Source organism: Dendropsophus ebraccatus, chromosome 10, assembly GCF_027789765.1.
Source record: "Dendropsophus ebraccatus isolate aDenEbr1 chromosome 10, aDenEbr1.pat, whole genome shotgun sequence".
NCBI classification, from domain to species: domain Eukaryota; kingdom Metazoa; phylum Chordata; class Amphibia; order Anura; family Hylidae; genus Dendropsophus; species Dendropsophus ebraccatus.
The window spans coordinates 82,281,943-82,391,972 of NC_091463.1; the positions used below are offsets into that span (position 1 = coordinate 82,281,943).

The 110,030-nt window shown below is 45.0% G+C and overlaps 3 protein-coding genes, 1 long non-coding RNA gene and 1 other non-coding gene across 6 annotated transcripts; 3 read left to right on the forward strand and 2 right to left on the reverse strand.

The window, feature by feature from the left end:
• The first annotated feature begins 28,128 nt into the window (after positions 1-28,128).
• On the forward strand, positions 28,129-42,899 carry LOC138766454 (olfactory receptor 6F1-like). The gene is made up of 3 exons (XM_069944046.1): positions 28,129-28,140; positions 30,058-30,109; positions 42,085-42,899. The coding sequence occupies exons 1-3, from the start codon at positions 28,129-28,131 to the stop codon at positions 42,897-42,899; spliced, it is 879 nt and encodes a 292-aa protein (XP_069800147.1).
• A 4,459-nt stretch (positions 42,900-47,358) lies between these two features.
• Positions 47,359-48,342, forward strand: LOC138766455 (olfactory receptor 6F1-like). The gene has a single exon (XM_069944048.1). It carries the CDS (start codon positions 47,359-47,361, stop codon positions 48,340-48,342), a length of 984 nt encoding a protein of 327 aa, XP_069800149.1.
• A 3,907-nt stretch (positions 48,343-52,249) lies between these two features.
• On the reverse strand, positions 52,250-94,923 carry P2RY10 (P2Y receptor family member 10). 2 transcript variants are annotated; one of them, XM_069986885.1, is made up of 4 exons: positions 94,864-94,923; positions 93,023-93,094; positions 54,152-54,226; positions 52,250-53,315 (listed from the first exon to the last, which is right to left on the reverse strand). In XM_069986885.1, exon 4 carries the CDS (start codon positions 53,265-53,267, stop codon positions 52,299-52,301), a length of 969 nt encoding a protein of 322 aa, XP_069842986.1. In that variant the 5' UTR covers positions 53,268-53,315; positions 54,152-54,226; positions 93,023-93,094; positions 94,864-94,923; the 3' UTR covers positions 52,250-52,298. The 2 variants fall into 2 exon arrangements, with proteins under 2 accessions (XP_069842986.1, XP_069842985.1); XM_069986884.1 differs by lacking the exons at positions 93,023-93,094; positions 94,864-94,923 and adding an exon at positions 58,829-58,912.
• LOC138766221 (uncharacterized) lies at positions 69,167-74,653 on the forward strand. The gene is made up of 2 exons (XR_011358703.1): positions 69,167-71,846; positions 72,388-74,653. It is a non-coding gene; the product is annotated as an uncharacterized lncRNA (long non-coding RNA).
• LOC138766685 (U2 spliceosomal RNA) lies at positions 77,395-77,579 on the reverse strand. Its single transcript, XR_011358736.1, has one exon. It is a non-coding gene; the product is annotated as a U2 spliceosomal RNA (small nuclear RNA).
• Positions 94,924-110,030: the final 15,107 nt, after the last annotated feature.

Consider the following 110,030-nt stretch of genomic DNA (forward strand, 5'->3'; position numbering starts at 1 on the left):
TGTATAGTGCACTACACTTCCAAGGGTGGGGGGGACACGGGGGAAAGGGGCCATTCACTAACATAACATACATTACAAAGTTGTATAACTTTGTAATGTGTGTTATTTAGTGAATAATTGTTTAGCGCTGCACTACCCCTTTAATCCGCCCCTTTTGCTAATTGTTTCTCTTTATTTCTTTTTCAGGTCACTTGTGCTTGGACTTTTTTCAGAGCCCCCACTCAATTTCAAATGCCACAGTGTGCAAACCGCGCTCAATTTTTTCATTTGCGAACACGTTAAAATATCTCCAGACTAAGGAAGAACGAGCCCTCGATGGGGGAACCTTGCGCGGAGGCCCTGCCTTGGGGAAGAGCTGTGGCCCTGCTGGTTGTAGCCTGCCTTTTGCGCTGCTACGCATGCCTCAACATCCCCACAACTTTAAATGCTACACATGACACCGGGCAAGGTCGAGTCACTCACTTCGTCACAAGACGTGCCTCACCACATAACACACAATGACAGTTAGAGTTGGGTACTGTTTGATTTCCTCCTTGCCTATGCCATCTGCGGTTGGCATAGGCAACGTGATTTAACCCATAGCTGCACCAGGACGTTATTGAACGTCCTCGTGCCGCTATGGGAGTTCAGAGGGGGGTCGCGCGGCGACCACCCTCTGAACTGCCGCGATCCCGGGTGCCGCGAGTAGCCCGGGCTCGCGGCTATTAGCGGGCACGGTCCGATCGCGGTGCCCGCTAATTAAGTACTTAGAAGCAGCTGTCAAAGTTGACAGCTGCTTCTAAATACTTGCTGTTATACATGCCTGGTGGTCTAGTGGGGGGATCGCCCCCCTGCGGCGCGATTGCGGGGGGGCGATCCCTGCATCCATCCCGGGCCGGGGTCTGCTCCGTAATGGCGCTGATCCCGGCTCGGCATTCTATTGCTTTTGGCTGCAGCAGCCAAAAGTAATAGAACACCGATCTCATGGATTCATGCAGTATAACTATACTGCATGGATCTCTATGAGAGATCAGAGTGCATATACTAGAAGTCCCCCAGGGGGAATAACCCTAACCCCAGGGGGGCTTCTAGTATATGTGTAAAGTAAAAGAAAAATGTATTTTTAATAACACAAAACCCCCTCCCCTAATAAAAGTCTGAATCACCCCCCTTTCCCCATTTTATAAATAAAAATAAATTAATTAATTAATAAACAAACATGTTTGCTATCGCCGCGTACGTAATCGCCCAAACTATTAATTAATCACATTCCTGATCTCACACGGTAAACGGCGTCAGCGCAAAAAAATCCCAAAGTGCAAAATTGCGCAATTTCTGTCGCATCAAATCCAGAATAATTGTAATAAAAAGCAATCAAAAAGTCATATATGCGCAATCAAGGTACCGATAGAAAGATCACATCATGGCGCAAAAAATGACACCTCACACAGACCCATAGACCAAAGGATAAAAGCGCTATAAGCCTGGGAATGGAGCGATTTTAAGTGACGTATATTTGTTAACAACGGTTTGAATTTTTTACAGGCCATCAGATACAATATAAGTTATACATGTTACATATCGTTTTAATCGTAACAACTTGAGGAACATGCATAACAAGTCAGTTTTACCCCAGGGTGAATGGCGTAAAAACACATTTCCCCCAAATAAAAGAAATGCGTTTTTTTTTTCAATTTCACCACACTTTGAATTTTTTTCTGGTTTCCCGGCACATTTTAGGCAAAAATTACATCTGCCATAGCAAAGTACAATTAGTTGCGCAAAAAATAAGGGCTCACTTGGGTCTCTAGGTGGAAAAATGCAGGCGCTATGGCCTTATATACACGAGGAGGGAAAAACGAAAACGCAAAAATGAAAACTGGCTGTGTCCCCTAAGGGTTAAAGGGGGACATGTAAATTTTTCTTTTGCTTAAAATGTGGCTCTGTCCATGTAAAGGTAGAGGAAAGAAGGTTTCCTGGTGTTTTTTTCAACTTTACATAGAAGTTATATTGTGTTTGGAGTTTATTGTTGAGAGGCTGTGATAGTGGCGTAATGAGGCGACTTTGGCATGTTAGATGCACCCAGGTATGCTCCCCCTGATGTCACAGTGTCATTCTGGAGGTGTTCGCATCGTTTAGGGAGGTTTCATGGGGGACTTGGTGACCTCCAAGTGGTCGAATTTGGATTTCCAAGTGCCGAGAATTTTCTTCCCATAGACTATAATGGGATCAAATATTTGTTCGAATAGTCGAATCTCAGTGCCTATTTGATTTGAATTCTCGAAAGTTGAATATTTCACTACTCGCTCATCTCTAGTGCTCATATTATAAAAGTATTTTCTTATTTCTACACTTTTTCGGGGTGATATACTGTACATATAAATCACTTTTCAATACTTTTACCTAAGTGAAGTTATTCAATTTCTTCTGTTATATTGAAAATGATTTTTACTTGGAGAAACCAAGAGGGAATAATTATCTTTTAATTAATCTCAAGAAACCGCCAAGAGTCGAGGCAACAAGTATTTATAGTTAAAGCAAGGTGCTATTATATAAATGAGCATACAAGTGTATCACTGTGTGCCACCACTATATGTTAGGGTAAGTAACACGAATAGGTTCATTCTATCATTGTATCTGTAGACGCTGTAACATGAGAATGTTTTTGTCTGCTTTCTTCCGGTAGGCTATTAATGCTTTGTTTTTTTCCATCTCTTTACAGGCTATGGTAATAAAAAATGTGTATGTATTTCTGCATACTTCAGTATACCCAATTTTATCACTTATTTCAGGATATTTAATGCATGAAATTTTTATCATGTGTTTTTTTGCTTTTCAAATACTATTAGACTATGCCTCCAAAAATTCTTTCTCTACATATCCTCAAATAATCAAAACTTGACAAAAAGTTGGTCAAACTTTTGAGAATGTGAAATCAAAATGTTGGCATAGTAGTATGAATGTTTTTGTGGTGTGGTACATTTACATTTGATTGCCTTAGAGAGTAGTTTTTTTTTTTTTCTTTCTTTCTTTCTTTCTTTCTTTCTTTCTTTCTTTCTTTCTTTCTTTCTTTCTTTCTTCTTCTTCTTATTCCTGTTCCTCTTCTTTTTTTTAAAAATAATGGGTCACTGAATGCCTCACAAAGCTGATTTGATCTTTGATTCTGTGAAGGAATTAGTTCAACATCCTCATATTTTCAGATTATCATGTACATTTTAAGACACAACAAAACTACCATCACAGAATTCCTTCTATCTGGTTTTTCCAACTTTAACGCAATTAGACTTTACCTCTTTACTGTTATTTTGATGATTTATATTGTTACTATTTGCGCCAATGTGTTTGTCATTGTCATAGTTAAGGTAGAACAACGTCTTCACAAACCCATGTACTTCTTCATCGGTGGTCTCTCTTTCTTAGAGATCTGGTATCCATCAGTCACTGTTCCTAAACTACTATGGGCTCTGCTAATGAACAACAAGTCTATATCACCTGCCGGTTGCTTAATGCAGTTTTTTTTCCACTTTTCTTTCGGTGTAGTGGAGAACTTCCTGCTAGCTATCATGGCTGTTGATCGATACGTAGCCATATGCAAGCCTTTACGGTACACACTCATCATGAATCCTGACACATGTATCAAACTGCTGTTTGGTTCGTGGTTCTTAGGCTTTATTGCAATATTTGTTCTGTGTTTACAGGTCTCAAACCTTTCATTTTGTTCTAGAAATGAAATTGACCATTATTACTGTGATTTTGCTCCTTTGATCAAGTTGTCCTGTTCGGATACATCGGCAGTTGAAATGGTTTTTTTCGTCTTTGCTTGTTTCATCATTTTTGGTTGCTTCCTGATCATCTCCCTATCTTATATTTTTATTATTCAAACAACGATGACTTCCTTTGCCAGACGTCGTAAGGCGTTCTCTACGTGTGCCTCACATTTAATAGTTGTTACTCTTTTCTATAGCACAACCATCTTCATGTTTGTCCGGCCCACCACTGGAGACTTGGTGCACTTGAATAAAATGATATCTATCATCCCATCCATAGTGACCCCTCTCCTCAACCCTATTATCTACACTCTACGGAACGAAGAGGTAAAAGAAGCTGTGAAGAAGGTCGTCCAACAAATCTCATCATGAGAAGATCAGTATTGGAAATCCATATATAGACTTTTAGCGATTCTGAGATATACAGAATATGGCACTTAGTTAGTGGCAAAATTTGGTCATTACTTTGTGTGTTTTTTGTGAAAAACATCAGAATATTTAGCACATAAATTAGTTACTAAGTCACATTACCAATATGTCTTCTTTATTCTGGCATAATTTGGTAAACATATTTTACTTTTTTAGGGTGTTACGGGGCTTAGAAATTTATCAGCAAATTATCACATTTTCGTGAAAGTTTCCAAAAATTATTTTTTTAGGGACCAGTTCTTTTTTTAAATGGATTTAGAAGTCTGGTATCCTGAAAACCCCCATAAGTGACCCCATTTTGGAAACTACACACCTTAAAGAATTCATCTAGGGGTATAATGAGCATTTTGACCCTACAGGGGCTTGAGGAAAGTATTCACAATTAGGCGTATACGTTACAATTACGTTACAATTAGGCGTAATATATACGTTTAGATTAAAGTTTCTCATTTTCTAAAGGAACATGAGAGAAAAAGCACCCCAAAATTTGTAACGCAGGTACTCTTGAGTATAGTGGTACCCCATATGTGGGCGTAAACCACTGTATTGGCACACAGCCGGGCTCAGAAGGAAGGGAGCGCCAATTAGCTTTTCCATTGCAGATTTTGCTAAAGAAGTTTCTGAGCGCCAGGTGTGTTTGCAGTGCCCCTGTAGTGTCAGCAGAGAGAAATTTCCCCATAAGTCTTCCCAATTTTGGAAAGTGCACCGCTCAAAGAATTCATTTTGGGGTGTGGTGAGCATTTTGACCCCACAGGTATTAGAGGAAAGTATTCAAAAGTAGACAGTAAAAATGAAAAACTCGAATTTTTCCAATAATATGTTCCAATATTATGTTCTTTTAGTTTGAAATTTCTCAATTTTATAAGGAACAAGAGAAAAAAAGTACCCCAAAATTTGTAACGCAGGTTCTTCTGAGTACAATGGTACCCCATATGTGGGCATAAACCACTGCATGGGCACACAGGAGGGCTCAGAAGGAAAGGAGCGCCAATTAGCTTTTTTAATGCAGATTTTGCTGAAGAAGTTTCTGAGCTCCAGGTGCGTTTGCAGAGCCCCTGTAGTGTCAGCAGAATAGAATCTCCCAATAAGTCACCCCATTTTGGAAAGTACACCCCTCAGAGAATTCATTTTGGGGTGTGGTGAGCATTTTGACCCCACAGGTATTAGAGGAAAGTAGGGGCGTAGTTTCGCTGCTGAGGAGGGAAGACGTGTGGTGCTTGAGCTCCTGCTTTATCAGCGATTCTATTCAGCTACACTAAGCGGTTTTGGCTGATTTTTCCCCTGGAGATTGCTACTACCTTCTACTACCACCCGACATGAGGAGAACCTCCAGGAGAGTTGTGGCCGCAGCACGGAGGAAGCTAGAGGCTTCACTCCCTACAGCGAGAACGAGGCAAGATGGCACCGGCAGCGCTGCTAGACTTCCTCCTGCCTGTCATTCTGCTCTGAGCGGAGCGGGGTGGCAGACTGCTCCGCTTTATGTACCACCGATGGGGGTGCCGCGGGACCCTGTAACGCAACCGTGAGTGAGTGAGTACTATCCCGACAATGCAGAGGGGTGAGGACTGGAGGGGACAGAAGATTAATGAACATCATCAGCGCTCAAGCCTGCACGTATCTGCTGATACGCGGCGTAGCCACTCTGCTTCTCCTGCCACACTCCCGGTCCCCCTTCCCTCTCAGAAGCCGATCAGCAGCCCTACCCCTCGGGACACAGCTCCTTCTGTGACTACCACCCTTCGAGCACTGAATGTTACAGCTCCAGTGTTCACTCCGTCTCCTGAGGGGACATCTATGCTACATGCGAGGGACCCCTTTGATGAGCTACATATTCCCGACTCCCCTCTCACGCCTGCCCTGTTGAGAGACATTCTGTTAGCCTTCCGTGACTCTATTCACCTTAGGCTGGACAATGCCACTGCTGCTATAAGGGACACTGTGGCCCAGGTAGAGAAGCGGCTACAGACAGCGGAGGATAAAATAACGGACTTTGTGCATGAGTATAATGTTTTGGTGGACTCCCAGTTGCATCTAGATGAAGAGGTGTGTGCTCTCCGCGCGACTTTAACTGCCGTGGATGACAGATCCAGAGCGCACTATGTGAAACTGAGGGGAGTGCCGGAATCTGTCGCTACTACTGATTTGCCCAGTTTCACTTATAATATGTTGAAAGTGGCGTTGCCTGATCATCATTCAGAGGAGCTGACAGTGGACTGGGCACGTCGCCTGCCGTGGCCATCTCATTTACCCCCAAACGCACCGAGAGATGCCCTGGTGCGTATCCGACATTTACCAACTAAGTCAGCGTTCCTCACAGCCATGCGGAAGACCACTCATTTGCCGGCTCCTTACAATGCTGTTGCGGTTTTTCCGGACCTCTCCGCAGCCACACTGAACTTTCGTAGATCCTTCGCTCCTGTCACAACAGCCCTACGTTCTAAAAATATTCAATACCGCTGGCGAGGCTCGTCAGGCCTCGTGGTCCTAAAAGGACCTGATTCCATCGTACTGAGTGACCCTGACGAAGGACTACAACTACTGCAATCCTGGAACCTCCCTGACTCTTCATTAGCCTCTCATCCGCAGTGAACTCTCGGCAGCATGCTGCTTGACTTGAATTTCCTGCTCATTGGACTATTGGACTTGCCTGCTGGTCTTCAATCTTAGTTCTCGCTTGATCGACTACTCAACTAGCTCTGGTTCCTGCACTTCTTTGTTTTCCCCCCTCGGCTGAAACTGACTTTGTGCCCCTTTGCCCCGGTCCGTAGTTACAGATCAGCGCATGGTCTCTGATCTTCTGCGGACACCTGTCCGTCCTCTCCCTTTCCCACATTCAGCTTATGCTGTACTCCATGTCTGTTTCCCCGTCTATGCTACCATTGTTTTTACAGCTATACTTCTGTGCCTATTACTGTCACCTCACAGGCTCACTCTGGCTGCTATATATATCTCCTGATTTTGCTCTGTGAAGGGCCGTCTATATGCTATTAAGTGCGACAATGCTATATATATATATATATATATATGTATGTTACTGCTTTGCATAACTCCATTGTTTTTAGGTTACCGTATTAGCATGTATGTTCCCTTTCCCTCCCTAATCCTCAGGCAACATTATACGCTATGGATACGACACGTTATTTTCCCCTCCCTCCCCTCCCCCCTTCCCTCCTCCCTTTACCCCCCCTCTTTTTCCCTCCCCCCTTCCTTTGTTCCTCTTTTCCCCTACCAATTTTCCTCCCCCCCTCCCTTTCTCCCCTCCTTTTTTCCTTTCCCATCCCCCCCCTCCAACCTTCCCTTCCCCTCCCTCTCTCCCCCCCCCCCCTATTCCGTTGTCCCCCCCCCCCACTTCTCCCCTCCCCCTCGGTCCCCTGCCCTGCTTTTCTCTCTCCCCCATGTCTCCCACTCCCCCTCTATTCCTCCTTATAGCTTCCTTCTGCTACCAATAGTTTAACGACTGATTGTCTTGTGAAAAATTATTTGTGACAAAAACCCTAATAAAATCTTTGAAACATTAGAGGAAAGTATTCAAAAGTAAACAGTAAAAATGAAAAAATCAAATTTTTCCAATAATATGTTCCTTTAGTTTAAAATTTCTCAATTTCCCGAGGAACAGGAGAGAAATGTCACCCCAATATATGTAACGCAGGTTCTCCTGAGTAGAATGGTACCCCATATGTGTGCATAAACCACTGTATGGGCACACAGCCGGGGTTTAGAAGGGAAGGAGCGCCAATTAGCATTTTCAGTGCAGATTTTTCTGAAGAAGTTTCTGAGCACCAGGTGCGTTTGCAGAGCCCCTGTAGTGTCAGCAGAATAGATTCCCCCCAAAAGTCACCCCATTTTGGAAAGTGCACCCCTCAAAGATTTCATCTTGGGGTGTGGTGACCATTTTGACCCCACAGGTATTAGAGGAAAGTATTCAAAATTGGCCAGTAAAAATGAAAAACTGGAATTTTTCAAATGATATGTTGGTTTAGTTTGAAATTTCTCAATTTCACGAGGAACAGGAGAGAAAACGTACCCAAAATCTGTAACGCAGGTTCTTCTGAGTAAAACGGTACCTCATATGTGGGCATAAACCACTGTATGGGCACACAGCAGGGTTAAGAAGGGAAGGAGCGCCAATTTACTGGAGCAAAACCGCAGCTAGTAATGGTTATTAGAATAGCGCAGTTACTAAAATAAAATAAAAATAATGAGATTACAGGTAATGCGGGGTGGTTACGGACAGTCTGGTGTGGTTATGGGCAATCTGAGGTGGTTACAGGTAATCTGGGGTGGTTACGGCAACCTGGGGTGGTTATGGGCAACATGTGGTGGTTACGGGCAACCTGCAGTACTTACAGACAATCTGGGGTGGTTACGGGAAACGTGGGGTGGTTACACGAAATGTGCGGTGGTTACGTATAAACTGAAGTGCTTATAGGTAATCTCGGGTGGGTACCTGTAATCTGGCATGGTTACCGCAATCTGGAGGGGGTCATTGGCAATTTGGGGTGGTCAGAGGCAACGTGTGGTGGTCAGAGGCAACCTGCGGTGGTCAGAGGCGACGTGGCGTGGTCAGAGGCGACGTGGCGTGGTCAGAGGCGACGTGGCATGGTCAGAGGAGACGTGGCTTGGTCAGAGGTGATGTGGCATGGTCAGAGGCGACGTGTGGGGGTCAGAGGCGGCGTGCGGTGGTCAGAGGCAACGTGCGGTGGTCACGGTCAACCTGCTGTGGTAACGGCAACCTGGGGTGGTTACAGGCAACGTGGGCTGGTTACGGGCAACCTGCTGTGCTTACAGACAATCTGGGGTGGATACGGGCAACATGGGGTGGTTACGGGCAACATGTAGTGCTTACAGACAATCTGGGGTGGTATGGGCAACGTGGGGTGGTTACGGGCAACCTGCAGTGCTTACAGACAATCTGGGGTGGTTACGGGCAACGTGGGGTGGTTACGCGCAATGTGGGGTGATTACGGATAAACTGAAGTTCTTATAGGCAATCTGGGGTGGGTACCTGTAATCTGGCATGGTAACCGCAATCTGGAGGGGGTCAGAGGCGATGTGGCGTGGTCAGAGGCGACGTGGCGTGGTCAGAGGCGACTGTGCAGTGGTCAGAGGCATCGTGGCGTGGTCAGAGGCAACATGCGGTGGTTACGTGCAGTCTGGGGGGTTACATGTAATCTGGCGTGAATACGGGCAACCTGGGGGGGTTATGTGCAACCTAGAAGGGTTACAGACAATCTGGGATTGTTACTGATAAACTGAAGTGCTTATAGGTAATCTGGGGTGGGTACATGTAATTTGGGCTGGTTACGGGCAATCTGGAGGGGGTCACTGGCAATTTGGGGTGGTTACGGGCAACGTGCGGTGGTTACGGGCAACGTGCCCCACACTGCCCCAACCCCTCAGCTACCTCCAGTAGCTGGGGGGATGGGGTGGGGGCCTTCCCGACCCCGCAGCCTTATTCTCTGCCATCGCCGTAAAAAGCTGATGGCAGCAGAATAAGGCCCCTTAGTGACTGCCGTAAAAAGCCGTATCGGCGGTCACTAAGGGGTTAAACAGAATTAATATAGTATTAGAGTTTTTACAATGGATACAAATATTCTTGTTCTATATACACTGCTCAAAAGGGAACACTCAAATAACACATCCTAGATCTGAATGAATCAAATATTCTCATTGAATACTTTGTTCTGCATAAAGTTGAATGTGCTGACAACAAAATCACATAAAAATCATCAATGGAAATCACACTTATTAACCAATGGAGGCCTGGATTTGGAGTCACACACAAAATTAAAGTGGAAAAACACACTCCAGGCTGATCCAACTTTAATGTAATGTCCTTAAAGTCAAAATGAGGCTGAGTATTGTGTGTGGCCTCCACATGCCTGTATGACCTCCCTATAACGCCTGGACATGCTCCTGATGAGGTGGTGGATGGTCTACTGAGGGATCTACTTCCAGACCTGGACTAAAGCATCAGCCAACTCTTGGACAGTCTGTGGTGCAACGTGATGTTGGTGGATGGAGAGAGACATAATGTCCCAGATGTGCTCAATGGGATTCAGGTCTGGGGAATGTGCGGGCCAGTCCATAGTTTCAATGCCTTCATCCTGCAGTAACTGCTGACTCACTCCAGCCACATGAGGTCTAGCATTGTCCTGCATTAGGAGGAACCCAGGTCCAACCGCACCAGCATATGGTCTCACAAGGGGTCTGAGGATCTCAACTCGGTACTTAATGGCAGTCAGGCTACCTCAGGAGAACACGGCCCTCCAAAGAAATGCCACCCCACACCATTACTGACCCACTGCCAAACTGGTCATGCTGAAGGATGCTGCAGGCAGAGATGAGCAAACTTTTCAAAAGTTCGTTCCGACCATACTTCAGGAATTTTTCGGAAAGTTCGGTTCGACCGAATTTCGGATTTCTTCGGATTTCATAGTTTAAAGCATCTATATGATAGGGGGGTAGTGCATTTGGTTGAATTTAGGGCTCTACATGTCAGTAACATCATTCTCAAAGTCAATTTTTTTTTAGACTTCAATATTCACCATTACAGGGTCTATACAGGAAATTCATCATTACAGGGTCTATGCCGGAAATTCACCATTACAGGGTCTATGCAGGAAAAAGGTCACAAATGCAGTGAAGGAGCAGCAGTAGTCATTGGAGTCCAGTGGAGGTCCAGCAATAGTCATTTGAGGCCAGTACAGGAGCAGCAGTAGTCAACATGGAGGACAGGCATCAGCAACAGTAGTCAACATGGAGGTCAGGCAGGAGCAGCAGTAGCCAACATGGAGGACAGGCATCAGCAACAGTAGTCAACATGGAAGCCAGGCAGGAGCAGCAGTAGCCAACATGGAGCACAGGCATCAGTGACAGTAGTCAACATGGAGGCCAGGCAGGAGCAGCAGTAGCCAACATGGAGGACAGGCATCAGCAACAGTAGTCAACATGTAGGCCAGGCAGGAGCAGCAGTAGCCAACATGGAGGCCAGGCAGGAGCAGCAGTAGCCAACATGGAGGCCAGGCAGGAGCAACAGTAGTCAACATGGAGGCCAGGCAGGAGCAGCAGTAGCCAACATGGAGGCCAGGCAGGAGCAGCAGTAGCCAACATGAAGGCCAGGCAGGAGCAGAAGTAGCCAACATGGAGGTCAGGTAGGAGCAACAGTAGTCAACATGGAGGTCAGGCAGGAGCAGTAGTAGCCAACATGGAGGCCAGGCAGGAGCAGCAATAGTCAACATGGAGGCCAGGCAGGAGCAGCAGTAGCCAACACAGAGGCCAGTATAGGAGCAGCAGTAGTCAACATGGAGGCAAGGGCAGGCACACCAGTAGTCAACCTGGATGCCAGTTAAGGCCCAGTAGTAGCCAACAAGGAGGCAAGGGCAGGCACAGCAGTAGTCAACATGGATGCCAGTTAAGACACAGCAGTAGCCAACATGGAGGCAAGGGCAGGCACCGCAGTAGTCAAGATAGAAGCCAGTGAAGGCCCAGCAGTAGCGAACATGGAGGCAAGGGCAGGCACACCAGTAGTCAACCTGGATGCCAGTTAAGGCCCAGTAGTAGCCAACAAGAAGGCAAGGGCAGGCACAGCAGTAGTCAACATGGATGCCAGTTAAGGCACAGCAGTAGCCAACATGGAGGCAAGGGCAGGCACTGCAGTAGTCAAGATAGAGGCCAGTGAAGGCCCAGCAGTAGCCAACATGGAGGCAAGGGCAGGCACACCAATAGTCAACCTGGATGCCAGTTAAGGCCCAGTAGTAGCCAACAAGGAGGCAAGGGCAGGCACAGCAGTAGTCAACATGGATGCCAGTTAAGGCACAGCAGTAGCCAACATGGAGGCAAGGGCAGGCACCGCAGTAGTCAAGATAGAAGCCAGTGAAGGCCCAGCAGTAGCGAACATGGAGGCAAGGGCAGGCACACCAGTAGTCAACCTGGATGCCAGTTAAGGCCCAGTAGTAGCCAACAAGAAGGCAAGGGCAGGCACAGCAGTAGTCAACATGGATGCCAGTTAAGGCACAGCAGTAGCCAACATGGAGGCAAGGGCAGGCACTGCAGTAGTCAAGATAGAGGCCAGTGAAGGCCCAGCAGTAGCCAACATGGAGGCAAGGGCAGGCACACCAGTAGTCAACCTGGATGCCAGTTAAGGCCCAGTAGTAGCCAACAAGGAGGCAAGGGCAGGCACAGCAGTAGTCAACATGAATGCCAGTTAAGGCACAGCAGTAGCTAACATGGAGGCAAGGGCAGGCACCGCAGTAGTCAAGATAGAAGCCAGTGAAGGCCCAGCAGTAGCGAACATGGAGGCAAGGGCAGGCACACCAGTAGTCAACATGGATGCCAGTTAAGGCCCAGTAGTAGCCAACAAGAAGGCAAGGGCAGGCACAGCAGTAGTCAACATGGATGCCAGTTAAGGCACAGCAGTAGCCAACATGGAGGCAAGGGAAGGCACTGCAGTAGTCAAGATAGAGGCCAGTGAAGGCCCAGCAGTAGCCAACATGGAGGCAAGGGCAGGCACACCAGTAGTCAACATGGATGCCAGTTAAGGCCCAGAAGTAGCCAACAAGGAGGCAAGGGCAGGCACAGCAGTAGTCAACATGGATGCCAGTTAAGGCACAGCAGTAGCCAACATGGAGGCAAGGGCAGGCACCGCAGTAGTCAAGATAGAAGCCAGTGAAGGCCCAGCAGTAGCGAACATGGAGGCAAGGGCAGGCACACCAGTAGTCAACCTGGATGCCAGTTAAGGCCCAGTAGTAGCCAACAAGAAGGCAAGGGCAGGCACAGCAGTAGTCAACATGGATGCCAGTTAAGGCACAGCAGTAGCCAACATGGAGGCAAGGGCAGGCACTGCAGTAGTCAAGATAGAGGCCAGTGAAGGCCCAGCAGTAGCCAACATGGAGGCAAGGGCAGGCACACCAGTAGTCAACCTGGATGCCAGTTAAGGCCCAGTAGTAGCCAACAAGGAGGCAAGGGCAGGCACAGCAGTAGTCAACATGGATGCCAGTTAAGGCACAGCAGTAGCCAACATGGAGGCAAGGGCAGGCACCGCAGTAGTCAAGATAGAAGCCAGTGAAGGCCCAGCAGTAGCGAACATGGAGGCAAGGGCAGGCACACCAGTAGTCAACATGGATGCCAGTTAAGGCCCAGTAGTAGCCAACAAGAAGGCAAGGGCAGGCACAGCAGTAGTCAACATGGATGCCAGTTAAGGCACAGCAGTAGCCAACATGGAGGCAAGGGAAGGCACTGCAGTAGTCAAGATAGAGGCCAGTGAAGGCCCAGCAGTAGCCAACATGGAGGCAAGGGCAGGCACACCAGTAGTCAACCTGGATGCCAGTTAAGGCCCAGTAGTAGCCAACAAGGAGGCAAGGGCAGGCACAGCAGTAGTCAACATGGATGCCAGTTAAGGCACAGCAGTAGCCAACATGGAGGCAAGGGCAGGCACCGCAGTAGTCAAGATAGAAGCCAGTGAAGGCCCAGCAGTAGCGAACATGGAGGCAAGGGCAGGCACACCAGTAGTCAACCTGGATGCCAGTTAAGGCCCAGTAGTAGCCAACAAGAAGGCAAGGGCAGGCACAGCAGTAGTCAACATGGATGCCAGTTAAGGCACAGCAGTAGCCAACATGGAGGCAAGGGCAGGCACTGCAGTAGTCAAGATAGAGGCCAGTGAAGGCCCAGCAGTAGCCAACATGGAGGCAAGGGCAGGCACACCAGTAGTCAACCTGGATGCCAGTTAAGGCCCAGTAGTAGCCAACAAGGAGGCAAGGGCAGGCACAGCAGTAGTCAACATGGATGCCAGTTAAGGCACAGCAGTAGCCAACATGGAGGCAAGGGCAGGCACCGCAGTAGTCAAAATAGAGGCCAGTAAAGGCTCAGCAGTAGCCAATATGAAGGCCAGTGAAGGCCCAGCAGTAGCCAATATGAAGGCCAGTGAAGGTCCAGCAGTAGCCAAGATGGAGGCCATGGCAGAAGCGGCACTAGCCATCATGGAGGGCAGGGCAGGAGCGGCAGTAGCCAACATGGAGGCCAGGGCAGGAGCGGCGGTAGCCAACATGGAGGCCAGTGAAGGCCCAGCAGTAGCCAATATGGAGGCCAGTGAAGTCCCACAAGTAGCCAATATGGAGGCCAGTGAAGGCCCAGCAGTAGCCAAGATGGAGGCCAGGGCAGGAGTAGCAGTTGTAATGTGGTGACATGAGCAGCAGAAGCAGAATAATGAGGTCCATGGACAGGCGAGAGGTAGCAGGGCAGCAGGAATGGTGGAATGACCAGTAAGGTGTGGTTCACATATAGGCCATAATAGATGCAGAAAAGGTCCTACATCTTTGTGACAACAGGACCAAATCCTACTCTGTGGTATCAGGAGCAGGTGTCACAAAGTCCTTATCTATCCATGTGTCGTTCATTTTGATGAAAGTCAGACGCTCCACACTATCACAGGACTATCTGGTTCTCCTGGGACTGACAATATGACCTGCTGCGCTGAAAACTCGCTCGGGTGACACACTGCTGGCCGGACAAGAGAGTATGTCCAAAACAAATTCAGCGAGTTGTGGACAGACATCTAATATTCCCACCCAGTAGTCCAGGGGTTCCGACACGTTAGGTGGCAACGTAGAGTCCAAAAACACCTGGACTTGCTGTTTGAGGTGTGCCGCCATGTCCTGCTGCTTTGAGGGTGCTCCTGTTACCCTGGCCTGTGGCTGCATGAAAGCGTGCATCATGGACATCAGGCTCAGACTGGTGCCACTGCTCATGCCACCCAAGCTGCTAGAGGAGGATGTGGAGGAGGCAGCGCTGCTGGTGTGGCCCTGGTGGGAATGGCGTGAATGAGAGCGCCGTGTTCCAAAGGCTGCCACTAACTGTGCACCCAGCTCCTCTCTATAATAATAAATTTTTTCCTCCCGTTGGGAATGGGGAATGAATTCACACAGCTTGTTGTGATACCGTGGGTCCAGTAGTGTGGCCAGCCAGAACTCGTCCCGTTGATGAATCCTTTGCAAGCGTGGGTCAGCCCGAAAGCATATCAACATGCGCTTAGCCATTTCCACCAGGGAGTGGGAAGGAGTCCCCGCCTCCGTCTCCACAGCATACTGTCAATGGGTACTGCCTCCATCCTCCTCATCCTCCTCATAGCCCTGCATAACCTCCTCTGTCCCCCCTCTGGTCTGGCAGGAAGGCTCATCTCCTTCTCCTCCACCCATCTCCCCTAAGAGTTCCTGTGCGTTCAGGTCCTCCTCCTCCTCCTCCTCAACTTCCTCTCCCTCCTCCTTCGCCAAGCCTTCCCCCAGCGACCCAGGCTGTGACAGTGGCAAGACCTCTTCCCCCTCGCCACTGAGTCGCATCAGCATCAGTTCCAGTACATGAAGCATGGGTATGATGGCGCTCAGTCCTGTGTCTTGCCCACTGACCAGAAAGGTGGCCTCCTCAAAGGGTCGTAGCAAGCGGCAGGTGTCACGCATGAACTGCCACTGCCCGAGCTCCAGGTTACACAGGGGAGTCACCGTGTCCGCCTGCATCAAGAGGAAATCAGTCAAGGCCTTCCTCTGCTCATAGAGCCGGTCCAGCATGTGGAGCGTGGCAACATCGCAAATGAGACGATGGTTGTGAAGACCATTCCTCCGCTGCATGTCGAGGAGGATGTGGTGAGAGCGACCTGAATGGCTGAAATGGTTACACAGCTTTTGAGCCATTGACATCACAGTCTGTAAATAGGATGAAGACTTTGGAAAGTGTGTAACTATTAGGTTTAAAACATGTGCCATACACGGGGCGTGCCTCATACCTCCTCGACCTGCAGCGCGGAGAGAATGTTGCTCCCATTGTCACTCCCCACCGTCCCAACTTTAAGATGGCGTGGAGTCAGCCACGAGAGGATTTCCGTCTCAAAGCAGGCGGTGCAGCTCTTCCCCTGTGTGTCTCCTTTCACCCAGGCATGCTAGGTGCAGCACAGCGTGACACCTCTGTGCTACACCCAAGTGGTATAAGGGAGGAACACTGGCGGTTGAGGAGGTTTTGGACCTATTAGAGGAGGTGGAGGAGGACCACGACACAGGAACCCTGCTGGGACAACGGGGTGGTGTCATCGCCCTTCCCTGGCCAAGTTGCTGGGGGTCCGCCAGTGATATTACATGTACCCACTGAGCAGTAATGGACATATACTGCCCTTGCCCTTATTACAGGTCCAGATGTCTGTGGTTAAATGTACATGTCTGCTCACTAAATGGCTCAGCGAGTCAGCAACCCTTTCGCGAACATATCTATACATGGCCAGGATAGCTGTGTTGGAAAAGTAGTGTCGACTCGCAACACAACATCAGTTCATGAAAAGGTGCCGAGTCGACAACTTTAAACGGCAGAGCCTGGAGCACCAGCAACTTGGCTAGGTGGGCGTTCAGCTTGACTGCTGCGGGATTGCTGGGTGCATATGTCTGCCTCCGGTATAGGGACTCCATGATGCCAGGCTGCCTACTGCTAGCAACACAGGGGCCACCAGCCGAAGAAGGTAGTGAAGCCACACTCCCTTCCACAGAGGAGGTCTGACTCTGTGAAAGGCCCCCCTGACTACTTTTGCTTCCTGCTGCTGTTGACCGCGGCTCTGCCTGGGCCTGCTGTGGCCCACTATCACCCCATTTCTCCCAGGCGGAAAGGTGGTGGCGCTTCATATGTGCAACTATGGATGGCAACTCTTGCCTCTTTTAATGCGCCTGTCGCACAAGCGACAAATGACCACATAGGTATTTCCGGGCACTTTTTAAAAAACTGCCACACAGGCGAGGTGTAGAGTCTAGTACCGAGAGGCTGCGAGGATGGGCGGGCGCTGACGATACTAGGACCTGCAGTGGAGGAGGTTTCCCTAGTGGTCATCTGCTTGTCCCGGCTACGCTTCTGACTTGTTAGTTGACTTCTGCTGCCTGTCTGCTTTTTAGTTGTCGCGGGCCTACTGGCGGACGGATTTCTGGTTGACGAATCCATTGAATAAGCCAAATCCTGCCGTGGATCCCATGTAACATACGATGTAGCATCATCCTGTTCCAGAATGATGCTATCTTCCTCATCAGGCTCCTGCCCAACCCTCTCTCATCTACTGCCTACTGCTCTCCTGACAGGCCTAACATGGGCCTGCTCTGATATCGCCTCCGACACAGCTATGCCCTGCACTTGATTGTCCTCTGTCTCTTCCTCCACGTGCTCATCGTCATCAAAGAGCAGTTCGCTGCTCATAGACGCCAATATTTCCCTTGCAGGCGGCGGGTCAAAAGTTAGCGGGATGTTGCTGAGGATGTCAGATGGAGGACATGGGGGAATTGCTGTGTGCCTGTGCCAAGTCAGGGTCGTGTCCGAGGTACCCACAGATACCTGGCTGGCTGTCTCACCACTCATCCTTGTGGACGTCGAAGTGTGAGCCAGCCACTCCAGGACTGTGGAATTAGACATGTGGACACGACCCTGGTGTGACAAAGGAAGCTCAGGCCTGCCACTGGACCCTCTTCCTGCGCTACTTCCTCTTATGCCCCTTGAGCCAGACTCTCTGCCCTGCCCTCTGCCTGAAACGCTTTATGAGGTTTCCTGCTGCCGCTGTGCCATGACTTTATATTCAGATTCTGATTTCTACACTTGGTAGATGAAAACAGTATTTTCTGTAATATATAGGAATTGTACAGTATATATATATATATATATATATATATATATATATATATATATATAGGACAAGTATAGAAATTGTTTATATATATAGCACTTTTTTTTAAGACTTTTATGCTATACACCTGCACCAGGTATTTTTGTCTCTCAGGATAAGACGGATGTGATATACACACTATCAGAAGGGTCCACTCCAAGTATAGAAATTGTCTATATATATAGCACTTTTTTTAAAGACTTTTATGCTATACACCTGCACCAGGTATTTTTGTCTCTCAGGATAAGACGGATGTGATATACACACATCAGAAGTATAGGACTTGTATATCTGTACAGCATGTTTTTGTTCCGTGCACCCTTTGCTGTCCTATGCCTAATCTATCTGTTAGGATAGGGACAGGGAAAAACAAGGACAGGTGAGCCCTGAAGCTGGCACCCGCCCCACTGTCCCTACCTGTTTGCCTCAGAAGCTCTAATAGCAACGGACAACTGGACGGCAGTCCCCGATCTAACTGAGTGGAACACAGAACAAAACAAGACAATACACAACACAATAAAGGGAAAGTCAGGAGTCCAAGTCAAAACCAACCGAGCAGCAAAGTACAAAATTGTGTCCAGAGGGGTAGTCAAAGGGTTAATAGCCGAAGTCAGGTAACCAGAGAATAAATGCAGGAAAGCGCTAGGTCAAGTAAACTAGGAGCTAGATACTATCGCAGGCAGGAACATGATGCAAATGCTGGTACTTATGCAACCTGTAGTCCCAGCCTCAGACTTGATTGGGGCTGAGGCTTTAGGTCCTGCACAGATACTGACAGCTTACTGGTGAGTCAGCTGTCAGTCAACAATCAGTGAGCACACACAACACCTAAGTTGATCAGCCAGGGGAGTGAAACCCTGGCCTCTGCTAAAACATGGAATAGCAGAGCAGAGTAGGTGAAAAACATGAGAAGCAGTCCAGCTGCTATGGACGCCGTCGTCGCGCCCCCAGCAACCGGCCTGAGCGGTTGTTATGAATGCTTTGGCCGCACACATCTGCGATGCCAGGAGCTCAACGCACGGCTCGAGTCCTAACACTATCTATCGTTCGCCCTCTCTATATTTCTCTCTCAATCACTAGATGTTTATGCTCTCCGCTTTCCTAATCTTTCCTCTCCTTTTCTACAATATGTTCTCAGTAGTCTGTAGTACACAACAGCAGCAGCAGCAGCACCAGCAGCGTTTTGATAATTACGAGCTGTGTGCACTGCAGCCAGTAACAACCTCCTTTCTCTCTCTGTGCAGACTGCGTGGTGCGGTCATGTGACCGCTCCTCTTAAAGCAATACTGACGTCACACAGGGGGTGGCTAGTGCAAGATCCCTGCTGATTGGATGTGTTCCGGGCATCATGGAAAAGCGCTTTTCCCTCCCGGAACACTTCCTGCTTTCTAGAATGGCAGCTGCCATTTTAGAAAGCAAGAAAAAAATAAAAAAAATCTGAGTGGATTTCAAAAAAATCCGAATCCGATTGGACTCGGATTTTTGGAAAAGTCCGAACCGGATCCCCTACCGGCCGAACCGGTTCGCACATCTCTAGTTGCAAGCAGCAAACCGCTCTCCACGGCGTCTCCAGACTCTGTCACGTCTGTCACATGTGCTTAGTGTGAACCTGCTTTCATCTGTGAGAGCACTGTGTTGGGCTGTGAAGACAACCCCCATCTGTGGATGTCGGACCCTCATACCATCCTCATGGAGTCAGTTTCTTACTGTTTATGTAGACACATGCACATTTGTGGCCTGCAGGAGGTCATTTTGCAGGGCTCTGGCAGCTTCTCCTGTTCAGCCTTGCACAAAGGCAGAGGTAGCGGTCCTGCTGCTGGGTAGCGCCTCTAAACACTACGCTAACAGACACAGCAAACCTTCTTGCCACAGCTCGCATTGATGTCCCATCCTGGATAAGCTGCACTACCTGAGCCACTTGTGTGGGTTGTAGAGTCCATCTCATGATACCATGAGTGTGAAAGCACCACCAACATTCAAAAGAGACCAAAACATCAGCCAGAAAGCACAGGTACTGGGAAGTGGTCTGTGGTCCCCACCTGCAGAACCATTCCTTTATTGAATGTGCCTTGTTAATTGCCAATAATTTCCACCTGTTGCCTATTCTATTTGCACAACAGCATGTGAAATTGATTGTCAATCAGTGTTGCTTCCTAAGTGGACATTTTGATTTCACAGAAGTTTTATTCACTTTGAGTTATATTGTGCTGTTTAACCCCTTAACGACATTGGGCGTAAATGTACGCCCCCGCGTCCTGGTACTTAGCGCAAATGGACGTACATTTACGCCCGATGTTTAGCTGTGTGTTCACACACAGGGATTGGGGAAGATGGCCTGCAATAATGTATAGCAGGCCATCGCTGCTTGTCGGCACGGGCGGTGATTAACCCCCCCGTGCCGACGATCGCTGCTATATGCTGATCAATACAGATCAGCATATAGCAGCTAAATTCAGCTTTCCGGGTCATCGGTGACCCGGAAAGCAATTGCGATTGGTGCTGTCCGAGACAGCACCAATCGCCATTAGTGTGCTCCGGGAAGATGGCGCCGATGCCACCCCCAGTACCGGCCGGCCCATCACGGCGATCAAACTGTTAAAAAACAGTGTCGCCGGGTTCTGCACCCCTCAGCTAGGTAGCTGAGGGGTGCAGAACAGGTGAGTGTAGTGTAGTGCACTATACTCACCAGATCTGGGCATCTGGAGCGAAGATCTGCGGTCCGAGGCGTCCTCTTTTCTTCGTCACGTCGCTTCCGGGTTTCGTCGGGTCCGCGTCGTCTAACTTCGGAAATCTTCGTAAATTTTCAGCTCGGCGGGCTTCGGGAGCGTCGCCCTACTGCCCCCTAGCGGCTGATCAGTGAATATTATTCACTGATCAGTTGCTTTGGGTTAAAAAGATTATTTTTTTTTCCCCCCAATTTTTTTAAAAACTTTTTATGCGCCCTAACGCCGCTGAGTGCTGATCAGCATCGCATGTAAGTGCGCCGCTGATCAGCAACTCCTCCTTTTTGGCGTAGGGGCGTTTTTCCCCCCTATATCCTACCGCCACTGTCTGCGGCATTTATCAGCAACTCCTTTCTTGGCGTAGGGATATTTTTTCTTACAGTCAAAAAAAACGTAAAAAACACTACACTACACTACATGAAATAAAGTTTTACACTACACCACTACACCACTACATACCCCATATACCAATCCCCATATAAAAATGTCCCCCAGGGCATTTTTGGTGTCGGACGCATACGTTATTATTGCCTCCGACACCGAAACAGCCAGTGAGGATGAATGGGGGGGATCCTTTTTTCCTCTATTCATCCTCATCATCCAGTGACGTGTCTGGGGGGTAGCGTAGCTTACGCTGCCCCCCAGACACGTCTTTTCCGCCAGTAGCATCTCAGTACGAGATCACGGTATGGCGTGAAATTCTACAAACTCTGTGACAGTACCTCAGGGTACACTTACAGATTTAGGGTAAGTGCACACTGCAGAATAGAGGAGGATAACCCTTTGTGCATTCCGCAGCTGGCACCCACCGGCGGACTAATGCGGGCACATGTTTCCACCCGTGTCATAGACTCCATTCTATGCACGGGCGGATTCCATCGTCCGTCCAAAGAATGAACATGTTCATTCTTTGGACAGAGGGCAGAATCCGCCCGTGCATAGAATGGAGTGTGACACGGGTGGAGACGCACGCCTGCATCAGTCCGCTGGCGGGTGGCAGCTGCGGAATGCACAGAGGGTTATCCTTCCCCATTCCGCAGTGTGCACGTACCCTTACAGTGTATAAAGGAAGGGACACCCAAATCCAGCCCCCAGATGCCCCCAGATGCCCCCCCCCATCCTCGGAATAAGTGGGAAGATCGTTCGGGAACTGATCTTTCCAATGCTGGATAAAGGTTACCACCTGTACGGGGATAACTTTTATACCAGCACCCCCTCTTCCGGTCCCTCGCTGCCCGAGCTACTTTAGCTTGCTGATATCCAAAAATATCAGAAGCAATAATAAAGCCCGAATATTTAGCAGCCATGGAGCGGACCCATCGCTTCTGGATATGAAGGACCCCGTATCGCACCAGGACAACATTTTCCAGGTGACGTCCCCCACACTGGAGAAAGGGAGACCCCAGAAGAAGTGCAGAGTGTGGCGTAACAGGGGGATCAGGAAGGACACCATTTTCCAGTGTGACACCTGTCCTGATCACCCCGGCCTCTGCATACTGGATCGCTCCAAGGCGTACCACACGTCATTGGAGCTCCACATATTCTAAATTCTGTCCCTTATTCCTATTTCAGGGGTCACGTTGATCCAGGGATTATTCTGATCGCCATTATGGAGTCGGGAAGGAATTTTTCCCCAGTGATGAGGCTACTGTCGTCTGCCTTATGAGGTTTTTTTCCCGTCCTCTGGATCAACACAGGTTGAATTTGATGGACACCTGTCATTTTCAACCTTATAAACTAATAATTGGCCCAATACCCCCAAATAAATTAGAATGGTCCCTTTTCCCAAGCTAAATAGGTATGGTCGCCATTCCCATTAGAGACTTGCCATGATGCAATTACAAAGCCTCTGTGCTGCAAGGACAGTAGAAACCCCCCACATGTGACCCCATTCTGGAAACTACACCCCATAAGGAATCTAACAAGGGGGGCAGCGGGGATGTGGCCCCCTGGTGACGGGCACATTTGGGACATGAAAATGAAAAAAATTGTATTTTTTATTTTCACGGCACATGTTCTACATATGTGCCCATCACCAGTGGGGTCCATATGCTCACTGCACCCCTTGTTAGATTCCTTATGGGGTGTAGTTTCCAGAATGGGGTCACTTGTGGGGGGTTCTCACTGTCTTGGCAGCAGAGGAGCTTTGTATTTGCGACATGGCCTCCATCCCAGCCTCTAAATGGTGCTCTGTCCCTTTGGTGGCTTGTCCTGTGCCCATATGGCATATTATGTCCACATGTGGGGTATTTTCGTACTGAGGGGAAATTACCCTACACATTTTGTGTTCATTTCCTTTTTTAACCCCTTGTGGAAATGGAAAAAAAATCAACATTTAGTGTAGTCTTGTCTTAATTTTTTAATTTTCACAAGGGGTTAAAATATATAAAAAAAAATATGTGTAGAGCAAATGTGTAGAGTATGAAAATACCCCACATGTGGATATAAAGCGCCATGCGGGTTCAGGGTAAGCCTCCAAAGGGAAGGAGCGCCATTTGGAGGCTGGATTTGGCTGGAATGGATTTCGAGGGCCATGTTGCGTTTAAAAGGCCTCTGTGTTGCCAAGACAGTTGAACTCACCCACAAATGACCCCATTATGGAAACTACACCCCTTAAGGAATGTAACAAGGGGTGTAGTGAGCATATGGACCCCACTGGTGACGGGTACAAATGTGGAACAATGTGGCGTGAAAATGAAATATTACACACCTCAAGGAACCTAACAAGGGGTGTAGTGAGCAAATGGACCCCTTGATGATGGGCACATTTGTACTGTGAAAGTGAAAAAATGAAATTTTTCACTTTCACGTCACATTGTTCCACATTTGTGCCCGTCACCAGTGGGGTCCATATGCTCACTGCCCCCCTTGTTAGATTCCTTGAGGGGTGTAGTTTCCAGAATGGGGTCACTTGTGGGGGGTTTCCAGTGTCTTGGCAGCACGAGGGCTCTGTGAATGCGACGTGGCCCATGAAATCCATTCCAGTGAAATCCAGCTTCCAAAAGCCAATTGGCGCTCCTTCCCTTTGGAGGCCTGTCCTGCGCCCGCTTGGCACTTTATGTCCACATGTGGGGTATTTCCGTACTCAGGAGAAACTGCGCTATACGTTTGGTGTTTTTTTTTCTTTTATCCCCTTGTAAAAATGAAAAATTGAAGGCTAGAACAACGTTTTAGTGTAAAAAATAGAATTTTTCCTTTTTTCCACCACATTGTTCTAAAAATCTGTGAAGCACCTGTGGGGTCCAGATGCTCACCGCACCCCTTGTTACATTCCTCGAGGGGTGTAGTTTTCTAAATGGTGTCCCTTTAGGGGTGTTTTTTATGTTTTGGCACCCCAGAGCCTCTGCCAACCTGAAGTGGTACGGTCAAAAATGACCAAGTATAACAGAGGCATTGAAATGCACTAGGCGCTCCTTTATATCTGAGGCTTGTGGTTGTGTCAAATAGCGCAATAGGGCCACATATGGGGTATTTCTATAAACTGCAGAAACAGGGCAATCAATATTGGGGTGCATTTCTCTGGTAATAGGTTTATAATTATGAAAAATATTGGATTACAATAAAATCTCTGCACAGAAAATTAAGATTTTCAAATTTCTTACACACTTAGCTTTTATTTCTGTGACTCCCCTAAAGGGTTAATAAACTTTCTGGATGTGTTTTTGCACAGTTTGTGGGGTACAGTTTCTGAAATGGGGTGCTTTGTTGGGCTTTCTAACATACAGTCCCCTCAAATACACTTGGGGGCTATGTTCACACTACGTAAGTTTCCGGACGTAGCGCGTTCGGTGAATAAGCGGCCGGAGACTTACGTAGTTTGCGTACAATGTAAAGTATACGATCTACGGCTACCGTAGATCTTCACACTACCTAAGAACTTACGCCCGGATCATACGCGGCGCCGTAAAAAAGTAACCAGACCATTGAGGACGAAAATGCTGTAACTTTCGCCTGTATCGTAACATGCGGTCCCGTACATAGTGGTGATTTCCTCATTTTTGCACTTTTCTTTGCCGATCCAAAAGCTTCTGTGGGGTGTCCGGGGCTAGCCGAATATTTCCAAGTAAAAGAGCGCTGTCAGATCGCTACGTAGGGCGCTCGGGAAGCGTAAGTAGACTACGGGCGTAAGTTTGCGCTCCATATGTAGCCGGCCGCAAGTAGCGTAAATCCCCCGCCAGAGTTTAACACGTATATGTCCGGCCGCGAAAATATGCGGCCGGACATATACGTAGTGTGAACATATTATACAAAGACAAATCCAAAAAAGGATCAAAAAAATGCAGGACAATCCAAAATAAATATAATTATATTTCTTTATTAACCCATAGCTGCACCAGGACGTTATTTAACGTCCTCGTGCCGCTATGGGAGTTCAGAGGGGGGTCGCGCGGCGACCACCCTCTGAACTGCCGCGATCCCGGGTGCCGCGTGTAGCCCGGGCTCGCGGCTATTAGCGGGCACGGTCCGATCGCCGTGCCCGCTAATTAAGTACTTAGAAGCAGCTGTCAAAGTTGACAGCTGCTTCTAAATACTTGCGGTTATACATCCCTGGTGGTCTAGTGGGGGGATCGCCCCCCTGCGGCGCGATTGCGGGGGGGCGATCCCTGCATCCATACCGGGCCGGGGTCTGCTCCGTAATGGCGCTGATCCCGGCTCGGCATTCTATTGCTTTTGGCTGCAGCAGCCAAAAGTAATAGAACACCGATCTCATGGATTCATGCAGTATAACTATACTGCATGGATCTCTATGAGAGATCAGAGTGCATATACTAGAAGCCCCCCAGGGTATATAACCCTAACCCCAGGGGGAATAACCCTAACCCCAGGGGGGCTTCTAGTATATGTCTAAAGTAAAAGAAAAAAGTATTTTTAATAACACAAAATCCCCTCCCCTAATAAAAGTCTGAATCACCCCCCTTTCCCCATTTTATAAATAAAAATAAATAAATTAATTAATAAACAAACATGTTTGCTATCGCCGCGTGCGTAATCGCCCGAACTATTAATTAATCACATTCCTGATCTCACACGGTAAACGGCGTCAGCGCAAAAAAATCCCAAAGTGCAAAATTGCGCATTTTTGGTCGCATCAAATCCAGAATAATTGTAATAAAAAGCGATCAAAAAGTCATATATGCGCAATCAAGGTACCGATAGAAAGATCACATCATGGCGCAAAAAATGACACCTCACACAGACCCATAGACCAAAGGATAAAAGCGCTATAAGCCCGGGAATGGAGCGATTTTAAGGAACGTATATTGGTTAACAACGGTTTGAATTTTATACAGGCCATCAGATACAATATAAGTTATACATGTTACATATCGTTTTAATCGTAACGACTTGAGGAACATGCATAACAAGTCAGTTTTACCCCAGGGCGAATGGCGTAAAAACACATTTCCCCCAAATAAAAGAAATGCGTTTTTTTTTTCAATTTCACCACACATATAATTTTTTTCTGGTTTCCCGGCACATTTTAGGCAAAAATTACATCTGCCTTAGCAAAGTACAATTAGTTGCGCAAAAAATAAGGGCTCATTTGGGTCTCTAGGTGGAAAAATGCAGGCGCTATGGCCTTATATACACGAGGAGGGAAAAACGAAAACGCAAAAATGAAAACTGGCTGTGTCCCCTAAGGGTTAAAGTAGAATTAAATTTAAAATACATACAGAAAAAATAATAAATAAAAAGCACAAAGCGAGCCACGCGAAACGTGCGTAGGGTGAGTAGGTGTGTGGGACTTGTTGCAGTATACGCATCCTCCTAGTTTGTATGTCCGTTTGGTATATACTTGTTGGTGATTTCACCTTTATAGTTGCTTACTTAGCAAATTGCAGCGTTAAATAGGTTGTTTACCTTATGCACTTTATTCTTTGCTGCTAATTAAATACTATTACACTTTTTTTACTCAATGGAAGGTGCTTATACTGCCACGATTATATTAATTTAATTAAACTTTCAATGCATGTGCAATATATGACTTCATAAAACATTGTTGTATGTCCCATCACCGTTCTATGTATTCTGTGTTAATTCATTCCCCCAACTTTTGTGCTTTTTATTTATTATTTTTTCTGTATGTATTTTAAATTTAATTCTACTTTAATAAAGAAATATAATTATATTTATTTTGGATTGTCCTGCATTTTTTTGATCCTTTTTTGGATTTGTCTTTGTATAATACATTTTTGTGTGCGTTTAGGACTGTAATTATTTTGGGGTATTTCTTGTTTGGGTAGTGTGAACATAGCCTAAACCTGAACAGGTCCCTAAAAATATCTGATTTTGAAATTTTACTGAAAATTTGGAAAATTGCTGCTAATGTTTTAAGCCAATTTTCGTTTTTGCACTTTTGCTTTTTCCATTTTATGTTTAAAAGTCCATAGCGCTTGCATTTTTTCACCTAGAGACTTATTTGAGTGCTTATTTTTTGCTAAACCAATTGTACTTTGCAATGACAGGCATTATTTTTCCATAAAATATGCTGCGAAACCGGAAAAAAATCATTTGCGCTGTCAAATTGAAAAAAAACCCCGAATTTGTTTTGATTTCGGGGAGTTTTGCATTTACGCTGTTCGCCCTATGGTAAAACTGACTGGTTATGCATGTTCCTCAAGTCGTTACGATTACAACGATATGTAACATGTATAACTTTTATATTATGTGATGGCTTTTAAAAAATTCAAACCATTGTTAACAAACATACGTTCCTTAAAATCGCTCCATTCCCAGGCTTATAACGCTTTTATCCTTTGGTCTATGGGGCTGTATGAGGTGTCATTTTTTGCGCCATGATGTTTACTTTCTATCGGTACCTTGATTGCGCATATACGACTTTTTGATCACTTTTTATTACATTTTTTCTGGATTTGATGCGACCTAAATTGCGCAATTTTGCACTTTGGAATTTTTTTGCGCTTACGCCATTTACCGTGCGAGATCAGGAATGTGATTAATTAATAGTTCAGGCGATTACGTGCGCAGCGATAGCAAACGTTTATTTATTTGTTTATTTAATAATTTATATTTATAAAATGGGAAAAGGGGGGTGATTTGGACTTTTATTAGGGGAGGGGATTTTTTATTAATAAAAACACTTTTTTACTTTTATTTTTACATAAACTAAAAGCCCCCCTGGGGGACTTGTATATACACAGCAATGATCTCTCATAGAGATCATTGCTGTGTATATACACAGCAATGATCCATCATATCGGTGATAGATTGCTATGGCCTGCTGCAGGCCATAGCAATCTATTGCCGAGCCGGGATCAGCGTCATTCCGACGCTGAGGCCTGGGCCGGCCAGAAGAACGGATCCCCCCCCGCGGGGGGGGAGATCTGTGCCACTAGACACCAGGGATGTGCAATACAAAGCACTTCAATGCAGCTGTCAGTTTGACAGCTGCATTGAAGTGCTTAATTATCCGGCGCGGCAACGGGACCCGCGCCGGCTAATAGAGGCACTGCCCGGCTGCAGATTGCAGCCGGGATCGGTGCCGTTCAGAGCAGGGTCCCGGCGGGACCACGCTCTGAACACTCCCCGCGGCACCATGACGTACCAGGTACGTCATGGGTCGCTAAGGGGTTAATAAATGCCGCCAACATAAAGTAGACATGTTGCTAATGCTATTTAATATATAATTTATGTGGCATAACCATTTTCTGTATAAGCAGAAAAGTTTAAAAGTTGGAAAAATGCATTTTTTCACAATTTTTCACATTATTTTGGATTTTTTCATAAAGATTCATTATAAGTATCGACTCCAATTTACCAGAAATGTAAAGTACAACATGTCACGAGAAAACAGTCTCAGAATCAGCCGAATAGGTAAAAGCATCCCGAAGTTATTAATGAATAAAGTGACACAGGTCATATTCATAAAATTTGTCTCTGTCCTTAAGGCCATTTCAGGCTCTGTCCTTAAGGGGTTAAAGGGGTTGGCTACTTTATAGTAAAATTGCTCAGTGTACAGTATTAGTAATTGTACTCACTGTATATACTAACAGCAGCTTCCTGTGTACCTCATAGAGCTAACATTAGACTTCTCTCCTCCAGACTCTGCTGTCCTGCTCTGTGATGTTTCTGTCCATAAGATGGCCGACATGGAGGAGCATGTGACCATGCCCCGTCCCCAAGTGTCCAACACTAAGCCTGTATATGCCTATGGTGGACACTGGGCGGTGGGGTCATGGTCACATGCTCCTTCATTACAGAAATTTTATGGACAGAAACATTTTAGCTCTATGAGGTACACAGGGAGCTGCTGTCAGTATATACAGTGACTACACTTTCTAATACTGTGTGGCCAGCCCATTTGAGTGTTCCCTTTTTAGCAGTGTATTATAACAAGAAAAATTTATACTATAAAAAAAATGGTTTAAGGAATAAAAATAATGGTTTCCTGGTCATCTCTAGCCTGTTTGCAGCTGGCTGGGTGGTGAAAAAATTTGAGTCTGCTTTATTATACAATTTGCGCAACTCCCATTGACATAAATGGGAGTTGCCCAAATGTGTTGCAATACACAGAGAGCAACGCTGTTTGTATAAATCTAGATGTTATGTACAGTAAACTGTGCAGCTTGCAGGACTACCCTGCTTGTGGAATCAATAATGTTATGATAGACCTTGGCACAATATCAGCAACCTGGGAGTCACTATATGACACTGTAGCTTTGGGGGAGCACTGCTGTTACCATATATTGTGGTCAATAGAAGGACATCGCTTTTAACCCTATATCCTTGCTGTATAGTGCCCAGCTTCTATCTCTTTTTCAGGCAGTGACCAAGACTTGTCCATTTGGTTTGTGCTCATAGTGCTGCACACTGCAGAAACGCTGGAAGTAGGGCACCTTAACAGTCCAGACTGGTATAAAGGTTATCAACATATAGATGGTAACCCTTGCTTAGTAGTGGGTGCACTAAATCTCACACTGTTTACATGAACTTTCAGTAAGGGGGGATTATGGGCTCTAGTTTTGGTGTCCTCCCATCTGTAAGATACATTCTGCTGAGACTGGTACCGAACCTGCTGGTGGGCTCTGGTGTTTAGGAGGCTACTTGTCACAGCAGCACCCACCAACACCCAACACCCACCTCTGGACACACGGCAACTGGACCTTGGTTAGAACTACTGTGAGGTGCGGAGTGTATGTGCAGAGTAACACTTTAACCTTTAAAAGTTCAACTTTACTTTACTTTACTTTATTGAGTACTCTGCCAGGATATGTTGAAGTGTCTTGATAGTGTTCTGTAGTAACCCTCATACTCAGAAATATATATATGATCTCTGCATATATGGCGGCTTTTTGCCCCTCAGTGTTGGGTTTCCGTACTAATGGGGTAGTACGAGTCCCAGGTCACTGGGTGGAGTTAACTAGCAGTACCCTTCCTACTCAGCCGAGAGTAAATCAGTAGAAAGTGGCTAACCTGCACTGTGCTCTACTGCGGTACAGCCTTATTGTTCCTCTCCTTTTTTTAGGTGGTTCTACAAAATGAGGATGCTGGGACTCGGGGAAAACGTATACAAATGGGTAAGTAACTGGTTGTGGGACAGAAAACAGAGGGTGGTCATTGATGGAGCATATTCAGATTGGGTTTTAGTTACTAGTGGGGTACCACAGGGGTCAGTGTTGGGTCCACTTCTTTTTAATATTTTTATTAAATATCTAGTAGAGGGGCTACAGAGTAGAATCTCCATTTTTGCAGATGATACTAAACTGGGTAGAGTAATCAGCTCAGAGGAGAATAATATCATATTACAGAGGGATTTGGGGAAGCTAGAGGCTTGGGCGGTGAAATGACAAATTAAGTTTAATGTGGATAAATGTAAGGTTATGCATTTGGGCCGTAGAAATAATAGCTACAGTTATGTGCTAAATAATAAAACACTGGGTAAAACTACTTCCGAAAAGGACCTGGGGTTAGTGGTGGACAGTAAACTCAACTTTAGTGATCAGTGCCAGGCAGCAGCTGCCAAGGCTAATAAAATAATAGTTGGAATACGAAAAGAAGCCCCCGCACCACTCTCTCACCGCTTATGGATTTTCACCCTTGCGCTGCCACTTAGGATCCATGATGCTCAAGGTGCTTAACGACACTGGAGACCAATGGTATAATATACTTCCAATGGGAGAAAGGAAAATCGGAGCACTTCTTAGAAGCAGCAATCTTAATCTTTATTTAGCAATCAGGCATTACAGATGAATGTGAAGACTGAACAGGCAACAGCTGTTTCACACTTCACTGCGTGCTTTCTCACAGCCCTAGCGTCAGTACGTATACTTCCCCTTATATGCAACTCACCCACGTGAATACATTTAGGTTAAAAGCATAATTAAACAAATTTACAAAGTAGAAATATAGTAAAACATTCTCACACAATGCAATATGCAAAACGCAATGTTTTTTTTTACCAACAGGTACCATGTATTGCAGCGCGATCATTTAACCCTAATCTGCACGATCATTTAACCCTTCTGTTTGTTTTTGCAATAATTGCCCCGCCGCAGCGCACTGATTGGCCGGGCGGGCCGTGAAGACACCGGGAGCCCCGAAGCAAGCAGGAATGGGGACCCGGTAATGTATAATGTCCGTCGGCTAGGGGGTTAATGGGGCGGGCTGCAGACAAAATCGCAGCAGGGATGTACATCCCTGCTGCGAGTTTCTCTGCTATTGAAAGTATAGGGCCGGGATCTGCAGCGAGTCTCGCTGCAAAAACGCAGCAAGGAGACTCGCTGCAGATCCAGCAAGTGTGTTTGTAACCTGAAGCTAGAAAATTGGATCGTAAATATCTGATAAGTGGCAATTATAACAAAAAACAATCAGATGGTGAAAATAATAGGTTTGTTTTTACATTTGGCCACAGTCCTATGGACAATGTTATTAAGGCGGCCATCTGCAAACACTGGCACTTGTTGAGAGGAGAACCAGCACTAAGAGAGTTAACTAAGACACATTGTAGCCTTTCGTCGTGGTAGGAATCTACGTGAGGTTACAAACTGACAGAAGTAGGACTAATATGTCACGGATAGGCAAATCGACCGATTTACATGGTAATTTTAAATGCGGTCGCTGTAGCAATTGTGCACAACAGAATGATGTCCGTGAAGTCCAGCTAGGAGGTAAAAAATGGAAAGTTAATGATTTGATTACATGTGGGACGCCTTTTGTAGTCTATGCAGTGATATATAGTTGCGATATGTACTACATAGGGAAAACAGAGCGCCCTATGCACATTAGGCACTAGGAAAGGCTGCCCGAAACTAATGGAACATATGCGCACTATACATAATAATGATAGTTCTGAGATGTGCTTCATGGGCCTGATACGCTTAAGAGGTTCACCAACAGGCGGCAATAGACATGTACAATTATTGCAAAAAGAAACAGAATTCATTCTGAGATTGGATGCATTGGGCCCATTAGGGTTAAATATGATCGCTCTGCAATACATGGTACCTGTTGGTAAAAAAACCATTGCGTTTTGTATATTGCATTGTGTGAGAATGTTTTACTATATTTCTACTTTGTAAATTTGTTTAATTATGCTTTTAACCTAAATGTATAAATGGGTGAATTGTATATAAGGGGAAGTATACGTACTGACGCTAGGGCTGTGAGAAAGCACGCTGTGAAGTGTGAAACAGCTGTTGCCTGTTCAGTCTTCATATTCATCTGTAATGCCTGATTGCTGAATAAAGATTAAGATTGCTGCTTCTAAGAAGTGCTACGATTTTCCTTTCTCCCATTGGAAGTAATAAAATAATGGGGTGCATCAAAAGAGGCCGAGATGCTAAGGATGAGAACATAGTTTTGCCTCTTTATAAATCACTGGTCAGACCACATATGGAATACTGTGTACAGCACCGGGCACCGGTATATAAGAAGGACACAGCTGAACTGGAGCGGGTACAGAGGAGGGCAACAAAGGTCATAAAGGGAATGGGTGGGTTACAGTACCAGGACAGGTTATCAAGCTTGGGGTTATTTACACTAGAATAAAGACGTCTTAGGGGCGAACTGATCACAATGTACAAATATATGAAGGGATAGTACAGAGGTCTTTGTAGTGATCTTTTTACTCCTAGGTCTGTAACAATGACAAGGGGGCATCCTCTACACCTAGAGGAAAGAAGATTTCACCATCAGCACAGACGCGGGTTCTTTACTGTACGAGCGGTAAGACTGTGGAACTCTCTGCCACATGATGTTGTCATGGCCCCAAATGCTAAAACATTGTAGCAGCAATTTAAGGTCCCCATACACTTTACTTTTTTGTCAGCGGTTGTCACGCTGCTCAAAGTGGGGTGATCTTCTGTGACCTTAAATAAGACCCCTCTGTGCCCCATATAGTAGGTAGGTCCCTCTGTGCCTCCATAGTACATATAGCCGGTATCCCTCTGTAGGTAATTCCCCTGGTAGTTACCTCCATCACCCAGTAAGTAGTATCCACTAATATAGGAGGCATCTCACTGTAGGTTATACACCTGTTAGATAGCCCCCCCCCCCAGCACATAGCATCTCCCCTGATAGTTGCCCCCTTAGCAGATAGCATCTCCCCTGATAGTTACCCCCCCAGCACATAGCATCTCCCCTGATAGTTACCCCCCCAGCACATAGCATCTCCCCTGATAGTTACCCCCCCAGCACATAGCATCTCCCCTGATTGTTACCCCCCCCCAGCACATAGCATCTCCACTGATAGTAACCCCCCCCAGCACATAGAATCTCCCCTGATTGTTACCCCCCCCTGCACATAGCATCTCCCCTGATTGTTACCCCCCCCAGCACATAGCATCTCCACTGATAGTAACCCCCCCCAGCACATAGCATCTCCCCTGATTGTTACCCCCCCCCCAGCACATAGCATCTCCACTGATAGTAAACCCCCCCAGCACATAGCATCTCCCCTGATTGTTACCCCCCCCCCAGCACATAGCATCTCCACTGATAGTAAACCCCCCCCCCCAGCACATAGAATCTCCTAGGGCTGGGGCGATATGGGGAAAAAATAAAATCTCGTTTTTTCTTTTCTCAATTTTTTTATTTATTTTTTGCTAGTTATGATGGGTGTAGTAGTATAGGCATAGTGGATAAGGGGTGTAGTAACAGTAGAAGCATAGAAGATGAGGGGTGTAGTAGTAGATAAGGGGAGTAGCAGTTTTGGGAGTAGTAGTAGTATCAGGAGTCGGGGTAATAGTAGCAATGGTAGTGAGAGCAGTATTAGTAGTAGTACTGGGGTAGTAGTAGAGCAGTATTAGGAGTAGTACTGGGGTAGTAGTAGAGCAGTATTAGGAGTAGTATTGGGGTAGTAGTAGAGCAGTATTGGGGGAAGTAGTAGAGCAGTATTAGGAGCAGTATTGGGGGTAGTAGTAGAGCAGTATTAGGAGTAGTATTGGGGTAGTAGTAGAGCAGTATTGGGGGTAGTAGTAGAACAGTATTAGGAGCAGTATTGGGGTAGTAGTAGAGCAGTACTAGGAGCAGTATTGGGGGTAGTAGTAGAGCAGTATTAGGAGCAGTATTGGGGGTAGTAGTAGAGCAGTATTAGGAGTAGTATTGGGGGTAGTAGTAGAACAGTATTTGGAGCAGTATTGGGGGTAGTAGTAGAACAGTATTAGGAGCAGTATTGGGGGTAGTAGTAGAACAGTATTAGGAGCAGTATTGGGGGTAGTAGTAGAACAGTATTAGGAGCAGTATTGGGGGTAGTAGTAGAGCAGTATTGGGGGTAGTAGTAGAGCAGTATTAGGAGTAGTATTGGGGGTAGTAGTACAGCAGTATTAGGAGTAGTATTGGGGATAGTAGTAGAGCAGTATTAGGAGCAGTATTGGGGTAGTAGTAGAGCAGTATTAGGAGCAGTATTGGGGGTAGTAGTAGAGCAGTATTAGGAGTAGTATTGGGGGTAGTAGTAGGGCACTATTGGGGGTAGTAGTAGGGCAGTATTGGGGTAGTAGTAGGGCACTATTGGGGGTAGTAGTAGGGCAGTATTAGGAGCAGTATTGGGGGTAGTAGTAGAGCAGTATTAGAAGCAGTAGTGGGGTAGTAGTAGTAGAGCAGTATTAGAAGCAGTAGTGGGGTAGTAGTAGTAGAGCAGTATTAGGAACAGTATTGGGGGTAGTAGTAGAGCAGTATTAGGAGTAGTATTGGGGGTGGTAGTAGTAGGGCCCTATTGGGGGTAGTAGTAGAGCAGTATTAGGAGCAGTATTGGGGGTAGCAGTAGAACAGTATTAGGAGCAGTACTGGGGTAGTAGTAGTAGAGCAGTATTAGGAGCAGTATTGGGGGTAGTAGTAGAGCAGTATTAGGAGTAGTATTGGGGGTAGTAGTAGAGCAGTATTGGGGGTAGTAGTAGGGCAGTATTGAGGGTAGTAGTAGAGCAGTATTGGGGATAGTAGTAGAGCAGTATTAGGAGCAGTATTGGGGGTAGTAGTAGGTCAGTATTGGGGGTAGTAGTAGAGCAGTATTGGGGGCAGTAGTAGGTCAGTATTGGGGGTAGTAGTAGAGCAGTATTGGGGATAGTAGTAGAGCAGTATTAGGAGCAGTATTGGGGGTAGTAGTAGAGCAGTATTGGGGGTAGTAGTAGGGCAGTATTGGGGGTAGTAGTAGAGCAGTATTGGGGGTAGTAGTAGAGCAGTATTAGGGGGTAGTAGTAGAGCAGTATTAGGAGTAGTATTGGGGGTAGTAGTAGAGCAGTATTGGGGGTAGTAGTAGAGCAGTATTAGGAGTAGTATTGGGGGTAGTAAGTAGAGCAGTATGGGGTAGTAGTAGAGCAGTATTAGGAGTAGTATTGGGGGTAGTAGTAGAGCAGTATTGGGGGTAGTAGTAGAGCAGTATTGGGGTAGTAGTAGAGCAGTATTAGGAGTAGTATTGGGGGTAGTAGTAGAGCAGTATTTGGGGTAGTAGAAGAGCAGTATTGGGGGAAGTAGTAGAGCAGTATTAGGAGTAGTATTGGGGGTAGTAGTAGAGCAGTATTAGGAGTAGTATTGGGGGTAGTAGTAGAGCAGTATTAGTAGTAGTATTGGGGGTAGTAGTAGAGCAGCATTGGGGGTAGTAGTAGAGCAGTATTAGGAGCAGTATTGGGGGTAGTAGTAGAGCAGTATTGGGGGTAGTAGTAGAGCAGTATTAGGAGTAGTATTGGGGGTAGTAGTAGAGCAGTATTGGGGGTAGTAGTAGAGCAGTATTGGGGGTAGTAGTAGAGCAGTATTGGGAGTAGTATTGGGGGTAGTAGTAGAGCAGTATTGGGGGTAGTAGTAGAGCAGTATTGGGGGTAGTAGTAGAGCAGTATTGGGGCTAGTAGTAGAGCAGTATTAGGAGTAGTATTGGGGGTAGTAGTAGAGCAGTATTAGGAGTAGTATTGGGGGTAGTAGTAGAGCAGTATTAGGAGTAGTATTGGGGGTAGTAGTAGGGCAGTATTAGGGGTAGTAAGTAGAGCAGTATGGGGTAGTAGTAGAGCAGTATTAGGAGTAGTATTGGGGGTAGTAGTAGAGCAGTATTGGGGGTAGTAGTAGAGCAGTATTGGGGTAGTAGTAGAGCAGTATTAGGAGTAGTATTGGGGGTGGTAGTAGAGCAGTATTTGGGGTAGTAGAAGAGCAGTATTGGGGGAAGTAGTAGAGCAGTATTAGGAGTAGTATTGGGGTAGTAGTAGAGCAGTATTGGGGGTAGTAGTAGAGCAGTATTAGGAGTAGTATTGGGGGTAGTAGTAGAGCAGTATTAGTAGTAGTATTGGGGGTAGTAGTAGAGCAGTATTGGGGGTAGTAGTAGAGCAGTATTAGGAGCAGTATTGGGGGTAGTAGTAGAGCAGTATTGGGGGTAGTAGTAGAGCAGTATTAGGAGTAGTATTGGGGGAAGTAGTAGAGCAGTATTGGGGGTAGTAGTAGAGCAGTATTGGGGGTAGTAGTAGAGCAGTATTGGGAGTAGTATTGGGGGTAGTAGTAGAGCAGTATTGGGGGTAGTAGTAGAGCAGTATTGGGGGTAGTAGTAGAGCAGTATTGGGGCTAGTAGTAGAGCAGTATTAGGAGTAGTATTGGGGGTAGTAGTAGAGCAGTATTAGGAGTAGTATTGGGGGTAGTAGTAGAGCAGTATTGGGGGTAGTAGTAGAGCAGTATTGGGGGTAGTAGTAGAGCAGTATTAGGAGTAGTATTGGGGGTAGTAGTAGAGCAGTATTGGGGGTAGTAGTAGAGCAGTATTGGGGGTAGTAGTAGAGCAGTATTGGGGCTAGTAGTAGAGCAGTATTAGGAGTAGTATTGGGGTAGTAGTAGAGCAGTATTGGGGGAAGTAGTAGAGCAGTATTAGGAGCAGTATTGGGGGTAGTAGTAGAGCAGTATTAGGAGTAGTATTGAGGGTAGTAGTAGAGCAGTATTGGGGGTAGTAGTAGGGCAGTATTGGGGGTAGTAGTAGAGCAGTATAGGGTAGTAGTAGAGCAGTATTAGGAGTAGTATTGGGGGTAGTAGTAGAGCAGTATTGGGGGTAGTAGTAGGGCAGTATTGGGGGTAGTAGTAGAGCAGTATTCGGAGCAGTATTGGGGGTAGTAGTAGAGCAGGGGAGAGATATGGGGGTACTGTATCATACAGAATCCCCTCCCCATATACTGTTCACTAGGCCCTGAATGGGGGAGGGGATCCTGTGTGATTCAGCACCCACCTCCCCACCTCTATCATGTACTGCGTACTGTTCAGGGCCTGGTGCCCATAGATACAGAGGGAGGAGGGCCCTGAACAGTATATGGTGGAAGGGGGGACTGCATCATACAAGATCCCCTGCCCCCTTCGCTAGGTATATGGGGAGGGGGTTACTGTTTTATAAAGACCCCCGAGGCTCCGCCCACCTGCGACCGTAAGCCCCGCCCCCTGGTCGCAAGTCCCGCGCCCCAGCCTCCTTGACCCTCTACCCCGCCCAAACACCCCCCCCCCCCCCCGGGCCTCCTTTTCTTTACCTGGGCTTGCTGTTCCTCCTGTTCTGTAGGGCACAGTCAGCCTGCAGGAGGGGAGCTCCGTCCTCACAGCTCAGCTCCTTCATTCATTAGTGGAGCAGGGGAGCTGCTTGTGCTGGTCTGCTTCCTGCTTCACTAACAAGGAAGGAGCTAGGGGGCCCCAGGGGGATGGGGGCCCTGGGCAAGTGCCCACTTTGCCCCCCCCTAACGCCGGCCCTGCCTCTGGATTAACACAGTAGGGTTTCCCTAGGTTGAACCTGATGGACTCTTGTCTTCTTTCAGCCTTATTTACTATGTTACTATGACAGTACAGAGTTCAGAAAAATCCACGGTGTAGGCAAGAGGTGAGACTCTCGTCTCCAACTTTCCTGGGGGTGAAGTCTACCAACTGATGGTGGTTGGGTAACTAGTACTGAGGAATAAGTCTGCTCTCCTCTCTGTCTAAAACTAGACTAACCATCCTTCCAGGAAGTGGTGAGTAAGAGAGATAGAGGTGTGTGTAGCTAAACCTGGGTTTGTCTGAAGCTGTGGAAGAGTGACACCTAGTGGTTGGAGTAAGGTACAGCAGCTTTCTGTCCTAACTGTGACCCTGAATAGATACAGTTTTGCCAAGGTGTAAGAAAAGAAGAAAACACATAGTGGGACACTACACATCCTACATGACAAGCTCTTGCTTCAAAATATGACAGAAAATAGGTAACACATACAGTAAACAAAATAGGCCAAAAACAGCCCGAAAGAAAAGAAAACTGCCGAAGATACAGACATATAAATATTTGTTTTGATTTTTACTATCTTTTTAACCTGGGCTGTTTTTGTCTCTATATTCCCTTGATCATGATTCTCACCTGAATTAGAGACTGTAATTCTCTATAACACTTAAATTATTACCAGCGGACCAATAGATTTTATAAAAAGACGTCCCTTTAGAGTCCATTACAAGAATATGCAGCTTCTTGGCAATGGCAATGATACGTATAGTATAGATATATACATATATGCCATACACATGTCCCTGCATGGAGCAGCAGCTATAGATGTCATTATATATAATCGGTCCAGTGATGCCTGATCTTGTGTGCAGTCCTCTGCAGTAAACACGTTCTTGTGGATCTAATACTGTAGCATCTGAACAGGAAACCCGTCAGGTCTGTGCTATGTCTGTTCGCTTCAATTGTCACCACATATATTATTAGTTTCTCTCCTTATTTACAGATGCGGTCACCGATGCATTAAGGTAAAAAAAAAAAATCTATAAAATTCATCACGCTTGTGAGCTATGACAATTATTTTTTATAAACTTATTTTATATACAAACTTATTCTAATGCTTAAATTCTTATACACAGCTAAAACAGACATAATCCACGCTACTGGTTAAAAAAAAATGAATTACTCAAAAAGTACTCTCTTTTCCCAAGAACAGATCAGTCAAGCCACATCAGTAACTGTACATATGTAGCCGCAATTTACATAATTATCCTCTATGTATGTACTGAGCTATTTGGCAAGCAAAGTGGGGGGAAAAAAAAGCTTCCTACGTATTTTTGAGGATCATGTTCACCTTCATCAGGGATCTCCATGAGGAAGGAGAACATAATCCATAATGCTTAGGAAGATTTTTTTTTCTCCACGTCACTGTCACTTTGCTGTAGTGCTCACAGTGATGTCACACAGTATCGAGTATCGGATTTTTTTCCCACCGGCCAGGGAACGCTCCTCACAAACAGTGTCTTCAGAAGGAAAAGATGATGAGGACACATATGGACCATATATTATCTCTTATTGAAAACACAGCAGAGTATTCACATCCGCACCTTATAACCGGTGTATAGAGCGATATCTGTCATCTATAGCTATACTATTCATAGAGCATAATTGTCTTATTGCCGCTATATATGTACAGTTACCTATGTGGTCTGATTGATCTGCACTTTGGAAAGGAGAGTGCTTTTTGAGTAAATATTTTTTTCACCTGGTAGTGCAGAAAATTTACATTACATGCTTTATCTGTACACATGAGGATTGAAGGACCCTTCACAGAGTATGCAGCACTGGGCTTTTGCAACCAAAACCAGGAGTGGATTGAAAACACAGAAAGACTATGTTCACACACTGTTGAAATTGAGTGGATGGCCGCCATTTAATGGCCCTTGTTTTGAAATAATGGTCGTTATTTGCTATTAAATGACGGCCATCCACTCAATTTCATCAGTGTGTGAACATAGTCTTTCTGTGTTTTCAATCCACTCCTGGTTTTGGTTAAAAAATACTGAGCAAAAATACTGTGTGGCAATATAGCCTTAGGCTAAAATCACACACAGTAAAATAAAGGTAAAATACGGATGTAATTTTGAGGACAAAACACGACCGTATATTCAATATAATAATGTGATCCATTGGGAAATTATTCTCGACTGTGTCTGCACTGCCGGACAACCACCATAATTCATTATGATAGTCCAAATAATGAACATGTTCTTTATTTATAACAAGTTTTTGCAAAAAACGGCTGTTTTTTCCCCATCTGATTACATAGTTTTATTTTCACTTAAAATTATGATTGTATTTAGCTTTTTTTTTTAATTATAAAAAAAAAAACGGGGTGTGGGGGGGGGGATTATTAAACAGGTGTAAAGTAGAATTGTTTACACACTCCAGTAAAGTAAAGTAGAACTGCTGACACACTCCAGTCACATGAGGTCTACCATTGTCCTGCATTAAAGGGAACCCAGGGCCAACCGCACCAGCATATGGTCTCACAAGGGGTCTAAAGATCTCATCTCGGTACCTAATGACAGTCCGGCTACCTCTGGCGAACCCATGAACACAGAAATGCCACCCCACACCATTACTGACCCACTGCCAAACCAGTCATGCTGAAGGATGTTGCAGGCAGCAGGCCGCTCTCCACTGTGTCTCCAGGCTTTCTCCCATCTGTCACATCTGGCTTTCATCTGTGAGAGCACAGGGCGCCAGTGGGGAATTTGCCAATCCTGGTGTTCTCTGGCAAATGCCAAGCGTCCTGCACAGTGTTGGGCTTTGAGCACAACCCCCATCTGTGGACGTCGGGCCCTCATACCATCCTCACGGAGTCAGTTTCTGACCATTTATGTAGACACTTGTACATTTGTGGCCTGCAGGAGGTCATTTTGCAGGGCTCTGGCAGTGCTCCTCCTGTTCCTCCTTGCACAAAGGCAGAAGTAGCGGTCCTGCTGCTGGGTTGTTGCCCTCCTACAGCTTCCTCCACATCTCCTGGTGTACTGTCTTCTGGTAGCGCCTCCAGCCTCTGGACACTACGCTGACAGACACAGCAAACCTGGATGACCTGCACTACCTGAGCCACTTGTATGGGTTGTAGAGTCTGTCTCATACTACCACAAGTGTGAAAGCACCACCAACACTCAAAAGTGACCAAAACATCAGCCATCAAGCACAGGTACTGAGAAGTGGTCTGTGATCCCCACCTGTAGAACCACTCCTTTATTGAGTGTGTTTTGCTAATTGCCAATAATTTCCTAAGTGGACAGTGTGATTTCAAGGAAGTTTGATTTACTAGGAGTTATATTGTGTTGTTTAAGTGTTTCTTTTATTTTTTGAGCAGTGTATATTAATACAAAAATTCTGTACATGTAAAAAAAGAATACAAATTGCAGAAACCCCATATAATAACATACAAATTACGTATTTATAAAGTGCATGTTTATAACACGAGTACACTGAATAATTACATAATCCAAATCTCCCCCCACCTACAACTTCTCCCTCCCAAACCTACAATTTAACATAGTTTCCCCTCATTTTCACACACCTAAAAAGAGCAGACCAACAAAGTACCAGGAAAACATTATTGTACCAGTCAGCGCACTTCTTTAATCAAATCTGGGTGTCATTACACCTTTAAGAGCAGTTTCTCTGCCCATCCAAAGAATGCACCTGAATATTTTCCTACCCACAATGAATTTATCCATCTCTTCAATGATAATTTCTTGTCTGAATCCTTGACAAACATAAGAATGTTGTATTTTATTATTACTGCCCTATGCCATTTCCCTCATAGTCCAGACTAGTCTTGACCCACTCTGCAAGAGGCTCAATATAAAGAGAAAATAATAGGGGGGATAGTGGGCATCCATGATGGGTACCGTGACTCACTGGACAGAATACTATTCATCAATATCCTGGCCTCTGGATAATAATATAATGTTTTTATTCGTCCAAGCAAGCCTCTGCCAAAGTCATACTTCTCAAGAACTGCCCAAAGGTATCTCCATTTTTTTAATGATGTTTTAGCTATTTTTACATTTATATGTTATACAAAATCTAAAACAAATGTAGTGATAAAAAAGGGGCACAGCTATAAACCGCAATCAATGATAGAGGCAAGAACATACATTAGCTAATGTCCAGTTTTAACCAACTTTACTTTTTTGTGAATTTTTTTTCAGATGAAGATTTTGAAAATAAAGCGCTACAACCAGACCACGGCTTCTGAATTTCTTCTCGTGGGCTTCTCAATGTTTAGTGAGGTCAGATCTTACATTTTTGTTCTCATTTTTATAATTTACATTTTATCTATTACAGCCAACACATTTATCATCGCCCTTGTCAAAAGTGAACGACGTCTTCACAAGCCCATGTACTTCTTCATCAGTGGACTCTCCTTCCTAGAGATCTGGTATCCATCAGTCACTGTTCCTAGACTACTATGGGCTTTACTCACTAAAGAAGACTCCATCTCTCTGGTTGGTTGCTTTACTCAATTCTTCTTCCATTTTTCATTTGGTGCCACAGAAAACTTTCTTCTGACTGTCATGGCCATTGACCGATTTGTGGCCATATGCAATCCACTACGTTATTTACTGATCATGAACCAAAGTACTTGCACCACATTACTAATAGGTTCTTGGGTCTGTGGCTTCCTAGTTGTCACAATCCCTTGTTTACAGGTCTCGAGACTTTCCTTCTGTGTTGGAAACAAGATCGATCACTATTATTGTGACTTCGCTTCCTTGATTAAATTGTCCTGCTCCGAAACATCACATCTTCAGAAGATGGTCTTTGTCTCATCTTGTTTTGTAATATTAGGTTGCTTCTTGGCTATCATTGTGTCCTATACTTGTATCATCCGAGCAACCATGAACTTTCCTACCTCAATTGGGAAACAGAAGACATTTTCTACTTGTGCCTCCCACCTAATGGTTGTGATTGTCTTCTATGCTACAACCATTTTCATGTTTGTTCGACCTACTACCGGTGACTTGTTATACATTAATAAGATTATTTCAGTCATCCCGTCCATTGTAACTCCCCTATTAAATCCTATCATCTACACCCTGAGAAATAATGAAGTTAAAGAAGCTGTAAAGAAGAATATCCAAGACTGGAAATTGTTGTAATACAAGTATTATGAGGAATATTTGTATAGCTAAATACATCTGCAAAACACAAAGACTACCTCAAGACTGCCAACACAAAGTATGTTTTTTTTTAAAGGAGAAGAAACCCTTGCAAACATGAGTAGAACCTACAAACTCCATGCAGATGTCAAACCCAATGAGTGTCATGGTGCCATTAAGAAGGTATGGAAAGGGATCCGGAGCCTGGCCCTCTTTATGCCATACTCTTGCTGGCTGACGTACAGTAGGTAACTGAGTGGAGTGAGCTTTAATGTCAGCTATTAATTGAGATGACACTAGAATGTGAAACAGTGGTGGATCAGGGGTCTGATCAGCTCCCTCACAATCCTTAGCAAAGAGCCAATCTGATCTCATGGCAGCCCTTCTTTTGGCTTCCATGGCAAATCTACTATACTTTTAGAGCCCGCAGTATTAGTAGGTTGAACAAATTAATGCAATATGTATTGTACATATAATAAATAAAGAAATCTAGTAAGCAATGTTAGGTATTGGTGCATGGTGGACAGCATAACATAAAAAATAAAAAATGGCTTATATCACAGAAAAATAAAAAACACCATTCTATGCCAATATGGCATCGGTAAAAACTCTGTAGACATAAAATTTAAAAAGTTACGGTGGCAAAATTGCATGATTCAAAGCACTTTTGAAAAAGGGTCTACCATTTTTTTTTTTTTTACAACACAGTACTATCAGGGCCCAGAACATGCCGTGACATATAACCTGACCAGGAACGCAGATTGTAGGAAGGAGAAGAGCTGGTGCAGAGACAATCTCTCCAGACTGGATGGAAGGTCCATGTGTTCTTTCATGAAACAAAAGGCCTAAAGGCTAAAAGGTGCAATTTGTTGTGTGTTTATCTGAGGTTGTATTTACCAAGGTGTAAGACCTTCTATGGACCAGATTTTTTGTTTTAATATGCCAGTTTTATAAAACTGTGTATTTCAGTTTCAGTGAACATCTCATGACTGTAGATATGGATTTTCCCAGTTTAATACCCAAGAGACACCCTCTGTATTTAACAAATGCCCTAGAGTCATATTGACCATTTCCAGCTAGGAAAACTGGTATACCAGACAGTTCCCTCAAAAATTGTTACAATTTCCAATGAAAATGGACCCCAGGCTCCCTCGTGTTCACTTCCTCCGATCCCACGTCTCATAAGTATCCCTGCATGGTTGGGTGTAAACCCTGATCATTGCGTGTGGATAAAACCATGCGAACGCCCATTGTTAATAAAGCTGCACAGTGTCTCCAAGGTTGCTTAGACCTGCCTCTCGACATCTCTAAAGGAGGGAAAGGTGAAAAAAGTTTCAGCACAGGGCAGAAAAATGCGTTAGCTGTCTTCTGCTTCCCGGACCACCCCTTTAGACTTTTGTTGACTGTTGTAATTAATGTTTTTCCAATACCGTAATTCCTATACAAGTCAGAAATTTGGACAAATTATGTTCAGTGCAAAAAGTCAACTATTGTAGCAGTCGAATAAAGACTGGCTTTCCAGAGTCTAATACATGTACAATATTTTATATGCATTCATTCATACATATGAACCTTTACTAATGTATTTGTAGCTGGTTATGTTACATATACACAAAGTGTGCGTAACATTTTATTATCGATCCATGCAATGTGTGGTTAAATACACTTTTGAGACCTGCAAAAAAAATCCCAACTGAGTTGAAAATCATCACTTTTTGTCAATGAAAATAACGAATTTGGTGGGAAATCCATTGGCATCCTATTCTCCTGGCTCGCCAATTTGCCAATGTGATGTATTTTTTAGATGTTTTTAACCTTGTGTGTATCCTACGTTGTGTCATTAAGAAAATGTATTGAATTTTTTTAATGTAATTTTTGAGTGCATCCTTTTTATACAGGTCTAGATCTGGTAGGAGAAATAATAGTATCCATGAAGTGATAGCACCAATGTGATTTGGTGGTGCCCCTCCTTTCATTCTTTGTGGTTCACTTTGTATACTATAAAATGTGCTTAGTATTACATGTATTCTCTAACATTGTGAATATCTCATCCAGAAAAGAATTCTTTGTAACCTCAACTATTTTTTTCATCATTATAATTGTAATTAGAACATACTGTTTCAAATTCTGAATTCAATTTTTCCAATTGCTCTGACTTTACGATAAGGGAATTGCATGAAAGCCCTTGAGTTCTCCAGGTAAAATGGCGTACTGGGAATTACCATGTTTTGAATCCAATGTCATGTATTCGCGGAGGACGTTCTGCAGACTATATCTAATCCGTGTCCTCAGATCTCCTGTGACTAGAACAGCTGCAGTCATCCCAATACATACATGTATATTATATTAGTTTATTAGTCTATCAGGTAGTGTAACTCCTTTAACTCTTCAATGTTGGGTTAAATTCAAAATTCCAATCTTTTTCCTAGTAGTAAATAACTACTATAAATAACTACTAATATATTTCTTACCTAACGTCATAATGTAATGTGTACATGGTAAGTAACATCAAAAGTGCAATTTATTTCCACCTCCGGATATCTTTTCTTACAACCATTGACAGAAATTTGCTATGCTAATGTAGATGGTCTGTAAAATGTTTACCCAAAAAGATTTCACATTTTATTTTTAGTTTGAAAAAAAAAAAAAATCACTATGGGCCAGAAAAAAAACACACACATTCACACGTGCATGATTTTTTTTTTTTAAATCCATTTAATTTTTACAAACTGCCATAGCTAGAGCACACTGCATAAAAAAAATCATGGATTCTTTACTGTAAGAGCAGTGAGACAAAGGAACTCTCTGCCACATGATGCTGTCATGGCTGATTCATTACACAAGTTTAAGTGAGGCCTGGATGAAAAATATAATATTACAGGTTGTGGCCACTTGATTACTTTGTGATAGAACTCCAGGGATTATTCTGATTGCCAGAAGTCGGGAAGGACTTTTTCTCCCTGCGATGGGGCAGTTGGCATCTGCCTCATAAGGGTTTGTGTTTTTTTTTTTCTTCCTCTGGATCAACACAGAAAGTTTATATGTTGAACTTGATAGACTCTTTTTTTCAACCTGATAAACTATGTAGTTATATGTGTTCACATGTTCAGTTTTTTTTTAAAGCGATTATTAACTACAAGGTGAGGAACATATACTAAATGGAAGGTAAAGGATGACCGAGACTGCACTTTTGGCCATGAATTAGAGCTTATACTGTGTTTTAGTGCACCACACCCATCTCCTCCCTGTTCAGTTTCCTCTGGTCATTTAACAGTTAACCTTTGTTTTGTTTATGATTTACACTTTGCCTTTTCCACTTGTCCTTCACTTTGTTAGGGTGTCTGGTCCACATGCTGGACAGACCCCTGACCTCCTGTATATACTTTCTTGGTCTATTAACCCTTTGCTAGCTATGAGACTTTCTTGAGAGAGTGCTAGTGTATCTCCTGCATCTCTGTATTCTGGTTGTACCTGGTTACCTAACTTTGGCTTTTTGTACCTTTTGGCCTTGCTTTGTGTATAATGGCAGGTTAGGGACTGTCGCCCAGTTGCTCATAGTCACTTAGGGCTTTCTAAGGCAAGAAGGCAGGGATAGTAGGCCAGTACAAGTTTAGGGTTTACCATTTGTGTCCACCCTATCCCTTCCCTAGCTAAACTCTACCTAAGGTTTGTGACAGGGACTTATTTTCAAATCAATTCCTGGCTTTGTATTCAGTTACTGCAATTAATAACTTGAATATGTGAATACACCCTAAGGCCGGGTTCACACTGGCCGTTTTGTGACTCATCCATGTCACAGAACGGCCGATGTCAGTGAAGATCATCTCGGGCGGTACTGAACTTTCAACTACTGAATTTATGTTGAATTGGGATGCGGGCGCATCCGTGTGTGTGCATCCCAATTTACCATAGCACACAATGAATAGTGTGACCAGAGCCATTTCTGTGCAGCCGCTATTCAATGGATAGCGGACGCACAAAACTGACATGTGAAGTATCTTTTGAATACTTTTGATTTAAATTGCAACAACGAACAAGATTAATTCAAAAAATACATTGTGTGAACGTAAAATCTCGGGTTGAAAAACATGAGACTATGGAACAATAAACAATTGCATTATGTAACTTGTTACTGTCATCCACCCGCCATCTTTTTGCAGACGAAAAACAGATGGAAAAGAATTATTCATGATTCAGGCATCGCACAAGTTTTGTCACCTGTATCTACGCATAGATCTACATAGAAGCTGCATGGACATATTGTTGGATTGTTTGAAGTCAAGAATATTTGAAAAATTGCTTTTTTTACATGTTAGATGCACTGATCAATAAAAATTTGAGGTTAAAATGTAAAGTTTAGTCAATTGAGAGGATTCCATTTTTGAGCACATGCTTTTTATTCATCAATCGAAAAATATTTTTGAAATTATTTTTGAAACTTGATCAGGTTTTTCGCTGGATGAAATTAATAGACCTGGATGATTTCCCAAATAAAACCCTCACAATGAAACAGAAGAATGAAACAGTTGTTACCGAATTTTTCCTCTTTGGTTTCTCATTGTCCGCCCAAGCCTCGTTTTGCCTATTTGTGATAGTATTAATCATTTATATTGTGACCATCACAGCCAATATTTTTATCATAGTCATTGTTATTATTGATCATCGTCTTCATAAACCCATGTACTTCTTCATTGGTGGACTGTCCTTCATAGAGATCTGGTATCCTTCCGTCACGGTTCCCAGACTACTGTGGTTCCTACTAACAAAAGGAAAATCTATTTCTATAGTTGGGTGCATGGCCCAGTTTTATTTCCACTTTTCTCTCGGCACCACAGAGAGCTTCCTCCTCACCATTATGTCTTATGATCGGTATGTGGCTATTTGTAAACCCTTGCATTACGTGAATATCATGACTCCTAAGACTTCTTTAAGATTGCTGTTGAGTTCTTGGACCGGTGGCTTCGTCATCATTGTTGTCTTATGTATACAGGTCTCAAATCTTTCCTTCTGTGCTGACAACGTCCTTGACCACTATTACTGTGATTTTGCACCTCTTATAAAGTTGTCTTGCTCGGACACCCAGAGCATAGAGATTCTATTTTTTGTATCTGCTTGTTTTATAATCTTGGGTTGTTTTCTACTAATTGTAATTTCCTACATCTATATCATCCAGACAACTTTGTCGTTCTCCACTTCTTTTGGGAGACGAAAGACTTTCTCCACCTGTGCCTCTCATCTGATCGTGGTTTGCCTCTTCTACCTTACTAATATCTTCATGTTTGTCCGGACAAACACTGGATACTTTTTGCATTTGAATAAAACAGTGTCTATCATTCCATCGGTGGTGACCCCACTCCTGAACCCCATTATCTACACCCTGCGAAACCAGGATGTAAAACAAGCCGTGAAGAAAGCAGTACAAAAAGTGGCCAAGAAAAAATAAGTTTGTTTGCATCGTGTAGTTATTTGCTGGTCAATAAATGAAAAAGTATCCAGAAATAAAAGAAATATGTTCAACAAAAATATTGTCAATTAGAGATGAGTGAATCATTTAAAAATGATTTGAAGTGAATTTTTTACTGCAAAATTTGCAAACTTCATTCCCCCAAGTTTCTCTTCCGTGTCTTTGGCTGCCTCCAGCCCACTCAGGAAATCACTGTCTGTGGTGCTGTCCCTTCTCAGTCAGTCAGTGATTGCCTGAGTGGGCTGTCACTCTCCACTCAGCCAATCACTGACTAAGAACAGAGTGGACTGTAGGCAGCTGAAGACACGGAAGAGGACACATGGGGAGCGCAGGCAGGTGAATAAACCTTCTTCTTTTTTTTTCTTTTTTTTTTTGCTAATTTTGTTAACAAATTTAGCAAAAAATTGCTTTGTCAACTAATCAAATTTTTGCTGTAGTCACCTTGCTCATCCCTAATACAATTATAACAGTTAACAAATATACAGTTATAATTTTTGTCCAATATTTGGAATTTGGCACTCAGTTTTTAATCAGCCATTTTATTTTCTTCTTTTCCATTTGATTTTCCAGATCTTTTAGCCATCTTTTGCCTTTTGTCTCTTTATTGTCCATAGCAATCAATCAATCAATCAATCAATCAATCAATTAAAGCTCAGCTTTTATTTAACCAGAGAAACAGGAGAAATAAAAAGTGAGCTGTGCTTGATTGGCAAATTCACTCTCTCCATGGCGCAATTTCTGTCGATCTCGGCACATGGAGGGTTAGGGCCCTATTCCACCGGGCGATTATCGTTCAGATTATCGTTAAATTGTTTGAATCTAAACGATAATCGCTTGGTTGAAATGCAGTTTACGATTACCGACCGAACGAGAAATCGTTGATCGCTTTATAAGACCTGGACCTATTTTTATCGTTGCTCGTTCGCAAAACGTTCGCAAATTGTTCGCATTGAATAAGACATCGTTCGGTCATTCGCAATAGATACGAACGCAATAGCGAATAAATAGCGAAGAATAAACGATCGCAATTACGATCATAAGTAACGATTATCGTTCCATGGAAATCAGTGAACGTTTTCAGGTCTTTCGCAATAGCGGTCGTTTGAGATCGTTAACGATTATGCAAACGATAATCGTCCGGTGGAATAGGGCCCTTAACCTGCGAGGACTGAGATCTGCTCCAGGTAGTTGTAGGTAGGTGTCTCGTGTAGGATACAGCCGACACCTGTAGGGCAGGTTCAGCTTTTGAGCTCCAGATTATATATGCAAGTAGAGACTGTTGGCTGCAGTGGCCCAGTAGGGGGGCACCAAATTGGTGGAGATAGCAGCAGCTTTAGTGCTTTCTTTCTAGCCTGGTTCTACTCTGTACACAATTCCAGAAAACAGAAAAAAAAGTCAGAGAGCTTCTTTAATGCTAATTACTAGTGTATGACTCGATACCTGCAACAACAAGGTGCTGTCTAAAAACTCTTAAAGAACACTCTGACACAGGTTAAGTTTGTACATCTTGTACCCTCGATGTCTCATCCTTATACTCGAATATTGATCATGAATTGGGGCTGAGGGCTATGTACGAGAGTTTGAATGTAATAGGTAACTTTAATGATGCACAGAAAGAATTCTTAATCAAATGTATGAGATTTATTTTAACCCATAATGTTTTTTTATTCCAAGATTTTGTGTACCATCAGACCAGGGGGACGGCGATGGGGACTCGGGCCGCACCCAGTTATGCAAATTTATTTATGGGGCGGTTCGAGTCCCTATACATCGATGGATCCCCCTGGTCAAAAGATCATATAATTTTTTACAGGCGGTACATAGACGATTTGTTTTTAATTTGGAAAGGCACCAGAGAATCAGCATCATTATTTGTAGAATTTTTAAACAGAAATAATTGGGGTCTACAGTTTACTCCCAATATTGATACAATAAGCACAGTGTTTTTAGATTTGGTGGTTTTTCATAAAGAGGGCACCTTATGCACTAAAACACACTTTAAAACCGTGGACTCGAACAGCTTCCTGAATTTTAAAAGCACCCACTTTAAGAAATGGTTACATAACATACCATTTAGCCAATTTCATAGAATACGAAAAAATTGCACTTTTAAAGAGGATTTTAATGCTCAAGCAAAAATTTTAAATGAACGTTTTCTAGAAAAAGGCTTCCCAAAAAAATTAATTAAAGGAGCTTTTCAAAAACTAGTGAAAACAAAACAGGAGAACCTACTGGTATCTAAGAAAAAAAGAAATGAAGAGTCTAAGAAAATTGATATGAGATCCAATTTTATTACGTCTTTTAATAATAGCAATCAATTGATAAGAAAAACCTTGGAGAAACACTGGCACTTATTATTAAATGACCCAGTTTTAAAAAAACTGATTCCTAAAAATCCTAAACTTACCTTTCGAAGGGGGAAAACCCTGAGGAATTTAGTTGCCCCTAGTAGAATTAAGAACTCTATAAGAAAGGTAGAAGGTAGTAATGAAAATAGCAAAAATATGGGTAGTGTCCCTAGAGGTAAATTGGGGGTCTGGAAATGTGGGAGGAACATGTGTAAATGCTGCGATAACATACAGCACGGTGCCATTGAGTTTAGGTCGAATGCTACAGGAGAAAAATTTAAAATTAACCAGCGACTGACTTGTTCGTCCCAGTTTGTTATTTATCTATTGAATTGTCAGTGTGGAGTCCAATATATAGGTCGGACCACGCAGCCCCTTCATAAGAGATTAAACTCCCATCGCCACAATACAGCCAAGGGGTTCCTAAAACACAGTGTCTCTCGCCACCTTACATTGGCGCATGCGCAAGACTTTAGTAAAATTTCCATTATACCCATAGAACAGGTAAAAACTAACGATGATGATAAAATAATTCGTTTAAATAGAAGGGAGTCCTATTGGATATACAAATTACGATGTTTATCTCCAGAGGGTTTAAATGAAGTGATTGAGCACGTGTAGCGATACTACTCATCGTCGCTGCGCCTGCTCAGCCATTTATTTTAGTCATCGTGATGGCTATTTGTTGTATTATAATGTATTTATTTATTTATTTATTTACCTCTGTGATATTCTCTTACCCCCATATTCACACGATCCGTCTTTTTAGACCATATGATACTTACTACGCTGTTTACTTACTCCTTTAGTGTATGTTTACGGAGATTGCGTATCCCAGTGCCGAGACGTCACTTCCGGTTCTCCGTGCACACTCAGAGACCGGTGTTTGGCGTGCAGCGTGGGAGCGCGACTCCATATAATAATGAAGTTTGGTATGTAATAACATTTTTATGATCTGTCTGCAAGGTTTTTATGATATGTCTGTAATGTTGATATGTGTAGATTGATCGGAAGTACTTCTCTGTTACTATATAAGGTTACATCTGTGAGATGTTGTCTAGAGCTTGATAAAGGCCCTCTCGGATTAGAGGGCAGAAACGCGTTGCCACAAATAAACACACTCTTTTATGGTTTATCTTTGAGCGGCATTCATCCTTGCAATATTTTGGTCACCGTGTCCTTAATAGTTACGGTTGAGCCAGAACTTGCCGCTCTTAACCACCTGCGCCCGTTTGAGAAAGGACAATCCACCATCTGCTGGGTCCTGGCAGATAATTTCTCCTGGTTTCTTCTACTCAACGATCTGTTGTGGTCCCTCCTGAGTGCTGAGGTGGTGTAGCTTATGCGTTTACTAGCGTTGTGCCTACTTAGCACAACCCTAGTAGGTGAGTGTACAGTTTACCCCTTATGGGGGTTTTTAGTGCTCGTTATCTCGGAAATTGACTATATTGCACCAGGAAGCGCCCTCTGTTTGTGTTTTGTTTTAAAGAACACTCTGACACAGGTTAAGTTTGTACATCTTTATAAACAAAACTCAATGAAATAGAATCGAAATAAATTAATTAAAAAAAGAAAAAAGGAAAACGATCACCTAATGGAAGAAACACTGTCCCTGCTCATTAGACGAACGCGGACAACCGAGGAACTCCGTTTGGCCAATTCATTTTGGAACTCTGAGGCGGTGAAGTAATACAGTATTGGGTTCAGGCAACAATTGATACTGGCTAAGGACAGGGAGAACGGGTGGAGATCCATGATAACTTTTTGCACTACACAATTATGGATAATGTTTGAATTGACCAATACGTAAAAGAAGAAAATGATGTGATAAGGAGTGAAGCAGATGAAAAACACGGCCGCGCAGGTCATGACCATCCGTAAGGCCTTGTGTTTTTCCCTCACCTGCTGGCACCCCAGTGAGTCACTTTTTAACTGCTTCCTTGTCTTTATTGTACAGTAAGTAATAATTATCAGAGGGATTAGGAAACCAGACAACTCGGCCCCGATGAGCATGATGATGACGGTCATGGTGTTCATCTTCTTTGTTCCAAGATCGGCAAAACAACTGGTACTTGTGTTGTTCAGTCCAACGCTTCTGTATATTGGGAAAGGCAGACAGGCGGCCCCAACTACTATCCATACCCCTATGGAGATGGCCACGTCATACCTCCTCTTCCATCCCTTGGCTTTGAAAGGGTTTGCCGTGAAGACGTAACGCTGAACACTTATCAGAGTTAAGAACACGATACTCGCGTACATATTAAGATACTTAAGGTAAAAACACAGCAAGCATAAAAAGGTTCGGAATGGCCAAGTGTGGTTTATGTAGTAATAAATCCGCAGGGGCAACGACAAGACGTGTAAAAGGTCGGCCAGTGCCAGGTTCATCATGAATATGATGGCCTTGTTTTTCTTGCTGATGAAGCTTCTTAGAAGCCAAAGGGCAATGCTGTTGGCAAGTAGACCAGGTATGAAGATGACTGTGTAGGTGACGGCGTATAGAGTGTGCTGGAACTCCAAGGTCCTGTTACATGATGCTAGGCTGCTGTTCACCATTTTCTTTCCTTTTATATTGTTAAAATCTTATTCTGATATGCTGGTTCTCTGTATAAAAGAAAAGTATAGTATTACATTCTGAATTTTTTTTTTTACTACCTTGTTGGTGCCCAGTTCCCACACACCAAAACTGTAAAAAGGAAGATAAAACACTATCCAACTCCTTTTATATCTGGTGCAGAGCTGCAGACATGGGCAGATCACTGATAAAACTAATGATCCCTGTCTCTTAGCTTATGCTTATTATAAAACCATAAAAAAGTTATAAAATCATGTTTTCCTTCCAAGCTCAGATGTTATAGGGGCTGGGCTGCAGCATGCATGCCTCCTACCTTCCCTACCCCTACCTATTCTGTATGATAGATGTACAATGCTCAGTGCTGGAAGCTAAACTCTGTACATCAATCGTGCAAGGCTGGGAGGGGTGGGGAAAGAGGAGGAAGGCATGCAGTCTGCAGCTCACCCCAGCCTCACCTCTTGACCTTAGAAGGAAAACATGATTTTATAACTTTGCAAACAGCTATGTGGCAGGTACTATTTGCTTTATTTCCCTATCAGCTATCCACCCATGTCTGCAGCCCTGAGCATCATATACAGACAGATGACAGATTCCCTTTAGATTCAAATTTGGTAATTGGTTTCCTTTGTTAGTGACCCACCCACTAAACCTTACGATGCGTTTACACAGACAGATTTATCTGACAGATTTTAGAAGCTAAAGCCAGGAATACATTTGAAAAGAGGCTAAATCTTAGTCTTTCCTTTATGACCTGTTCTCTGTTTACAGTCTGTTCCTGGCTTTGGCTCAAAAATCAGATAAATCTCTCTGTGTAAACACACCATTACTCTTGGTCAATGTGCATAACCGGATGTCACATACATACCTCTACATACTTGTCAGCACAGGCACTGCCACAGTGTTCATTCTACTGGATATTATCTAAAGAACTGCTGATTTCCTACAAGGTAAATAAATGGTATATGAATTAATACAATAATTGCAAGGATATTAAATACATATAATTTAATGGTTCTGATGATCTCCCAATATATATATATTTATTTATTTTTTGTTTATATTTTTTTATTTAAAAAATAGGAAAGAAAGGTGATTTAAACTTTTATTATGGGATGGGATTTTTTTTTATTTTAAAAACTTTTTCTTTGTCCAGAGGACTTCAATGAGCATTACCATGATTGCTTATAGAGATCAATGCAGTACCTATGTTATGTTATCAGTAATTGATGAAGACAGCCTGTAACAATTGCTGAGCCGGGACAGAGTTGGAGGGTCAAAGAGGTCCCAGGCAGTAAGTATAACGGATCAGCTTCCTGTTATCACATCGTGGGGAGCTGATCGAGGGGAACCCATTGTAACATCATTTAAATGCCGCTGTCAGTTTTGACAGTGGCATTTAAATGGTTAGGTCACCAGCATGGACGATCGATACCTCTGTACCGACTTAGGTATGCTATGACGTACCAGGTATGTCATAAGTGCTTAAAGGAGAAGTCCCACAAAACTGAAAAAGGCAGACAGGCGGGGGGGCGTGGGAAAATAATAAAGTATAAAGTATACTTAGTAGAGATGAGCGAACCGGGTTTGGGTTTGAGTCGATCCGAACCCGAACGTTCGGCATTTGATTAGCGGTGGCTGCTGAACTTGGATACAGCTCTAAGGTTGTCTGGAAAACATGGATACAGCCAATGACTATATCCATGATTTCCACATAGCCTTAGGACTTTATCCAAGTTCAGCAGCCCCCGCTAATCAAATGCCGAAAGTTCGGGTTCGGATCGACTCGAGCATGCTCCAGGTTCGCTCATCTCTAATACTTAGCTATCCTTGTGCCCTGTAGCTCCGCTCCTGAGTCCACATGACAGCTGCCCGTGTTCTGCACTTAGCTTGCGGATTGATTGCACACTCAGCCAATCAGTGACTGGCTGAGCGGGCAATCGCTCAGCCGTGCTGCCATGCTGCAGCCGTGCTGTGAGACGTACCCAGTTTCCAGCAGAGGATGACAGCCGGCATCCGCCAACGGGACCCAAGAGCAATTCCAGTGCCCCACCTGCCTGCCTGCATTTTTTCATTTTTGTGGAACTTTCTCTTTAAGAGGTTAAATGTAAAATTGCAATGTTTTGATTCTCTACCAGACTCTTATCCAAGGCTTGAAAAAGTTTCTCGAAGAAAACCCAAATATTGCAATTTTACCTTTAATAGAATACATCCCGGGTCACATTGGATCATCTGAGTGCTGCAGTATACAGGTTATACAGCAGTTCTGTGCTACCTGTGATAGGAAGTTGTAGTTCTGAAAAAAAAAAGCAGCAAACAACAAAACTGCAGATCGGCACATACAGTAGTAGTAGAAATAATTTGCACACTAATCATCTTCGTTGGTGATATTTATCTTCTATTTACCGATTTGTCGGCTGTGAATGAGATATCTGACTGGGCGATCAGCAGCTCAGACGAAACTTCTCAAATTCTGCTGTGATCTAAACATTTTGTAGATGAGGAAATGGTGACATATATAAGAAGCTTCGTGCTATTAACACAGACGCCGTCTCTAGCGTGATGTAGTTATTGATAGAAATGAGAAATGTGACCACAACATTGAAGATGAGCAGAACTGAGGAACCACAGTTTTCTGGGTAACTATCTTTTAGAATCTTAAAAAGTTCATGTTAATGCCGATGAGACTCAAGAATTGTTGCTCAGTGTTACAGGCCCGGGGTGCTTCGGTGGTATACAGCAGGTGGGCTCTTTTCTTTTCTATAGGGCTGTTACCCACCCCCAGACACACTGGCACTGGGCTTTGTAAGGGTAGCACATGTGTGGGTGCAGGTGCCATGCAAAAGAATGAGCATGGAGCACCAGAGCTTGTACCTTCGAATAGCTACTTTTAACCCAAGATCTGTCCTGGGGTCCGTTCGGCAAGTGATGCAGTTATTGTCCTAAAACACAACTTTTAAACTTGCAGCCCTGTGTCAAATTGCCGTGGCCTAGAGTGTCTATGATCTAGGATTGCAACACCCCTCCGTCCCTCCTTCCCGCCCTATTCATCATTAGGAATGCCCCTGGAACATTTTCTCCTATTTATCACCTGTGTGAACACTGCACATGAGCTGGATCATTAAGGCACCTGTGCAGTGTTCTCACAGGTGATAAATAGGAAAAATGGTGAAGAGGGCGGGGAGGAGGGTCAGATGGGCGTCACGATTCTAGGGCATAGACACTCTAGGCCACGCCAATTTGACACAGGGCTGCAAGTTTAAAAGTTGTTTTTTTAGGACAATAACTGCATCACCTGCAGAACAAACCCCAGGACAGATCTTGGATTAGAAGCAGCTATCCGAAGGTACAAGCGGTTTGGGAGGGTCAGATTGTGGGTACAGAGTCGCTTTAAGGTGTAGACAGTAGGTTGAGAAGAATAGCTTCTACAGTTAAGTAGGCTAAGGGAGTGTAGCTGAGTTGAATAGAATAGGTTAAGGCTTGTTTTGAGCTCAACTTGAGGACAGTAGTGGGCTTACAGCTGTCTCGGGGCAGTGGGGCCCTGTCTAGACTCTCAGGTGTGGGGGCTCTAGCCACCTTGAGGGGATGGCAATAGACTTAGTTATAGTACCCCCTGCAGACTCCTGTAGTATGCTTCTGAAAAGAGAGAGAGAAGTAGCCCCCAGCATAGACCAAGTGGTCCCGTTGTCCCCTTGACCATAGCCTCACCAGCTTTGGCACTAGCTTGACATGGCTAGGGAGATAAGACTTGTAGAAGAAGTGTAATCCTTAGCATAGAGTCCTCTACAAGGTTCCTGGACTTCAGGCCATGCGTGAGTATAAGCTTCAGCAGGAGCTCTAGTTGTCTGTCTGTCTGTCTGTCTGTCTCTCTCTCTCACCATACACTAGACAAAAGACCTCCCACCAGGAACTAACTTATATTGGGATGACTGGGTCTAACCTCCTATTGGTGGGGATAGTGCTGGAAAGAGTGAGGTGTAAGAGTGTGATAGGGTGAGAGACTGTCAGACACCTTTTTATTGGTTAACAGAAAACAGTAAAAAGAGTTAACCCTTGGTTTAACTTCACCTGTGCAGACAATGAAGCAAATACAGTGCAATATATAGACTTTGGTGACATCTAGTGGCAGAAGTGTAGACTTTTGCATCCTTCATCCCAGAGGCTGAACAAGCCTACAACTGAGCAGATAGGATCCAAATCATCTCTTTTTATAGCACCCTTGGACATGGGTGGAGTGCAAGCCAACAGGAGGTAGCCCCCCCCTTCAACAGAAAAAAAATGGCAGCACCTCTATGCCTATGTTCACACTGCAGGTTGCATGCTGCATGTGGCTTAAGTACAGCCCAGTTGTAGGCTTGTTCAGCCCTGTAAAGGCAATTGCTAGTGTGAAAATGCTAGAGTAGGACCATGTCTCTGAGGAAACCTTAACATGGGTAAATAGTTTGCTAAGATCCTCATTTTTCAATATCTACAGAGCAAGTTTTCATCGTGTGTACACCGGGGGGAGCGTATATATGGTAAGCCCTTGCACCTGGGAGTTGCTGTTGCATTTTCTGTTTTTTTTTGTACAAATTATGCAAATAGCTGGCTGGCATACAAGTGAGATGTAGTGGTGCTAGGGCTTAGAGAGCCAAAGGCCCCACCTCCTTGACACTAATCACTAGTGTCAAGGAGGTGGTCACTAAACACAAAGATTTTTTTTATAAAAATAAAATCACAGACACAGACAATAAAGGTTTGTTCTCAATGCTGTTATTGATATCTATCTAGTGGTGCTGCCAGCTCAGTAGGTGGTCAGGAGGCAACAAATTCTCTTTAACATTAGAACCAATAGTGATAATTACTGTAGTATACCATAATAACACATAATATAGAACACTAAAACTTAAAGGAAAAGTCCGGCCATTTTGAAAATCGGACGGGGCAGGGGGAAATTTGTAAAAGAGTGGGAGCTTACCTCTCCCTACTCATGGTGAGTGGCGGGACTGGACTCAGGACCACCACCAGGATCTCCGGCGATGACACGTCATGACCCTGTTGATGGACTGGCCACTCAGCCAGTTAGTTACTGCTTAACCAGTCACTGATTGGCTGAGAGGCCAGTCCATCAGCCAGGACAGGCATTTTCATCACAACTCAGGGGAAAATGCCTTCCAGCAGGGGTCCTGAATCCAGTCCCGCTGCTCACTGCGGGCACGGGGAGAGGTAAGTGCGTACTCCGGCTGATGGATTTTCAAAATGGCGGACTTCTCTATTAAATAATAAAAGTACAATGAAGATGCATTGTAGAACACTGAGCTATATAGTTCATATGACAGACTAATGGATCCAAGTAATCACTGTTTTCAGCAGTTTTAGTTCCCTCAATGGCAAAATTGTGGCTGCACACTATACTCTTCTTTCCATGTAATGTGACGTGTCCTGTAATCCATTGAGCATTGCTAGTGGTATGACCTATTGGTATTACATTAAGTTATATTAAATATCTGCATTTTTGTTATAAAAAAACCTATAATGCATAAAATACAGTGAAAATAAAGCTTACCGTTGCAGCTTTGGGTGACCGCCTACAGTTGGCTACATCGCACACATAGAAACAGACAGTTGTGATGCTGCTATAATCTCTACAACACAAGTAACACACGGGGTAAAGAGGAAATAGAGAACTGAAGGTACTGTAAACCACAGCTTGTTTTCTGCGCTCGTGCGGTTAAGATGTAAAGGCATCGTACAGCATAAAAGCAGACGGCTCACAAAAGCTGCAGGATCGACCATCACACCGGTCATGATGGGTGTAACCTACTTTGGCAGATACACAGATCAGGTTCTTCACATCTCTGTCATGATTTCTGTTTTGACGGAAACCATAACACCGTAGGCAAACCTGTCAAACAACAGACAACAACGCTGCAATTCAGTAAGGGAATAAATGTACCCCAGGCCTGGGGCTGTCAACTCAACCTGCACCCCCGCAATGCACAGGCACACTGACGGGGGTCCGTATAGCGACGAGCTTGATGCGATCTCTATATAGTAGATGGAGATGGTGCCCTGTGTGCCTCCCCCATTTAGTAGATGGCCTCCTCTGTGCCTCCCCCATATAGTAGATGGCCTCCTCTGTGCCTCCCCCATATAGTATATGGCCTTCTCTGTGCCTCCCCCATATAGTAGGTGGCCCCCTGTGTACTGCCCATATAGTAGATGGCCTTCTCTGTTCCTCCCCCATATAGTAGATGGCCTACTCTGTGCCTCCCCTGTATAGTAGATGGCCTCTTCTGTGCCTCCTACGTATAGTAGATGGCCTCCTCTGTGCCTCCCCTGTATAGTAGATGGCCTCCTCTGTGCCTCCCCTGTATAGTAGATGGCTGTCTCTGTGCCTCCCCCGTATAGTAGATGGCCTCTTCTGTGCCTCCCTGTATAGTAGATGGCCTCCTCTGTGCCTCCCCTATATAGTAGATGGCCACCTCTTTGTCTCTCCCATATAGTAGATGGCCTTCTTTGTGCCTCCCCGTATAGTATATGGCCTCCTCTGTGCCTCCCCCGTATAGTAGATGGCCTCCTCTGTCTCTCCCATATAGTAGATGGCCTTCTCTGTGCCTCCCTTATATAGTAGATGGCCTCCTCTGTGCCTCTCCCATATAGTAGATGGCCTTCACTGTGCCTCCCTGTATAGTAGATGGCCTCCTCTGTGCCTCCCCCATATATTCGATGGCCTCCTCTGTGTCTCTCCCATATAGTAGATGGCCTTCTCTGTGCCTCCCCGTATAGTAGATGGCCTCCTGCCTCCCCCATATATTTAATGGCCTCCTCTGTGTCTCTCCCATATAGTAGATGGCCTTCTCTGTGCCTCCCTCATATAGTAGATGGCCTCCTCTGTGCCTCCCCCGTATAGTAAATGGCCTTCTCTGTGCCTCCCATGTATAGTAGATGGCCTCCTGTGTAGGCCCCATATAGTATATGGCCTCCTGTGTAGTCCCCATATAGTAGATGGCCTCCTGTGTAGTCCCAATATAGTAGATGGCCTCCTGTGTAGTTTCAGAAGTGACAGTAATGCTTTAAATAATAATTTTTTACTGGTTTTTACTGGAGTAGCAAAATGAGGATCTATACGGTCAAAGAGCACTGAAAATAAAGCCCACAGCTTATTAAAGGGCTTCCTATTAACAGAAAAGATTAACTTTTCACGACCATATTAAAAAGGCTGCAACGCCTCTTAAGGCTAGGTTCACACTCTGTATCTGTGCGGCTGTATTGCGGGCGGTAAATCATGCGTACGCTGGAAAGTATAGGATATACGGCTGCACAGTGCACACTATGTATGAATCTACGGCCCGATCGGACGAACGGACCCGTAAAAAATGAACAAGACCATTGTTTGCGTCTGGAAATGCGGCCGTGGATTGACAGGCGGTCCGTACGGAGTACTTCAAAAATAGCCGGCAATGATGCCGAATGCCGATGCCTCTAATAGTTAATATATTAAATTAATAAAACACATTTTCTGTGTCATAAAGTCCCTTTCGTTGTTCAATAATTTAATTCTAACGAATCCATCATTGTGCAATTAAATATACTGTTAAAATATATATATATATAAATAAATGTATATTTATATATATATTTATTTTTTGACAGTATATTTAATTGCACAATAATGGATTCGTTTAAATTAAATTACTGAACAACGAAACTGATTTTATTACAACGAAAATGTGTTTTATTAATTAAATATTAATTAGTACAGGAAGCTCCATAAGCCGTTAATTCATATTGCCGGCAAAAGAGCATTCTGTACTAATCATCACTTTACTTTAATGAAAACATCAAATGTTTCTTCTAATTATGTTATGACAATAGCGTTATTAGAAGAAACATTTAGAATTATATGTGCGCTCAGCTGATTGGCTGATCGGCTGAGCGCACATATAATGAGCCGGTCCGCAGCACAGTGACTTCATTGTGCTGCGGACCAGCAAAGAGACAACATCGGGGTGAGTATAGAGCTCTCCCCACCCCCTCCCCTGCACTGCACCCCTCCCAGCAAGGAAGGGGGGTCACTTAACCCCTTCCTTGCTGGGATGGGTGCAGTCTGACATCAGTCTGGCCCCCAAGGGGTTAAGGGGGATGCAATACATCCTCCCTTAACCCCTTGGGGGCCAGACTGTAAGCAGCGATCTGTAAAGATGCTGCATACTGTAAGGTGCACAACACCGCTCACAATGATGGGTGTTGTGCTCCTGTTTGTGTGTTTTTTGTGTGTTTCTCCCTTTTAGTTTTTCAGATATCGGTATCCTGGGGATTACGTCGGATTCCGTGGACTACGTCGATGACCAGCGGTTGTTTTTTTTTTTTTAATAAAATGGTCAATGAGGGGTGTGGGGGTCTTTTTATTTGAATAAAAAAATTTTTTAACTTGTGTCTTGTCTTTATTTCTTTACTTTATAGACTTAGTAGTGAAAGCCGTCTAATAGACGGAATCCATTACTAAGTTGGGGCCTAGTGTTAGCCGGTATAAAATGGCTAACACTAACCCCCTATTATTACCCCAGTACCCAATGCCACCAGGGGTACTGGGAAGAGCCGGGTGCCAGTGGTCCCGGAGCGTCAAAATTGGCGCTCCTGGACCGGGCAGCAGCAGGCTGGTAAGATTTAGGCTGGGGAGGGCCTAAACCAATGGCTCTTCCCACCCTGGTGTTACCAGGCTGCTGTCGTTTGGTTTTTAACCCGGCTGGTTATAAAAATAGGGGGGACCCTATGCGGGTTTTTCTTTAAATAAATAAATAATTTAAAAAAAAACGCATAGGGTCCCCCCTATTTTTAGTTTCAGCCGCACATTTTCAGCCGCATAAAAAATACAGCCGCACACATACATAGTGTGAACATAGCCTAAAAGTGCGTTCACAAGCACAGGATCTGCAGCAGATTTGATGGCCCAGATTTGAAGTTGCAGATCCAAAGCAAAGCAAATCTGCTGCAGATCCTGTAGGTGTGAACGCACCCTTAAAGGTTTTTTTTCATCTTGACAAGTTATACCTTATTCCCCCCCACCCATGGGATAGGGCATAATTAAGAGATTGCAGTGGTGGGGGACAACCATTGGGGGGGGGGGGGGGGGGGGGGGCCTGCAATTTCGAGTACGTTGACCCTAAAATCCCTGCTGAATGGAGCTGTGGGCTGTGCATGTTCGTTGCTGCTCCATTTATTCTCTATGGAGCCATGGAGGTAGACGGATATAATTTCAGCTAACTTCGGCAGCTCCCTCCTGTATGCAGCTTCTCCCATCTGTCTGTATGGTGCTTCTCCCTCCTGTATGGCGCTTCTCCCTCCTGTCTGTATGCCGCTTCTCCCTCCCTCCTGTCTGTATGGCGCTTCTCCCTCCTGTCTGTATGCCGCTTCTCCCTCCTGTATGCCGCTTCTCCCTCCTGTCTGTATGCCGCTTCTCGCTCCTGTATGCCGCTTCTCCCTCCTGTCTGTATGCCGCTTCTCCCTCCCTCCTGTCTGTATGGCGCTTCTCCCTCCCTCCTGTATGCCGCTTCTCCCTCCCTCCTGTCTGTATGCCGCTTCTCCCTCCTGTATGGCGCTTCTCCCTCCCTCCTGTATGCCGCTTCTCCCTCCTGTATGCCGCTTCTCCCTTCTGTCTGTATGCCGCTTCTCCCTCCCTCCTGTCTGTATGCCGCTTCTCCTCCCCTCCTGTATGCCGCTTCTCCCTCCCTCCTGTCTGTATGGCGCTTCTCCCTCCTGTCTGTATGGCGCTTCTCCCTCCCTCCTGTATGCCGCTTCTCCCTCCCTCCTGTCTGTATGGCGCTTCTCCCTCCCTCCTGTATGCCGCTTCTCCCTCCCTCCCTCCTGTATGGCGCTTCTCCCTCCTGTCTGTATGGCGCTTCTCCCTCCTGTCTGTATGGCGCTTCTCCCTCCCTCCTGTCTGTATGGCGCTTCTCCCTCCTGTCTGTATGGCGCTTCTCCCTCCCTCCTGTATGCCGCTTCTCCCTCCCTCCTGTCTGTATGGCGCTTCTCCCTCCCTCCAGTATGCCGCTTCTCCCTCCCTCCTGTCTGTATGGCGCTTCTCCCTCCCTCCTGTCTGTATGGCGCTTCTCCCTCCCTCCTGTATGCCGCTTCTCCCTCCCTCCTGTCTGTATGGCGCTTCTCCCTCCCTCCTGTCTGTATGGCGCTTCTCCCTCCTGTCTGTATGTCGCTTCTCCCTCCCTCCTGTCTGTATGGCGCTTCTCCCATCTGTCTGTATGCCGCTTCTCCCTCCCTCCTGTCTGTATGGCGCTTCTCCCTCCCTCCTGTATGCCGCTTCTCCCTCCCTCCTGTCTGTATGGCGCTTCTCCCTCCTGTCTGTATGGCGCTTCTCCCTCCCTCCTGTATGCCGCTTCTCCCTCCCTCCTGTCTGTATGGCGCTTCTCCCTCCCTCCTGTATGCCGCTTTTCCCTCCCTCCCTCCTGTATGGCGCTTCTCCCTCCTGTCTGTATGGCGCTTCTCCCTCCCTCCTGTATGCCGCTTCTCCCTCCCTCCTGTATGCCGCTTCTCCCTCCCTCCTGTATGCCGCTTCTCCCTCCCTCCTGTATGCCGCTTCTCCCTCCCTCCTGTATGCCGCTTCTCCCTCCCTCCTGTCTGTATGGCGCTTCTCCCTCCTGTCTGTATGGCGCTTCTCCCTCCCTCCTGTATGCCGCTTCTCCCTCCCTCCTGTCTGTATGGCGCTTCTCCCTCCCTCCTGTATGCCGCTTCTCCCTCCCTCCCTCCTGTATGGCGCTTCTCCCTCCCTCCTGTCTGTATGGCGCTTCTCCCTCCTGTCTGTATGGCGCTTCTCCCTCCCTCCTGTATGCCGTTTCTCCCTCCCTCCTGTCTGTATGGCGCTTCTCCCTCCCTCCTGTATGCCGCTTCTCCCTCCCTCCTGTCTGTATGCCGCTTCTCCCTCCCTCCTGTCTGTATGCCGCTTCTCCCTCCCTCCTGTCTGTATGGCGCTTCTCCCTCCCTCCTGTATGCCGCTTCTCCCTCCCTCCTGTCTGTATGCTGCTTCTCCCTCCCTCCTGTCTGTATGCTGCTTCTCCCTCCTGTCTGTATGACGCTTCTCCCTCCCTCCTGTCTGTATGGCGCTTCTCCCTCCCTCCTGTATGCCGCTTCTCCCTCCCTCCTGTCTGTATGCCGCTTCTCCCTCCTGTCTGTATGACGCTTCTCCCTCCCTCCTGTATGCCGCTTCTCCCTCCCTCCTGTCTGTATGCTGCTTCTCCCATCTGTCTGTATGCCGCTTCTCCCTCCCTCTTGTCTGTATGGCGCTTCTCCCTCCCTCCAGTATGCCGCTATTCCCTCCCTCCTGTATGCTGCTTCTCCCTCCCTCCTGTATGCTGCTTCTCCCTCCCTCCTGTATGCTGCTTCTCCCTCCCTCCCTCCTGTATGCCGCTATTCCCTCCCTCCTGTATGCTGCTTCTCCCTCCCTCCTGTCTGTATGACGCTTCTCCCTCCCTCCTGTATGCCGCTTCTCCCTCCCTCCTGTCTGTATGCCGCTTCTCCCTCCCTCCTGTCTGTATGACGCTTCTCCCTCCCTCCTGTATGCCGCTTCTCCCTCCCTCCTGTCTGTATGGCGCTTCTCCCTCCCTCCTGTATGCCGCTTCTCCCTCCCTCCTGTCTGTATGCCGCTTCTCCCTCCTGTCTGTATGACGCTTCTCCCTCCCTCCTGTATGCCGCTTCTCCCTCCCTCCTGTCTGTATGCTGCTTCTCCCATCTGTCTGTATGCCGCTTCTCCCTCCCTCTTGTCTGTATGGCGCTTCTCCCTCCCTCCAGTATGCCGCTATTCCCTCCCTCCTGTATGCTGCTTCTCCCTCCCTCCTGTATGCTGCTTCTCCCTCCCTCCTGTATGCTGCTTCTCCCTCCCTCCTGTATGCTGCTTCTCCCTCCCTCCCTCCTGTATGCCGCTATTCCCTCCCTCCTGTATGCTGCTTCTCCCTCCCTCCTGTCTGTATGACGCTTCTCCCTCCCTCCTGTATGCCGCTTCTCCCTCCCTCCTGTATGCCGCTTCTCCCTCCCTCCTGTCTGTATGCTGCTTCTCCCTCCCTCCTGTATGACGCTTCTCCCTCCCTCCTGTATGCCGCTTCTCCCTCCCTCCTGTCTGTATGGCGCTTCTCCCTCCCTCCTGTATGCCGCTTCTCCCTCCCTCCTGTCTGTATGCCGCTTCTCCCTCCTGTCTGTATGACGCTTCTCCCTCCCTCCTGTATGCCGCTTCTCCCTCCCTCCTGTCTGTATGCTGCTTCTCCCATCTGTCTGTATGCCGCTTCTCCCTCCCTCTTGTCTGTATGGCGCTTCTCCCTCCCTCCAGTATGCCGCTATTCCCTCCCTCCTGTATGCCGCTATTCCCTCCCTCCTGTATGCTGCTTCTCCCTCCCTCCTGTATGCTGCTTCTCCCTCCCTCCTGTATGCTGCTTCTCCCTCCCTCCCTCCTGTATGCCGCTATTCCCTCCCTCCTGTATGCTGCTTCTCCCTCCCTCCTGTCTGTATGACGCTTCTCCCTCCCTCCTGTATGCCGCTTCTCCCTCCCTCCTGTATGCCGCTTCTCCCTCCCTCCTGTCTGTATGCTGCTTCTCCCTCCCTCCTGTATGACGCTTCTCCCTCCCTCCTGTATGCCGCTTCTCCCTCCCTCCTGTCTGTATGGCGCTTCTCCCTCCCTCCTGTATGCCGCTTCTCCCTCCCTCCTGTCTGTATGCCGCTTCTCCCTCCTGTCTGTATGACGCTTCTCCCTCCCTCCTGTATGCCGCTTCTCCCTCCCTCCTGTCTGTATGCTGCTTCTCCCATCTGTCTGTATGCCGCTTCTCCCTCCCTCTTGTCTGTATGGCGCTTCTCCCTCCCTCCAGTATGCCGCTATTCCCTCCCTCCTGTATGCTGCTTCTCCCTCCCTCCTGTATGCTGCTTCTCCCTCCCTCCTGTATGCTGCTTCTCCCTCCCTCCCTCCTGTATGCCGCTATTCCCTCCCTCCTGTATGCTGCTTCTCCCTCCCTCCCTCCTGTATGCCGCTATTCCCTCCCTCCTGTATGCTGCTTCTCCCTCCCTCCTGTATGCCGCTTCTCCCTCCTTTCTATATACTGCTGCTGCCCCCTGCCCGCCCCCCCTGCCCCTCTTGCTATGTGCCCCTGCTCTCCTCCATATATGTGCTGCTGCCCCCTCAGTGGGAGTCTTATACAGTACAGTGTTCTGTGTTATTACCTGAGCTCCTCCTGCAGCTGTAAATCGTCGGATCCCCAGTGCAGCCACTGCCCGATCAGAGCACTCACTTTGGCTCAGCTCCCTGCTCTGTACTCGGCTCATGTGACTGTGACCCCACAATAACTGAGTACAGGGCAGAGAACTGAGTGTCCTGATCGGGCAGTTGCTGCACTGGGGATCCGACAATCTACAGCTGCAGGAGGAGCTCAGGTAATAACACAGATCTCTTATGTCCATAGCAAAGCAAATTGTTGTAAATTACAAGTTGTAATGATTAACTGTAACTCCTATCATTGGAGCTGATGATGTGTTTGGTGGATTCCCCTATAGTTATATAATCACTGTGGAGGATATTGCATGTGTATGCTGGGAGTTATTGTCGGCTCCAAGCCAGATAAGGTACCAGTACATACATGCATTATCCCCCACAGTGATTATATAGGAATAAACCAAACAATCAGCTCCCAGGACAGAAGTTACTGTTATCCAGAACTATTGGCAACTATTTGTTACACTGCAATAGATACATCTGTACAGACAGGAATATTGTAACCAATCAGTGACTGCAGCAAAGGAGTTACAGTTGCTTATTACAGCCAGCAACTCTTGTCTCACTGAGGTGGCTGCATATAGGAGAGCAAAGTGTCTCTCCTACTCTTTTTTAATTGGTACAATTAGCCCCCATATACACCAGAGAGCAATAGCCGGTACTCTCCTGTGTGTGTGTAAATAAATATATATATATATATATATATATATATATATATATATATATATATATATATATTATATATATATATATATATATATATATATATATATATATACACACACACACACACACACACACACAGATATAGATACATACAGGAGATAGATAGATAGATAGATAGATAGATAGATAGATAGATATATACACACACATACATGCAGGAGCCATATATATATATACACACATAGTTCCACAATGGAGTGCACTCTGTATTTTTTTCACTGAAGGACGTGCTATAGATCTCTTTGTGTGTGTATATATATATATATATATATATATATATATATATATATATATATATATATATACCTTCTCTACCTGTGCTATGTGTGACACTGCGGTGTATTATGAAGGGCTTTTATATATATATATATATATATATATATAATGAGCCCTTCATAATACACCGCAGTGTCACACATAGCACAGGTAGAGAAGGTATATATATATATATAAATATATATATATACTCTACCTGTGAGACACGTCTGTTGTATGTGTACTTCTGTGCAGACAACAACAAAATGGCGCTGCCCAGCAGTACACATAATATCACCTTTCCCCTCTTTGTTCCTTTGTGAAAAGAGGAGGGAGGTGATGATGTCACAGCAGTTGAGCAGAGACTGCCTCTTTTTTCAGCACAGCCGTATAGCAGGTAACTTTTACCAGCAGTTTTTCTGCTGGAGCTCCCCCTAGGGACCATTACTGGGAAATATGGAAAATTAGATTTTTCATATTTCCTTACATGTAAAAAAAAAAAAAAAAAAACACTTACAAATTAACAAAAAAACCAAATTCAATTTTATCATTTTTTTTTTTTTTTTTTTTACTTTGTGACACATTCCCTTTAAGAACGAATGAAGCTGCTGGGTTTTGAGGTTATCGTGGTGATCGTTTTTAAGATCACAGAGGGGGCCACCCATCTTGTAATCTATTAATTGTGTTTTATTCCATGCATACTGTGGACAGGACATAACTTATTAAGATGGGAATACCCCTTTAACCCCTTGCCTCCGCAGCCTGTTTTGGCCTTAATGACCAGGGCCTATTTTTCAAATCTGACCTGTCTCTCTTTATGTAGTGATATCTCTGTGATGCTTTTAACTGTTGGGGTTATTCTGAGATTGTTTTTCCTTGACATATTCCTCTTTATGTTTGTGGTATACTTTTGTTGATACACTCAGTAGTTTTTTGTAAAAAGCACAACATTTGCGCAAAAATTAGAAAAATGTACGTTTCTTTATATTCAAAATTCTCTTGTTCTAAGAAAAATAGTTATGCCACATGAACTAATTATTACTGCAACATCTACAACATGTCTACTTTATGGTGACGTCATTTGGTGAACGTCCTTTTACTTTTTAGGATGTTAGAGGGCTTTGAAATTTTGCAGCGATTTTTCTAATTTTCAGGAAAAAAATTTTTGGGACCAGTTTAGTTCTGAAGTGGATTTGTGGGGCCTGTATGTTAGTTACCCCCATGAATCCCTCTACTGTAAAAACTGCACCCTTCAAAGTATTCAAAGTAACATTTCATACGTTTATTAACCCTTTAGGTATTTCACAGAAATTTAAGCAAGTTGGAGGGAAAATTTTAAATTTTCATTTTTTGCCAGATATTCTATTTTAATCAATTATTTTCCTCTAACACAGCAAATACTAACTGAGAAATGCCACTCAATATTGATTCCCCTTATTCCAGTGTTTCTAGAAATCCCCCATATGTGGCCGCAGTGCGTCACCTGACTCAACCACAGGCATCAGACATGACAGAGACCTGGGGAATTTGGGGGCCTTTTTTTTATTTCAGGTTTTTTTTAGCCATTAAACCATGTTACAGAGGCCTTGGGGTGCCAAAATATTTGTGTAAGATGAGTTGACGTTTCCATCGGTACCATTCTGTACGACATATGTGTGATACTAAAGCTAAAATCCCTGCCATTAGCACATAAAATGGCGGTTGAAACACCTAAAATGGCGGCTGGAGCACACAAAATGTCCGCCACATCATCTAAGATGGCGGACCATCATCTAAGATGGCGGACTATCATCTAAGATGGCTGCCGCACTATAAAATGGCGCCAAACCAAGGTGTCATGGCTGCCGCAGTACAAAATGGCGGTCTATTGAGACAGTTCACTTCACCTCATATATCCTTTGTTTCACCCATACTTATTGTGTAATATCTTGGATACTGTAATATCTGCACTTTGTCACATTTGACATATTCTGGGATGAGAAACGTGGCTTGGATATCTGCCCGGACATTCCTGGCCAGAATGTTTGGGTTGATTTCGAGTTATCTAAGTAATGCCTTACAGATGTGTGAACACATCTGTAACTGCCTACTTTTAATGACGTAAAAAGGGGTATATAAACGGACAAACGCCATCAAGTCCCTGTTAACCTTTGAGTCGGCAGTACAAGGGACGCCTGGCTGTCTGATGTGACCTGTTGCGGGCTTGATGACGTAATTCCTGATGATCCCCCTTTCGGAATCTCATCAATGATGTGTAACAGTGTGGTAAGTGCTTTATTATATTTTTAATAAACTATATTTAACTATTGCTGATTTGTCTGACTCTCTTTTCATGTTCTATAACGGAATCCAAAGAACCTAAGCTCTAAGCAAAACATTTTTGGCGTAGTCGGCAGGATTCCAATTATAGAATAAGAAAAGAAAAGATCTTGTGAACATGTTTAAGCGTAAGACACAAATCAGTTCTGAAAAAACTGTTGATGTAATACCGGGGTGGGAGCTGGCTCCTTACACCGTTTTAGCTAGGGAATGGGCTAAAGTTACAGGATTAGGAGAAAGTTGGGATGAACAACTAGGAACCTGTAGCCCAGTAGATGTAAAAAAATGTTTAGAAAATGTGCCGCTGAGCTATGAAAATGATTATGTAGCCGTATGTAAACAGCAAGATGAGAAAAATAGGTTGTTACTAACTTGTGTCAGTGAGCTAGAACAGCAATTGTTTACCCTTCAGTCCCAGGAAACTATTCACAGATGTAAGAATGAAATGCTCGCTGATCTAGTAACTGTGAGGGTAACACAATACAAATATAAGAGGAAAAAATATGCAGGGGAACAAGGCAAGGATGGAATGGTGTCCCGAACTGATAGGTTCAGGGCGTTGCTGAGCGCTGGAGTGCCTGCCAAGGATATTGACAGGGTTCCAACTGCTGAGTTATGGAAGATATATCAAGAGAAATTGGGAAAGAAAGTTTCTAAATCACACAAAGAACAGTATGACAATGCCTCAGCAGAATGTACAGATTTGTTTAAAGTGGTGAAAGCATTGTTATCAGAATACAAAGAAAAGGAGAGCATTCTGTGGAGAATCTCTCCGGGACCATTATGATTGATAGGTTAGCCAAGCCCACCGTGTAGATGCCCGACCCCATGTTAATTTATAAATTGAGTGGAGAAATAAAAAGCACAAAATGTAACAGCATTAGTGGATACGAGGGCAGAGGCTAAACTTATTTTTGGGAACCCAGATATGCATAATGGGCAAAAAGTAACCCTTAGGGGGCTTGGTGGTCGGAAAGACATTGGCATTTGAACTAATATTTGAATATTCCTGTTAGACAGTACAGTGTTATTGTAATCACAACACCTGAATATATTACAGGTGTTGGGGGGGAATAATGTATTAGTTTGTCTGTTTGTGTCTGTGTCTTTACTTTCTTTCTCTGCTGGCCAGCAAAACTTATTTCTATCTACTGTTATTTCTACAGACAGACTGGTGCGGCATTTCCCACCAACACATATAGCATTACCGCTTACTAGGAGTAAGCAGAGGGAGGGGGTGCTGGGTGTATATAGAGCGCTGCTTTGATTATTACCAGGTGAGGCTGAGCAGGAGCTACGCAGCTATTGTGGGTTTTGTATTCCTGTTTATTTTGTGTATGTCTATGTTATTTATGTTGACTGTGTATTAGGATTGTATGCTGTGTAAGAAAAGATAAATTTGAAACTTTTTTATGTTTAAAAGTGAACACCTGGATATATTGCTTTAAAAGTGTTGCATTTTGGGTAAGTTTAGAGAGAATCTGGCTCAGAGTATGTGAGCTGGGAAAGCAAGGTGCTGCTTAATATTAAGGCACCTGCAACAAACCCCCTGATTATTAAATAAAGAAGCATTTAGTTTTTTATGACTGAGTGACATTGCTTCTCTTTGTTATCTCAAGAAATCCCACATCTAAATAGTATAGACATTTTAAGGGGATAGTAATTGTATTTGGCTGATAAATATTCTTTTGGAGTAAAATCTGTGCAAATTAATCCAGTTTTGATAGGAAAATTGAAAATGAAGCTTGTTCAGATTTCTAGAGCAACAAAAACAATTCATGTAAAATAATATAGAATTCCAGGGGAAACTCGAGAATGTAACTGTTTTTCATGTTGATGCTCATACTAACATAAGTTCTCTTGACAGACTTTACAAAGATTGCTGAGGCTCAAATCAGTGAGGAAGAACTTGAGTACTCCCAGGATTGGGGTTGGCTAAAATGAGCTTACCAAAAGTGTGAACACCTTGGAGAGAAAAAGCCACCTTCCGGTGGGGACAAACCAGAGGTGTCCCCCTCAGGTTAGAGGTTATAAAGACAATAATACAACAGTGTCCTGTGTGCCAACATTCGCAGCACAGTTTAGTGTCCAGGGTGGTAAAGGGACACATCTTGCGAGGTACATTACCTGGTTAAATTTGGCAAATAGACTATATTGGGCCATTAACTGAGTCACAAGGTTGTCGATATGCTTGCATTGCAGTAGACACCTATTCAGGTGTACTGGTGGTACACCCATGCAAGTTAGGGATACAGCTAAATCTCCCCTGCAAGCTACACCACAATCAGTAGGGTTAGACCTGTATTGTGCTCAGACTGAATCCATTATGCCTGGAGAAATAAAAGCCTTAGGCACCAGATTGGGAATAATATTTCCTCCAGAACATTTTGGGTTAATCTTGGGACAATCCAGCTTGAGGTTACGTGGTGTACAGGTAAACAATGAGATAATTGATCCTGATTATCAAGGTGAAATTGAAGTAATCTTACATAATGTTGGAACAGAAACATTACACTCCTGCCACAAATGTATATTTACGTGAGTAATTTCATTCTCCTCAGATTTGGATCCTAGTGATTCTCGGTGGATGCCTATTAGCCGTGCTGTTATGGGACTGGTACGAATCTTGTCAGGACCTCCACTCATACGGGAACGATCCAAAACTAGAAGCAAGAGAGTTGGAAAAAGAACTATGGAAAACCAAAGAGAATATGTGGCTATACCTAGCTCGAGTACTGAACATGACAGACTTTTGCCTAAAAAATGCATATTCGTACAATGTCCTGGAAACCTGTTTGGTCGCTGTACCAACTCCTGTTGCAACATGGACACAGTTACTACAAATTCAACTAAATGACACTGACTTAGAGGAGACTGATTTACTTGTGCATGGAGATTGGATAAGTCCTTATTACGCTTGTTTAAATTGTCCTACATATGCAAACCTAGAGGAAAACATGATTAGAATAGCAACCGGGGCTGTGACAGATGCAGAGTTATGCTTTGAGTTCACATGTAATAAAGATTATATTCCCGCGTGTAACAAATTATTTGTACACACCCCTGCACAGCCCCCGGTGCTAACACAAGTAGATGAGGCAGAACAACAACAGCAACATGCTAATGTACAGGAACATGCTGATGTACAAGAGCGTGTTGATGTACAGGAGCCTGTTAAGGTGCAGGAACATACCGATGTACGAGTAGAACCACAAGAAAAGGTGCAAGAACAACCACATGTACACGTAGAGGCACAGGAAGGTAATCAAGAACCAATACAGGCACCACCAGAACGGAGAGAAACATTACCAAAGATTTTACCAAAGATTTGTGATAGAACTGAAAAGGATTGTCAAATTCTAAAGGTGGGGCGGCGAATGCAATGCAAAAGAACATTAACCGTCCCATCATTAGATGAACATGTACCCCTACCACCCGGATGGGTTTTGTCTTGCAGTAATAGTAGCTATACTTATATACCTGCTAACGTAACCAGAGGGCTATGTGCCTTGGCTAGGTTAACGTTAACGATGGTTCCTACACCCCAGGAACGGGCTGTACACAAAAGGAGCATTGAACAGCTGCCTGAGAATTGTGATTATGATGTACAGCTTTTATCACGAGCAGAATATATAAGTCTAGCTGCATCACTGATAGGGGTGCCCGGTCTAGCTGTATATAATCATCGCACTATAGCACGCATGGCTTGCTTTATGATAAAAAATATAAATATTACCAGTGCTATTTTAGAAGATATATTATTGGACTTGCACTCATATAAGAAAGCAATATTACAAAATAGAGCTGCCATAGATTACTTATTACTCAAACATGGTCATGGATGTGATAGTTTTGCAGGAATGTGTTGCTTCAATCTATCTGATCATTCAGAGGATGTTCATGATAAATTACAGCAATTACATGAAATGGTTACCCACATAAAACAAGATGTAAATCAAGGGTGGTGGGATTGGCTATTAGCGTTCCTGCCCAATTTTGGGTACCTTCGACAGGCTGTTGGGATCATAATCTGTATAATAGCTCTATTAATCACAAGTTGTTGTTGTATTCAATGCATTCCATCTTTGTACACGATGTGTAAACCAACCAGACGCCAAACAGTTAAAGTGGCTTATGGTACATATAAGGTTTCATGACCTGTCTAGGGTGGAATGTGATACTAAAGCTAAAATCCCTGCCATTAGCACATAAAATGGCGGTTGAAACACCTAAAATGGCGGCTGGAGCACACAAAATGTCCGCCACATCATCTAAGATGGCGGACCATCATCTAAGATGGCGGACTATCATCTAAGATGGCTGCCGCACTATAAAATGGCGCCAAACCAAGGTGTCATGGCTGCCGCAGTACAAAATGGCGGTCTATTGAGACAGTTCACTTCACCTCATATATCCTTTGTTTCACCCATACTTATTGTGTAATATCTTGGATACTGTAATATCTGCACTTTGTCACATTTGACATATTCTGGGATGAGAAACGTGGCTTGGATATCTGCCCGGACATTCCTGGCCAGAATGTTTGGGTTGATTTCGAGTTATCTAAGTAATGCCTTACAGATGTGTGAACACATCTGTAACTGCCTACTTTTAATGACGTAAAAAGGGGTATATAAACGGACAAACGCCATCAAGTCCCTGTTAACCTTTGAGTCGGCAGTACAAGGGACGCCTGGCTGTCTGATGTGACCTGTTGCGGGCTTGATGACGTAATTCCTGATGATCCCCCTTTCGGAATCTCATCAATGATGTGTAACAGTGTGGTAAGTGCTTTATTATATTTTTAATAAACTATATTTAACTATTGCTGATTTGTCTGACTCTCTTTTCATGTTCTATAACGGAATCCAAAGAACCTAAGCTCTAAGCAAAACAATATGACACCCTGATAATTTTATATTAAATTTTTTATGAGCTGGTATGAATAAAAAACACAATTTAGCAACAGTTTTTCACCATTTTTTTGTACGCCATTTACTATACATTATATATGACATGTTATCTTTATTCGTCAGGTCAGTACGATTACAGTGATATCCATTTTATATAGCTTTTGTTATAGTTTATGGCATTTATGCTATAAAAACTGTTTGTGTCTTGCATAATGTAAGAGCAGCAATATTTAAATTTTTTCACCAATGGAGTTATGTGAGGGCTTTTTATTGCGGCATAAGTTGACGCTTTTAGTGGTACACCTTCTGGGTACATGTGACGTTTTGATAGCTGTTTTCTTTTTTTTTTAGGGGGCGGGATTAACAAAAATGTTGAATTTTGGTTAGTTATTCATTTATTTTTTTTATGGCATTAATCAGGCGGGATAATTAATGTAACTGGTTAATAGACGGGGTCATTACGGACGTGGTGATACCAAACATATGCATCTTATTTATAGGGGATCATTTATAAAGGGGGATGGGGAATGTGTATATTTATTTATTTAATTAATTTATTTATTTTAATTAATGTAAGTATGTATTTATTTATTTATTTTAATTAATTTAAGTATGTATGTATTTATTTATTTATTTATCTGTGTGTGTGTGTGTTTTTTTTTTTTTTTTTTTTACTTTTACAGGTATATATATAATGCAGTACAGCACCTGATCTGTGCTGTACTGCATTATAGCATTATATACTGAATGAGTGGTCAGTGTAACACACTGACCACTCATTCAAACGATCAGGTCCCTGCAGTGCAGGGTCCTGATCGTTACTAGCCATAGTAACCCAGACGCACCGAGTAGTGTCTGGGTTACTATGGTAACCCCCGGGGGGTGCTGGAAGCTCCGAATGGGGGGCTGCTTCTGGGGAGGGGGGAGCCCTGGAAGCTCCGGGCGTGGGGGCGGTGGAGGATGGCGCTGGAAGCTCTGGGCGGGTGGCTTCTCCGGGAGGGGGGCTTACTTTGGACAGGGGGCCGGCTCCAGGGGAGAAGGTGTGCTGGAACCTCCGGGTGCGTGCGCGGGGGGGAGGGGGGTGCTGCAAGCTCCGGGCAGCGGGGAAGGTGGGCTGCTGGAAGCACGGGGAGGACAGGGGGAGCAGAGGGAGCAGGAAGGGGGGCCCGGGGAGGACATCGGCAGTGGCAGCAGGAGAGGAGGCAATGTGCCGCAGCCTCCTCCTGCTGCCCGATCGGCGAGGGAGCCTGCAGATCTCTCCATAGACGCTGCGGTCACAACGACCGCGGCGTCTATGGGGTTAACTGCCCGGGGGGAGTGCGGCTCCCCTCCGGGCAGTGGCAGCAGGAGGAGGCTGTGTGACACAGCCTCCTCCTGCTTCCTGATCTCATATAGGGATAGTGGGGGGAGGCAGGGAAATCATGACGTCCAGGGACGTCATGATGTGTTCTAGCACTGCTTTTCATGACGTCCCTGGACGTCATATTGGGGGAAGGGGTTAAAGACTTAAGGCTCCATTACACGAAACGATTATCGGCCGTATTCGGCCGTCACAGCCGATATTCATTCCGTGGAATAGGAGCGGGGGCAGCAGACCGCCACTATCCTCTATGGGCTGCCCCCCTCCCCTGCACTTATCCGCACGCTGCACTTACTCGCGCGGTAGCGAGCAGGGAATGAGGAGGAAACAAGCTCCTCTATGTCGTCCCGTGTAATAGGGGCTTTAGACTTGGCCTCCCTTTACAGGGGTTATCCGGGACTAGAAAAAGTACAGCTACTTTCTCCCAAAAACAGCACCACGCCCTGTCTCAGGTTGTGTGTGGTATTACAATTCACCTGCCTTCGCTTCAATGGAATTAAACTGCAAAACCCCACACCCAAACCGAAGACAAGAGTCATGCTGGATAACCCCTTAAAGATCAATGAGTTATAATCTGATATATAGAGCACATTGCAGTACACAGGATGCACCTGTTACATGATCTACAAATACTCTAACCTAACATCTTCTGAAAATCAGTCATGAATTTTCCAGTCATTGCTGTCAAGGATGACTTAGACTTAAAGGGGTATTTCCATCTCAGATGAATAGGACATATGAATGAGACCCCTATTCCTGACACAGGGGCAGGTTCCAGCATACAGCCCCCTTGTCTGCCCATTGTCAGACATTTGGGAGATATCTTGCAGATGTGTCAGATGGAAAGACCCCTTTAATTCATTAAATGAACAACCATCTTGTGTATAAACAGTTCCTGACATGGACAGAGGTGGCAGCAGAGAGCACTGTGTCAGACTGCAAAGAAAACACCACTTCATGCAGGACATACAGCAGCTGATAAGTATGGGAAGACAGGAGATGTTGAAATAGAAGTAAATTACAAATCTATATAACTTTCTGAAACCAGTTGATTTGAAAGAAAAAAGATTTTTCGACAGAGTACCCCTTTAAGGCCAAAACCCACAGTGTCCTTAAGGGGTTAGAGGGCATTATTTACCTGAAATGTGTTCATGTTCGTGTCCTGTCTAACCTGCCATTGGACTGCTAAAAATCTGTAATAAAGATTACACGTTTTTGTTGCACTCAAAGACTGAACATTTATTTATTTTTTATTTTATTTATTAATTTTATTTATTAATTTATACATTTTTGTATTTTTGTGAACTGAACCTGGGAAAACTTTAATACCAGGTCACTGCCTGGAGAGGACATAGCAAGCTGTTTTTCCATCTCCCTGTTCTCTATGTAATATATGGTCCCCAGATAGGGGACGTATCAGATATTACACTGATAACAACAGATACTACACTTGATCTTAGCCAGAAGGCCGAGAAGCGACGTCCCTGACATTGTATGAGTATCCCTGGGTTATATGAGAATTTCTCTCACTGTGGTGATACATCATTTCACTGGTATATTGTGTAACAGGTCTCCAAACCCGCAACTTCCCCCACAGCCACAGCCTTTTCTTTTAGATTCCGTCCTGATAGATGTCATAAATGAGAATTGGGTTAATGTGAACAGGAAGTATTTTGCCTGCTGGGTAGTCAACAAGAAGAAACGTCCCCTGGTGTATATTATTAGTCGTGTATTAATAATGAAGATAAAACTCATAGGATGAATAATAATAAAATTCTTTCAAATCAACTGGTTTCAGAAAGGGCCAGAGATTTGTAATTTACCTCTATTAAAAAATGTCAAGTCTTCCGGTACTTATCAGCTGCTGTATGTCCTGCAGGAAGTGGCATATTTCTTTTCAGCCTGACACAGTGCTCTCTGCTGCCACCTCTGTCCATGTCAGGAACTGTCCAGAGCAGTAGCAAATCCCCATAGAAAACCATTCCTGACATAGATAGAGGTGGCAGCAGAGAGCACTGTGTAAGACTGAAGAGAATACACCACTTCCTGCAGGACATACAGCAGCTGATAAGTACTGGAAGGCTCCTTAAAGGCTGCGGCGGCGTTTAAGTGTGACTGCGGGGGTCCCGATCGTTGAAATGGACCGCCGGAGGTCTCTCACCTGCCTCAGTGCGGTCCGATCGGCGATCTGCTTCACTAAGCCTGCACAGGCAGGCTCAATGAGCAGATTGCCGATAACACTGATCAATGGTATGCCTATGGCAATGATCAGTGAAGAAATCAAACTAATAAATGTAAGTGTCCCCCAAAGGGACTTCAAATGTGTAAAAAAAAAAAAGTTTAAAACACCAATACACTACCCCAAAGCCCCTCCCCCAATAAAAGTTTAAGTCACCCCCCCCTTTCCCATTATATAAAAAATAAAAATAAACATATAATATACCGTTGCGTGCGTAATTGTCCGATCTATTAAAATATAACAAGCGTCATTGCAAACGGCGTACACGGAAAGAGGGAAGAAAGTGCGCGGATTACCGATTTGATGTTACATTATATATATAAAAAAATTAATAAAAAGTGATTAAAACGTCCGATCTTCACAAATATGGTATTAATAAAAACTAGAGATCATGGCGGAAAAAATGACATCCCATAAAGCCCCGTAGGTGAAAAAATAAAACCGTTACAAGCGTCACAATAGGCCCATTTTAGTAATAATTAATTGGTCCACTGGGCCTGGTCCTCAAAGGGTTAAAAACATAAATAAATCAAAGACCTTTTGAGTGCCTGTCACTTGCTTAGTTCAGGGTCCTGATTTGCGCCAGTAACCACCGTCTATTTATAGATTACACTGGATTATGACATTCTACAAAGAAGACAGACGTCTCTAGACAATGGCAGCCACACCTTCTCTTACACGATTACTTTGTTTCGGCCTGCGTTACCATACGACCCGCGATAGAACTTATTATAAATGATGTACAATTCTGGAGAAATAGAATAGAAAGTCACAGCTATTGTTTATTGTGTTGTAGCTGAAAGGCTTAATGTCGCCTTATCCGCATCAGGTAACATTTACAGAAATGTCAGAAAGATAAACCATTGTCATCCAACACGAGCAAAACATGTCCAGATTATAAGAACTAAAAAAAATATATAAAGACACTAAGGGAAAATAATTCTACATTGAGGATTTTATAATGGAAACAGACTATTGTTAGCGCACTGGCTTTACATAGTGTATATCTAATGGCTTACTGTATAGGTGCTGGTGCAAAAGTTCAGCTGGGGCCCCTATTCCTTACTACTTAAAGGACATATTTTTTAATATGTTATTACTTAAGGAAAGTTAGACAAATTTCTAATCTACATAAATTATGGGAAATGCACATATAGTGCAATTTCCCTTAACCCTTAGGGCAGTGATTTTGAAACCAGTGTGACACATGGTCGGGTGTGCGCGGGGAAAGTTCCTCAAACTATGGTGCTCCTGTGTTTTCTTCCCCGGAATTGCGCAGCGATCAGTGGCGGATTATAATGTGGGCGGTTGCATGGTGCGATGCAGTGGGCCGTGATGCACGCATCCAATAACGTGTGCGCTACGGCCCGCAGCAGTGCACCACACTCCCGTTCTCCGCTGATTGGAGGAGCACGTCCGGGCCAGCAGGTGAGGCGGACAGCAGCAGCGACCATCTCGGAGCAGGTGAGGAGGAAGTGGGGAGAGAAACCTGGGGATGGGGGAGAGAAACAGCGGAGAGAAGCAGGGGGGGAAGAAGTTTGGTGGAGCGAAGCAGGGGGGAGAGACGTATGGTGGACAGAAGCACAGGAGAGAAGCATGGGGGAGAGAGGCACAGGAGAGAAGCTGGGGGGAGAAGCATGGTGGAGAGAAGCACAGGAGAGAAGCATGGGGGAGAGAAGCACAGGAGAGAAGCATGGGGGAGAGAGGCACAGGAGAGAAGCAGGGGGGAGAACTATGGTGGAGAGAAGCACAGGAGAGAAGCATGGGGGAGAGAAGCACAGGAGAGAAGCAGGGGGAGAAGTATGGTGGAGAGAAGCACAGGAGAGAAGCATGGGGGAGAGAAGCAGGGGGGAGAAGTATGGTGGAGAGAAGCACAGGAGAGAAGCATGGGGGAGAGAAGCACAGGAGAGAAGTAGGGGGGAGAAGTATGGTGGAGAGAAGCACAGGAGAGAAGCAGGGGGGAGAAGTATGGTGGAGAGAAGCACAGGAGAGAAGCAGGGGGGAGAAGTATGGTGGAGAGAAGCACAGGAGAGAAGCATGGGGGAGAGAAGCACAGGAGAGAAGCAGGGGGGAGAAGTATGGTGGAGAGAAGCACAGGAGAGAAGCATGGGGGAGAGAAGCACAGGAGAGAAGCATGAGGGAGAGAAGCACAGGGGAGAAGCAGGGGGGAGAAGTATGGTTGAGAGAAGCACAGGAGAGAAGCAGGGGGGAGAAGTATGGTGGAGAGAAGCACAGGAGAGAAGCAGGGGGGAGAAGTATGGTGGAGAGAAGCACAGGAGAGAAGCATGGGGGAGAGAAGCACAGGAGAGAAGCAGAGGGGAGAAGTATGGTGGAGAGAAGCACAGGAGAGAAGCATGGGGGAGAGAAGCACAGAAGAGAAGCATGGGGGAGAGAAGCACAGTAGAGAAGCAGGGGGGAGAAGTATGGTGGAGAGAAGCACAGGAGAGAAGAATGAGGGAGAGAAGCACAGGAGAGAAGCAGGGGGGAGAAGTATGGTGGAGAGAAGCACAGGAGAGAAGCAGGGGGGAGAAGTATGGTGGAGAGAAGCATGGGGGAGAGAAGCACAGGAGAGAAGCAGGGGGGAGAAGTATGGTGGAGAGAAGCACAGGAGAGAAGCAGGGGGGAGAAGTATGGTGGAGAGAAGCACAGGAGAGAAGCATGAGGGAGAGAAGCACAGGAGAGAAGCAGGGGAGAGAAGTATGGTGGAAAGAAGCACAGGAGAGAAGCAGGGGGGAGAAGTATGGTGGAGAGAAGCACAGGAGAGAAGCAAGAGGAGAAGTATGGTGGAGAGAAGCACAGGAGAGAAGTAGGGGGGAGAAGTATGGTGTAGAGAAGCACAGGTGGGAGAAGAAAACAGGCCCAAGTTTCACACTGGTGGAGAGAAGCACAGGAGAGAAGCATGGGGGAGAGAAGCACAGGAGAGAAGCAGGGGGGAGAAGTATGGTGGAGAGAAGCACAGGAGAGAAGCATGGGGGAGAGAAGCACAGGAGAGAAGCATGGGGGAGAGAAGCACAGGAGAGAAGCAGGGGGGAGAAGTATGGTGGAGAGAAGCACAGGAGAGAAGCATGAGGGAGAGAAGCACAGGAGAGAAGCAGGGGGGAGAAGTATGGTGGAGAGAAGCACAGGAGAGAAGCGGGGGGGGGAGAAGTATGGTGGAGAGAAGCACAGGAGAGAAGCATGGGGGAGAGAAGCACAGGAGAGAAGTAGGGGGGAGAAGTATGGTGGAGAGAAGCACAGGAGAGAAGCAGGGGGGAGAAGTATGGTGGAGAGAAGCACAGGAGAGAAGCAGGGGGGAGAAGTATGGTGGAGAGAAGCACAGGAGAGAAGCATGGGGGAGAGAAGCACAGGAGAGAAGCAGGGGGGAGAAGTATGGTGGAGAGAAGCACAGGAGAGAAGCATGGGGGAGAGAAGCACAGGAGAGAAGCATGGGGGGAGAAGCACAGGAGAGAAGCAGGGGGGAGAAGTATGGTGGAGAGAAGCACAGGAGAGAAGCATGGGGGAGAGAAGCACAGGAGAGAAGCAGGGGGGAGAAGTATGGTGGAGAGAAGCACAGGAGAGAAGCATGGGGGAGAGAAGCACAGGAGAGAAGCATGGGGGGAGAAGCACAGGAGAGAAGCAGGGGGAGAAGTATGGTGGAGAGAAGCACAGGAGAGAAGCATGAGGGAGAGAAGCACAGAAGAGAAGCAGGGGGGAGAAGTAATGTGGAGAGAAGCACAGGAGAGAAGCAGGGGGAGAAGTATGGTGGAGAGAAGCACAGGAGAGAAGCAGGGGGGAGAAGTATGGTGGAGAGAAGCACAGGAGAGAAGCATGGGGGAGAGAAGCACAGGAGAGAAGCAGAGGGGAGAAGTATGGTGGAGAGAAGCACAGGAGAGAAGCATGGGGGAGAGAAGCACAGGAGAGAAGCATGGGGGAGAGAAGCACAGTAGAGAAGCAGGGGGGAGAAGTATGGTGGAGAGAAGCACAGGAGAGAAGCATGTGGGAGAGAAGCACAGGAGAGAAGCAGGGGGGAGAAGTATGGTGGAGAGAAGCACAGGAGAGAAGCAGGGGGGAGAAGTATGGTGGAGAGAAGCATGGGGGAGAGAAGCACAGGAGAGAAGCAGGGGGGAGAAGTATGGTGGAGAGAAGCACAGGAGAGAAGCAGGAGGGAGAAGTATGGTGGAGAGAAGCACAGGAGAGAAGCATGAGGGAGAGAAGCACAGGAGAGAAGCAGGGGAGAGAAGTATGGTGGAAAGAACACAGGAGAGAAGCAGGGGGGAGAAGTATGGTGGAGAGAAGCACAGGAGAGAAGCAGGGGGAGAAGTATGGTGGAGAGAAGCACAGGAGAGAAGTAGGGGGGAGAAGTATGCTGTAGAGAAGCACAGGTGGGAGAAGAAAACAGGCCCAAGTTTCACACTGGTGGAGAGAAGCACAGGAGAGAAGCATGGGGGAGAGAAGCACAGGAGAGAAGCAGGGGGGAGAAGTATGGTGGAGAGAAGCACAGGAGAGAAGCATGGGGGAGAGAAGCACAGGAGAGAAGCAGGGGGGAGAAGTATGGTGGAGAGAAGCACAGGAGAGAAGCATGAGGGAGAGAAGCACAGGAGAGAAGCAGGGGGGAGAAGTATGGTGAAGAGAAGCACAGGAGAGAAGCAGGGGGGAGAAGTATGGTGGAGAGAAGCATGGGGGAGAGAAGCACCGGAGAGAAGCAGGGGGGAGAAGTATGGTGGAGAGAAGCAGGGGGGAGAAGTATGGTGGAGAGAAGCACAGGAGAGAAGCAGGGGGAGAAGTATGGTGGAGAGAAGCACAGGAGAGAAGCATGGGGGAGAGAAGCACAGTAGAGAAGCAGGGGGGAGAAGTATGGTTGAGAGAAGCACAGGAGAGAAGCATGGGGGAGAAGTATGGTGGAGAGAAGCATGGGGGAGAGAAACACAGGAGAGAAGCAAGGGGGAGAAGTATGGTGGAGAGATGCACAGGAGAGAAGCATGGGGGAGAGAAGCACAGGAAAGAAGCAGGGGGGAGAAGTATGGTAGAGAGAAGCACAGGAGAAAAGCAGGGGGGAGAAGTATGGTGGAGAGAAGCACAGGAGAGAAGTAGGGGGGAGAAGTATGGTGGAGAGAAGCACAAGTGGGAGAAGAAAACAGGCCCAGGTTTCACACTGAGTGAGTATAAATACATTTAGAATCTATATAATTAACTATATGTATAATATGCACTTGCAGTGTCCGGGAACAGCCCTTCTCATGTTCACACTTGTATTATAACCAGTTCTGTTCTGGAAGGCTATGGTCCACTGCAAACTGCGTGTATTGTGTCACCCCTGCAGTACTCAGGTCTGCTATTCCATTCATTTCTTGTATATCTATTCAGGTATCAGTGTCTAATGGTATTATGTCGCCCCCAGTGTTCAAGTATGGTACTTCTCATGTTTATTTCTCTGTATGTGCCTAATGGTGTGATGATGCAATGGCTGGATGTCACGTGACTGTGCCCTGCTTCCATGGTAACTCTGATGGTCATCGAGCTTTGGCTGGGGTTGCCATGTGACTTCCTGTTCTACCTCAGTCTATCATCTACCCCAGAGGGGATAGAGTGTGTTGCTCTGCTGTTCCTGTTCAGTCCAGTCTTGTCCTCCACCTTCAGGGAGACAAGTGTGTTAGACCTCTCTCCCTGCTAAGAGAGAGGCCTGCGTGTGCTCTGCTGCTCCAGTCCACTGGCTGTGTTCCTGTTTCAAGTCTCAAGATTCTCATCTGGGTGTCGATTCTTTAGTCGTTCCTCTCATCATCTTCTCTAATCATCAACAGCAAGTATTTTATTCAAGTCTCATTCCACCCAGCATCTCACCTTCAGTTTCACTACTACTCCCATCATTCAGCACGCTACTCTCACAGCCTATTGCAGCATCACCCATTACTCTGCTTTATTCAAGATTGCCTTATTCCCGGTTGCATCCGGAGAGACTGTTGCTACTAGTTACAACCGTTACAATAAATATACAACCACCGTTGTTTCTGAACCTTGGCATTGGTGTGATAATTGGTGCCATGACTAAGGACAACGAGGAATCGCATGCCCAGTATTCCCGCATGGTCAGGAGTCCGGTTTCCAGCTGTATCACCCTCGTGCCTACACCGTGACCACATTATCCTACAGCTGCCCCAGTTCCTGCCTGTTAGCACTATCTACACTGCAGAGTGGCCCCTAGGGGCCTGGGGCATCGCATACTGTTTTAGTGTCATTTTGTGCCATTTTGGTTGGTGGTGTGCCCCGGGATTTTTTAAGTATAAAAAGTGTGCCGCGGTTCGAAAAAGGTTAAAAATCACTGCCTTAGAGAACCGGGCCAATTTAAATTTTAGCGTTTTCGTTTTTCCCTCCTTGTTCTTAAAAGGCCATAGCAGTTGCATTTTTTCCCCTAGAAACCCACATGAGCCCTTATTTTTTGTGTCACTAATTGTACTTTGCAATGACAGGCTGAATTTTTTCATAAAGTACACTGTGAAACCAGAAAAAAATTCAAAGTGTGGTGAAATTGAAAAACAAACCACGCATTTCTTTTATTTGGGGGCTTTTCGTTTTTACGCCATTCGCCCTGGGAAAAAACTGACTTGTTATATATGTTCTATATGTTATATATGTTATTACAATTTTTCTGGATTTGATGCAACCAAAAATGGGATTCTTTTGCACTGACGCCATTTACCGTGCGAGATCAGGAACGTGATTAATTTATAGTTTGGGCGATTACGCACGCGGCGATACCAAACATGTTTGTTTATTTATTTATTTGTTTATTTTTTATTTATAACATGGGAAAAGGGGGGTGATTCTGACTTTTATTAGGGTAGGGGGCTTTTTACTAATAATAACACTTTTATTTTTACTTTTACATTTATACTAGAAGCCCCCCTGGGTTTAGGGTTATTCCCCCTGGGGTTAGGGTTATTCCCCCTGGGGGACTTCTAGTATAAGTGCACTAATCTCTCATTGAGATCTATGCTGCATAGATATGCAGTATAGATCATGAGATAGGCACATTGATTGCTTCCGGCAGCTGCAGCCGGAAGCAATCAAGTGCCGAGCCAGGATCAACGCCATTACGGCGCTGACCCCGGAAGGGGTAAGATGTGTGAATCGCTCCTCCGGGACAACGTCCCCACTAGACACCAGGGAATGGCTGCATTCGGTAATCGGATGCAGCTGTCAATTTTGACAGCTGCATCCGATTACTGTATTAGCGGGCACGGCGATCGGACCGTGCCCGCTAATAGCCGCGGTCCCGGGCTACGAGCGGCACCCGGGTTCAGAGCGCGGGTACGGGTACGTCCAGGATCGCCTAAGGGTTAATTTAGTGGATCAGGGAGGCTTCAAATTCCCTAAAAAAACGTGACGTCACAAATCAGTTGTAATTTCTATGGAGTGTCCAGCAGTGTGCTCACTATATGTAGAAGTCTATGGCACTGTATTGTCTATGGAAGATGTAATGTAGTGTAATATAAACTACACCTTATTGATACACTATGTTTAGGAAATAATTTGGGAAGCAAGGAAACTTGCTCCCCAAATGGAAGGCACAGAGCAGGGAGGGAGATAGGATTTCTGGTAAGTTCAGCTTTGTTTTACAGCATAATAACAACAAAAATAATGAATGTAAATTGCACACTTGCTTTATGTCACATCTGCTGATTTAGACTTTGAAAGTTATAACGACAGGCACACTTTAACCCCTTAACGACCGCGGGCGTATATTTAGGTCCTGCGGTCGTTAAGGGTGCACAGAGCGGGGCCGCGCGGCGACCCCACTCTGAACCGCTGCGGTCCTGGGTGCGGCATGTAGCCCGTGGCCGCGGCTATTAGTGGGCATGGTCCGATCGCAGTGCCCGCTAATAAGGTAATTGGATCCGATTACCTGATGCAGCCGTTGTACTTATACTAGAAGTCCCCCGGGGGGGGAAAACCCTAACCCCAGGGGGAATAACTCTAACCTCAGGGGGAATAACCCTAACCCCAGGGGGAATAACCCTAACCCCAGGGGGAATAACCCTAACCCCAGGGGGGCTTCTAGTATATGTGTAAAAAAAAAAAAAAAAGTGTTGTTATTAATAAAAAGCCCCCTCCCCTAATAAAAGTTTTAATCACCCCCTTTTTCCCATGTTATAAAAATAAATAAACATGTTTGGTATCGCTGCGTGCGTAATCGCCCAAACTATTAATTGATCACATTCCTGATCTCGTACGGTAAACGGTAAGAAAAAATCCCAAAGTGCAAAATTGCGCTTTTGGTCGCATCAAATTTAGAAAAATTGTAATAAAAAGCAATCAAAAAGTCGCATATACACAATCAAGGTACCGATAGAAAGAACACATCATAGCGCAAAAAATGACACCTCACCCAGCCCCATAGACCAAATGATAAAAGAGCTATAAGCCTGGGAATAGAGCGATTTTAGGGAACATATTTTTGTTAACAATGGTTTGAATTTTTGACAGCATGCACAGTTGAAAGCCTATCTTACCCTACACTTCCCGGGAGGAGTCCGCATCATGGAACGGACTGACTTGGAGTCTATGCTCCTGTTGCCGTCGCCACCTGGGGGGGTTGTCTCCCAGCTGTACCATCTTCTCTTAGCCAAGGACGCAGATCCTGCCCTGGCCTTTATCTCAGCATGGGAAACAGACCTGGGCGTCACATTCTCTGAGTCAGACTTGCAAAAAATCTTTACCCTGACGCATAAATGGCCACTGGCCTGTCATGCACAGGAGAAAAATTTCAAGATACTCACCAGATGGTACCGTTGTCCCTCACTGCTTCACAGGTTCTATCCGGATGTGCCCGACACGTGCTGGCACTGCACGGCGGATGTGGGATCCATGCTTCATATATGGTGGGACTGCCCTGTCCTGCGCCCTTTCTGGGATGCAGTTTTTGAAATTTACACCGCATTAACGGACAGGACATTGGTCCCCTCTCCTGCTCTTGCTCTGCTTTCCCTGGTCCCGGGCCCCTCCTTGGCCACCAAGAAAGGCCTGCTTCGTCATTTCCTGATGGCTGCCAAAGCTGTTATTCCCAGGCATTGGAAGTCCACGGCGGCTCCCTCCATTGCTGAGTGGCTTGCTGAGATGGACTTCCTCCATCGAATAGAATCCTTGACGGCGGAGGAGCACAGACGCAGTAAAAAAGTGGACCGCACCTGGCTCCCGTGGCTCACTTTCAAATCCAGCTCTTCCCTTGCAAGATGGCTCACGTGAGCTGTTAGGATGAGGGTCAGCCCTCTTCCTGGCCCCGGTCATGGACGATACGGCTCCTGCGTTTGCGATGTCATGGCCCCCCCTGTTCCCGCATATCCCTCCCTCACCTTCCCTGTCCCCCTACCCCCCCCCCGTTCTTTCTCCTTTTTCTTCTTTTTCTTCTTCTTCCTCCTTCATCTCTATTCGCTCCTTCTTTTCTATACTGTACTTTTCTTTCTCCTCTCTCTTGGAGACTTGTTTTGACCTGTTGGCCACCTAAATGGGCGATTCTGTTATGATATTGCATTGAATGGTGGACGCAAAAGCCCATGTCTCCGGCCACTTTAGGCGGAAACGTTCCAACGTACTTTTTCACTACAATGGACACCGCGGATTTCTTTTCTTCTGGACTGTTCGCATCTGAGTGCCCACTGTCTGTTGGACTCTGACTTGTCTGCCATTACTATGTTCTTTTTCTGCTTTATTGTTACAAAATGTCTTTTAATAAAAGCCTGATTTACAAAAAAAACAAAAAACAATGGTTTGAATTTTTTACAAGCCATCACATAAAAGAAAAGTTATACATGTTATATATCGTTGTAATCGTAACGACTTGAGGAACATATATAACATGGCAGTTTTTCCCCAGGGCAAATGGCGTAAAAACAAATACCCCCCAAATAAACAAAATGCATTTTTTCAATTTCACCACATATTTAATTTTTTTCTGGTTTCGCAGTGTACTTTATGCAAAAATTCAGCCTGTCATTGCAAAGTACAATTAGTGGCGCAAAAAAATAAGGGCTCATGCAGGTTTCTAGGTGGAAATTGCAAGTGCTATGGCCTTTTAAGTACAAGGAGGAAAAAACGAAAACGCAAAAAACCATATTGGCCCGGTCCTTAAGGGGTTAAAATGCTCATGCATAATAACCACACTTAAGTCATTTCTAGAATAACATGGAAATACATATACTTTTATTTTTGTAAAGAAAAAGCAGAAATGGCAATATTTACAAATGTATTGCACATGTAAAGAGGATCCAGACAAGTAGGCATAGGATTTATGTGTTCTACTTTTCTATTTAGCACTTCACTGGTTCTCCACTAGAGGGAGCTCTCTTCCTATTTTTCCTACTAACGTTACATTGTTAAGTTTTTTTGAGGACCATATGGTATTGTTCTTTTTTTTGTTTGTTGTTTGTTTTAGAATGGTAATTGGAACATATACTAAATATATATATATATATATATATATATATATATATATATATATAGTGCATAATACATAATACCGATATAATTCAGTGGGTAACAGAATCCCTTGTGGATTTATGTAAATAAATTATAGCACATAATCTAATATTTATTTGGCTGTAACACCACGTGCATACTCCCACTCCTTACTACCAGTCTGCATAATATATATATATATATATATATATATATATATATATATATGATTTTTCCCCCCAGTGTAATATTCTCTGCTGTAGCACAAACTCAGGAACTTGTCCTGTGATATGAGCTCTGAGTATTCTCCACATTGTCCCTTTAATTTTCCTCAAAGCCTTAGTGCTAGGTCATTTAGACCTTGTATTAATCCCTGGAGGTTGTTGGGGTTGGAGCAGAACACAGAGTCCTCTCAGTTATAGGTGGAAACTTTCCAGTCTAATGGGAGATCATTACAGGCTGTAACACTCTATGGAGAAGATTCCGGAACTCCCATCACACATAACTGCATGTATCTCTGTCAGGCTGCTCTGATCCTAGACTAAGATTTATCTGTCACTGGGAAAGCTGGACGACAACAAAGGGGCTGGAATTAAAGCCTGTCATCCATCTTCCTCCAAAGCCTAAATGGCAATGCCCCTGAATGCCCCTAAGCTCCCAATATACATGCAAAGCGTGTTCATTGGGGTCAGCGTCTGGCTGGTATACATCAGAAAAGTTCTATACAATGACATAATAACAACTCTATTTGTGAACATGTAACACAAGGTGGTGGAAGCCCTTAAATGGGTACTGTCACTTAAAAAAAAAAAAGTTAAAGGGGTTATACAATGAAAAAAACTTTTTTCTTTTTTTTTTCAAATCAACTGGTTTTAGAAAGTTATATAGATTTGTAGTGTATTATGTAGTTCCATTTAAAAATCTCAAGTCTTCTAGTAATTATCAGCTGCTGTATGCCCTGGAGGAAGTGGTGTATTCTTCCCAGTCTGACGTAGTGCTCTCTGCTGCCACCTCTGTCCATGTCAGGAACTGTCCAGAGCAGGAGAGGTTTTCTATGTGGATTTTCTACTGCTCTGGATAGTTCCTGACATGGACAGAGGTGGCAGCAGAGAGCACTGTGTTAGACTGGAAAGAATATACCACTTCCTGCAGGACATACAGCAGCTGATAACTACTGGAAGGCTTAAGATTTTCATAGAAGTAAATTACAAATCTGTATAACTTTCTGACACCAGCTAATTTGAAAGAAAAAGATTTCTGCTGGAGTACCACTTCAAAAAATGTTAAAGGTTTTAATCAATCAGAATCTGGGTGTTCAGATCCTGATCTATTGCTAGCATGATTGTTTTCTGGTATATTAATGATCTATGTGTATATCCACCGAAAAAAATTGCGAAAGATTAACAACGATTTTATGGGCACCTCAAAAGATGCAATCAACGACATAGGAACAAATTTTCGTTAAGGTCCTATTACGTGTAGCGATAGGGTCCATTTACACAGATTATCTGTCAGATTATCTGCCAAAGATTTGAAGCCAAAGCCAGGAATGGATTTGAAAAGAGGAGAAATCTTAGGCTTTCCTTTATGACCTGATCTCTGGTTATAGTCTGTTTCTGGCTTTGGCTTCAAATTTTTGTCAGATAATCTTTCTGTGTAAATGGATCCTTAGGGTATGTTCACACGTACCGACTCGCAGCTGAAAACTCACTGGGCGGCCGGGAGAGCAGGACCCTGGGATCCCGTGCAGAAAGGAGAGGTAATGTATAAACAAACAGCGGAGCAGAAACTCAGAAACAGATCAGAAATGTATAAAACTTTATTGACACAGTCCTATATTTACCATATTTATATATATTTTTATTATTCCAGGGAGGGCTATCCTGTAATTTTCCAGTTCTTATAACTTATGGCACACAACGGCTGGCATAGTACAAAGGACTAGGAGAGTCCCCTATGACCGCAGCCCTGACTGTATGACATCAGATTTTTTTCTCTTTGTCTTTATATGAATGTAAAAGGGACTGGGATCATTCACATCATGAAGCTTCTCATTTCTCAGGGCATTGCACTGTCACAGCCAAAAGATTTGCCTCTAATTTATCCTCCACCAAAGAAGAGAATGTCAAAGAGCCTTTTGTCCGCCTCCTGACACCGCAGCACTTCACTAAAAAAACTGAGCGGGGAACTGCTAAGCAACCCTGTATTTTCCCATGGCCGAGCCGGCTATTACTTGGAGGACAAGTTATCATTCTCAGTTTCTTGTAAACTATCGCAGCCCAAAATTAAAACTTTGCTCTTTGAAGTTTTTCATCCAGTTAATTGGGACAAGATGGAAAGTTTCCCCCCCTGCTCCGCCCGGACCGGACCCCTCCATTCATTCCATGTTTCTTTAGGTTGTAACCATATAACCACTTTTTAACCATGTTACCAACTCCTGTTTATCTAGTGATCTCCCAATTGTCTTTCTATATCATCCATAAATGAGTATATACCATTGGTAGTATATACAGCAAGGGAAATAAGTATTTCATACATTGTCGATTTTGCACATTTTCCCACCCACTAAAAATGATCGGCACTTACACTTTTCTCCCTCAAGGATGATCGAAGTCATAGCAGTAGTAGATAAGGCGAGGTTTATTTCGCATGACGGGTTTCGAGGTTGCCTTCTTCATCAGATCCATGTATAATGTTGATTTAATTCCATCCCCATCACATATTTTGCACATTTTCCCACCTACTAATGGAGAGGTATGTCATTTTTATTGTGGGTACACTTCACCTGTGAGAGACAAAATCTATAAAAAAAAAAATCCAGAAAATCACATTGTTTTATTATTTTTAAATAATTATTTTCACAGGAAAGGTCGCACGTTGAAGGTCGAAACATGCAAGAATCCCGGAATCCCTAATCTGAGCGCTGATCGCCACACACACTTTTCTCCCTCAAGGATGATCGGAGCCATAGTAGTAGTAGATAAGGCAAAGTTAATTTCGGATCCATGTATAATATTGATTTAATTCCATCCCCTGTCACATATTCCGGGCCTTAATGCCTAAGTAATTTATCTATTTTTCCATGATCAAGTGTCATAACCTTTTAATTTTTCTATATGCATATTTGTTGTGGAACAAGTTGTACTTTTTATCTGTACCATTTTGTTTGCTTTTTTTTTTTTTTTTTTTTGGGGGGGGGGGGGGGGGGGGGGGGGTAAATTAATGCCACAGTGGAATTGTAGTGTTGGTTTTTGTTTTTACTGTGCTGGATAAGTGTTAAAGTAATGTTATTATTTTTTTTTTCAGGTATTTTCTATTTTTTATATAGAGGAAGGGAATGCAAAGTGTTGTTTATTGTATGGGGGTGTTATTTTATTCCATTATATTATATTATGTTTTTTTTTTACTTTTATTACTTTTTTTTTGTGCCCCACAAGGGGACTTTTCTAGTGATCGTTAGATGACTGCTGTAATACACTGCTGCAGACATGGCTGGGTACACAGAAGCCCTGGGGCCTTCACAAGACCCACCCGACGCGTGAACCGGAGACACCTGCTAAATAATAGGTATACAGTAATTTTCTAGCAGCAAACGGTTTACATGTCGTGGTCACAATCTGAATGCGCCATGTAAAGGATTAATCAGGAATGGAGGATTCGCCTTTCCTGAGCAGTGTTGGACTGGGGTATCTGGGGCCCACCAGAGGAAATGATCTTGGGGGTCCACCAATGAAAAACCAAGGAGAAAAGACATGTGAGTGAGTGTTAGTGTAGGTTCTAAAGCTGGGGGTCCACCGGAGAATTTTCCGGCCCTCCGGTGGGCCAGTCCGACACTGTTCCTAAGAGATACAACGGGAATCCCGGATGTCATACTAATAGCTGAGATCCCGTGATCCCCTCAATCACTTATTCTAGGCCTGCCGTGAAAACATGGTGGGCCCAGAGTAAGTACCCTCAATGACTGCCGTAAAAAGGCGTTTCGGCAGTCATTAAGAGGCTAAACTTAAAAAAAAAAAAAAAAGAGAGTATATTGCAAAACTACTTGATTTCCTGAAGAAAAAAAAAAGGAAAAGTTACTCTTTAACAATAGACAATACAATACAGAGCTAAAGATGTGTCAGAACTATTACCATCAGGTTGCAGAAAACAATCCCAATGACTTCACAGACCAAACACCTGCACTTATGTTTTGCATGTTCCCATCTTCAGTCGGACACTGAGAACTCCTTAAGATGATGGATGAAGTGGAATCCCACCTCAGATTTATGATGTAACCGTAGTGTGAGCTGCTCCACCACCAGACTGGAATCTCTTCCCTCTTCTTCTCTCTGTAAGAGTCAAAGAAAAGACTCGGAATTAGGGTAAAGGTCACAAAGGAAAAGCGCAGGACACAAGTGTTTTCAGTTAGCCGAGGGTCGCTCACAACAAATAGGGGGAAAATAGAATTGTTTTCCTGAATCATTTCCTTATGTGTAACGTAAAAGCCAGATGGACGCTGATTACTATTGTTGACGGACGGGAGATGGCGAGATGGGGCGTCGCTTCAAGACCACTGGCTGCTCTCATACTGTTAATAGAGAAGATAAGTTGTGAAGAATGGTGAAACTTAAAAGAGAAGCTCCACCCAGGAAGCCACTTTAAAGGGTTTTCCGGAGTGCACACTTTTCCTTAAGAACTTGACTGCTCATAGGAAAGAAGCCTCTCACAATAGTGTATTGTGTTTACTATGTCTGCTCAACCTAAGGCACGTCAGCTTGTTGTGAGCCATATATTGGAGGCTAAGCATCTAGACCAGGGGTAGGGAACCTTGGCTCTCCAACTGTTGCAAAACTACAACTCCCATCATGCCTGGAAAGCTGTGCATCGTGTGCGGAAACCGGGCCGCAGTTCAGAAAAAGGACCGCAGCATCGGCATCCCGGAGCTGGTGCCCGTCTATTGATGTAAAAATCTTGTAATGATGTAATAATGCCATATTGCTACCAAAGGGTTATTGCTGCATGTATGGCAGCACAAAACTACAAAAGGCGGCAAATAACATACTGACACATTTGATATTATGTTATTTAAAGGGGTATTCTGCTCAAACATAACGTTTAACATGTTGCAGTCCATGGTGAGACAAACAATTCCTTTCATACTTGTTATTTTCTATTCAGTCTCCTTCCTCCAGTTCTGAGCTGCTGCTTTCTGCTGAAGACACAAAAATCTGTGGCGGGCTTTATTTGCAACATTGCAGCTTCTTTATAATGCTGGGAGGGTTATTCTGAGGTCAAGTTTCTAATGAACTCACTGTGATTAGTCCTCCCAGCATTACAAAGAAGCTACAATGTTGCAGATAAAGCCAGCCAGGGACTTGTTTACATCAGCCGTCTCAGAAGGGAGGGGAGAGGAGGGGGAGTCAGACAGAAAAGCTCACACACAGATTTTTGTGTCTTCAGCAGAAATCAGCAGCTGAGAACTGGGGGAAGGAGACTGAATAGATAATAAAAAGTATGGAATGAGTTGTTACCTGTCTCACCATGGGCAGCAACATATGAAAAGTTATGTTTGAGTGGAATACCCCTTTAATATTAAGATTTTATTCTAGTTGTTGAGTCCTCTGTGTAATCTTCTGCTTTTAGCTTTTTTTGCTACTGTATACTGAATAAAGGTTGTAATAACTACAAACTATAGGAAGCACAATACTGTATTTCATAGGTTGTTTGACTGTCACGGCTATCCGCCCTATTTGTCACAAGGGAATATTTTCATTCTGAACAAAGCTTTATTGGGGGATTGGAGCTATAAACCACACGGCTTCAATGACCAGGGTGTTGATACAGAACGTCAGAGTAGTGTTGTGTGGACAGGACACATGCTGGATTATTAATGCATCTATTCACAACTGAGCTGCGGAGATTCCTCCTACTAAGGAGCTGTGTGATTTACGGGGTTTTGGAAATGGCGCACGGGAGTGGCTTAAAATAGGGTGTGAGTTCTGTATGCTAGTGCACCTCCAGTCTATGGGGGTATAGTTCTGCAGCCTATGCCACGGCCATGAGATATTTTACACCATATTGAGAATGACCACAGGCAATGGCAAGATGTGTGACTCACCGATTTACAAAGGCGTCTCAAAGTAATGGAATATAATTATTGTAGGTAGCTATAATTGTTAATGTATACATGAAGGCACAGAGATTTAACCTATAATCCTACTGTGCTGATCCACAGGAAGGCAGCAACTCCTAAGCTGGGTTCACACATGGGGGGGAGATTTATCAAACATGTTGTAAAGTGAAACTGGCTCAGTTGCCCCTAGCAACCAATCAGATTCCACCTTTCATTTTCCAAAGAGTCTGTGAGGAATGAAAGGTGGAATCTGATTGGTTGCTAGGGGCAACTGAGCCAGTTTCACTTTACACCATGTTTGATAAATCTCCCTCATGATCTTTTAGTAAGGAATGGGTACATTCTCATTGCTTTATAAATTTTCACCATATTGGTTCTATTTCTGGTTTTAGCTAAAAATAATGACCAAAATACTTTGTATGAACCAAGGCCTTATTAGTCCTGTACTAGGGGAACAATTCCAAATATCATCCCTGAATCATCCAGGCCCCCCTAAACTTGTTCAGTGAAACAACCATCACATTATGTGGTAGAGAGTACCATGCCCTCACTGCTCTTACAGTTAAGAATCCTCATCCCCTATGATGAGTCCTTCTTTCCTCTAGATGTAAAGGACACTCTCGACACATGATTACGGGTCTAGACGTAAAAATATCACTAGAAAGATCCCTGTCCATTCATATATGTACATTGTGATTAGGCCCATAAGACCCCCCTTCCGCCAAAGCCTGATAATCTATTTTGGTTCTGTAATCCACGCACTTCTCTCACTACAAGGGTCATCCTTCTCTGCACTAGAGATGATCAAACACCGGAAAAAGTTAGGTTCTATCGAACCCTAACCTTGTCGAACCTTCCGCATTTGATTCCCGATGCCCTCCCATTCTGTGGGGAAGGAGGAGACAGCCTGAGTACCGCCTGGAATTCCGGGATACAGCCTACCCGGGCTGTCTCCTCCTTTCCAACGGAATGGGAAGGTATCGGGAATCAAATGTGGAAGGTTCGACAAGGTTCGAGTTCGATAGAACCTAACTTTTTCCGGTGTTCGATCATCTCTACTCTGTACTTGCTCCAGTTTATCATCAACATCCCCGTCCCCTGGGACATGCACCTCCAACCTCATAGCTTTTAATGTGCACCCCTGGATCATTAGCTATATGCTTTGCACCAGAGACACTGCTCCACCAGTATAAACTTTGGGCAGGTAACCATATTTCCCACTCCCTGAGGAAACCGACCCATATTACTGGGGAAATGCGTCAGGAAGATGGAAGTTGGCATAATATGTGCTCCACGCTGGATAATTTAACCTGCCTCACCTATTTGCTATCATCTGTCTCTAAAACTAAACTAAAGGCTACCTTGCATCAATATATCCATCTACATCTAGTTAGCCTGTAAAACAACCTACATCTGACATACCCTGTATAACCCAGACTAGAACCTAAACACTATATAGTGGTAGCGACTGTTCCTCCTGGCATTGGGAATGCCAACACCAGGGAGTCCCACCTGAGCAATACAGTACTTCTATACCTACATCCTAATTTTCTTTATATCTTGCATCATAGATTATTGTTATTTTACATGACCTAGCACTCTATCACAGTTTTTTTTTGTACTCGTACGTTCGTGTTTTTCTTAACTGTGGAGACACTTTACTACAAATAGCACCCTTGGTTCTCATTACCAAAGTACTACCCCCCTCCAGTGCAGCCATATCCTTCTTTTATACAGAACTGTACTATTCTATATATGATTTGAGGAGTGATTTATAGGGAAGCAAAACTATGTTTCCTTCAATAGTTTCGATGACGGGCCCCAGGTGTTGGGTGTTGAGAGAGGCAACAAGCTACTGTGACTGACAAGGGTAATTTCATACACAGCCGGAGCAGCACACTTGCCCTATGTGAAGAAAAGCTAACTACAACTTTTGCAGTCCATCTAAAGTGCATGGTACATTGCATCTCCAGAAGCAAATGGTGTAGAACCAGGTCTATGACGCATGACCAGATCTCTGTGCAGTTTTGGAGAATGATTACCTGTGTCAAGTATGGTGAACTCACTACAAGAGTTCAGGAGGAGCCTGGATACATTTCACTTGTGCAATATAGAAACGTAGTAACACGGTTAATAGGGTTGAAAGAAGACAAGAGTCCATCAAGTACAACCTACAGAAACCCTACTGTGTTGATCCAGCACAGCATTCAGCACAACACTTGAGGGTTGACAAAGAGGTTGGAAGCTCTTAAAACGTTGCGTGTGTGTTGTGGATACATAAGAGCGTGCAACTCTCAATAGCCCATCTAGATCATGGGCTGACGGTATCACTCTTTGGTTCGTTGTTACATGGGACATCTCCAATTTTTAATAAGATGCTCTACTGGTGTAATTGTGGGCCTCCAGGCAGAAAAAGTGCAGTGTGACACGCCACAGGTTCTACCACCCTACATCTTGCAATAGGGAATTGTAGCACAAAACCATCAATGACTTCAGCTTCTTCTAACCAGTCATTATAGGGAACCATCGTCTACTTCAGGTAAGCATTTCTTGGACTGAGCTTTTAGGAAAATAATCCCTATCATCTATATAAGTGAACTTTAGACCTAGACTATCTCTCAAGACTTTCATCTACTCACAGCTAACAAGGGACAAAACCGCCTTTGATACGCAAAACCCATCTACTCATCTACTAAAAAAGACTGTAACCGGCTCCCTGCTGGAACAGAAATTCTCTTCAGTAAAGTAAGTGTTACATAACATGATTACAGGTGTGTCTGGCTGCCATCACTTCCACCAACACCATGGGCACCCTAACGCTACACACAGGAGTCATAGGTTATCATCAAGAGTGCTCCCCCTTATTTGTATTGATGTAGACAAGAGGACAGTAGTTGAGGTCCAGCTGTCCTGCTCCAGATACCATGATCCTGACATCGCTGTTTGCAGAACCACAAGAATCAGTTGGCCTCCTCTAACATCAGCTTCCTCCCCCCATGGTCACACAACTCCCATAGCTATAACTAGAGTTGAGCTACAATTGAATTCCATGGGCTCCATCTAACTTTTGCAGCCACCAGTTTTCAATTGCCGAACAATCGCACCTGAGCATGCTCAACTTTAACTATAACCAAGAAGACTAGATGCTTCAAAGATCTTATTGTTTTCTTTATTGTTCCTTATACCCAGTTGACTTTGATGATCTAATTTCCAAGAAGTAGCCTCATGCATGATGCCTTAAGGCAGGGATGGGGGACCTTAGGCCCTCCAGCTGTGGCACACCTACAATTCCCATCATGCATGGACAGCCAAGGCAAATGTACCAGCAAGATCTTTACAACAGTAAAATTTATGCCACTAGGCGTGGGAACCACAGCCTAGTTCCCACGAACGGCGCCAGTCTATTCCCGGTCACTGGCCCAGCTGAAGCAGTGGAGAAAGGGCCGTCCGCCCTCAGTGTGACGTTCTGCCCTCCCCGCGGTTCCATTAGAATCAATGAGGGGTTTTGCACCGAGGGCAGGCGGGTCCGCCTCCAGGGCTTCAGGCCAGGTCGGTGACCGGGAATAGATCGGCGCCTTGCACAGAAACCAGTCCGCGGTTGAAAGAAAAGACAACGGCACCAGCATCACCGATGTAAAGATCTTAAGCGATGTACCTGCTGATACATTCGCTTTAAGGTATAACCTTTTATCCCACAGCTTCTTCAAATTGGTTTACTTCTACCTAAAGTTCCCTTTTTAGATGTGCTGTCTTGTATAAGAAGGCATACTCCTCTGTATTCTGTCCCTTACTATATGAGAAGGAAGCAACCCTGACCTAGAAAAGAATAGAAATGACTGAACAGCGCTGACGCTCAGGTTCGTACGAACTTAACTGTCGGTATTTGACTCCCGCAGTCTTCCCGTTCCGTGGGGAAGGTGGAGACAGCCCGAGTTCTGCCTGGAAAATAGGAATACAGCCTGGGCCATAGGTTGTATTCCTGTTTTCCAGATGGGACTCGGGCTGTCTCCACCTTCCCCACGGAACGGGAAGACTGCAGGAGTCAAATGCCGATGGTTCAAGTTCGCTGTTTGATCATCTCTAGAAAGGAACACCCACATGCACCTGGGAAGATATCCATGCAAACTCCTCTTCTTGGCCTCTCCGTTGCTGGCAAGGTACAACCTGGTGGAGAATGGCTTGTATAGGACGTAGCGGTGTGTACCTAAGATGTCACCCAGACTGAACTATTAGTTAGTGAAGCAGTTAGTTGGCTATTTATACCCCGGCCGGGGGGCTCCTTGGCCATTCATCTGTCTTGGAGAATATTAAATAGCTGTCTAACTGGACACATTGGAGTCTCGGTAAACATATGACCTCTATATAATTTCCAAAAAACGTTTGATTACAAAATAGTGGATCCTTTCAGTTCATTTCTGGCACATGGCAGTAAAGTTTCATTTTATGTGAGAGTATCAACCACAAGGCTTTTTCCTGTGCAACTGCAAATACATGCCTGCAAGCTTTGGCCTGCGTAAAAGACAACCATTATGCTCTCAACACAGTCTGACTGTGTACATGTGCCCTGGATTCCATCCAACCGCATCCAATCTTTTTGACATATCCTAAGAAGGACCAGACACTGATCTAAATCAGGAGGCACATATATATATTTTTTTAATAACAAATGGCTTCTGAGATTAATAAGGTTTGTAATGTTATACTACTTGTAGTATCGGGGGGGAAATCTTGACGGGAAATGTCACATTATATCAAACTAATAGCCATAAAGGACAATCCTGTATTAACCTTCTCTACAGTGATCGGAATGTATGAGCACTGGTGTGTGTTCTGCTTTGCTTTACTGTATATACTGTAATACAACTACTCGCTGTATGGTCAGCCCGGTCTGCTGTAGATAACATCATGGAACTTTATCTTTTTTCAGATTTGGCTTTAAATACTTTATCCCCCTAATTCTAGTAACTCTTCTAAAATGTCACTTTTCTTATAGATTTTAAATGTGAATCTCAAGTAATTCTAGTTGGCGTATAATGGAGAATCAGAGAGGTGATGGGGACTCAGAGAGGTGATGGGGAATCAGAAAGGTGATGGAGAATTAGAGAGGGGATGGGGAATCAGAGAGGTGATGGAGAATTAGAGAGGTGATGGAGAATTAGAGAGGTGATGGGGAATTAGAGAGGTTAGGGGAGTCAGAGAGGTAAGGGGGAATCAGAGAGGTAATGGGAAATCAGAGAGGTGACAGGGAATAAAAGAGGTGACGGAGCATCAGAGGTGGTAGGGAATCAGAGGTGATAGGGAATTAGAGAGGTGACAAGCAGTAGAGGTGGTGGAAAATTGGAGAGGTGATGGGGAATCAGAGAGATGATGGAGCATCAGAGGTTGTGGGGAATCAGAGAGGGGGAATCGGAGGGGTGGCAGGGATTCAGAGAGGTGATAAGGAATCAGACGTGATAGGGAATCAGAGAGTTAACAGGGAATCAGAGAAGTAACAAGGAATCAGAAAGATGACGGGGCATCAGAGGTGGTGGGGTATAAGAGAGGAGGATTGGAGGGGTGGCAGGGATTCCGAGAGGTGACAGGCAATCGAAGAGGGTGGATTGGAAGGGTGGCAGGGATTTAGAAAGGTGACAGGGAATTGGAGAGGTGGCAGAGAATCAAAGAAGAGAAGCAGAGTCAGAAGGATAGCAGGAGATCAGAGAGGTGATGGGGAATCTGAGACGTGATGGGCAGAGGAAATTAGAGAGGAGGATCAGAGAGCTGGTGTGGGATTGGAGAGGTAGAAGGGATTCTGAATAGTGACAGGGAATCACAGGTAATGGAGGATTGGACAGAAAGGATTTAAGGGGTCTTTTTCTCTACTCAAACAGACAACCCCCCCTTAAAGTTACAGTGTCATACATGTACAGATGTATATATGGACACAACCTTTTCTATTTACACTTACTACTTTTTGCATACACACACACACACACACACACACTATATGCACATGCACAGATGAGAATATGCACACCCAGGTGGAACAGTTATTATTGCAGGTATAAGACGGATCTTGCATACCCAGAGCATAGGCGTATTGTACGCCAAGGAGAGGCCATTACAGTGTAGGGTCCGCCCCGAGCATGAGGCCACCTTATCGTGGTGGGGTGGTTTACAATGTTTGCAAATGGTAACCAAGAGACCCATTATTTTTGTGGGAACTTTTTTGGCAGTTGGGGGGGCTGCTTTCAACTATTTTCATGTCTGTAGTGGGTCTGTATCTTGCCATTGCGGTGAGCTGTTGCATTTTTCTGTGTTTTTGTGTTTACAATTTCAGCCATAGCAACATGCTCCAGCCTAGTGTGAATGGTGTTCTAGGAGAGCTGACCAAATTTGTCTTTTTTTCAATATGCACACACTCACCTTCTAAGCTGGATCTACCAGACAGGTGCATTACTCTCCTTGCTGAATTTGGCTATTTTCTGGTCTCCCATATACCTGTAGTGGTTACAAACAGGGCTGAGGGGGGTAGGGAGCCCTTGCTCTGTAAGGCGCAGGTCCCTGAGGTTGGACCTGCTTCTAGAGGACACTTATAGTACATTCTATGGATATGCCACAAGTGTCCAAGATGGGTATACCCCTTTAAGAACACTCACTCTATGTGCTGTTCTCCGCACCATCCACAGGCTTAGATGCTGCACATTTGCTATATTCCAGTATAAAACTTGTCTGTGCTGTCTCCTCTTTCTGCTCAAAAATTGCTTAAAGGGGTTGGCCACTTTATAGTAAATAGTTCAGTGTACAGTATTAGTAAGTGCACTCACTGTATATACTGACAGCAGCTCCCTGTGTACCTCATAGAGCTAATATCAGACTCCCCTCCTCCAGACTGTGCTGTCCTGCTCTGTTGTGTGGCTGTCCATAAGATGGCTGACATGGAGGAGCATGTGACAATGCCCCGCCCCCCAGTGTCCACCACTGAGCCTGTATATGTCTATGGAGGACACAGAGGGCAGGGCATGGTCACATGCTCCTCCATGTCAGCCATATTATGGACAGAAACAGCACAGAGCAGGGCAGCCGAGCCTGGAGGAGGGGAGTCTGGTTTCAGCTCTGTGAGGTACACAGGGAGCTGCTGTCAGTAAGTAATGTGAATACACTTACTTACTCTACACCAAAAATTATTTTTTATGTGTACTTTTTTCCTGTATTTTAGTTGTTTGAGTGTTTGCAGGGTAGAGGAGGTTTTCAGATTGGTAAATGATCATTCTCATCTCACTTTATTCTTTAGGTTAATTCAAAAGGTTATTGGAACTTTTGTCTTTCCAAACTCCAGTGTCCTCCATACCTGTTTATTTGCTAAAGTCTAAAAGAGTAGTAGATGCTTGGAAAAAACTTCCAGCAGATGTGGTTGGTAAATCTATGGTAAGTGAATGTAAACCTACCTGGGATAACCATATATCTATTCTAAGGTAATAAGAAGGGAAATACTAAAAGGGCAGACTAGATGGACCCAGTGGTCTTTTTCTGCCACCAATCTTCTATGTTTCTATGTTTGAGTCAGATCCCATAGGACAATGGACAGTAGTGTCTAACTCTATGCAGAATAGTATAAGTTTTAGTATAGTTTAGTATAATATAGATTTTTTTTATTTGTTGCCTAAGCTTTTCTTTAGGTTATGGCTAAAGTTAAAGTGTAAAAACGAAAATTTACTGCATCATTAAAGGGGTACTCTGGAAAAAAATATTTTTAAATCAACTGGTGTCAGAAAGTTATACATATTTATAAATTACTATTCTGTATATCCAATCCAGATCCTGTCTCGGACAGAGGTGGAAGCAGAGAGCACTGTGTCACACTGGAAAAAATACACCACTTCCTGCAGGACATACAGTACCTGATAAGTGCTGGAAGACTTAAAATTCTTTTATAGGAGTAAGTTACAAATCTAAATAACTTTCTGACACCAGTCAATTTTGAAGATTATTTTTTCTTTCCAGTGGATAACCCCTTTAAGGGTTTTATCGGTATGGCCTATGTTTAGTCCATAAAAAAACCCCACTTGCAATTTAGAATGCTTTCTCCACAATGCATCTACTATATGCGAACCAGCTGAACATCTGAGACTGATGTAGTAAAAATCATGACATCAATTGTACAATACTACACAGGACGATTATCATGCGGAAAAACGTTAAATCATTCGAATTTAAATGATAAATCGCTCTGTGTAATTCCAGGCAATAATCGAAATATTGTTCATATGTCATAGATCGTTGATTTAGATCTAAACCTAATATTATTGTTAATCGTTCGCTGTAATTCCACATTCGTTCGCTCAAGTTCCGCATTTGTTCACTAATCATTCAGTGTAACGATCGGATCTGTGTAATATTGGAGCGATTTTAGGTTAACCATAGGGCTGGGCGATATGGGCAAAAAATTAAATCTCGATTTTTTAAAATTTTTTGACGATTCTCGATTTAAATCTCGATTTTTTTCCTTTTTTGCTAAATAAACAGAACATTTTCTCCCTGCAGCATCAGATACTATTTTAATATTTTAGACAACAACTGTATTGATTTCCAGTGTAACAGAGGCCCCATATAGTATAGGAAATCATGTTTGTGCCTCCATCTACGTAGGGTGTAGTAGTGGAGGTATAGTGGATAGGGGGTGTAGTAGTACAGGTATAGATGAGGGGTGACTGGGGTAAAACTGAAGGGGACTGGGGTGACACTAAAGGGGACTGGGGTGACACTAAAGGGGACTGGGGTGACACTGGGGGACTGGAGGGACAATGGGGGACACTAAAGGGGACTGGGGTGACACTGGGGGACACTAAAGGGGACTGGGGTGACACTGGGGGACTGGAGGGACAATGGGGGACACTAAAGGGGACTGGGGTGACACTGGGGGACACTAAAAGGGACTGGGGTGACACTGAGGGACACTAAAGGGGACTGGGGTGACACTAAAGGGGACTGGGATGACACTAAAGGGGACTGGGGTGACACTAAAGGGGACTGGGGTGACACTAAAGGGGACTGGGGTGACACTGGGGGACTGGAGGGACAATGGGGGTCACTAAAGGGGACTGGGGGGACACTGAGGGGACTGGGGGGACACTGAGGGGACTGGGGGGGACACTGAGGGAACAATGAGGGGACTGGGAGGGACACACTGAAGGGGACTGGGGGGGGACACTGAAGGGGACTGGGGGGGACACACTGAAGGGGACGGGGGGGACACTGAGGGAACAATGAGGGGATGGGGGGGACACTGAAGGGGACTGGGGGGGGAACACTGAGGGAACAATGAGGGGATTGGGGGGACACTGAGGGGACTGGGGGGGGACACTGAGGGAACAATGAGGGGACTGGGGGGGACACTGAAGGGGACTGGGGGGGGGGACACTGAAGGGGACTGGGGGGGGAACAATGAGGGGATTGGGGGACACTGAGGGGACTGGGGGGTGACTGGTGCAACTGGAGGTGATTGGAGCAGGAGGGCACATACATCTCCTCCTCCTCTCACCTCCACACACACGCTCCCCTCCCGGCCAGATATGGAGGTCCCGGGTCTGTGGAGGAGGAGGAGCAGGGACTACAGTAGGTGGTGATCGCATAGCTGCGGGTCACGGAGCTATACAGCGGGAACGGGGGTCTGCACCGAGCCCCCCCCCCCCATCCCGCTGTATAGCTCCAGGACGAGCAGCGCCGCGATCACCACCTACTGTAGTCCCTGCGGCCTCCTCCTCCACAGACCCGGGACCTCCATATCTGGCCGGGAGGGGAGTGGGACGCTCAGTGGAAGGGGCGGGGGCAGATCAGCGGCGGCGCTGTCAGTGGCTGGAGGCCGCCGGCACTGCACCGCCCCTCTCCAGCCTGGCCACCCAGCATCTTCTCCCCGCTCACCCACACCGCCCCTCTACGGCTCTCCCGCCGGCCTGCACCGCAACCCCCCTTCTCTCAGCTCCTCCCCGGCACCGCAGCCCGAAATGATTTTTTGTGAAAATCGAATTTACGATTTGCACAAAAAATCAAATCGATTTCAACGTTCTGCACGATTAATCGAATTAATTCGATTAATCGCCCAGCCCTAGTTAACCATAAACAATCTCGTTTGTGATCGCTTATTGCTAGTCATTAATTATTCCACGGGCCGATGGGGGCCTGATCAATAATGTAAACCATGCCGATCTGCTAGATCGGCGCTCGTTTACTTGGCCTATTACACGGCCCGATAATCGTTTAGCGAGGACTGCAGGGACATCGTTACCGATGTCTTGTGCGATGCCCTGGCCCCTGGGGGCCACTTCCGCAGTGCTGGTGTTATGAGCGGGCAATGACCGGGGCAGCTGCAGGGGTTATACTTGTCACGGTGTAGGCCTGAGGGCGGCACAGCTGTAGGGCCGGTCTGTGGAATCTGTGGGTGATGATGGGCATGCGATTCTTCGCTGCACCTAGTCAGGGCACCAGTTAGTAGACACCAATGCCAGGGTTCAGTAACAGCGGTTTTATTAAAGTTGAAGTAACTTGTAGTAACGAGTTCCTCCGGGTATATAGCAGGCTTAGACAGTTAGTGCAGGAGTGATGCTGCATAGGCTGCGGAGATACGTGCCGGATGTTGGGAGTAGTAGTATGAGAAGAAACTAGCGTTGCTGGGTGGACAAACTTGGGAGTAATACTTGCTGTGGGTACTTGTAGAGATGAGAGAGATATCCGCACGACACCCAGATGAGAGAGAAGATGACTCCGGACACTTGTATAGGCAGGCAGCCGTTTACTGGAACGCAGCAGCAGAATCAGTCACTCTTCTTATGGTGAAAAGGCTGCAGAGACGCTTCTGTCCCCTTCTGAGGGACAGGACAGAGCAACACAACCTCCTTGCTTGGAAGCAGGGGCTGAACTCCCTTGTCAGCAGGAAGTGGGAGGTCACATGGTTGCTCCTGGCCAGAGCTAGTCGGCCATTGGAGGAACCATGGTTACAGGGCACTGGCACGTGATCCACAGCCTTGCATACCACTGTACAAGGTAATAATAATACACAGGAATATAAATATATGTATATATATATATATATATATATATATATATATATATACCAAGATATACATGAGAATACACATAACCAGGGAATATCAGGGGGAAAACTAGCAGCAGTTGCAGTGTGCACAGTTACCAGAACCAGCATGGACTAAGGGATAGAAATGAGCACGATAGGAGTAGTAGTCCTTGCGTTCTGGGACACTGCACTTGCAGCCCTTGTTTAAACACCATACCATTTAGCAGGTCTTCTCCTGCGCTCCTTCTTCCTCCCGGTCCCGCTTTGGTGCAGCCTGTCTGAGCTGACAGACCACTCAGCCAATCACTGACCACGGTCCTGGCCAGTGATTGGCTGAGCAGCCTGTCAGCTAAGACAGGCCACACGAAGGTAAAGCATGGTGCTTGTGAAATCGTCGGTCGCCTGCCACGCGTCCCTATTACACGCAGCGATGAGCGGTCAGTGCCCGATGATTTTAGGTTTGAACCTAAATAAATGATCAGCCGATGACACGATCATCGGCTGATCGTTGTCTCTATTCCGATTATCGCCCCGTGGAATAGTACCCTGAATACATGACCTGCTAAGAGGTACTTGAAGACTGGAACTGTAATGGATGTAGACAGAGTATTAGTGTATGCAGGGTGCGGTATAGGGGGAAGGTGTTGTGATGCACACAGCTTGTGTGTGGCCATGTTCCGTCTGTGGCACCCAGCATAAATATAGTATGAATAGAACCCATTGATCCTGGATTACTCCGTATTTTATTCTGCTGGAAATTTGTCCATTCATTTTCCCCATGAGTTCTATTTATAATGCACTTGGATGTGGGGCTGAGCTTGTTCTCTCATATGATGGCTTTATAGCAGTACATGTGTTTGGGAAGAAGACAGAAGATTCCATGTAAAATACTCTTCAGCCTCTTCGCTATGGCGGCTGCAGGGTCAGTCCAGAGAACTCGGATTTAAGAGATGGTATTCCTGTGTCAGCTTCCCTTTATCTGCGCTCATAGAGACATAAAAGGTAACGTATAGGAGCCCGGCTCCTCTCTAATACAGAATTTACTACTTTGTCTGGGCCGCTATCCATATTCACCCAAACTATTAGAGATCCTCGCTAATAAAGTGTAAGTAATGCCTATATCATTTAGAGAATCATTTCTCATTTAAAAGAGAAGTCCCATGTAAGTGAAAAATAGAAGGCCAGGGGTGCAGGAAAATAAACAAAGTGAGCTTTCCTATCCTCATGCTCCATAGTGCTGGTCCCTGGACCTAGTGGCATAGCTACCATAGAGGCAAACCATGCAACTGCTATTGGGCCCATGTGGCAGGGGGGTCTGGGTCCCTCCAGCGAAACGTGGCCTACCTCCATGGTAGCTACAGCACCCACTGGCTCCGTGCTCTGCCAGTATCTTCGTGCCCCCCAAATACTCATATGACCCTGTGCCGCCCCTCGGCATTCCATTCTCCCAGCTCCCTGACGCACCAGTGACTTCAGTCATATACTAGGGATCTGGAAGAACAAGGTGCCGCGGGTCATGGAAGTATGGGGTGGGGGTCATACAGGATTCAAGGGGCCCCGTTCAGTTTCTTGCCATGGGGCCCCATAAGTCCTAGCTACGCCCCTGCCTGGACACATTGACAGCCGCTGGTAACCTGCAGCTCTTCTAGTGGCAGCATCAAGTACCTGGGTGGACGATTGCCCACTCAGCCAATCGCTAAGCTGGGCCGCGACATTGCAGGTGGAAGAGCCGGGTACAAGACGTATCTGGCTTTCAGCAGAAATTGACATCCTGCGGCTATCAGCGGGACCCGGGAGTGGCACCACGGAGTTTACTTTTATTATTTTCCCGTAGACCCTGTCTTACAGCCATTTTTCTATTTTATGGGACTTCCTCTTTACATCTGCAAAGCAGCTCCCTTACGCCACCTTTTAGAGGTAGCTTTGCTATCAAGTAAGTGCCTGATGTGGATAAGAAGCCTTTGGACATGACTGGGAATGTGAGCCAAGCCAGGTAAGTCTCCAGAAGGATAGTTTACCCCGCAAACAGCTGGTCCTAGGGTTACTGCAGACAGCCAGCACCCTCTTCTGTATTGAGAAGGGGAAATAATCCCAAACAAATGGGTAACCTCTGCTTCAGAAGCAGAAGATAGCAGCAGCTCCACCCACAGAGTTGAATGAAGTGGCAGTATCAGGGCCAGCTCCAGGTTTTTGTGAGCCCTTGGGCGAGAGAGCCTCAGCGGGCCCCTTTGTATAACACACCTCGGGGCACACCTACCAAATAAAGTTGGACAAAATACTGAAAAAAAAAACGTAATCCAGTAACTCACAGGTGACGTCTTCTTTGATCTGAGGCGATCACTCTCCGTTTCCTTTCCATCTTGCCCAGACCTCCATGATGATATCTTCCAGCTACAATTCATCTCTTCGGGACCTGTCAGACAAACATGTTAGACTTCCCACATTTCCAGCAACTTCCTTCCCTTTTTCCCACCCATAGACTCCCATACAGTAGTAACTCCACTGTTTGGTGTCATGTGCAGTAAAGTAAGGAGGTTTGTAGGTCCCGTGCTGTGCCCCCCATATAGTAATAATGTCCCAATGCTATGCCCTCCATATAGTAATAATGTCCCAATGCTGTGCCCTCCATATAGTAATAATGTCCCAATGCTGTGCCCTCCATAGAGTAAAGATGCCCTCTGTCCCCATAGTAATGTCCCCTGCCCCATAGTAATGTCCTCTGCCCCCATAGTAATGTCCCCTGCTCCCCATAGTAATGTCCCCTGCTCCCCATAGTAATGCCCCCTGCTCTCCCTCAACACAAGAAAATAAAAAAAATAAAACCATACTCACTAATCCGGGCGGGGGACGGGTCCTCATTACATGAGGTATACCGGGGGGAACTACAACACAGCATGTCCAGCCTGTTATTATGTGAGATCAGAGGACATCACAGGAGGAGGTATAAGAGGAGGACTGCAACTCCCAGCATGGACAACCTGTTATTTTGGGAGATGAGAGGACATCACAGGAGGAGGTATAAGAGGAGGACTACAACTCCCAGCATGGACAGCCTGTTATTATGGGAGATCACAGGAGGAGATATAAGAGGAGGAATGCAACTCTCAGCATGTCCAGCCTGTTATTATGGGAGATCAGAGGCCATTACAGGAGGAGGTATAAGAGGAGGACTACAACTCACAGCATACACACCCCCCCCACACACACACACCCACACACACACACACACACGGACTCAGGGTCGGCAGCACCCTCCCTCCCAGGTGTCCGGAGGTTGGTGATGAGGCGGGCGTCTGGCTCACTGCTCGGGTAGGTGTTGGGGGCCCCCTGAGCGGCCGTGGGCCCCGGCACTTGCCCGAGTATGCCGGGTGCTGATGCCGGCCCTGGGCAGTATGCCTGTCTGACCACTGTCCATTCATGGGTGGGAATCTGACATCTACCTACAGTATGTTTAATTAATCTGATTGGGCCTGGTGCCCAATCCTGTAATGCATCGGGCCCCCTGAGAAGACACTCGCAGCACTTACAGAATACAAGAACTGTCCTGGGGTCTGTTTGGCTGCTGATAGCGTTATTTTCTTAAAAACAAACAAAAAAATAATTTTTTTAATCCAGTGGCAAGGCCTAAGCCCCGTGCACACAGAGCAAAAGCGTCGAAATTCTGCCAACCTCCATGTCATAATGACACTCTATGGGAAGCTCGCATGGCTCCTCTCTCCGCGCTGAAGAATGAACATGTTTATTTTTCAGCGCCAAGAGATGCGGCATGCGAGCCTCCCATAGAGTGTCATTATGACACGGAGGCTGGCGGAATTCCACCGCTTTTGCTATGTGTGCACGGGGCTATAGAGTGTCTATGGCTTAGGCCTGCGACGCCTTTCCTGTCCTCTTTCATACCTTCCTTATCACTAGCAACGCTAATTCTACGAATTAGAAAATTTGAAGCTACAGAAAGCTATCTCGTCTTTCTAACAATACGCCATTGTATTCTAAGCAGGGATTAATATTCCTATGCACATACCACTTCCTTTGGCAAAGCACAACAGGAAACGCCATTGTCAGGCAGCTGAAGGACACAGCAAGAAGTCAGACAAGTGTGACA

Bases quoted from the DNA above. Each gene is read 5' to 3' on its own strand.
- P2RY10 (XM_069986885.1), bottom strand. From the start codon at position 53,267: ATGGTGAACAGCAGCCTAGCATCATGTAACAGGACCTTGGAGTTCCAG.
- LOC138766454 (XM_069944046.1), top strand. The intron at 30,110-42,084 runs GTAAGTAACTGG...TATCTATTACAG, and splicing joins GGGAAAACGTATACAAATGG to CCAACACATTTATCATCGCC.
- LOC138766455 (XM_069944048.1), top strand. From the start codon at position 47,359: ATGAAATTAATAGACCTGGATGATTTCCCAAATAAAACCCTCACAATG.